Here is a 115,598-nt window from a genome sequence, read left to right as displayed (position 1 = left end):
TATTTTCTGTTTAAACACGAGATGATTGATGAAGAATCTTCTTCAATGATCACTGAATTCAGTCCCATTTGGTGAGCAGAGATAATGGTTGTCCTTGCCCCTAGGGCCTCTGCAAGCAGAGAGATGAGGCTATTTCAATTTAACTGCAAGACTACATGAGTGCATGTGTTAGTCATGCTGTGATATGACCAGAAATTGAACTCTGCCTCTGATTCCATTCTGGAAAGCCAGTGATTCGAAGATGCTTGAAGTTGTCAAGTTACTTCTGGTAGACAGATTGTCATTACAGGAGTAAAAAACAGAAAGATTAGATCCAGAACATGGAAATAATTGATAAAAGTAACTGTCCCTGGTACAACTGACTGGCCTGAAGTCATGATTCAAGGAAGCGGGATCGGCCGAAATCGATCTAAACACCCTAGAAACCCATTTCAAATTACAAGGAATCAGGATTGTTCTCTGCCGATTCTGCTTCGCATTTGCCAATTTGACCCATCTCCTTCGATTCCTTGAACCATGCCTGAAGTACCCCCAGCCCCTCTTTTTTATCTTTTAACATTTAGGTCTAAAAGCCATGTCATGTGAGAGTTGTGCTGGGGAAAGTACTAGTGACTAAAGATAGGGAAAGGAATCCTTTACTTACCTTTGACTTCATGTTGAATAGTTTGGAATAGAATTCTTTCATGTTACATCTCTCTCTCTCTCTCTCTCTATCTAATCTTACCAACCAAAGGGAGGGGGGGGGGGGAGAGAGCAGCCAAGACAATGGCTATGACAGAAGAAAACTTTAAAGGGCAATATTTACAAGAATTACTGTGTCTATCTAAATTAGAACCAATTCTATTCAAGGACCATAGGAATTACACAATGGAACAGTAGTTTATAAAAGCATATCATCATCTATGGTATGGAGTTGGTGTAAATGTAATCCTCATTTTCAAATAGCCTTTCTTGTGATCCTCCATTTCCCTCATCTCTGCTCCCATTGCCTTCGTTCTTACAATCAACTCTTCCCTGCAATATCCTTAAAACATCAACATAAAATCATAACAAAATGAATTAAGGGAATCGGGATCAGATCAGCTGAATTACCCCGATTCAGATCTCACCAGTGGGGCAGAAATGAAAAAAAGAACCATGGTTCGAGGAATCGGGATTGGATTGGCTAATTTGGAATGTTATTTTTAGTTTTTTGGTTGGTTTTAGGGCTTCTTTTTTTTCCCCTATTCAACCCGATTCTTTCCGATTCGGATCATAACCGGCGGTGATGATTCTGATTGATTAAACTTGCAAAGAACGCACACAACTTTCCAACACACATCCAAAAACTAGAATCAACTCACCGTATCTGCAGAATTCCCATCGCTCACTACTACATTAGTGTCTGCCTTCCCTGGAAGAACAAAGATTAGGAAGAACAACAATAAGTAGAGAAAGAGAGGGAGACGTATGGACTTCATTTTTTCCATGAAGTATGGAGTGAACAACTTGTAGCACAGATGAAAGGGTCTGCAAAGTAAGAGCTTTTTAAGAGTGAATCTGTTTGTAACATTGAGAGTCAAAAGGGAGGGTGAGTTGAGGGAAGCAAACAAATAGCACCGACAGAGCCTTCAAAGCATCTAATAATAATAGTCTGGAAATACCAACCAAACTAATCTTATCTGTCTCTAAGTTCCTATAGTTGTTCTGGTCTGATCTTGTTAAATAGAATTACCTTCCTTTGACCTGTCTCCTGATTCTGGTGCAACAAGCTCTCCCTTCAAAGATCATGGGTTGGCTCCTTTGGTTTTGCCCCTCTATAATAATTCTAAAATATAACACTACCATGCATGGGGGGGACTATGGAGAGTTCTTTCCTGGTTCCCAAGATTCCTTAGGCTCACCTCCACCACACCTCCACTACGACTGTCCAGTCTTGAACTCATCATCATCATCCATAACAGACTAGTCAATCCAACTTCTTTGAACCAAACTGACCACCTATCCTGTAAAACTAGATTCCCCTACTTCACTCAAAACTAGAAGTTCTTGTCTGGTTCTGGTTCAATAGTCGATCTTGTTTTAAAACAAGCTACGTTTATGTTTTTTTGTTGATGATATTGTGAGGGCGAGTAAACTCTCTGTCAAAGCAAGGGTAAGGCTGCGTACATTAGGACCCTCCCTAAACCCCGTAATGCCGGGAGTCTTGTGCACTGGGTACGACTTTATATTGTGAGGGTGAAAACTAAAACAAAGATGGATGCTTTGCAATAAAAAAACCCTAAGAAAGAAAATGAGCTAAACATACTTCAAGAACCATTGCAACAGGTAGCTAGCCTCTTGTTAATCTTTTTAGTTCCAAGAACCTAAAATGAAGCATAAAAGAATGGAAATCGCATACAAGCAATAACCAATCGAACATAAGAATATACTTGGTTTGGTAAGATTATAGTTGTTTCAGAACCTAATCTGATCAATTGACCGACCCCATATGGCCGTATCGGATTCTAAAATTTTTAACCTTGAATTGGATATCCTTGAAAGAAATCTTTAATTTTGAGATACACACTCTTCTCACAATCTAAACCATATTAGAGTAGGGTTACCCCCAGCAGCTAAACATAACAATTCGTCCATAATCAGGATTTTAGTTCACGGTATCTCGGTCATCACCGATATCGATACAATACCAATATGTATTGAACCATATCGGCCCAAAATAGCTAAAATTTAAAAAAAAATGTCATCTTTTTTTTTTTTTATATATATTCCAATGTATCTGTATCAATAGTGATCACACGACTGATATGGCCGATCTAAAACTGATATCGATACCGATACCTTAATCCATGTCCATAATCCATTAAATTAACCATTTAACCTTTTAACAACTCCAAACCGAGTAGAGGGGGTTGACTAGTTGACTTATGAACGTCCTGCGCATAGTCGCAGACAAGATCCTCAGAAATCTAGGTTTCCATAGTCAAAGAGATCTTGGGCTCTTAAAAAAAAAATTTCTACTGGGCAGCCCAGAAACAATGAAAAGCCTAGAAAAAGTTATTAGAAGAAGCTGTTTGGCAAGGCAAAGCCCATTTATAATTTATTAGAGTAGTACTTCCCTTCCTCTTAATTTATCTTTCAATTAATTTTAAAACCATACACTTGTATATTATAATAAGCATATAATTTATTCGATTAATTTTCGTGCAAATCTGATCTAGAACTTGTCGGAAATCATCGAATATGTTATCGATATGTTTATGAATTTCTGTATTTGAGGAGTGTTTACATTGTAGATGTGAAATTACCATTTTGATTCAAACAAAATATTTCCCTTATTCCAAACTATAGGGATAAGGCCTCGTGGCCCTAGCTGGCAAATAGGGCTGAGATGGCTGAGGAGCTGGAGTGGGAAAAAGTGACATGGGTTGCAACCATTGGGACGATATAGGCTTAAAATTCCTTGAAAGAAAATGAACCTTATAGCCCATCTCAGCCAAGCCCTGCCCACAATGGTTGAAGATTGAACTTGAGACGTTACTGGCTTTTAGTCTGTTATGGCCCCAAGTAAAGGCCTAGATCTTGCTACTTGGGTCTAAAGATCCAAACCCTTAAGTTCCTCACAGGAATATGAGAATTTTGCCACAAAAAAAAAAAAAAGGAAAAACTTCTTGTCACCATATGTGGTGACAAAACATTGTCATCGTGGTTCTCATTTTGTCACGAGAAAAATTATGTGAAAATCTGACCGTTGGATATCTAGAAAATGGTCTCGATTGACTGCATTAAATTTCAGCCTCAAATTCAATAACTTATCTTTTGATGTAAAGTTGTTCTCTTCTAAGTATGTTCATGCACCCCCCCCCTTATATTTTCCATACAATCTCTTTTGTAGTCTTGAATTTTTAATGGGTTAAAGAAAATCTTGCCCTCTAGGATTTAGTCGCTCCGCTTAGGGTTTTTTCCTTTTCGCATTGTTTCATCTTCCGCCGCCGTGCGTCGACCACTCTCCACCATCGTGCGTGATTAACTCTCCGCCTTGTGCGTGTGTAACTCTCCGCCTTAGTGCGTTCAAACCATGCTCATCGGATCCCCCAGCGACGACGGCGCCGAAGTCGACGACGATGCCGATGACGACTCCAACGACGAGCTCAGGTCCAAACTCAACCTGTCTCGCTAGAAGACTGCCATGCCGACCAACGCCGAGACCTCCCTCTGCATCTATTTTGTCTGGAACGATGCAGAGCTCATTGTCTCCGGTTGCGTTCAAACCATGCCAAACTCAACCTACCTTAGTGCGTTCAAACCATGCCAGAAGACTGCCCTGCCGACCAACGCCGAGACCTCCCTCTGCATCTGTTTCGTCTGGAACGATACAGAGCTCATTGTCTCCGGTTGCGTTCTTGATCTGTGCGAAAAGGAGGAGACGGTGATGGTGATGGGGCTGAACCAGTCCCACGTGGCTATGTTCATGATCAGGGATGAGCCGGTCTCGATGGGGGCCATGGCCTCCAAGGGCTCCATCGTGCTGGATATGCTCTGGATTTTCGTGTTGGGCTTTGAAGGGGCTGTGTGGAAAGTGCGTCATTCACTTGCGGATGCCACTCTCAGTTCTAGAGAGCCAAACGTGGTGACGTCTTAGATATTGATGTCGGACCTGATCGGAATGGGGGTTAGCATTTTGGCCGATTGGTCTAAATCTATGGGGCATTATGAGCCTTTCCGCAACGCTACCTCCAAGGATGACACCTCCCTTACCCCTTCCTCTTCCCTGAAACTCTCCGCTATTTGGTTGATTGGGGTTTTTTGCCTTTTTCGGCAATCAATCCCCGTCTTTGTGATCCATATGAATGTTTTAGTTCAGGGTTTCTTTGTGGACTGCACGAAGGGGTTCCCAATGACAGGAGGCTTTGCTTTTCTCTTTCTTTATGTGTTTATAGGTGATTGTGATGATGCAGGTTTTACCATCTACGGCGCTACCATCGCCGTCGCTGACGAAGGTGAAGATTTTCGCCCTGGACCCGTTGCAAGGCCCATCACGAACTTGCGGCATGCAAACTGTGACATGTACTGGCTTCCTACCCTTTTGTCAGTTGTCTATCTGCCATGGGTAACCAAGATTCCAGTTTTTTGTCTGGCATGCGTCATTAAAGATGGGGTTTATGTATATGGCACTTTAGTGCATGCGCCTTATTTTGTATGTTATGTTAATAGCAAATTATCTAGGGAAGTGGTTGTTACCCATCCCCTAGTCCGGATGACCCGATCAATAGCATGTGTGATCAGGTTGTTTTCCACTCCTTGGTCCCGGGTACTGTGTACGGGGTCCTTGTGCTTGTCATGCAATTTATCTAGTTTATGTTTTGTGTTTTTCTGGTGTTGGGCGCGCTTGAATGAATAGCCCTCTTCCTACCAAAAAAAAATAAATTTTAATGGGTTGTTCCGTAATGTGGACAACTATGATTGACCTAAAACTTGACATGTAAATAGGGGAACATTGGGGTTTCTCCTTCATAAAATTTCAGCCTCATTTGAGTTGCCATGTGGCGAAAATGATATATGGTTACAAAAGTAAGTGTCATCCACCCGGTGATAACAAATTATAGCCTATAAGAAAGTCATTTGTTAAAGGGTAAGAAACTAAGCTGAAGCCCTCGACATGATATTGTGGAAAAAAACATAGTATAATGCCAAATATTGGAATACTATTTTTGTTAGGAGATTTTCTTATTGACACCCCCATAAGGTGTTAAATAATCTGTAACCTTACTTTTTTGTCTTTGGAAATTATTTTTTTTTAATAAAAATAAATCCTATCATTTCATATGTTTATTCGAAAAATGTATCAGACAATGATAATATTTTATAATGAGATAATGATAAAATTACGTTCAAATTATTTTGAATACCCTTTTTTACCACTGACTTAAAGAACTTTTGGACAAAAGACAGAGGACAATCAAAAGAAAGTGTCAAATTCTAAATACACCTATGAAGGTGTCATTTAGACAGTCCCTTCTTTTAAAGTTGGCTGTTTTGTTTTAGTATCTTCAAATGTATCTTTATTAAAATATAGAATTTTTTTGGGTATAATGTATTGTAGATTATATGAACAACATGCATACCTGTATTCTCTTGTAAAACACTTAATTATTGTTGCTCTTACTTTTAATATATACAAGATTTGAAAGTAACGATAAGTTTAATTAATTTTAAGAAATAATAAAAGAGATGAGTGTAGTAACAAATGTGTGCCACCATTTCTAGTTCTCCGATAGAAAAAACAGCATAGACTACTGAAATATTTTATCTTTATTTTGATAGATGGAGACTACTACCTAAACACGTTTTTAGTAAATTATTTTTTTCCTATCACGGATAAGGACTTTATAGATGATTCCACCCTCAAGGATATTTAGATTTTGAAAGAATAACTACAGAAAAACTTTAAATAAGATGATTTTCATTTCTTATGGCTTACGGTATCAATCAAATAAATCGAACAATTGTTACTAGTGGCAATCACGGATATTTAAGGGATCGCAGATCTTTTTTACCAAAATCAAAATGTTTGATTACAATTATTCATTGATTATTCATTAGAGTTAGACACGAAATAGAAATTAAAAAAAAAAATTAGGCTAGGTCCAAAAAAAATCTATCTACTAGATATCAACTTTGACTCTTTGTTTATGAGATCCGAACAGACACACACAGCTATTTGAATTGATACTTTCAAGTAATTACTGATTGACTTTAACATAGTATTGAGATCTTAAAATGGCTTCATTCATTTCAATGGCTAATCAAAATGACTCCGATTAAAATGATTGCTAATTAATGCCTAAATTATATGGACAAAAAATGAAAATAAAAAACTATTATATTCCATATAAATTTAAATACAGATTTTTTTGTTTATTTTTTTATATTTTTAATTTGGACAAGTAGGTGGAACCAAAGCCAGTTCAATTTTTATTATTCTCAACAAAGTTTACCAATCCAGATTACACCCTATCTATCCAACATTTGAGATTGCCACCTCACTTCATCATATGTTAAAAACTAGATAGAGTCATATACAAAGCCCTTTTTATAGTAATTTATAAAGTATTCGATCTCTTAATGTGAGGAAATAATCTTGTTAATTACATTATTGATTTTATGTAATGTATAAATAATGTTACATTAATACAATCCCTCCTTATAAGATAAGTGTTATAATCAATGAATTAAAAAAAGGGGGAAGTTTTCATACACGGCCATGTAAGCATGTACGGTCATGTCTCCTCTCACAAAGAGTTGGAAAAGTCATAAACCCCCCACCCATTAATTAATGCCTTGAAACTCCCACCCTCTCACATGCATGGCTTACACAACCGTGTATGAAAACTTTCCCCCCAAAAAAGCAATCAATCTTCAATGATTTTAATCAGAGTTAATCAAAGTCTGATTGGAATCGGTCAAAAAAGTAGACAACATTGAATAGAAACACCTAAAATGGTATTAGAAGGGGAGGCCGGGAGGGTATAGATTTCTTTAGATCTTAAAATTTCGCAGCTCTTTGCTCAAAAATCTTGTAGATCTAGCTACAAGAGGTATCTTCCCTTCACTTTTCTACACCTTTGGTGACCAAAAGGTTGAGATAATGACTAAAAAAAATGAGATCGATCAATGCATTTTTTTTCCCGTGGGTGAAGGAAAACTTAGTCTTTCAAATAATCTGTGATCCGAAAAATTGAACAATAAACCCTTATTTTGCTTGGTATTTTTTCTTGGTACAATTTTGCTTGGTTTGGTAGTAAGGCATTATTGTTTGAGACTTTTAAAATGTCAAATATTTATACATAAATGGTTCATCCACACTTGTGGTAGCTAAGAATTCATTCTCACACGTCTACTACTCTTTTGCCACATGGATTGTCGATGTGGCTATTCCAACAATTGGTGCAGAGAGGTCATCGTCGAGATTAGCCACATTTCAAATTTCAAACTCATATTCAATCATCCCATATATGTCATGCACTGATGCACGTCTATGGTACTCTGAGTACTATTATGTTCTCTCTTATAGCCCTAGATTTTCAAAACTTTGCTTTATCATGAGACAAGTTCCGATAAGACTGAAAGTTGGCCTATCTTATCTGCCATGAGCGACGTGTTGGCATTTAAAGTGGACGTATGAGGAAGGATTTCTACCACGGGCACATAGAAATAGGGATGTAAATGAATAGCCGAAATCCGTTTTCGTGTCCGTGTCCATATCCATCCGAAAGCTAATTGGATGCGGATGCGGATATAGCGCTATCTGAGTCAAATCTGATCCATTTACATCCCTACATAGAAATCAAGTCCCATATTTTCTCTTTTTTTATTTTCAAGCCTTTTTTTCTCTTTCTGTAAGAATGTTATTGACTATGTAGTTTGCATTGAGTTGAGTTGTTCACCCAAAAAATAATCAATAGGTGAATCCATAAGAATATACTCTCTTTTTTTCTTGGATGAATTAAAAATATATTACGAAGAAAGAGGGAAGAATGTACAAGCCCGAGGGCCAAAAAGCCTAGCTAGGGCTCAAAATGGAGGTAGGGAGGCCCCAGGAGACAACAATGAGCCTGTTCCTTGGGGTATCTCAGGCACTACCAGGGGGAAGGGAGCATGCTTTAGATGAAACATCGAATAAGATGGCCTTCCAAATCTGGTCGAAAGAGCGGGATTTGGAAGTCCATCTTCTAAGGTTGCGCTCCATCCAAATGTGGGAAATAGTAGCACAAAAGGCAAGCTTGCCGACAATGTCTCAAATTGAGTTCCTTTCAAAAGTCATATCCATCCAAACCCATTCCCTAGAAAGGGGAAGAGGTCTTCTTCGGGCCGGCCAGCAATGACGGAGCACCTGTTTCCAGATGGTGGTAGCAAAAGGGCAGCTAAAAAACAAGTGGTCTGTATCTTCATGCCCATTCCAAAAGAGACAGCAGCTGGGGGGAACTTGCAAGTGGCAGTGGATGAGAAAGGCTTGGGTGGGGAGGCAGTTTGCCATGGCACGTCAAGCAGTGAAACTCTGTCTAGGGATGTACCATTTGAACCAACCCATTTTATGCCAAAGACAGGGCATCCCTCTATGTCTCACCAAGTCCCAAGCAGAGTGGGAACTGAAGATGCCAGAAGGGGAGGGGAGCCATATGATGGAGTCACCTCTGCCTCTGTGACCAGGGGGATAGGGGGGAGGGAGCTCCACAGATCAACAAGGGGGGTGGAAGGGGGGGAGTCCAAGTGCCCCTAGTGATGATGGCAGCTACTGGACCAAGGCTGTCCAAGCCAGAAGCATATATGACACGGGGACTGATAATGGAGGCAAGGACACCTGAAGGGTGTCAGTGATCAAGCCAAAGGTAAGTCTGCAGCCCATCAACAATCTTGCAAGAAATAGTGCCTTTGGCAATATGCCTCACCTGAAAGATACTACGCCAGATCCAGGAGGAGTCAGGGCCAGGGCTAATGGTCCAAATAGAGTCTCTGCGGAGAGGCCTAGCATACACCCAAGAAGTCCAGATGCTGGTCTTGTTGATGAGGAGCTTCCAAAGTAGCTTGATAGAACCAGTTGTGTTGACATCATTAATCCTTCTTAGACCAAGACCCCCTTTGGCTTTGGGGAGACAAATAGCAGACCATCTCATGGGCTGAAGAAACCTGGCAGAGTCCATTTCTTTCCAAAGGAAAGCACACATAATAGACTCAACAGCCTTTACGGTGGCCTTGGGGAGACCAAAGACGCCACTCCAATAAATATAGCAAGATTGGAGAACCGATCTAGTGAGCTCGAGACGACCTGCATAGGATAGGAGTTTGGCTTTCCAGAGCTAAAGTCTCTTGCGGAGGAGGTCAAGGATGGGGTTACAGTGATGGGCTGAAAGTCTGCCAGGAATGAGGGGGAGGCCAAGGTAGCGGACAGGGAGGGAGCCCAAAGAAAACCCAGTGATGGCTAAAAGGGAAGCTATGGAGGAGTCAGGGACCCCAGCTAAGAAAATATGGGACTTAAGGAGATTAATGCGGAGACCAGAGAGCCCCTGGAAAAGAAGAAGGGAATCCATTATGGATTGGAGGGAGGAGGGGTCAGCCTTAGAGAATATCATAAGGTCGTCGGCAAAAGCAAGGTGGGTCAGATTGGTGGGTTTGCATTTGGGAATGGGGGTGATGAGGTGGAGGTCGATTTTGGACTGGATGCTACGGGAGAGGACCTCAAGAGATAGGCAGAAAAGGAAGGGGGAGAGAGGATAGCCTTGACGGATACCAATAGAGGAGGGAAAGTAGCCAGCGGGGCTGCTATTGAGGAGAACGGAGAAGCGGGGCGTGGAGATGCAGAAGTGGATCCATCTAATAAAGGAGGGGGGAAAGGACATCTTGAGGAGGGCATGAGAAATAAAGTCCCAACGAATGGAGTCAAAAGCCTTGTGGATGTCAATCTTGAGAAGGGCAGATGGAGAGATGGACTTCCAGTGGAACCCTTGGACAATTTCCTGACAAAGGATGATGTTGTCCGAGATGCTCCTCCCGAAAATAAAGGCAGATTGGTTGGAGCTGACCAGGGAGTCGATGACACTTTGGAGGCGATTGGCAAGAATTTTGGCTATGAATTTATAGAGGAGGTTGCAGAGGGAGATGGGTCTGAAGTCGGTCATAGAGGAGGCTCCAGGGGATTTAGGGATGAGACAGAAAAATGTGTGATTAATGTTGGTTATCTGGTGGGGGTTGAAGAAAAAAAATTTTATGGCACAAATAAGCTTCGGGCTGATGATGTCCCAGCAAGTGGAGAAGAACCCCATACTGAAGTCATTAGGGCCAGGAGCTTTGCTAGCCTTATGAGAGCGGACAGTAGAGACAATTTCAGAATCAGAAGGAATGGAGCAAAGAGAGTTGAAGAGATTTGGAGGGACGAATTTGTCAATGAGGCCATCCGGGATGGGAGGATGCGAAGGGGAAGGGGGGCAGAAAATACCAGTGTAATAGGAAATGGCTTCAGACTTGATGGCATCAACAGAGGAGAGAATTGTACCATCAGGAGAGGAGAGGGAGAGGATGGAGTTAGAGTTGGTTCTGGCTTTAAGGGATCGGTGAAAGAAAGTAGAGTTCGAATCGCCAAGCTCAATATACTCTCATTTTAATCAACAAAAAAGAACAGAAGAAGAAACTTAACACCTTTCCTTCTTCCTTGGGCAAAGAGAACATCGTCATATCGAACATAATATGAGAAACAAGAGAGAAAACACCCAATAAAAACTTGGGTTTTTGTTTTCTCTCTCTCTCTCACACTCCAAAACCAAAACAAGAGAAAACCCAAGATCCCACAAGAGAAGAACTTCACACATAGTCTCACGAAGACGAAAGAAAAATAGTTCACTCTATGTCCCACCGCCCTTTCTTCCTTTTATAAAAATTAAGGGCAAAAGTTTTTTGGTGGGGGAGCATGGGATCTGGCTCTGATCCACACGTCAGCACACATCCCAAAGAGCTGGCATATGGATCGAGGCCTCCCCAGCCGCACAATGTGCGTTGCACACCATATCGGGAGAGGAGCCTAATCCGGGAGCATGACCCTCCGTGCCACGAGGCGGTCATTATCACATTTTCATCAGGACGGGTGTTCATTTCACCCCCTCATGTATCTGGTACAAGATGGTACATTCCCCACAGAGAACATTTCTCTAAAAAAGTAAAAAGGAAGAGGGTTTCCTAAGAAGGCAACATATAGAAGCACGAATTTTTATCCTCTCCTATTATAGTACGGTGCTGTATTGCATCGTGCGATGGCTGTAGAGGCCATGTGCACCATGTGGGGCCTGCTGTGCCACATGATCTATGCAACGCCGCACGATGCAGTATAACATCGTGCTATAACAGGAGAGGATAAAAATTCATAGAAGCACACCTATGAAATGCTAGAAAATGTGAGTATATGACAAAATAGTACCGCACATAAAAGGGCAGCACAGTCATTTTATATGAAAAAAGAAAAAGATATACACAGAGGTGCTAATGCACCTTGTACCGGCGGCTCAGGGAGCCTTTTTCCCTAATAAAAATAAAAGAATAAGAAGACGTGAGAGAGTGAGTCGGTTCACTTCTCAGCTCTTTGAAGAAAAAATATTGTCGGTCCTTCATTCCTTCATCATAACTTATAAGAGGAGGAAATCCGACAAGATAATACAATTTGCCCACTAACAAATACACTTTATTGTGAAATCACATCGTGCAAAGTCAAACTAATTCAAGTTCCGAGTTGACTCATGAAAGTTTTTAGAACTAATCAATTTCTGAAATTAAATGTTATCGACTCACTTGACTCGTTCGAGTTTCTATCGATTTTAAAAACTAACAAGCTCAATTAAAACATTTATGCTCATAGTTCTAAAATCTGAATGTTTTGGGTTGAGCCACCCAAATGGTATTTTGTAGATTTTTCCACCGTTTAACATCGTATTAGAGTCATCGTTGGTATTACACATGTATGTCAAAGCTACACATGAGGGGGGAAAGTGTTGAGATGTCGAGAGTTACTAATTATCTGATATTTTGTTGGCTTTTCCACTTCATTTGATATGTTCAAAAACCATTTCGATATTAATTTTTATGGAAAAGATTTTCTGATCCAATTGTGAAGATTACAATAGCAATTAGGGGTGTCAAAAATACCTAACCCATACCAATGAAATCAGATCAAACCGAACCCATATATCTCAATCTGAATAGATACTTATTAGATTAGCTTTCGGTTGGAGTAGTGCACACCTGAAACCAAATGATTAAAATTGAAACCAACTTAACTCGAAACTGAAATTGTATCGGATGAAAAAATTGGATTGAAGTCGAAACCAAATTGATATAACCCAATAAGAACCCAGTACTAACCCAAACTCATTAAAAAGTGTAATTTTTTTTCATAATTATGCATACATATATATGTCAAAATCGAAGTCAAACCGATAAGAACCCAAAAGCGAAGCTTTTTTTATTGGTTTGATTTTAATTTCACCCTTACTACACCAAAACCAATTAAACCCTAACCCAAACAGCCCTTACTAAGTACCAATCGATTGACACCCCTAGCTGGCACCCCATATACATTGCCATGTATTGTATAATTGTACTTGTACCATTAAGCAGGGATTGAGATATCGTTATCGGTGTCAATCTAGATCAGTTGGTGTCAACCTGGATCAATCAACTTTACTCGTACTTTTCATTAAAAAAAAATTTCTATGATTTTACCTTTCATCTGATACTGATACTCGATCATGATCGATCAAGTATCGATATCGGACTCAATCGATACCAATAGGATCTGGCCAATCTGATATGGACACCTCAATCCATGCCATTAGGTGAATCCAATTTTTTTTTATTTTTTGTTTATTATTTTCTTTTCATTTGTGGGCTGCATGACTGACCATGAGAGGATTATAGCGTGTAAGTGAGAATTGACCCAAAAACAAAAGTGGTCTGTTCTCTGTACCTGTACACACCCCCCCCCCCCCAGCCCCACTACCTAAAAAGACGAGAATCCAACTTATAAATAAAACTGAAATAGAAACCCCTAATACCAAACAGAAACACTTAAATAATTCTATAAAAAATTACTACAAAAATATTACGAAACCAACCCCAACCATTGTCTCTCCTCTTTTGGTTTTTTGTTGGTAGAAACCATTGTCTCTCCTCTAATCAGGAAAAAACATCCCTTCCTCCCCTACGAGCCCTCAACCCTACTTACATGTTTGTTTTTATTCTTTTTATCTTTTGGGGTAACCAAGGTTGGTGATATTAAATCGTCACCATCCTAAACAACACACAATAGATTAAGCTAAGACAAAAGACCATTGTAACTATTCGTTACCTAAAAGATCTTCTATTGTACGGATGTTCGTATTGATGCCAAACTCACTATAAATTTGTAACCAACTATGAACAATAGTTTATCAATAATATATATTATCGTAGGAGGTTAAGGGATCTATTTTCCTATTTCACATTGGTATCATAAATCATAATTCATAAGGCACCCGTTCTTCCACTTAACCCTAGATCCATTGACAAAGAAATTCTTCCTTCGCCCATGAATAAAGGGAAACTTGATCCATTCTTATTTGATCCACATCAGATGATTATAAAAATCAAGACTGAAATCAGTTAAAATTGAACCAACCCTTGAAAATCCAATATGAATCAACCCAATTTCAATTTCTTGAACTATAGTTACAATTTACAACTATGCATAACCAAGCATGGTTACGCACATAGAATATCCAAAGTGAGGAAATTACAGTTGAAAGTTGGAAACCCCCAAAACATGCATCGCAAATCCTAACCATCCATTGCCAAATATACTGAGCCAACTTGGCATATCTAAGCCGTCCATTTTACCCCCAAAAGACGTAGGAAACAGATAGAGAGAGAGAGAGAGAGAGAGAGTAACTAGACTACTAGAGAGAACAGTTACACTATAACGGTAGTATGTAAGGTGACGGAACTCGAAGAGAAGTGCCGTTAAGCCCGTTATCGTCTTTACAGACTGTACTTCACTCACCCCCAGGCCCCAGCAAATCAACAAAGTGAACAAACACAAACACAAACACAATACCACTTCACCCTACGGAACCGCTATTTTTAACGGAAATTCCGCTTTGCCTCTCTCTCTCTCTCTCTCTAGAGTCTGTAATGTCTCAGCACACCTCAACTCAACGGTTCTAACTCTCACAGCGCTTCTCGTCACCATTTAGTTTATACTTTCTCTAGTAGTTGAAACGAATATGGAGAAGAAGAAGAAGAAGAATATAGTCAAGTCCAAAACCCACTTTTAACTTCTTTCCTTTACTGTACCAGTCTTCCCTCTTTCCATGTTTTTTTTTTTTCTCTCTCTGTCTATCTAGTCTCTGCTTCTGGCTTCTGAGTCCTTTTCTTCCTCTTCTCTTCGATTATTATTATTTTTTTTTTGGAGGGTTTGATTTATCCTCTTCAGCTTCTAGGGTACAAGGAATAATGTCTCCATCGAGGGAATGATTTGGGTTCCTGACTGACTGAGTGACAGAAATGCATCTCCATTTGCTGCTGCTGATTCTACCTCTGCTGTTCTTCGGAGTTTTTGGTTTGGAAGTGGAAGTCCAAGCGCTTATCGAGTTCAAGAAAGGGATCCAAGACGATCCACTCGGGCGTGTGCTCAACTCATGGGACCGCAGTTCAGTGATACCACCCAACGATTGCCCTCAGACCTGGTATGGGATTGTCTGCGACGCCGGCTCTGGTTCCGTCACGGCTCTTGTTCTCGACGAATTGAATTTGTCCGGAGATTTAAAGTTTGCTACGTTGACCCCGCTCACAATGCTGAAGAATCTCAGCCTCTCCGGGAACTTTTTTACTGGTCGGCTGGTCCCGACCATGGGTGGGATGACTAATCTGCAGTATTTGGATCTGTCCAGGAATCAGTTCTACGGCCCGATCCCTGATACGATGAACAATCTCTGGGGTTTGAACTATCTCAACCTCTCTTCCAATGGTTTTACTGGTGGATTCCCGGCTGGAATCAGGAATCTTCAGCAGTTGAGGTTCTTGGATTTACATTCTAATAGACTTTGGGGCGACATTGGAGATTTGTTGTCGGAGTTGCGTAATGTCGAATACGTCGATTTGAGCTTTAATGGGTTTTATGGGGGTCTTTCCTTGGCCGCTGACAACATTTCTACCTTGTCTAATACCATTCGGTATGTGAATATGAGTCACAATAGCTTGAATGGGAACTTCTTTTCACATGATTCATTTAATATGTTAAGGAACTTGGTCGTTTTGGACCTTGGGGACAACCAGCTTACTGGACAGCTCCCTTCAATTAACTCATTGCCTAACCTTCAAACTTTACGCCTTGGGAGCAATCAGTTGTACGGACCCATTCCGGAAGATCTGCTGGGAGATTCTATTCCGCTGGAGGAACTGGATCTCAGCCACAATGGGTTTTCAGGTGAAGTATTTGTTTTAATTCCTAGATCTTATGGGTTTTCAGGTGAAATATTTGACTTTAATTCCTAGATCCTTTCGGTGTTATATTCTATTTTTGTGCTCCACACTCTCAGTTCTGTCTTGTCTAGTCTTTTTTTCCATGATAAAGAAAATAATTTATTCAATCGAAAAAAAGAATACTTCTAACCATATCTTCATACGCCGGAAGAATTGAAACCAACTTTAGGATTGACAAACATTTGTGTTTGCACATTTTTAAGAATCTTCTATTTCATCAATGGCCGCCAACAGATTACACCCTTCTTGTCAAATGGCAAAAAAAGAAAATATGAAATATTCCATAAGCTGGAAGATTTGAAACCAACTATAGGATCAACAAACATATGTGTTTGCAGAATGTTAAGAATCTTCTATTCTTCTTTGAATGATTCTTCAATTTAGTTCATCCATAGTTATCAATAGATCAAAGACACTAAACTCCTGGGGAGTCCACCCTATTTCTCAAGTTGCAAAAAAAAGGCCAAAATATGAAATATTCCTTCACCCGAGGAGAAGTGGAGAACCATGTCTCTGTAAATAGGAGTACTGATCAATAGATGGTGCAGTGATGTCATTCTGGCAAAGAGATATTTTAATGGATCAAGAGAGGGGGGGATATGGCATCTAATATGACGGGGGGGAGGGGCAGAGAGAGATAGAGGTGGCATGGTTTCCCATTAGGCATTAGGTTGGGAGACAGAAAGATAACTAGTTCCTTAAGGCAAAAGTTTTTCCAAGTGGGACCTCTTTGATAGGTTTTCTAACCGGGCCATCTATTTCTACCACGTGGAGGGGTGATGTGGAAATTCCTACAGTTGGATATCAAGGACTTGGACTGGATTGGCCATGTGTCAAATTTCAGACTCAACCAAATACCCCCTTGTATGTCTATGCATCCTTGTATTTGTCAACCGTTTGTTTCTTGTCTTGCACCCTCTCCATGGTCCTTAATTTTTTAATCCTTGATTTTGCCATTTGGCCAACTCTGATTGGGATGAAATTTGGCATTTGAGCAGGGAACCCCTGGGTCCACCTGTCCATAGAATTACAGCCCCGTCTAACCTGCCATGTTGCAGAACCAAGGTCTGCCTGGAGAACACTCTCCTGACCAGACCGCCTAGAAACCTGCTCCTGTTCCTTGATTAAATTTACTTTTTACTGAAATGGCAGGATATTATTGACCCAAGAAAGAAAATGGTGGGATATTGCTTACTAAGCTTCCTGTATCTGAGGCTTTGGTTTATTGGAAGGAAAACTCCAGAATATAATAACCAATGAGAATTCTGTATTCAAGATCTTTTGATTTTCTAAATTAGAAAATAAAAACAAAAGAAAAGTGTTGGCTTGGGGGCAAAGCCTTGGGATTAAACCAATTTCCTTTCTCTTATGGATATAAACTGGATCTGCATTTGCATAGTTGCATATGTGGATACCTGAATACCCTTGGCTGCTAGCTTGTTACTGAATTTTCCCTCTTATGTATCTACCACAAAAGTCCGGACATGGACAATAAAAGTGCCATCCTTTCTGTTTATTTTCTTATGAGTTGCAAAACTTTGGAGTACACAATTGTGAAAAACTCTGTATGTCTGATTTGATGTTGCTTGCTTTTACCATCATGTTCTGTTGTATTGCTTTAGTAGCCATATTCTATGTTCTTTATTAGTCAGACTTCAACTCTTTCTCTGTGCGAGGTATCTGAGAGCTGCAAACTTTCTGCCTGCAGGTTCAATTCAGGGAATCACGTCTCCTGTTTTGAAAATTTTGAATCTTTCATCAAATGTGCTAGCCGGATCACTGCCTTCCACTTTAGGAGGATGTGTAATTCTGGATTTGAGCAAAAACATGATTTTTGGTGACATATCCACTGTGCAGAGTTGGGGGGACTCTATGGAGGTTATTGATTTGAGCTCAAATTCTTTGTCAGGCAGCTTCCCAAATCTGACTACCCAGTTTCAGAGGTTGACTTCTATAAATGTTAGAAATAATTCCTTAGTAGGTGACCTGCCTCTTGCATTAGGAAACTACCCAAAACTTTCTGCAGTTGACTTCAGCTTGAATGCACTAACAGGGTATATTCCGACTAGTTTCTTCACCTCATTGACCTTAACAAACCTGAATCTCTCAGGAAATCACTTTACTGGGCCAATCCCTCTTCAAGGTCCACACACCACTGAATTATTATTTTCACCTTCTTATTCACAAATCGAATCCCTTGATCTCTCCAGTAATTCATTAACTGGTTCCTTGCCTTCCGCAATAGGTAATATGGGTAGGCTTAAGTTGCTAAACCTTGCAAAGAACAGCTTGTGTGGACAGATACCAAGTGAGCTTAGTAAACTTAATGGCTTGGAGTACCTTGACTTATCAAACAATCATTTCGATGGTGAGATTCCTGATAGGCTCCCATCAACTCTAAATTTTTTCAATGCGTCCTATAACGATTTATCTGGTACTGTTCCTGGAAATTTGAGGCATTTCCCCCCTAATTCATTTCATCCTGGAAATCCTTCACTAATCTACCCAACTGAGTCTGGTTCTGGGGGTTTTCAAGGTAGTGGGCAACATCACAGTTCAAAAACTAGTATCAGAGTGGCGATTGGTCTTGCTTCTGTTGGGGCAGTGGTGATGATTATCTTTGTTTTACTGGCATATTATCGAGGGCACTTGCAAGAATTTCCTGGAAGAAGTGGAATTAGTGGGCAAACTATGGGGAGGGATATTAAGCTGGGAAGATTTGCTCGACCATCCCGTTTAAAGTTCCAAAAAAATGTTAATCCCCCTCCAACTTCGTTAAGTTTTTCAAGTGATCACTTGTTAACTTCGAATGCAAGGTCAATGTCTGGGTTCGTAATTAAAACATCAGAGCATGGTTTAACTGAAGGAATAGAAGCAGGTCCAGAGCCTATAAAGCCTGATATTCCAGATAATCATCCTCCAAACTCTGGACGAAAGTCATCAGAAGGGTCTCCCTTCTCTTCGTCACCCTGTTTTATTGAGGCTTGTGAGCAACCGGTGATGTTAAATGTGTACTCACCAGATCGATTAATTGGGGAGCTATTTTTCCTGGACAGCTCATTAGTATTCACAGCTGAGGAGTTGTCTCGAGCACCGGCAGAAGTTCTCGGTAGAAGCAGTCATGGGACTCTATACAAGGCTACCCTAGATAATGGACATATTTTGACTGTGAAGTGGTTGCGAGCAGGACTCGTCAAACATAAGAAAGAATTCGCTAAGGAAGCTAAAAGAATTGCATCTATTAGACATCCAAACATTGTTCCTCTAAGAGCATATTATTGGGGGCCCCGGGAACAAGAAAGGCTGATTCTAGTGGATTATATCCATGGAGATAGCTTGGCCCTACATCTCTATGGTAAGAGTTTCCAACATTCAACTTTCATTACTGGCCCTGTAAGATGTACAATGCTTTATGATTGTCACCTTTCATGCATGATTTTGTTGCAATCTTTACATATGCTGAAGTGAGCCTTGATTTTTTATATATATATTTCTGTTTCTTTTGAGGCCTTTCAAAGCTCCTCATTGCTCATTCATGCAGTAGTGCCTATTCAGGAAACTGTGAGTGGTTATTGAAATGATATTGTACTTCAGTAAAAGCCTTGGTAAAAAGAAACTGACAATAGTGTGTCTGTTACGTGTCTTTATTTTAATTATTAGGATAATTAGTAATTATTATTTTAATATTATTAGTTATTTATTTATATATATCGTGGGAGGGAAGGGATAATTGGGTTGTGTTGTACGTGGGTCTTGTGGAGAAATTATAGGAGTTATAACTACTTCTTAGCCTACATAATAGCTAGATATTAAATGAATGGATATGATTTGAATCCCCTCCTAATTTATCTCTTAGACATGAGGTAGGCTTCCTCACCCAAGCCAGATGCCATTGCTTCGTCTGTAAAGCATATTTTCTCTCTCTCTCTCTCTCTCCTTATTTCTCTCTTTTATTTTATTTTATTTTTAGATTACTTTGCACGTATCAGTGTCTTACGAAGCCTAAGAGCATTTTGTTTTCAGAAGCTTCAAGGAATCATGTAAATTACATGGTACACATGCTTGTGGTACTTCAAGGAACTTTCTTAATAATATACTAATTGAAATTTTAATGAAAACAAACAACAACTCAGCCTTATCCCAACTAAATGGGGTCGGATGCTTGCCCTTCATTCAGTTCTATTCGAGGTCATACTTGAAACAACACCAAAGCTATGCATGTCTTTCCGCACCACTTCTCCCAAGGTCATTTTAGGTCTGCCCCTGGCTCTTTTAGTTCTTTCCATCTGAATCAAACATTCCTCCGTACCGGTGCATCCAAAGGCCTCTGTTGAACATGGTCATGCCCCACCTCAAACGACTTTCTCGTAGCTTATTATGTATCGGAGCTACTCCCAAACCAGCTCTAATATGATCATTCTTCACTTTATCCTTCCTAGTTTTGTCACTCATTCATCTCAACATCCTCATCTCCACTACACTAAGTTTATCCATATGATGCCCATATGATGCTTCGTAACTGCCCAACATTCCGCACCATACATCATTGCCGGTCGTATGACTGTCCTATAAAATTTTCCTTAAGTTTTAAAGGAATGCGCCGATCACACAACACTCTAGATGCACCTCTCCACTTCATCCTTCCTATTTTAATTCTTTGTGAAACATCATCCTCTATATCACCTTCTTTATGTATGATTGAGCCAAGATACCAAAAATAACCACTTTACGGAATCTCCCTCTCGTCAATTTTCACCACTCAGTATCTGTCCTAGTGTAACCAAAGTTAGATGTATGCAGATTTGTATGCAGACTGTTGGATTCCGATGATCTATGAAAGAAGATTTTGGAGTAGTTGTTTTTGTTTAAAGGCTGGGTTTGTGAGGAGTTGAGAAAACATTTAAATGATTTAGTATACTTTAGAAGAAAAAAAAAAAATAAAGAAAGAAGAAGAAGCTGCATTTTACCATCCCAATGGAACTACTTAGATTGGAAGGGGAAAAGTTCAGCACAGACAAAGAAACACCACAAAAATGAAGTTCATTGTTTTCATTGTGGGTCCAAATCTGTCTTCTCTGCATTAATTTGGCCATACAGGGTTGTTAGTAAGAATTTTTTTAGCTTAATGCAGCTGATGTTACTTTTCTTATTGACAGTTATGATTCGAATGGTTTTGTGTAAGCCAAGTTTGTTTGTGTTCTAAAAGGAAATCAAGGATGAGGGGTGTGAAGTCTAGTAAAATTAACGAAGACTTCATGCAGGACAACAGAGGTTCATATGCAGTAGTTTCCATATGAAGTAATGATTTTTGAATTCGAAATTAGGGTATTTTGTGACTCTTCTATGGTTGGATACTGTAGAGCCAACTAAAATAGCTAACAACAACAATAGAATTACCCAGGCAGCAAGCCAGCCAATATCGGCTGGCCAATTAGAGTCTATAAACCAGAATATGGAAGTGATTCAAAAATCAAAATATTAGCCAACTGATGAGTAACCTAGGTCGAGTGTAGGCCCCAACTGTATGAAGTAACCCTCCAAGTTAGGGCTGATTCTGATGGTTTGATGTAAAGTTATGCTAGAACACAGAATTAGAAGGTAGAAGAGGAAATTAGAAGTTTAGGGTTTAAGACAAACCAGTCGCCAATCAGATATAAGATTTGGAATGAGAAGAGAAGATGTTGACAGAAAACTGCTCCAAATAAGATTTGATAACTTGAAGATTGAAATCAGAATTTGCAGCAACAAGAACTTGAAGAACAAGCAGATCAAGTTTCAATGGAGGAAACCCAGATTTCCAAACAATGCTGTTGTCTGATCCTTCTTCAAACAAGGATCGAATGGCCTTTTTGAATGACTGAAACTAAATATCAGATCTGTTGAAAGTATTCTTGAAACTTGCAGAGAATTTCCAGCAACTAGAATGGTCCTTCAAGAGATCGTCTAGGGCAAAACGGGGGTTTGTTGAAGAAACTCGATAGAATGGGGGATGGGGAATAGACTGGGTATCTCACCCTAGGCTTCTCACCTATCCTATATCAGGATTTAACAATGCTTTAAGCAAACTTTTTATTCATTCAATCGTGCACTCGATTAAGCAATTGCAACTATATTTATAGCCACAATGGCTGAACATAGAAATTAAAAATCAAACTCAAACTAGGACTCAAAGTAGAACTAGGATTCCCATCTAGGATTCAAAACTAAACTAGGAATTCTAATGAGGAGTAGGACTACAATTCCAGCAAAACACAAGTCTAAATAAAAGACAAATAAAGACCAACACCTAACCCCCAATTTATGCTGGTGTAGGGGGAATCCCTACACCTGCGGCTGGTTTTGGACAGCCGATGTACATCATTGGAGCTGCTCAGTGATAACTTGAAGAACTTAATAATATAGGCAGGAGTGTATGCGCACAAAATTCTAGCCTATTAATGTGGACACACTTGGTCATCCATCTGTGAGGTACATTTTTTACCCTGATCTTGAAGTGTTCTTTAACATAGTTCACAGCATTGTCTTGAGAAAGGATGTGGACGTAGCAGATGATTGAATGGCTATGTGGACTTTGGATCTGTGAAGGAGTTTCAATGATTTGGGACTTCAAGCCTTACTTTTTTCCCTTCAGTTCTTGCATCCAATGGCCCTGATGCAGTTTGGAGGGTAGGAGTGTTTGCAGATATAATGTGGTGCATTTAGCGGGAAGACAATAATTGGCTTTTGCAAACCATGCTGAACTGGCATATAGTATTGCCATCTAAAGCTATGGATTTTGACGCAGATTCATCATCGAAATGGGCTTATTTCTTTAGAAATAAGTCTAGGGTTGGGTTATATACATGTTGGGCCTAGGCCACTTTTATGGGCCTAAAACATGGGTAATTAGGTTGCATACGGGATTAGATGTTTTAGTCCTATACTTAGTTTATTTTCATATTTTTAATGTTTCAAATTGAACCGGTCCAAAGCTCGTTTGAACCAGTGGTTCAATTCAAGTGATTTTATTAGTTTTTCTTTTAGTTGTTTAGTTGGGTTGGATTAGGACTCTATTTTGGAATTTAGCTCGTCTCTAGGGAGGCGTGCGCCCAGGGTGCTGCCGGGGGCATCCAGCGGTTGAGTGTGCCACACACATCTTGGCGCACGCCTAGGGATGTGTGCGGCACAGCCCAACGGCTGGCAGCACCCTGGGCGTTCCCTACTCCCTAGAGCGATCCTGATCCTCTATTTTAAGTCTATTTCAGTTTCCTAGTTAGTTTAAGTTAGCTAATAGGTTAAGGATTGGGTTAGGCCTTTCCTTTTTAGTGTCTAAGTCTGTTTTTGAGTCTTCTATATAAGTTTGTAAGGGAGGCCAGCATTGAACACGAATTTGATTAATGAAAAGGCTTTTGTTTGCTGCCGTAGCTGCTCCTTGTGAGTGTGCATCCTTGTGGTTCTATCAAGGTGGAAAGGGATTGGTGGAATCCGATCGACTCCTTACGCCGTGACGGCTGGGAGGATCCTCTACAGCTGAAAGGTGGTTCTATCCTTCTATCACAGAGTTGTTGCCTCCATTGAATACCTACAACAAGTAAGAAATTCTGCAACTATTCTTCTTCCTTCTAGAAGGTCACATACAAGGTGATTTTTGAGATCTACCAAACCAGCCATCCGATTGAACTCAGATTTTCACCATACCTCCATTAACCCTAATTTGGGAAGTGATTCCAATTTCACCTAATTCATGTGGCCTGATTTGAATATATTCTCATATTTCCCATTCTGCCCCTATCTCCATTAAAGCACAGTTTCAGACCTTCAACCATATTCGATTCTAATTTCATGCTCAGAATAAGTAGTTGATTTCATGACATTAATTCTGAAATTAGTAACCTAATCATATCTCTTAACCCTAGTTCCAGTACCCTATTTACCATAATACCCTCACTTCTACCCTAACGAGGATTTCTCCATAACTTCAAATCTGCCCATCAGTTTCAAACCAAACTTTCAGCATACATCCCTTACATCATTATTGACACTCGATCCAAGTTTCATCAGACCCCCACCACCCTAAACCCTAGAATCCCCTTCTCCTACCTCCATTAGGAATTGTCTCAAATAACCTTATCTTGCTGTCCAACTCACCTAACCTACTTTCATTCACTCAAACATCATAAAACCTATACCATTAGACTTCCCTACATCTGCCTATCATTACCATATAAGACAACCCTAACCTAAACCTAACTTTAACCCTAATTTTGATCTAAAACTCAAGTTTGACCCATTCTAATGACCTGTTCAGATCAGATCCTGTTTGAACTGGCTCCTAGTAGGTCTCCTACCTATCTAGGACTACATTAGATTTGGTTATTTATTGCTAGTAATTGTAAATAATTTATAAGCACTAGTTCTATGGACATGTGCAAAACTGGAGCTCTTTCTTTTGTAAGACAGTTATAGTTGCGGAGCTCTCTTTTGGGGATTGAACAGTGAGGCCCCTTCCCCTTTGGGAATCCATCCTCTTTCAATGAAACTTCCTTAAGGACCATCTTTAGCAAGCAGGTAAAAGGGATTGATTAAGGCTTTTGCCCTTTGTTTTCTAGAGATGTTCAAAGAAGGTGCTGCTCTCTTAGTGGTCATGTCGGAAATGTAAAGCACAAGGAAAAAATAAATGAAAAGGAAAGGGAAAAAAAATTACCAGGAAATTTGCTAGGAGAGAGGGAGAAAAGTGTAATTTCAGACAATCGGCTGGGTGGATGGTAATGAAATTTGGATTGAGTCTCTCTTAGGGTTTGAGGAAGATTCGATCAAAATTTTAGCAGGTTCTAACGGTTAGATTTGGCTGAGCAGAATTCCCGTGAAAATCACCTTGCATGTAACCTTCTAGAAGGGAATAAGAATAGTTGCAGGTTTTAGGTTATAGGAAAAATAAAAAACAGAAGGGGGAAAACTAGGGTTTTAATGGACCTAGAGTTTTAATGGTGGATAGGAATGGGGATCGATGGACTAGGTTTAGAGGATTAGGAGAAGGAGGATGGCTAATAATCTTAATCACTTACTTGGAGTTGCAGGTCTTCAATGGCAGCAGCTTGAAGACTAGATTCAGATCTTCCCGATCTACAAGATGCAAGGAGTCAACTGGAGATCCACCAGTCCCTTCACCTTGATATGACTCACAGGGCAACACTAAATAGAGCAAGGCAGCAGCAATGGCAGCAAACAAAAGTTTTTTCATTAATCAAATTCGTGTTCAATGTTTGCCCCCCTTACAACCTTATATAAAAGACTCAAAATTAGACTCCTACACTAAAAAGGAAAGGCCTAACCCAATCCTTAACCTATTAGGTAACTTAAATTGACTAGGAAACTGAAATAGACGCAAAATAGAGTCATAATCCAACCCAACTAAACAATTAAAAGAAAAACTACTAAAATCACTTAAATTGAACCACTGGTTCAAACCAGCTTTGGATCGGTTCAATTTAAAACATTAAAAACATGAATATAAAACTATGTATAGGACTAAACTATCTAATCCCGTATACAACCTAATTACCCATATTTTAGGCCCATAAAAGTGGCCTATTACATTGAAAATCCATGGGATCAAAGGCCCAACATGTATATATCCCAACCCTAGACTTATTCCTAATAAAATAAGCCCATTTTGGATGATGTTGTAGCACTCCTTGATTCGTTTTTGAGTGTAGATTAGAAGCCCCAACTCCAAAAGTGTGAAAAAACTTGGTTAAATGGAAGATTTCAGACTCTGGGTTGAGAGTTTTTTTTCTCTTTTTCTTCAGAATGTGTGTTGTATCGAGTTTGTGACTCAAAATGGCTTTTTTATGGTTTGTATCAATTGTATTGGTATGTATCGAGCCATATCGGCCGATACATATCGATACGTATCGGTCGATACATATCGACACTTAGCGATATGTATCGACCGATACGTATCGATACATACTGATATGTATTAAAGCAACCCACAGAACCCTTTACTGTATGTATCGATGGGATCGATATGTATTGGTCGTATCGTATTGTATTGGCCGATACATCTCGATACCATCTGAGACGATCCTTTTTAAAAAAAAAAAGAGACGTATCAAGACCTGGAAACAGGGGTAAGGCTGCGTACATTTGACCTTCCCCAGACCCTACTAAATGCGGGAGCCTTGTGCACTGGCTACGGCCTTTTTTTATTAGTATGTATGTGTTAACAGATTAGAATTAGGCTGAATGCTTGGAAGATTTATTCATCCCAAGCACCTCCTTATTTGTAAGAATTATAAAATAGTAAAATATGTACATGAGCAATGTGGGACTAAACCACATATACAAAAACAATAAAATAACAAAGGTAAAAAGTCCAGAATACCCCCACGGTATTCTGGCCCATATATCTAACACTCCCCCTTAAGTTGGAGCATATATATCATGCATGCCCAACTTGACTAAGATAGGATGAAACAGCTTGCTACTCAGTCCCTTAGTGAACACATCAACCAGTTGATCAGTAGACTTCACAAAGGGAACACAAATGAGGCCGGCTTCAAGCTTCTCCTTGATGAAATGTCAGTCAACCTCCACGTGTTTAGTGCGATTATGCTGGACAGGGTTATGAGCAATGCTAATGGCGGCAGCTTTATTGTGACAATAAAGCATCATGGGAAGATGGACAACAACACCGATATCCTGCAATAATCCTCTAAGCCATAGAAGTTCACAAATGCCTTGCGCCATCGCACGAAACTCGGCTTCAGCACTGGATCTTGCCACAACATTTTGCTTTTTACTGCGCCATGTGACAAGGTTCCCACCCACAAAGGAACAATAGCCAAAGATAGATTTCCTGTCGGTAGAACCAGCCCAATCGGCATCAGTATAAGCCTCAAATCTTAAGATGACCATTGGGAGATAGAAGGATTCCCTTTCCTGGAGCAGACTTCAAATACCTCAAAATACGACGGACTGCATCCATATGAGAGGAATAGGGATCATGCATGAACTGGCTCACCAAACTTACAACAACTGCTATGTCAGGTCATGTGTGGGAAAGATAGATTACTTTGCCCACTAACCGCTGATAACCACCTTTGTCAATTGGCTCACCCTCTTTCTCCCTAAGTTTTGTAGTAGCTTCCATAGGAGTATCTGAAAGATGACAACCTAGCAGCCTTGTCTCAGTCAATAGATCAAGGACATATTTTCGTTGAGAAAGAAAGATGCCCTTTGAAGATCGAGCAACTTCTATCCCTAGAAAATATTTTAGAGGACCAAGATCTTTGACCTCAATCTCACGGCCAAGGAGAAGCTTCGAATCCCTGATTGTAGCGTCATCATTATCACTGACCACAATATCATCCACATAGACTATGAGAAGAGTAACCTTGTCACCAACTCGTCTAATAAACAAGGTGGGATCAGCATTGCTCTGCTTGTAATCTGCTGAAATCATAGCCTTATGAAATCTATCAAACCATGCCCTAGGTGACTGCTTCAACCCATAAAGAGCACGCTTCAATTTACAGACCTTGCCCCTAGTCCTGTCATCAGAGAAGCCTGGTGGAATGTCCATATATACCTCCTCCTTAAGCTCCCCATGAAGGAAGGCATTCTTCACATCTAACTGCTGGAGATCCCACCCAAGATTTGCAGCACAAGATAATAACACCCTGATGGTGTTGAGCTTTGCCACTGGTGCAAAGGTCTCCTGATAGTCAACCCCATAAGTCTGAGTGAACCCTTTTGCAACCAGACGTGCCTTATACCTATCCACCGAACCATCCGCCTTCTGTTTGACCACGAAGACCCATTTACATCCCACTGGTTTTTTCCCTGGAGGAAGAGCCACAAGATCCCACGTATTATTTTTATGTAGTACTCTCATTTCTTCCAACATTGCTGCCTTCCACTTTCCATCTGTAGATGCTTCCTGCCAATTGTTAGGAATCGAGATAGAGGAAAGAGAAGATACAAACGCACGAAAAGAGGGAGAAAGAGAGCTATAAGAAACAAAACCAGATATGGGATGTAAAGTACAAGTCCTAGTACCTTTGCGATGTGCAATAGGTAGGTCGGAAGAAGAGGGATTACCAGGAGATGTAGGATCCGGGTCTGGAGCCGGCAATTGGATGGGTACTGGTGCTACAGTGGGTTGCAACTGCCCTCTGTTGGATCTGCCCCTTGTATAGGTGAGTATGTTGGAGTTGTCAATTCTCTTCTGAAATTCACCAATAGTTCTCTGGACTGGAGTCAGCTCCCCCTGGATAGGAACATTAACAACACAATTTTCTATGGTCTCCCCCTATAAAGGATTCCCATCAGGTGAGGGAGGAACAGCCAGAGGATGTTGGGCATCAACCAAAATAGGGTGGGCAGCATCTAAAGGAGGCTGGGCAGCAGCCGTGGGTGTTGGTAAAGAAGGCTGGACAGCAGTCTGAGGAACCTCAGGTAGAGGAATCTCAAAAGACACATCTTCACTCGAACTCTCCCCCCCCCCTGAAGAGGTGGCAAAGAATAGTAAGAAAGGGACTCATGGAAAATAACATCCATACTAACCATGGTACGGCGGGAAGGGGGATGGTAACACTTATATCCTTTCTGGGTCGGAGAATAACCCAAGAAAATACAACGGAGCCCCCGAGGTTCAAGCTTGCCTGGAGAAATCTCGAGCATAGCACACACAACCAAACACCTTAGGAGGCACAATAAATGAGGAATTTCCCCGTAAAACATCAAAGGGGCTACGGGAGTCAAGAACCCTAGAAGGCAGCCTATTTATGAGATAGGCCGCAATGAGAATCACATCCCCCCAATATGGAGAGGGGACATTCCTCGCAAACATCAAAGCCCTGGCCATTTCTAATAAGTGGCGATTTTTCCTTTATGCCACACCATTCTGGGCAGAGGTATCAACACAACTAGTTTGATGAAGGATGCCATGATCAGCTAAATATTTTTGAAATTGGGATTCTGTGTACTCGGTTCCATTATCACTTCTCAATACTTTGAGAGTAACCTGTCTTTGTCTTAGCAGCCCTTTTAGCTTCAAAGTTAGCCCGTTTCCCATGAAGTTTCCAGCACTTCTCCTTGGTGTGATAGGATTTGTGACAGTGCTCACAAACAACAGTCCCTGTGGTAGAATCACCAAGAGAAGCAGTGCTACTAGGTGCAGGAGTGGCAGGGGCAGCGGCAGCAGCCTTGAGAGCTGATCTGTCAGTAATAGGAGGGTGCAACATGGCAGTCCGACGGTTCTCCTCAGAGGACACCAAGGCATAAGATTGTTCAAGTGTGGGAAAAGGCTTATGCCCCAACACTTGAACACGAATCTGATCGTACTCCACATTTAAACCAGCCAAAAAATCATAGACCCTAATCTTGTTCACATGCTTCTTATAGGAAGCAATATCAACAGCTGAACTTGGGTGAAAGTCAAAAAAGTGATCCAACTGCTGCCAAAGGCTACGCAAAGTAGCATAATATTTAGAGACTGTCAATTCTCCTTGAGTAGTGTGAAGGACCTTCTTCCTGAGTTCAGAGACCTGGGCATCGTTGCCAAACTGCTCGTAGGTCTCCTTGCAAGCAGCCCAAATCTCCGAGGCTATGTCAAGAAGAAGAAAATTATGCTGACAGATCTATAGTCATAGAACCAATAAGGTAGGGCATGAGAACTCCATTGTTGGCCAGCCACCTGTCTTGAGCAGCTCCAATCTCAGTTAGCATATCACTGGTGCCAGTAATATGACCAGTAAGGCCACGGCCAGCAATGGCAAAGGAAGCAGACCTAGACCAAAGCAAGTAATTAGTGCCATCCAAGTTGATTGGATTAGGAGTAAAGGTAAGATAATCTGATTTGCTGTGTCCATCACCAACAAAAGATGCAGTCGAATCCACTGAGTCACCCATGAGAGCAGTAGAGAAGCCTAAATCACAGAGAGGGGCTGTTGTGAAGAGAAACCCACGAAAGCCTGTAAGTTAAGGGCTGAAAATTGGAGGAGGAGAGCCCTCTGGTAATGATGGAATAATGGGCTCCAAAAATCAGCAACAGCAGCAAAGTGAATCCCTTGGATTGATTTTTACAGAGTCTGAAAAAACCCTGAAAGTGCTGAAATCGATGTAGGGAAGAAGGAGAGCAAAAACACTGCAGATGGAGCTGAAAATAGGATAGAATGGTCCTCTAGTAATGCTGAATCACCCTGCCAAAAATCAGCCGCAACAGAAATCTGCAGACCCTAGATTGACATTGGTCAGGGTTTTGGAAAAAACCCTGAACTGCTGAAATCAATAACGGATGTAAGATGCCAAAAAACTGAAGTGTTGCAGCTCCAACTAAGGTCGAGTGTGCCTGTATAAGTAGAGAACCAGCCTTCAAAAAATCAGAACCAATAGAGGTCACCAGCCCGTAGATCGATAGTTGTCAGGGTTTTGGAAAAAAACCTGTTTTTTGGTGAAAAATCGATCTTAGGGGGTCTTGAACAGATCTGAAGATAGGAACAGATATAAAAGAGATGGCCTGCTGCAGTTCTTGGTCTTCAAATAGGAGGAGTGGTCCCTTGTAGCAGAGATGGAAGCAGTCCCCAAAAAACTGAAGAAGCCAAATATCGCAGACAGGTAATAGTGTCCCTATCGAGCAGAAAATTGCACCATGGAAAGAGGTAATGGAGGGCAGCAACTAGATCTTGTAGATCACCTCATCAGTGCTGCCCTAGTGGGAGAATGAAGAGTAAGAGAAGAGGAGAAGGAAGAAACCGAGAATGAAAGGGGGAAAGGAGGAACTGAAATCGAGAATGGAAGAGAGGGGGGGTCCCTAATTCGAAATCTGCTCTGATACCATGTTAACAGATTAGAATTAGGCTGAATGCTTGGATGATTAATTCATCCCAAGCACCTCCTTATTTATAAGTATAATAAAATAGTAAAATATGTACATGAGCAATGTGGGACTAAACCACATATACAAAAACAATAAAATAACAAAGGGAAAAAGTCTAGAATACCCCCACGGTATTCTGGCCCATATATCTAACAGTATGGTATCGGTACCGACCAATACCGATATGTATCGGCCAATACGATACGATACGTACCGATACTTTAAACCATGGTCATTAGTCGAAGTGCTTGAGCTTATGTTGATACTAGAACTAGCAAGACCATGGTGTGAATTAAGGAGTGGGGCTATTGGTAAAAGCAAAAAAATTGATACTCTGAAGAGTATTCATATGGCATGAGTTTCTTCCACTTCAGAGGATTTTATTGATGACTTACTGTAGATTCAGGTTATCATGCTGTAATTAATGTGAAAACAGGTTTAATTTTATTGACAGCCAGTATGATCAGTTCAGATTTGATTTTCAGTTTCTGAATGTAAATTCTGAATAGGTTAGCTAGAGTAGTTTAGATTGGCTAGTTTAGAACCACAAAATGCATTTTGGTAACTATCAGCAATTAGACCTTTGATGATGAAATTGGATTTATTCCTTCCTTGCTAAATTTTTCAGGGCCCAAAATTAATTAGAAACCTGGTTTATTTAAAAAATTGCGGCTGTGTACATTTGCCCCTCCCAGACACTGCAGTGGGACACTCTTTTTTGAGCTTAGGACTTGGTGTAATTTCCATGCAATTTGTCTTATGAGAAAATTGTTTTGTAGTAACCAACCTTGGTTACAACATGATTGTAACCTTACTTTTTTGCCCATTGTCTTACTCCCAAAAGTAATTTAATGTTGATTTGAATACAAGGGTAAAAAAGGATTTTCAAATAGGGCCTGCTTTAAATGACTTTCAATTTTGAAACCCCTTTTTACCCCTGCATTAAATAACTTATAAGAACAAAATAAGGAGCAAAAAAGTAAGGTTATAACGTGTTTGTTCACCTACTTGGTGAGAACTGAGAACAATATGCAAGGCTGCGTACATTATGACCCTCCCCAGATCCCGCAGTGGCGGGAGCCTTGTGCACTGGGTACACCATTTTTATATGTATGTATTATGTATTTTGACTTCTGTCTGTTTGGTCACATAATTTACCACCTCTTTCCCCCCCCCCCCCCCTCCCCTCCCCCTCCAAAAAATAATGATGCTTATGATCATCTCTTTGCATAATTGATCGTAGGAGATTGGCTTGAAACTCATATACCATAGCTCCCTTTTTTCTGTATTGTACAGGTAACAGAATCAGTTACCCCACAGGCTTATGCCACCTATTTTCTGTTTCTGTCTCTGTATTTTTGACAAGTTCTTTGCATGTGTGTGTACAATGTTGCTAATGATCATCCCTTTGCATAAATTGATCTTAGGAGATCTCCTAGGTTGATAACATACTAAATTATAACCCCCCTCTTGTCTGAATGGTTACAGGCATATGCCACCTATATGCTGTTTGTGTGCGTGTACATTTTAGATAAGCTCTTTCATTTACCTGGAAGATTCTCTAATTAACATGTGTTTCGTAGAGACTACTCCTCGAAGGTACTCCCCATTGTCGTTTAGCCAGAGACTGAAAATTGCAGTTGACGTTGCTCGGTGTTTAACATACCTCCATGATAATGGCCTCCCTCATGGCAACCTAAAGCCAACAAATATACTCCTAACAGGCCGTGATCTTACTGCTCGCATCACAGATTATGGTCTCCATCGTCTCATGACACCTGCTGGCACTGCAGAGCAGATCTTAAACTTGGGAGCACTTGGTTACCGGGCCCCAGAGCTTGCAACTGCGGCCAAACCTTTGCCATCCTTTAAGGCCGATGTCTATGCATTTGGGGTGATACTGATGGAACTGTTAACTAGAAGAAGTGCTGGTGACATTATTTCTGGCCAGACAGGTGCAGTAGATCTTACAGATTGGGTCGGACTTTGTGCCCATCAAGGACGAGGAATGGATTGCTTTGATAGAGACATTGCTAGTGGGGAAGAACCTAATAAAGCAATGGATGAATTGCTTGCCATATCACTGAGGTGTATTCTTCCTGTGAATGAGAGGCCTAATACCAGACAAGTTTTTGAGGATCTCTGTTCTATATCTGTTTGAAATGTACATGTGTCTTCTAATAGTTTTTGTTTTTAATCTTCCTTGTTTTCTATTTTTCCCCTTCCTTTATTGGGTCCCAAGCCTTCTGATCTGGGCTAATCTTCAATTTTTTACCCCGCCTTTGATGTAAAGGAACTGATTGATCAATTGATTGATTGATTTATTTGAGAGCTTGAATTGCAAGGATTGTAATTTTTATTTTCCTTCCAGTTGAGTGTTCTTCTTGAGAATGTTTACAGCAGTTGATTTTGAAGTAATTAATCATATTTAATTGAGAGTAGTGGGTAATGTGCGTTCAGAAATGTTTTACATCATCTAATGTATAAGATGTGGGAATAATGCTAGGCATTGGGACAGTTTCTTGGTTGCGTAAATGGTGATCAGGAAGGTTTTTGAACCCTGATTGTGGCATAGCAAATTGGGTCTGAATATTTAGAGGCTATGAAGCTCTTGGGTCCGTAACTGAAGCATGGCCCTCAGAAAACAAAGTTATTTGAGGAACCATTATGAGCACCCACACACCCCACAAAGAGAGGTGGTTTGTTAAAAGTGCATGTGCCTATCAAGACGCCTGCTTTCTCTTTCCTTTCCTGACACAGCAAACCCCAACAAAAAATTGTTGGTTCCACTGATATCCCACATCACATCAATCTCCGACCATAATTGCTGGGTATCATTGGTTCAGATCTTCTTGGCTGAGAGGTCGCTTCCCGAGAATCCAGTGCTAGCAATCAAAATCACTAGAAATGTGTTTGAAAATATAACACCGAGTGATAAATCATACCTCAGAAATAAAAAATCACAGTGCTTCCAATAGTCCAACAAAACAAATAAATATGTAAACAAAGTCACTGTGTTAAAATGGCATGAAGAATGCATAGAGAGCCCTGCTTAGTGTTGCAACTTTTCGGGCAGAGCCCGGGTCATTGAAGGCCCAGACCCACCCTGAGTGTTAAAATGGCATGAAGAATGCTCGACCGGCCCAATGTTTGTTTGGGATGGCCTCATCCCAAGCTCAATGCACCGAGCTTTTGGTCTAGCCGGGGCCAGGAAAGGCTTTAAATAAGAGCTGGAATCTATAAATCATTGTAAAGTTAAATAAAATCAAGGCTCTTAATTGCCATGATATCTATAGTGAAACCTACATCCCCTTTACTTCTGTGTGAGTGTTTGGGGGGTGTTGGGGAGGGGGGGCAAAGCTACCTTACATACACATGTATCTTAGGGCCGGACCCCTACTCCCAAGGCCTTAACCCAATGACTGGCCCAAATCTATGGGCTGGGATTTTCTGGATCCTAGCCTGGCCCATGGGCTAAGAAGCCCAAGACCAAGTCCAAACCCATAAAATTTTGGGTGGGCTTATTCCACCCCTGGTCCTGCTAAGGATGTACTAGCCACTGTATTTTCCTTCATGAAGTCTCCTGAAGTGCGAAGGCCTTTAACATTCAAGAAATAGAATGATTTGTCTCCTCATTTCATAAGACATGTTATGCCACATATTTTGTTGGCAGATACTAGTAGCTCTAAATGTATTGACTACAAATCCAGAGACTAGAACCACAGGGACAAACTCAAATATATCCTGCTATACAAAAATAGGGATTTTCCACCCAGAAGTCCTAATCTGCATTTCTACAAGTATGGTAATTGTTTTAACTGGAATTTTATTTCAAATACATACAAATCTCAATGCTACACTCTACACTCACCAAGGCACCATGTGAAATACCAGACTTGCATAGTGTCTGGAAACAGCATTACTTACAGAACAAGATAAATAATGATATATAGTAAACTCTCAAACACCTTGAGGAGCTGAAAAACATAGAGCAAGGACTTGGTAACATTCCTGCACTCCTACTCAATGTTCATGCCTCGACTGGGAATTACTACCAGATTCATGGTTCGACTCCTGAGAAGTAAATAAGTTGGGGTAGGAAAAATATGGATCATCCTCCATTGAAGGTAAACGCTGAGGCTGGTGAGTCCTTCCATGTTCAAGAACTTGGCCACTGGAAAGAGGTTGTTCAGAGCTGTCTTTGGGTATGTCAAATGATGTGGGATTTTCCATCTCAGATCCCCATTCAGGTCTATGGTCTGGAAGTGGGTCCTGTAGATATGAGGAATAGCCATTGGCATCACCAAAAGACTGCTGATGTTCAAACTGAGGCACATTCATGCTGGCAGATCGATCAGAATCATCTGCGTCGCCTGTCTGGATAACTTCTTCTCTGTGCTCCTGGTCATTGCTTTTCTTCATGAGTTCGGTGATTCTAACATGTGCAAGACTTGCGGCTGAACGAGCTGCTGATGCTGCACGTTCAGCGCTATCTGCAGCTGCATGTGCTGCAGCCAGGACATCCTGCAAGTCCACATTGGCTTCAGTTTTGGTTCTTGACAAGGGAACTGGCTTATCCCCACTTGCAGGAAATGAAGCAGCAGCTAACGATGGAGGAGCAATGAATGGGAGGAATTGTTTGTCTCCCCTTGCACCAGATGCAAGATTAGCTGCTTCACATGGGGAAGCAGCCAAAGGTTCTCGTGCAACTTCGTCAGGTTCTGAATGTGATCCCTTCATGTGATTTTCATTGGATCCAGAGTATCTCTTAATTCCATGATCAATATCTAAATCTGGTGCAGACGGAAAGGGTACTGGAACCACTTCTGGGGTTAATCCTGCATCTGCACTTGGTCGCAAATCAATCTCAAAATCTGGTACAGATGGAAAGGGTGGTGGGACCACTTCTGGGGTTAATACAGTATCTTCACTTGGTCGTAATGATACTTTAGGAACCCCAGGAAGATCTAATAGATCGAAACCAGTGTCAGGATCAGAATGTTCATCACATGCTTGAGCAGGGGCTGAGTGCAGTGAATCATCATGTTTCTCTTCGGGGAGAGGCAGTTTAGATCCACTTATAAACTGGGTTGGGCCGTTCTGTCGAGGAAAAGTTAATGAGCAAGGAGACTAAAGGGAGAACATTTATAGCAGAAGCAGTGAAAGAATATGTTCTAGTTACCAGCAGATCTTCATGCGGCTTGAAGAACTCAGTTTCAGAAGCAGATGGATCCCAATCTATCTCATGCTCCTCAGCGATTTCCCTCAGCAACTTCAGTTTTGTTTCAGCAGAAGGGGCACGAATAGAAAGCAGTTCAATTAGCTGTAAGGATACATTAAACACAAAACCTCATTAATAAAAGAAGGCACCAAAACATAGCTAAGTGGTTCTCACAAATGGATTTCACTGAAAGATCAGAATTATATGACCTGTCGATTAACCCCACATTCTGGCATGAGTTCTGTTGCAGCTGCGACAAATTCCTTTCCATATTTGGAAGCAAATAACATTTGAACCTGCTGCAATTCTGGCAAGTCTGCACATCTTGGTGCAGCAAAACAGACACTGGAAATTGCTTCTTTCAGATCTAGAGGACACTCCCTGAAAATTTTAGCAATATAAGACATTTGAATGGGAAGAATTACCTAAATATGACTCACAATAGCCAATACATTATTGTTCAGTTTGCAATCTGCAGTCCCCAGGGAGCCGAGGGCTGCACATTAATTATAGTATCTGCAGTTGTGCAATGATATCTATACCATCAACATTGTTGCATATGTTGCAATATTTGACCTGCAATAAAATAGTATATATATTTGGACAAATACCCTTCTAAATTAAAAAAAATTCGGTACTTCAATACATGGTCTTACTTAGAAATTTATGGCAGTATCTACGATAAACATATTAGTTCCAGCTCTTCACAGGTTTCAGCAAGAACGAAGAAAAGCACAGTGATAAAACATAATATTTGGGAGTGCACAACCGACCGCTCTACCCTAACCCAACCTGACCACATTGGAATTAGTAAACTCTATCTCAGCCTTGCAGGTTAGGCTTAACCCTAAGCCAGCCTGACCTGATAAACCCAAAGCTTTTTGAAATCAGTCTGGGTTGGCCTTATCTGCTGTATGCCTCTAAATGCATAACTTAGCACATCATATAATAGGGTTTTATATGACTTTGCAATTTGAAAGTTAAAGCTCTATACCATAGCTGACCCAATTAGAGGAAGAAATAATCTCATGTCAGAAATCCTACCTTAAAACCCACATCCACATGCTCTATTTAATGTATCAGATTGCCGCATCTCAGTGCCATTTTGTCCTATTCTGCTCATTATACAGTATCAATTTGCCATTATGGCAATTAGATATAAGATATAATCCAGTGATTCCAGTGTATTTGTCATATTGTTTCTTTCTCCTTTGTCCAGAAAATTTATTCTCTTTTTTTCTTTTTATTTTTTTAGATACAAGATATCCTCCAGTATATTTAACATTTCAGCCAGTCAGCTAACCAACTTTCACTTCCTAGTTGGGTGGTGCTGGCTGGTCAGTCAACTAAAACTGACTAGTTTTGACTAGTACCAAGTCATCATTCCACTAAGGTTCTACGGTTTTAAATATCCTTTTAAATTGATGTAGTAACTTGATATTATGCTCCCTATTGTTTACTGCTTCTGTGCCATTTCAACTGTGTTGCACAACAACTTTTAACTTGATTTAGTAACTCAATATCATTTCTCTGTTGTAAGTATCGGGTTTCTCTATGGCGCATGGCCTCTTATTCTTCATTATCTTATAGTTACAGCTAAAAAAATTATTTCAGAAGTGATTTATTACATTACATTATCATTTATTTGCAGTTTCAAACGTATTTCCTGAAATATACATGTACTTTTTAAAATTTAAATTGCATGTATATTTAATAATCTTTGTCACCTAAGCAACTATAGTTCATGATTTAGCTGCGTTACCACATTGATGCAGATACACTACCTTGGACCGACCCAAACCCAGTTGGGTATCCAGATGGAGATGAATCGGGTCCAGTAGGATACTAGGGATTTATTTTATTTAGGTAGGTAATATTTTATTCAGTAAATTTTAGAAAGTGGGATACATTTGCAAGTGTTAGAGTTGGTTAGGAATCTTAGGATGTTGTTTCCTTGTTAAAGTTGTTTCCAAGTTTACTAGGTTTCCTTTGCTAGTTGGGTTTTCTTCTTTTAAAAAGCTTGTATTAGGATGAAATCACAGATTGAATAGAATGGAACAGTTGAGTTATGGTTTGAGGTCAGTGTGGCTGTGCGTGTGCATTCTTCTCCCCCCCCCCCCTCTCTTTCTTCCTTCTTCTTATGCGATTCCTTCTCTCCCCCTGCAACTCTGATTCTTCTCAGGTTTCCCCTCTTCCTAACCGGTCCTTCACCACACATTGATAATCTTATTGAGAAAAGAGGGAACAAAGAATGTGGAGATTTAAAGCTCTAGACGAAGAAGAATGATCTAATTTTCACCTTGGATTTAATGGTTTTGCTATCATATTTTACCGTATTTTGCCTTCCAACAAACAAGGAAAAATTTGAATATCAAAGTTCCACATGTTTTCTCTCTCACACTGTTTCTTTTAACCTGTTTTCCAGCCCAAAGCTATGGTCGAGACATGGTTAAATAAGTCTGTATACCAAGTCAAATATTCTTGCACACAGTAGGACTTCGATAGAAGCCTTAAATAACTCCAATGTGTAAAGGTACAAAGGAATATGATTTGACAAAACACGCTAACTTCTAAATCAACCAAAAAACATGAAAGCGGAAATGCATCGAGAAGCAACTAAAAAGCAGATAATCACCTCTGTGTCTCAATAATGGGAAGCCTGACGGTGATAAGTTCACAAAAAAGCTCAACAATCTCCTGTGCAGCCATCATATTCTCTTCTCGAATAATGTGTTCCACCTGAAGAAAAAAAATGCCGACGACCAAAATTACGACTTACAAAGCCAAGGCAATTAAAATAGGTTCATAGATGACCTCTATCACTCTTTGTAATAGACAAAATCAATGAATTTAAGACGAGAGAGTTACAGTACCCGTATACGAGCCGTGGCTTCCTGCCCATTCTCAAGGAGCTTAGCGATATCCTTGCGCATCTGTTTTATCTGAATCCCTCTTCTATTTCGCAACAATTTTATGCGCGGAATAGTGAGCTTCAGAAGGGTTTTACTGAAAGCACAAGTTACAGAAAAAGAATGAAACGAAAATCCAAATAATTATCACGGAAATTGCTCAAGCAAAATAATAAGAGAAGAGATTGAAACAAGGATTTTCGCAGTACAAATCCTCCGACCCATTGAAGACAAAGCGATCTCAAGCGCGTTTATGAATCAACCAAAGTAAAATTAGATGAAATCGAGGAATTCAAGCAAAAGAAGAGAAATTTTACCATTTAGCTCCCTTAAATCCCTTGTTGAAGAAAGAATCAAGCATCGACATGGCTAAAACGAAGATCCAGAAACCCTAATGAATCTCAACCTGATCCAAAACCACCACCAATAACAACAAGAATGATCAAACAGCGGATGGATCAGTACTTATCGGGAGAATTTTTTTATTTATTTTTATTAAAAAGTTGATAAGATCATGAAGGCATAACTCATTTATTAATAGACTTTTCCGATCAAATCTACAGACACGGAAACAGAGAAAATTGACAAGAGGAACCTCCCAAGTACCATCTCACCCTCTACCTGCTCTGCCTTTTTTCTGTGTATCCAAAATCCCTGAAGCGGCGTTTCAATTCAGTGGTTAAGGAATCAGTTGCTTATGGTCGAAGTATTCCTATTAATCCAGTTCCGATCTCTACTTTAAAGTTTAAAATACTCTTTGACTTTGTATCACATGTGCTATTTTCAAGTATTAATAAATTAATTTACTATAGGGTTTTTACCAAAAAAAAAAAATTACTAGAGAGGGTGGCCCTTAGTGCAACGGTAAAGTTGTTTCATAGTGATTTGAGGTTCGAGTTAGGTACTAGTCGGACCTTTATCCGCTACTGTGCACATCATGTTGCGCAGCAACGGCGGGCAACGGATAAAAATTCGTAATAGTCTCTCTGTGAAGCGGAATAAGACTGCGTATCTTGCACTAAATTGAACTGAGTCGTTTACAACAAAACCAAACCATTTAACACCCTTGACTACTTACTATTTTTTTCCTTGATGTCGATATAGATCGCCGTATCGGTTTATGTTAGGCAGATTACTGGAAAAAAAATCAATTTTTTATTGAAAAAACACTTTTTGGCTGTATCAACTGGTACGTACTAGTGTTGTATCAATATCGATGGTGTACCAATCATTATGGTTGATATGTATCGGCCGATACAATATTGATATCAAAATCCATGGATGGATGGTAAACTATCAAGACTTATGGAGAATGACACCCACTAGATGCTCTCAAGCAAATTAGGGGAGGCATCTCAAAAGGGTCCCACTTTCATCCATAGTTGGAAAATCAGGTTTGCTAGTGAGTCAACTAGCTTGAATAAAAAAAATGAAACTTGGCCAAGAGTCATGAAGACCTTTTTTTTCGGTAATAAGAAGTCATTAAGACTTACCTAGGTTTAAGAAATGACTACATCAGGTCCAAGATTTTATTGACCTAGGGTTTTTGCCCGAGTCATGTGAAACTCATAGAGGGTTTTTTTTATTGGACCATATACTATTCATATAAACCATAAGTTTGGATTACAACTAAACAAAACTTATTTACCAAAAAAAAAAAACTAAACAAAACTTTAGAATTTTTGTTCCTTGTCTTCATTAGTAATCCTTTTTTTTTTTTTAATTTCTAAAGCAACCATAGGTTCATAGGCTCAGTCCCTCTTCACTCGAAGAAGGGGAAAATGAAGTTATTATAAAAGTTTTTTTTAAAAAAAATGGCTCGCCCAAATCACAAGTTTTGAAAAGGGCGAGCTAGTTTTCCAATTATGCTTCCATTAGCACTAGAAGCAAAAACACTCTCCACTTTCGCGCATCAAAATTGAGCTCCGACAGTTTATATTGTCCGCTCTCAGTTAAAATGTTCTTAGCTAGATATTTGTAGAAGCGGGCCTTTGTAGGTACGATACCAAGTTAGTGACTCTTTGTTGATGCTCATTCAGTATCCTCACTGGTGCCCACAAATATTCTTCTTATGCCATTTAACTAGTGGAGATTCTGAGCCAGGTAGACAAAATTTTAGGCAGCATTTGGGACACATTCTAGGCATAGTTGGAAAACTGGGTTTTGACTGGGGTGAATCGCCCGAGGTGAGTCAAATTTTGAAAAACCTGGTCAGGAGTTATGTAGACTAGGCTAGGGTAAAAAATGGTGAGACTGGGTCATAAATGGTCCGAGTCAAATAAGACTCTGTATTTTTACCCGAGTCTTGACAAAATCGGCGAGTTTAGTCATTTTAAAAAAAAATCATAAAACCAGTTCACTAAGAAACGGAGTTACCTAAATAGTAAATCCATAATCTAAAACAACAAGAAAGCCTCAACTCCTCGACTCTCTTCTCTTGTTCAATGATATAAACTCAAAATGCATTGATATGTGATTACTTTCCCCCCCATATTTTTCTGTAATTTTATGATTTTTTACTAATTTATACATATTTATTGCATTATAAAATAAAAAACGTGACTCATCTTGACCGGGTTTGACAAGACAGAGTCACCAGGTTTTCTAGAAGAAGAGTCGAGTTAGAAAACTTGATTTTCCAACAATTCTAAGTTGATAATGCATTCTAAGATGCAAAAAACAGTTGACCTAAAATACATTCCAAGAATAAGTACCAAACGGAACATGAAATTACATGGTTATTGAACAAATATAGAACCATATTTAGAAATAATTGAGCCTTGATACCGATATATACCGATCATTTAGATGTTTAATATAACACACAGAAAGATGCGGGTTTGGGAGCATATATTGGTTACCTCCACAGGAGAATATAATAATGAGCAGAAGGAGGGCAGGCAAGGCTGAAGAGCTATCTATTCATGTTCTCTACTAGCTAGAGATGGATTTTCAGTCCCAGTAACTCAGGTAAAATTAACTTTTGTGACTAACAAAGTGGGGAAAAGTTGTATTTATAGCAAAGGTGCTTCAATTGATGCATGGTTTTTTCATGCTTCATTTGCATGTTATCTCCCCCATCCTTTCGAACCCCTGACCTTTAGGTGAGGATGTCAAAATCTCAATCACATAAACGGATGCTTGTGATTGATCTAATCTTAGATTAAGACATTAACATTGTTTTTTATTTTAATCATGATTTAAATGTAAGTTAAAGATTTAAATAATATTCAATTATAGAATTGAAGGGAGAGGGTTTCCTGCAATGGCCGGTAGGGTAAAAAGGAGTCTACACATTACAGTTAATTAAAAGTTGAAAAATGGTATCTTCCATATGAGGCCTACATGCATGAGACCCACATAGACAGAATAAGAGAGTCTCACTGTTTATTATGTGAGGAAGGTATAAAGGAATCTATATAAGGGGTAGCACGTGTAGCGATCTTTTTTCCAAAATGGAAATATTTAAAATTTTCGAACGGTCTAATCTTAGTTCAAGTTAGACATCGTGTTATCATCGTATCATGATGTAAGATGATAAATAAATGACTAGGATCCAAATCAAATACTTTAAAATGCTAAAACATTATGGTTAAACTCTATCCTTTGACAAACATCATGACTATAGCGCATGATGTTTGTCATGTTTTAAGATGCTATATGAACACTCATGATCCAAATCAAAGTTACAGTCATGTATTAAACCCTAGATACGTCTAGTGTAATTTACCAAAAGAAAAAAAAAATTTTTAACTTCAAAACCAACATGTACAAGTGGTTTTGTAAGAGTTTGGTAACAAGTAACAACACCGGCCATCACGTGGTAGCAATTTTCTTAGATGAATATCCCGTAGCTCCTAGCCCTAGGCCACCATATCTTCCAAGTTCCAACTTCCAATCAATTAAGCCCACAAATACTCGACACATAGGAAAGTAGGCAGTTTCCCTTCACCAACTCGTTCTTCCTTTGGAGAAGGGTCTGGATGTCTAGGGATTGATATTGAATTCATTGGGGAAGATATTATTGACTTTGTGTGGGCCAACTCGTTCTTCCTTTGGAGAAGGGTCTGGATGTCTAGGGATTGATATTGAATTCATTGGGGAAGATATTATTGACTTTATGTGGGCCAACTCGTTCTTCCTTTGGAGAAGGGTTTGGATGTCTAGGGATTGATATTGAATTCATTGGGGAAGATATTATTGACTTTATGTGGGCCAACTCGTTCTTCCTTTGGAGAAGGGTTTGGATGTCTAGGGATTGATGAAGATATTATTGACTTTGTGTGGGCTTACCCTGGTGGTTCGCTACTCCCTTGGGAAAACTACGTCAGATGCTTGATTGGTGGTTCAAGTCTCCTTAGTGACACCTAGTCCACATTTAATTGCTTTCCAAGAACTGGAGCCTTTGGGTATCATATTTGACCCCTTGTGGGTCCCCTCAATGCCTCCTTGTGGGGTCCTGTTGAGGTTGATGGCCGGTGGACCCTTGATTTGCACCAAAAAAAAAAAAACCCCGGCAGCACAAACCAAGAGCTTATGGGTCCTAGTGAACCTCACTCGGGTGCCTCTTTCTTATAAGAAAAAAGAAAAGGTTTGGAGTACTAGGACATGATCGTCATTATTTGACGATAATACCCCCCCTCTCTTTTGTTTTCCCTCCCTCCCATGCCCTCAAATCCTAATGGTCTATCGATCGGAATCCGATTACAAGGTAATCGTCCTTTTTGAACTATAATGAGGGTTATTTGGTCATTATAATGTAATGCAATTGCAATCCACATGGCAACCTCTGATTCACTGTAGATAAGAGGCTAACGTTCTCCGGAATCCGTATTACAAGATAATCCATCAGTCCATCCTCACCGTCGATTACTCATCCCCTCCATATCGTGAGACTCACACTCGCATCAAAAACCCTTTCCTCACTTCCAGTTCCGGCGAAAGATAAACACGAGAGTAGAATCAGAGTCTGTACTCAATCTTCTGGCCGGAAACCATGGCGGCTCTACAACAATCCGCAATCGCCTTTCAAGCCAAATCCCCACCTGCAACACGAGCCTCCGGTAAGGTTCTAGCCCCTAAAACCGTCCGATTATCGTTTTCCGGCAGCATCTCATCCCTCAGGATCCCAAAACTTGCCACGAAACTGACCGGCAAAACCAGAACTCGAGGCGGAGGTGGGGGCGGTGCCGGCACAAAGATGGCGGATTCCGCGTCTGCAAGCTACGCCACCGCCCTTGCGGATGTCGCGAAATCAAACGGAACCTTGGAAGCAACCAGCGCAGACCTCGAGAATATCGAGAAGATCTTCAGCGAACCTCTGGTGTACAACTACTTCGTTAACCCGACTGTCGGCGAGGAAAAGAAACGGGAGATTGTCGACGATATTGTGAAGACGTCAAGCCTGCAACCACACGTGGCGAATTTCTTGAACATTCTGGTGGACATGAAGCGGATCGAGCTGATCAAGGAAATAGTGAAGGAATTTGAGATAGTGTACAACAAGATTACTGATACGGAGCTGGCGGTGGTGACTTCGGTGGTGAAGTTGGAGTCGCAGCACTTGGCACAAATTGCAAAGGGGGTACAGAGGCTAACGGGAGCGAAGAACGTAAGGATCAAGACCGAGCTCGATCCCTCGCTCATTGCAGGGTTCACCATCAGATATGGAAGTTCAGGATCTAAGCTAATCGACATGAGTGTGAAGAAACAGCTCGCAGATATCACTACTCAGCTCGATTTCAGCGACATCTCCATCCCTGTTTAGAAGTCTTTGTAGATAAGGTTTAGGGTTCGAAATTTGGACTAAGAAGAAGAGCCAAATTGGTCATTCGGGCACCCTTTCTTTTTTGATTTCCTCTTTTTCTTCTCCCTCTGTGAATTCTTTCGAGCCATTACTATGTACTATGTATTGTAATTGTACTCTGATTGATTGTTCTTCTAATGGAGATGCCCTTGGAAAACTGTGATTTTTAACGGTGGTAACCGGCTGTCTTGCTTTCATGAAACAAATGCAAATTGTTTAAAGCTTCAGGCAGTCTCATTTGTTATTAAGGAGAATGTTCTCTGGGTCGCGCAGGATGTGGCTAGGCAGAATGGGCCTCCCACTCAGGGGGCAGGGTGGTCATTGCACCCATGCACATGCGCCTGGTTGCAGCTTGAGCTGCGGCACAGAGAACAACGCCCCTTGTTTTTATTATAGATTCGAGATCGATCTAGAAATCTAGAATGCATACAAAATACTGTCCGAGTTTTCCCTTCAGCCACGGTCAAGGAGAATCAATTCCTTGACAACGGGGAATTAGATATGCGGAGGAGATATTGGAAGGGTATTTTGGGAAACATACTAAAATTCTATAGGGTTTGTGAACCCTAGGATGATGTGGTGAAACTTTATCAAAAAATAGGGAGAATGTTTTCCCGGTGGCGCAGCCTACCTAAACACACAGGGATAGACAAAATGACCACCCTGCCCCCTGAATAGGAGGCCTATATGTCTGGACACAGGCTGCGGCACAGAGAACATCACCCCAACTCGAGTTAGGGAGTGAGATTTCAGAGCAAAGATAAACCCTGTAAGGAGGCAAACGATGAACGACGTCAAGAAGGAGAGGATGAGCGGCCAAGCCGACAACGAAGACGAGGAAGGGGAGGTCTTCCTCGACGATGAAGACATCATTCAGGAAATCCCTATTGATGAAGAAGGTAACGTGGGACTCTTTCTTGCCTCTTCCCTGTCCCCACCTTATATGTCTCTCTGTTCGTTCTGTTATTATTTCTCTCTACCCGTGAATGCAGATCTTCCTGATGTCGAAGATGAAGCTGGGTCGGACGCCGATGACGTTGGTATGGTCCACTGATGTTATATTTTCAGTTTCGGATTCATATGCAGAACTTCCATATCTCTATGGAAGTTCTGCGATGAAATACTTGGGAGCTGGGGTGGGAGAAAAGAAGTCTATTTGGATACTTCAAGAGTTATTCATGACGGAGCTCAGCCTAAACAGTATTTCAATTATGTACAACTCGTGGGGTGATAGTAACACTCAATTCCTGCTACCAAATTAGGACTTATTTAATTCGTTTCTGTTGGTTTTGATGTTTGCAGAGGAGCCTGATGATTCCATGCACTTGTTCACTGGCCATACTGGTAATTAAAAATTTATATGATTTCTGTGCTTTTGCTAATCCAACTGTTATATAAATTCGTGCCATCATTAATTGAATTGCTGTGTTTAAGGTTCTTGTCTTTGTTTAAGCATTATCATTTTTTTTTATTTCATGACAGGAAATCATCCAGAAGGAAGAAACACCCCCCCCCCCCCCAAAAAAATGTTTATTAGATATGATTTGGAGAGTTGACGCTGATAATCAAATCATTCATACTTTATCTCGACTGAAATCGGTTGCCACTTTGCAGATATCATCCCACTCTTGGAAACTATCCAATAAAGACTGCAAGGAAAAGTAATTGCATCAGCTAGACAGTTACTGCTTGTTACTTCCACACTATAGGCGCCTCCATAATTTATTAGGGTAGGAAACTAAAGAAATCCAGAGGAAAGTCCTCTGCTGGAAGACTATTTTGATGTCTCTTAGTTTATTTAGTAATTCTATTTTGTGGTTAGTAAGGAGGATTGTCCTTACATGGGAAGTAGCAGAGAAGTGAAATTCTCAGGGTTTGCCGGCTCCTGGTTACTCATTGTGATGAGAATACAACAACACTGATTTCTCAGGACAAAACTTAGGAGTGACTAATCTTAACTTAAGATTTGACTAAGCATGGTGACATGAAACCTCTTCTTCTTGTTCTTTATTTTCTTTAGTACTTGTTGATTTTGTTGTTGTTGTTGTTGGTGGTGGTGGTGGTTAAGGTGATATTCCCCTTTGTAGTGTTTTGTTGCATATTACATAAGTATTTAGATGCCTTGGTGCATCTTTGGTTCTTTTCTTTCCTGGTGTTCCTACAATCTTTGTACATGTGCAAAATTTCTTTTGTTAGTGCTCTCTCCCAGAAAGAAATGAGTGGATTTTAAGGGCCATCTGATTTTCCCTAAATTAGATTTATATAATATCTGATGAATTGTGTCGACTGACTATTGATATTATGTTAATCAGTTGTCCATCCCTAGAATCCATTTTCCATTTATTGTCTTTGGGACTGTGGTAGCCTTTACTTCTGACGTATGATAGGAAACTCTCATAAAAATCCCTGCCCCTCCTCACGTTCCCATTTTGGCTAGGTGAACTGTACACGGTTGCATGCAGTCCAACAGATGCAAAGCTTGTGGCAACAGGAGGCGGAGATGACAGGGGCTTCATGTGGAAGATTGGTGAAGGAGATATGGCTTTAGAACTGCAGGGTATGAACTTGTAAACATTTTATTCCCCACCTTTGTTGCATTAACTTTGTATGTGTTGCAATCTGCTATTACATACTGTTGTATTTTGCATGTAGGTTAGTACAAGGACAAAAATTAAAAAGAGAGAGGTTTTTCCCCCTTTTTTTGGGGGGGGGGGGGGGAGGGGGTTTCGGGTGGTGGGTGGACAGGGAGGGAGTGTGGGATACTGGGATTCCTAATGAGGAGTCATGGGAGACGATAAGAGGCAGTAAGATAAGCTTCCAATGGGGGGCTGATTTGTTTTCCTAGTAAGGAGTGTTGTGAGAAAGGATAAGAGGTAATAAGATAAACTTCCTAATAAGAAAGGTTTAAGTTGACGTTTCCTAAATGGATGGAGGATTTTATGTTGATATCTCCCCCCTTTTGTTTCAGGGAAAAAATTTGAGTTTTGTTACTTATGAGAAGACACCATTTCAAATATTTTTATTGTCTCTTTTCTTTTTCCTCATGGGGTCATGTTCCTTTGCTGTTGTGTTCTTTGGTGGAAAGCTACCAACCCCCCGTGGATCGGGTATGATTAAGCTGTTGTACTGAACTTGAGTCAGCAACTCATTTTCTTTTTTGCTAATTAATGGTATTATTTATTTTTTTGATAAATAATGATTTGTTGAGAATGAATGTCATAAAGTACAATCCTCCAGCAAGAGAGCACTGATTTTTGTTTAAGAATGATTTTATCACTTGTCTAGCCTTTGTTGGGCATATGTTCCAAAGTAATTTAACGGAAGTAGTTCTGGAATAGTCCCCTCCATCAATTGAGCCTTAATATACTCAAAGTAGTTATCAATTCCACAACTTATTAGATCCTTCAATGAAGCTACAATCACCACATGCTTCGTCCGATCATGTTGAACTGGATTTTGAGCGATACTAATAGCTAATTTACTGTCGCAGTATAGCTTCATAGAAAGAATAACGGTAACGGCCAAATCAGTCAAAAGACTTTGGAGCCACAATAATTTGCAAATACTATGGGCTATAGCCCGAAACACTACTTCAACACTGACCGAGCCACCACAGCTTGATTCTTGCTTCTCTAGGTCACCAATTTGCTACCCACGAAGGTGCCATAGCCAGTTGTAGATCTGCGATCATCAGGAGAACCAGCCCAATCTGCATCTGTGAAGGCCTCAACTCGTAGGTGATCACGGGGAGAGAAAGCACCCCTCTTCCAGGAGCAAACTTCAGATAGCGGAGAATATGAAGCACAACTTCCATATATGGAGTATGGCTCATGCATATACTGGCTAACAAGACTCACGACATATGTCTGGCCGAGTATGGGATAAATAGATTAACCTCCCCACCAATCGTTGATATCGTTCCTTATCCATAGGTTCACCATCCTTGCTCAAAAGATGAGCATTAGCGTCAAGAGGATTATCTGAAGGCTTGCACCCCAACATACCAGTCTCTAATAGGAGATTAAAGGTATATTTGCGTTGAGAAAGGAAAATACCTCTGGTAGACCAAGCAACTTCAATGCCAAGGAAGTAGCGTAGCTGACCCAGATCTTTAATCTCAAATTCCTTGCCCAAATATTCCACGAGATGAGAAATTTCATTTGTATCATCACTTGTGACGACAATATCATCAACATATACAATGAGAATTGCAATCTTACCACCAGACCTCTTGATGAACAATGTGTGATCTACATTGCTTTGGGTATAGCCAACAGATACCATAGCCTTATGAAATCACCCGAACTAAGCACGTAGAAACCTGCTTTCAGCCCATACAATGCATGTTGCAGTTTGCATACCTTTCCTTGAGTTTTATGACATGCAAAACCCGGGCAAATCTCCATATATATTTCTCCAAGTTCGCCATGAAGAAAGGCATCCTTGACGTCAAGTTGTTGCAATTCCCATCCCAGTTCTATGCACAAGTGAGGATGGCGCAAATAGTGTTCATCTTAGTAAGCTGGAGCGAAGGTCTCCTGAATCCCATAGGTTTGGGTAAATTCTCAGGCAACAAGTCTGGCTTTATAGCGATCCACTGTGCCATCCACTTTCTATGCTTCACTGTGAAGACCCACGTGTAACTTACAATCTTCTTATGTAGAGGAAGACTTACTAAATCCCATGTGTCATTTTTGGTCGTGCTTGCATCTCTTCAACCATATTGCTTTTCTCGTGGAGTGCAGAGAGCTTCTGCGAGTTACGAGGAATAGAAACAGGAGGGCGAAGATGACACAAAAGTATGATAGGAAGGAGAAAGTGAAGTATAAGAGACAACTTGAGTGTAGGATGTTAAGTACAAGACCTTTTATTTGTCGGACAACAATAGGTAAGTCAAGAGATGGATCAAATGAAGGATCATTAGCACTAGGGAGGAGAGAATTACCAGATGGAGCAAATGGAGCCAAAGGGGCCAAAGGTAGACTTTGATCAAGAGATGGTGATTGGAAAGGTAGAGTAGGCTCCATGGTGGTAGTAGTGTCTATCGGGTTGTTTACCGGATCGAACATAAACACACATATCTAGTCTTGGTCAATCGAGTAGATTAGTATCCCAATTCACCCCCAATTGGCGAAAGTGTCTTGTGCAACTTGATTGGCAATGATGGAGTCACATCCAACAAGGGTTCTCGGGCTTACCAGAAATTAGAGGCAAAACAGTCTTAGCACTTCTAATGGAGATTCAAGTTCGAGGTTCGGTTGTGGGAGGTAAGCCTTGAAGCGGCCCTTGTTCTCTCTTCTTCTCTTCTCTTTTCCCTTTTTCTTTCTTCCTTCTCCGTGGAACAATTTTTCAGCTTCTCTAACTTTGTAAGTGATTTGTAAATAGTATAAGAGAAGTTATATATATATATAGGATACTTAACCACTAAGGGGCGGAATGGTCATTTGGTTATAAATTATTTCTAAAATTGATTCTTTTGTATTTATTACCTTATTCCACTCTGAGAATGATGTCATGCGACATTAGGGATGATCCATACGGGTAACTATCCGAAACCACATTCCCCATGGGAAGCTGGGTCCCACGGGGTCAATTTTACTAAAATACCCTTCTAACCCTATTTGTCGTACAAAAACGGTATATAAATATATTTTAAATTATACTTGCATTGAGTTTAATTAAGGGGAGGTCCTGCGCACTGTCCCGGCCACAGACTGCATACGTAACTCAGTGCGGGGTCCCACAAGGTAAAAATTCTTATCTGCCCCTAATACACTAATTAATTAAAAATACAACATATATACATATAAAATGGGATTCTTACCCGAGATTCGGCTTAAGGCAGAGAGAGAAGCCGCAGCCATCAATCCGATGCCACGCTTATGTGTTGTCTTCCGCTAGACACCTCGGACTCATTTAAGGCCACGGTAGTTGGGTGATCGGAATGCCTTTGGAGAGTCATGAGATAGGTCTGAATTTCTTAATCAAGACGGCCCACAACTTAGAGGTTGGCATGGCCAATATTGAACGAACCCGAAATCACACAGATTTCAAAAGTTCAAATTTATTCGGAATTTGACCGGGTTTCACACTTGTAACCCTTCCGAGTGGCATAGTAGCCAAGAAAAAGCACCGAGGTCACGAGGATCAAGCTTACTGTGAGGATGATGATTGCGGACGAAGCAAACGTAACCAAACACCTTTGGAGGCACAGTAAAAGAAGATGAGCCTGGTAATACATTAAGTGGGGAGCGAAAGTCAAGAATCCAAGAGGGCATACTGTTGATAAGGTAGATTGCAGTCAAGACCGCCGCACTCTAGTACGGAGGAGGAACATGCATCTCAAACATGAGAGGACAAGCAACCTCTAAAAGATGACGAGTATTGCATCTACCACACCGGTCTGTGCAGGAGTGTGGACACAACTGGTTTGATGAATAATCCCCTGAGTGGCAAGGTAGGATTGAAAGGAACCCTTCGTATACTCCCTGCCATTGTCATTACGAAGGACCTGAATGGTAGCATTGAATTGCTTTTGAACCATGCGATGAAAGAGCTGGAAATAGTGAAAGACCTCATTTTTTGGCACATCAAATAAATCCAGGTAGTGTGTATGACAATCTATAAATGTTACAAACCAATGGTAGCCAGAGATAGAGACACAACGGACAGGGCCCCATACATCAGAGTGAATCAAAGCAATGGGAGTAGTATTTTTATTATTTAAATTGGAATAAAATGTTTGAGTTTGCTTGGCTAAAACACAAGCCTCACAAAAGAAATCACTCGAATTACATTGCTTAAATAAAGTAGGAAAAACTCTAGCTAAAGTCTCAATAGGGGGGCGACCCAAACGACGATGCCAATGAAGTAACTGATCCGTCTGATGAGCTTGACCAGAGATTGCAGACACGAAAGAAAGACCACCCTCAAGTAGATACATACCATGTTGTACTCTACCACAACCAATCATTTTCCCTGTCACCATATCCTGAAAAACACAATGAGAAGGATAGAAGGTGACTTTACAGTTCAAGTTGGTAGTGAGACTACTAATGGAAAAAAGGTTGGTAGAAAAATTAGGGGCATGCAAAACAAAGGATAAGGATAATGTAGGGGAACAACGACTAGAACCCTTTCCAGAAACAGAGGAGTGGGAACCATCGACAACCCGAACCCTGTCTTAACCAGAACAGGGAGCATACTTTAAAATGAAAGCATGCCATGAGCCCATGGAAGTTTCACTCATGGAAGGTAGCTTTAGCTTGTTTCGATTGGTAAATCATATCGGAAGGGTGGGTGCTCCCGATTCGATCATCGAATGGGCTGTGGCTGTCCTCTCCTGTTATCAATTCCTATCCAGCATTGGTAAGTTCAATTCAAGCTTGGGCTGAGTTCAATATCTCTGCTTCTTTCATCCCTCCCAGTGGAAATGCCTCCCCTGCCAGCTTTATCAGTGAGTCAGCCATTCGAGAATAGATCCCTGGATCACTTTTCCCCCGCTAAAGTACTTGTATCTTTGGATGCTAACGTCTGCTTCAGTCATTTGCATTGGTCAGTCATCCGTTGTGTAGGTAGTTGACATGCAATTTTACCGTCTTATTTACAGTCAAATGTGCCAAAGTAGTCATAGTCATTGAATGCTGGTATCTACTTCAGTTATATGCATTGGTGGTGAATCCATCTAGTAGGTAGTTAAATTTATTTATTTTGTGGGGTAAGATTTGCATACATTTCCATGATGCTTTTCATGCATATCTTTAATTTCTGCACCCAAGCATATCTGCATGTGTCCTTGAAACTCACTGAAACTATTTCTTTCTTTTTACAGGGCATAAGGATTCTGTTTCGAGTTTAGCATTTAGTGCTGATGGGCAGTTGCTGGCCTCAGGAAGCCTTGATGGACTTATTAAAATCTGGGACGTATCCTCAGGAAGTCTTAAGTGCACACTTGAAGGTCCTGGAGGAGTCGTCGAGGTGAAATCTTTGAAGTTCCTCATTATCATGTTGTAGTTGGTTTTTCTTGTCTCTGAGATAAGGTTGGATCTTGACTATTTAACTGCTCAGTGGGTCAGGTGGCATCCTAGAGGACATTTGATATTGGCAGGTTCAGAGGATTCCACTGTTTGGATGTGGAATGCTGATAAAGGTGCTTATCTTAATATATTTTCCGGTCATGGAAGCAGTGTGACATGTGGTGATTTTACTCCTGATGGTACTATGTCACTCTTTATCAGCTAAAGTTAATGTGCTTTTGCTTTTCTCAGTTCTTTCTAGTTTCGAAAGAAAATTTGAATCTGATTCTTGCTCTCCATATTCTGGAAGGTAAGACCATCTGTACCGGTTCTGATGATGCATCGCTGAGGATATGGAACCCTAAAAGTGGTGAAAATATCCACGTTGTTAGAGGTATTTATTCAGCTGGAACTCTTTCAGCATTTCAAATATTTTGTGGGAACACTCATGTTATTAGAGTTGCATTGCTCATATTTTCTCTGGTCCTACCATCTCATCTCATATCTTGTTTTAGAACAGTGGTCTGTGTATATATTGTTTGGTGAAATTTAGAAAATAGTTAGGGGAACTGAATGCAATAGACAAATCTAATAATGATGTCGTTGGGTTTTTTCTTGGTTTTCTGGAAACAGCCTCTCTGCGAAGCGGGGGTAAGGCTGCATACATTATGACCCTCCCTAGACTCCGCAGTGGCAGAAGCGTCGTGCACTGGGTACGCCCTTTGATGAACATTCATAACATAGTGGAAATCTTAGGGACCTGATCACTGCCACTCTTTTATTTCTCTGGTCAAAAGCAAAGGAAAGCCAAAGTTAGTGGAGAAACTCCAAGAAAGGGCAGTGTTTCTGCTATAGAAATTTTGAACAATTGGAAATTTTTTTTCTGGATGTTTACAGTGTTTTATGTCCCTCGTTGCCTTAATCAATCAAAAGACTGAATACCCTAACTAATAGACTCTAAAAGGAATATTCCTGTTCGTTACAGTAGAATAACTTTAAGAAACATAAAACGATTCAAATAAGGGAGTGTCTAAATGACACCTCTATAGGTGTATTTAGAACTTGGCACCTTCTTTTAATTGCCCCTTGTCTTATTCCTAAAAGTTCTTTAAGATGGGGGTATAAAAAGGGTTTTCAAAAATAATTTGAAAGTGACATGTTATTATGTCATTATCAAGAAGGTGTCATTGTTATGCACATTTTTCGAGTGTACATGTGAAATGATTACTATTACCATCACTAGAAAAAATTTGTGTGTCATACTAAAAGGGTAAAAATGTAAAGTTATAAATTGTTTGACACCTTGAGGGGTGTCAATAAGAAAATCCCTTGAAATAACCCTGCAGAAACCTCTACTGAGAAAGGAATACTTGTCCTATCAAACAAAGAAAACTGTTCAAAGCATGCTAAATTTTAATGGCCAGAAAATTAGAAGCAAAGGACTCTATGAAAGAGTCATCTATTCCCATTGTTTCTGATGTAGATAGGTTCTCACTTCCAAATGACACTCCAGATCTGGCATCATGTTGACAGTGACAGTGATGCGGTGGCTCTAGAGTGGTTGGACTGATAGACTGGCTTTGGAATACCAAACCATACGGAACTGAGCCAACTTGGGATTTTGGTCTAATAAGGGCTGGTAGTGAATTATTTATTTGTTTTGGCCTCGTGCACTGGGTACGCCCTTTTTTTTATTTTCTTTTGTTTGGGATTAGATTTTGTAGGATGGAGGAGATAGAGTTTGAGTTCAAGTTAGGTTCAATTTTACAGTCAATTTAGGAGTCTTTTTTTTTCTTTTTCTTTTTTTAGTTCTCTTTATATGTTGGGATGTACTCCTCCACTATACATATTTTTAATAGAATGGAACTGGGTTTTGTTGCACGGTTGTGAACAGTGAGCGACCAGGTTGGTCGTCTTTCCTCTTCTTCAATTCATCTTTGATTGCTTCCCTCTCAACTAAGCTTTGCTTTCCCATTCTTCCCTTTCTTCTTTATTTTCTGTTTGACCCTTGCTGGCATGGCCCATTCTGGGCGACTGGTGCAGCCTCCTTGCTACTGACCTATTTTTTGTTATGCTTTTCCCTTTCGACCTGAAACTTTGTGGAGAAGTTGTAAACGCCTAGGCAATTCAGACCGTAGAGTGAAACCAAAAGCTTGCAGGTTTGTGCGACCTAAACAGAAACTCAAACCTGGTTCTAGTTTCCTGCTTGATATGCATGTGAAATTTTAGGATGCGTGGAAACTAACTTTTCTATGCCTAACTATAGTAACATGCCAGAAATACAATTTTATATATTTATAAAAACTAATTAGGGTAAAGTGGCCAAAAAACCATACTACCATTCTTATGGTGTTGGGATGCATGGATATGTGGAATTAAGTAAGGGAAGTGACAAATATGTTAAGATGTATCATCTAAACACGCATTACTGTTAATGACAGAAACATAATTTACAGAAATTTTATATTGTAAAATTGGGGTAAAGTGGCCAAATGACCAAAATGCTGCTTACCTTCATAATATGATGCAACATGCATGAATCTAATGTACAAAAATTCTAAAATGCATGAAAAATTAAGTGCAAACACTAATTACTGTAAGAATAACAAAGAAATATTTATTGGAGCCTCGGAATTAAGGTAAATTGGCCAAATGACCAAAATACCCTTAACATGTAATCTACTACAATAAGCAATGGAAAAGAATGCACTGAGAAAATTCTAAGAAAATTACACGAAGTCATTGACTGTTAAAAGATGTCAGAAAACTAACTTTTGTAATTTTTTGTGAACGGAATTAGGGGCGTAATGGCCAAATGACCAAATAGATGTAATAGAAAAGATATTGAAAAAATTCTGGAAAAATCCTATTGGATATGGGAGAACAAACAGCATCTTTTTACAAATTTTAAACTACGAAATTTGGGGTCAGTTAGCCAAAAGACCAGAATGCCCATATGTGCATGAAACAAGCTAAAGAACATAAGAATCAAAGGAAATAATAAAAAGTAATGAAAAATCACCAAAATTGGTGAAAAGGTGTAGGATACAATGCTTTGTGTTTCAGTAATCAGTAACCACAGAAACAGAAGGGTTAATGCCACGAAATGGTCAAACGCTAATTCTGAATTTCTGAAAACTAGGAACAAAATGTGCACAGAAACCGATGCAAACAGAGGCTAAACATTCCAAAAATATTACAGTAAAACACTACATTAACAAGGAGACTACCCTCCAAAAATCAAACCTAACCCTAACTGTGCACGAAATGAAAAATCAAACATGGCAGAATTTGCTGCCCAAGTGTGGACAGCAGCCTCACCCATGTGATGCTGCATGATAAAGGGTACTCTAATGGCAAGAAAACTACAGTAATGTAAAGAGGGGAGGAAGTTATAGCTTTAGACATACTGACTGGAGGATTGGGGGATGTCTGGAGCTCAAGTCCGTGGGTACAGACTCTCTCTCTCTCAATTGTGTCTCTCAAGAGTGAAACACTTAGCCAAGAAATCATACTTTTCTCTACAACAAAATATTATGTCTTGGAATGTGGGGAAGGCCTCTATTTATAGAGTTGAGACCCTCTTCTCTACTTATGGCAACTAAAGGTAGGGTTCAGTCTCAACCATTAGATGCAAGGGGTATATGGAGGGTTAGGATTAACCCTCCCAAGATCTTCTTTTAATTAAGGCAATCCAATGATAGTGTTTAACCACAACCATTGGATGCAAGGATTTAAACCCAAGGGCTAAGATTAGCCCTTCCAAAGTGGCAACTCTAAGGAAAGATTTGATTGCCACAAGATCAAGGAGATCCAATTTGTGGTCTTTAATCTTCATCATAGGATCTATGGTTTAGGTCATTGTAGGAGTCTAGCAGCCAAAAGCATCACTATGTTACACTCTGACCCGAGTAGCATATGGCACGTCGAATCCCCTGTGAATCAACAAGGACCACCTTGCAAGGTTAAATACTCCTGGGTGACCGATAGTCCCTAAAAAGCGCAACACTCGTGTTTAGTTGCCAGCATTGACTTTGAAACCATGAACAGACTATAGATGATAAGCTGGAGGAAGGTGAGGATGATATCATGTCATCATGCCCCTCATGCACTGGCAACACGGGCTACAATGGACGGGATAAAGGGTCACGATAGGGTGTGCTAACTCCAAAAACCTGTCTTCAGTTCTAATTGCAAACATTAAGTAATGTTTAAACCCAATTATTCAAAGCAATGATAAAGGATCCATGAACAGGAAACAACATTTTCAATGGTCTAACAATTGGATCAAAATGAGGAATCAAACTGAATTCAAAACGAGACAAAGAAAAGGGTGTAGAAATGGCTCAATGAATGAAATGCCTAAGGATTTTACTTTCAGCTCTTTGAGAATTATCAAACTTAAGTTATGAGTACGAATGAAGATTAACCTATAACCCCCCCCCCCCCACTAAGGAAGGTGGATTTTGGCAAGATTGCTTTTGCCACCAAAGGGGGGAAGATTGTAGTCATCCTCCCCCACCATTAGATTTAGGGTTTATCAATGTTAATCAAAATCTAGATGTAATCTTGCAATAAGGGTTATGATCCCTTGGAGGGTGAATATTCACCAAATCCAAGGGGAGGGGTGAATCTTGATAGCCACATATGGTAAGATTAGGAGATTTGTAGTGGCTATTCCATAGATTTAGGGTTTTGGCTTTTAAGGGTTAGGATTAAATCATCCCAAATGGTACACCTTTTTACAAGGAAAGGGTAGGGGAGAAATCTAGGCCTTAGGATAGGTTGGGTAGTGATCCCATGGTACAAAATCAAAGGAATTAAATAGGGAAATTCATACTAGGGAGATGTGGTGGCTATGAGCCACAAATTTGGCTACTCCTAGAGTCCTTGGGGTGGCTCCTAGAGAGCATTTGGCGGCTCATACTGGAGCCCCAAAGGCTCTAGAAGGAGCCTCCAATAAAAGAGTGGGAGCCACAAAACTGGCTCCCCAAGTTGCTGAGTATTGGCTGGACTGGCCAAAATTGGCCCTCTCCTAGACCAGGCCAAGGTAGGCCTAGCGGGGTTGGGTCGGGGTTTGCTAGTTTTTCTCAAATTAGGTAAAAAGCCCTAGAGAGCTTAAAACATGATATCTTCTAATTTGGTGGTCGAAAAATTACAAATTCGGTGTTGTTGGAAAGGTATTTCTGAGCACTATCCGATAGGACAAGAATCAGGGATTGTTTTGATCAGAATTCTTTTCACAAAAACACTTTCAGGTTTTTAGCCCACCCAAAAATAATTTGTATAAAATGGTGGGTAAAAGTACTGTTCTTGTCCTGTCTTTTAATACTGGGTTCTTAAAGATGAAAAACACCTATTTGTAAAGTTTGGGCCAATTCCATGGTCGTTTAGTCTGTCAAACCCTACCAGGGGCAGTTTTCTGAAGCCGCTTTGGGGGAGGGTACCAAGTTGGTTAGGTTTAAAGATCACGGAGGCATTTCCTCTTAAAATTAAGCCCCACCCACCATTCCAGGACTGAATTTCATCATCATTCTGTGCATCCCCCAGAGTGACAAAATGTGGTGTCTACACCCAATAAGAAACTTGAAACAAACTTAAGTAAGGAAGTTAAAATTGGAATATCCTACATATTTAGCCCTACCCAAAATAGATTACATATTATTCTCCTAAATAAAATAAAGCTCCCTAAATATCCTACTGAGCCAACAACCCAGTTCGGAATATGTTCCTTGTGGTCTAGGAATCCCAACGTGTCAAACTGCTTCAGCCTAGTATCTGCATCATGTCCCCCCCCCCCCAAAAAAAAAAAAATAATAATAAAATAAAATTTGCGCACTGGACACACATCATGCTCAATACTTAATGTTGATGAAAAATGCGATATGTTTCTAGCTTCTTTTTATTTACATGAATTATAATATAATATGTTCAATATGCAGTGGAGTATTTTTAGGGTTAGTCTAGATCATTACATAGGTGGAGCATCTAGATAGGCTAGTTCAGTTAGGGAATTATTGTTATATTCTCTAGAAGTTTAGCCTTTATGTTATTCAATCATATTTTGTTTTAGTTGGTTTAGGAGTCCTCTTGCCGGGTTTAATTTGGAAAATCTAATTGAAAACGATCAATTGGATTTGGGGAAATTATGAATCATTAATGTACTCAGTAGCTAGTCTTAGTGGCATCTCCCACCCCCTTTTATTCCTGCCTCAGTAGGTTAACCACCTTATCTTCCTCATCCTCCTCCCCCCCTCTTTTCTCTTTCCTTTTCTGATACTTTACCAATCCCAAATCGTTGCCTCCGTTCTTTTATAGGAATATGAGGCTCTAATCACCTCTTCTTCCTCCAGGCTTTTATAGAAAGTAACTCATCTGCTTTGCTCCACCAGTTGACAGCTGGCAACAAAATTTGTTGTATGCTCTCTTTGTTAATATTTTAGTGTTGTTAATCTTTGCCCGTAATAAATTAAATTAAGATAATCTTTTACACCCTACCCAATAGCCTTTTTGGCTGCCTCACCCATTTTTAACGATGTTGAGTGATCCTTTGGTCATTCTAACAGTATATATTGAAAATCCCCTAGATAAGGCACTTGTCGAACTCGGTGGCCCATCTCAATGGTATGGTCACCATGTATGTTGTTGGTCCTTCGTTGAAATATTAAGGATTCTACTCTATGATGGAAGCAAACATATATAATGATAGTGGGACCCTAATTGCTAATTAAGGTTTGTACTTCATAGCAGAATGCATTGCATATCATGATTTGGGGTATATACTTTGATGAATGCATAGTACTGGCCCCCCTGTAAGGAAAATCCTGGCCCCCAATTTCTGTTATTGGGGGAGAGAATTCAGAGATTATCGGGTGCCTGCTACTTGGGCCATTCAGAGATATTTTCACGGGCCCTGTTGCATTCTGCTGTCCATATTCATGAGTAAGATATGGTGCTGATGTGCTGTAAACCTCTCTGCATCACTTTATGTGCAAACTTGCAAATGATGGTCCCATCACCCTAAATGTTTATCAAGTGATTGCTGATATGTGAGCACAGATTCCTCTAGCTTCTTCACATGGTTGGATGTTTCCTTGTGACAACTATTGCCACTTGATGGCCAGATTTGTGTTGGTCAAGTTTGATCTATCAAGAAACTATTGGTGGCTATATTAATGTGCAAAGTTATTTTTACATTTTGAAGAAAATAGAGAGTAGTTAATTTTACATTTTCGATAATTTTATTTGTTCTATTTTCGTGTTTTCCTTCATCTAGGTCACCCATATCATACTGATGGATTGACTTGCTTGACTATAACCTCTGATTCAACTCTTGCAATCACTGGGTCAAAGGATAGCTCTGTACACATAGTAAACATAGCAACTGGGAAGGTCTGTACTCTCTTCTGTTAAAGCCCTTTAGGGTCTTGTGTGTGTGTGTGTGAAGATTTTGCTGTAGTGATTATGCACATCTGGCTGCAACCCATTTTTGGTTAATAAACCAATCATCTTGGATTTCTTACTTTGGCTGCAACCATTTTTTGTTTAATAAACCAATCATCTTGGATTTCTTACTTTACTGCTTAAGAGCTCAGTGTCAAACTAACAGATCGGATTTTGAGATCATTGAATCATTTTATCTGTTGAATTATTTTAGCATTTTTCTTTATAATGTGATTTTATTTTGTATTTGGCTTTTGGAGGTGGAAAAGTGAATCAATTGTCACAAAATTTATAGTATATCTTGGTTTCTGACGATGGATGTGTAAGTTTTAACTGGCTGGATTTTGGTCAAGGCTGCAGATTGACTAGGATTCAGTGAGAGTGCCACTTGGTCAATCTAAGACTAAGAGATAATCTGGAGAATTCTATTGGAAATGTAATAACATAGGAAAAAAGATTAATAGGTTATAAATTCCTAACATCCTTAACAAAAATTCTGCTTTGGCATAACCTGCACATGATTTTCATTGATAAAAGCAAAACCTAACCGTGGCCCAAAAAACTATTGGTCCTTTGCAATAAAGACCTATTAACTGCATAGCAGGTTATTCTTTTAACCCACCCGTCATCCCTGGTTCCAATTTCTGAGTTTTATTTCCCCTGATACAGAATATCAACCTCTAAGATTACAAGGTTTTTCATATAGAGAAAAGTGGTAATTTCACAGTATGGTATGTGCATACAAGTAGGGGCCATTGCGACCAGGGTTGCTCTTCTAAAAATAAAAAATTGATAAGCTGTGCTTTACTCGTAAATTACCCTGATTAAGTAAAGAATGCTAGAATAGGCTATATTGTTTTTTCAGGAGTCTCAGGGCCAAGGTTTAGATCTTTTTAATGTTCCATATCGGGACTGTTCAACCTTTTTGGTAACCAGGCCCAACTTCAACAAGTTAACAAACCTGCCCTACTTGGACTAAGCCTCACTGTCAAAGTGGGTCAATGGAGTCTTCTAAAAAGATGATTGACCAGGTTGATCATCTCTGCTTGCCTATTTTGAGGACCTATTCGCTGGGTTCTACGCCTACTGGCTGTATGGAACTGAGTCTACATATAATTGGTATTTTCATATGATATATCAATTATGATCAAGTTGGGGCAAGAATAGTAATTGTTGAGGGGATGACAATTTTTCATGATCACATGATGGTAAATTTCTGCCTAGCTATATTTTGATGGGTTCAGGTTTGTGGATGAGGTACGTCGATGTGTCGAGGAGTCGTCAGATCCACCTGTCTGCCGATACTTAGGATACATGGGCATGTGCCCAAAAATGGGTATGGTGGGGACTTGGTTTAAGGAGTCAGAAAACGGAGGGTTGATGTGGCAAGAGGGGGTTAGCTTCTACTTCTCTTCTCACTCTCATTTACGAGTGTTCAACTGTTAGGCTTTGTCAGACAGATATCCTAGTCATACCCATGTCTTTCATGTGCTTCTTATTCCTTTATTTAGATTAAAGGAATGACCTGTGTCAGACACTAAATAATAGGATCCTGCTTGTGTCTGAACATGGATACTGACAGGAATGACTTGGTATCTTGGGGTTAAAATTTTCTCTTAGGCTTCATTTGTTTCAACAGGAGAACTTTTCCAGTAGTTGAATGTTTCTATATAAAATTTGGTTTGCATTTTCTACCATTAGTTCTATTCTTGATTTTTCATGACAAAGAAGCATATTTAGGCATGGATGAACAAAAGCAACAAATGGCTTTAGCGCACACTCATTGATAAAGTATCTCTTTGACAATGCTTATAAAATTATTTTTATTATGTAGATAATGTTGAAATGTTTAAATATTCAAAATCGAATGCTGTATACCTGGGTCCCCAACTCTTTTTTTTTTCACTGAGTGCAATACCTCATGCTCATGTCAAATTTGTGCCTTGTGGTTTGTAGTCTTGTTAACTCTCTACATTTATGGACTATCTTGGTAATTTGCATGAAATATGCAATCCTGACCTGGCATATGGGGATACAATACTTTCGGACCTATCATGTAACCCCCCCCCCAAGAACTAAAACCTTACTTACGGACCCATATAATGGATGGAATACTCGTTCCGTTATAGACCACAGTTAAGTGATGATGTCAGCATTTTATATTCCAAAAATACCCTTGTACATGTTTAGTGAAAAATTACAAAGTGGAATTTACAGTTATATCCTTATATCATCTTTAACCTTAGAAATCAATCCCTGTACACCTGACCGTTGGCAAAGAAGACCGTTGGAGGAGTTGCAGGCGATGCGATGAAGCTCAATCTCTATTCAATAGCATCTGTCCATGTGAAATCTGGAGCTCCTCTATGTTAGCTTCATCCCCATGTGAAATCTGAAGCTCCAACTTCTCTCTCCGATCACTGAAATTCCGGCAACAGAAGGATGGGAGAAAAGACTAACAACTTCTGTTAAACAGGAGCACACTCCAGTCTTTGGTCCATGGTAACTAACGGGTTACGAGGAAGAGAAGAATAATGAAACAAAATCAAGACTTTCTCCACCATCACTATTTGAAAACAAAGAAAACGGTACCTTTGGTGGGAACAAAATGGTTTCAACAAATGAATTTGAACTAAACCTAGTTCTTGGCGTATGAAAGAGATACAGACAGAGAAATAAGTAGCTGTTCTGTTTCGCATATGAAAGAGATACAGAGAGATAGGGTAATGTGAAGATGATTATTTGCCCAAATGAATGCTCTTGGCGAAGGCGTCATCTCCGGCGAGTAGCAGCGCCGCTGAGGTTCAAGCCTCCAACAAGTTGAAAGATCGGAGAAGATGAAGTGGGGGGGGCGCTGAGCTCCAACTAGGGTTTAGGGATTGGTCTCGGTTCCCTGAATTTCAAAGTTCAAATTGAACGATGAGTCTGACGGATAAACCACTAATCGCTTGCTTACGAAACTGAATCCAAAACCCACTAGTTGGGTGTGAAGCTGTTTGATCAGATTTGAATCACTCTAGTCTAGTAACCCCTATCACTCCATTACAGCGTTTGCGAGAAGTAATCTTTCCAATCCGGCGATCTTCGAGCTGCGAAACCCGATGATCAACTCTGCTGCAGAGTCGGAGTTGGTCATCAGAGCAACCTTGAAGCTACTGGCGCAACCCATCTCCCCTTGCTGCCGATGACCATCTCTCTGCCCCCACCCCCTGCTGCCGGAGCAAGCCATCTCCCTCCCCCCCCCCCCCCCCCACGGTAGTGCTGCTGCTTGAAGCTGCCCACTGGATTCCGAAGTAACCATTGTCATGACTTACTTCAACAATCTGAACCAATGAGATCCTTCGCCTCTTCATCGGACTGCAGTTTCCTTCAACAGAGACTAATTTCTGAAAACTATTCACCCCCCAAACAAAAATTCTGAAAATCTTCATCGATTCAGTCCCCCGCACGACAAAAGCTAAAAAACGAACTAAAAACAAGAGATCTACACGACTATACCTCAAACCAACATGGTAAACAAGACAAACCTCCATTTCAGAACCCCCATACAAGCTGAGATCTTCAAGCCAGAAAACCAGATCATAGGAAAAAGATAAAAAAACTCAGAAACTAATTCAACTGAACATTTCCCCTGCCAACATAGATCAGATCCTTCCCTCCTCTCTTTCTCTTCCCCTACCGGATCCCAATCCTCGTTAAATCCACTTGACGAATTTATAAAATACTAATATTCCTTACCATTAAAATTGATTCCACGTAGACAAAAACTCGACTCCAAACAATTTTTTCCTCCGCCTAAAGGGGTGTTTGACTATTTCGTTCTGTACCGTTCCGCTCCGGCGGAATTTGCAGAGAGCACTTCCAGTTCACCACAAAGAAGAACCAATACTAGCTGTGACTGTGACGACTGATTCCGAACAGAGAGAATTAGGTATGGCAAAGAGATGAAGAAGATGATAGCTGCAATGGTGAAATTGGTGCTGTTCTTCTCTTTCAAACCTAGCAGAGGAAGAAGAAGAGGAAGATGAGTAAAGAGGAAAGACGATGGATAAAAGGGTAATTTGGACTTTTATTTTTTTATGGCTAGCTGACATCATCAATTGACCCGTTGACTGTAACGGAATGAGTACTCCGCCCGTTATATGGGTTCGTAAGTAAGGTTTTAGTTCCTGAGGGGGCTACAAGATAGGTCAACAAACCTCAGGGGGTCTACTAGATGTTTACTCTACTTTTTTTTGTTTGGTGGTTAATGGGTGCTACTGTTCTCCACAGGTGATTAGTTCTCTTCTTACTCACACAGATTCCATTGAGTGTGTTGGTCTATCACAAAGGTAATATTGAATTATATGTAACCTAAAACTATTCTCCCCTACTGTGGACTGTTGATTCTTTGAGCCTAAGTATCCTACTTAGTTCTCATTTATCAATTTTGCTTCCAGCTTCCATTGGGCCGCAACAGGAGGCATGGATCAGAAGCTCATCATTTGGGACTTACAGCATATGTCTCCACGCTGCTCATGCGACCATGAGGTTTGTTACCTATTGGCTCCTGTCACATTTTAACTCTCATTTCTTCCAATTCCTTTCATGTATAGTTAGAAAATTAGGTGATTCCCCTAGTGACCTGGATGAGACTTGCCATTTTTGGCTTACAGAGCCAAATAGAGGTGACTCTTTGGCTTCTTGAGCTACATTGACTCAGCTGAAGTTCTAAGTTTTCATGAATCCGATTCATCCACATCAGTATTTCTTATTGTATTCCCATATTCTCCTATAGAAATGAATTCAGTAACTGTGGCTAATCTTTGTTGTTCAGAATAAAACTTAGTAACCACTTACATATATTTTTAGACTTCATGGCCCTTTCTGGTTCACCAAGCTGATTTTCCCCCCAGTCTAGCTTTATGTCTGGGCAAAGCCTATCCTTAAAAGAATCAAAAGGTTTTCCAATTTTGGTTACTGTGAGTTCTTCTTGTATGCAGGAAGGTGTGGCATGCTTGTTATGGCTTGGCACGTCCCGATACATAGCTTCTGGTTGCGTTGATGGTAAAGTACGAGTGTGGGACAGTCTCTCTGGGGACTGTATGCAAACATTCAGCGGGCATTCTGACGCCATTCAATCTTTGGCTGTCTCTGCCAATGGAGAGTTTCTTGTTTCTGTCTCAGTAGATAATACCGCTCGAGTATTTGAAATTGCTGAATTTCAGTAGGTACAGTTTTGTGTTATCAGAAATTATTCTGATGTTACATTGCTTTTGTATGATATCTTTGATTGAAGTTTGGTTTTCTTTCTGTCTTTTTTTTTTTTTTTTTGTGGGGGGGTGGGGGTGGGGTTGGGGGTAAATACTTTGATTTTCACTTATTAAAGGAAAAGTAGTTTTATTGTATTAAAAAAATAGGGAAAAGGAAGTATATGCTCTCACTTTGTATTCCCCTCTTGAGTGTCACGCGTCTCTCTCCTCAGCAAATATTCTGTTTTACTGTCCGTTGTTGGCTTGACATATAAAATGATTATATAAGTGGGCAGCGTGTAGATCTCTTTCCCTGAAGTATAACATTATTGATGATTTTGATATACTTGTGTGTCTATTCTTATATATGATGAAGGATTTAGGTTTCGGTATTTGCCTAGGTGTTTTTTGTGTGATAAAATTGTCTATTCATAGACATGATCAGGGATATGACGTATTTTTTTTTATATGGAATTCACCTGATATGGCTGATCCCTATAAGTATCGCTATCGACGGTGACTGATACCATGTACTAAAATCCTGGATATGATAGGAGTCTCTGCTCAATGGTTTGGATTGAGAATGTGTCAATTTTCAGCTTTAAATTCATCATTGGAAAGACTTTTCCTCCACTCACGGTGAATGAGAATCCATCAGCCCTGAGATAGACGGGAGAAGACATAGAAAGGGTATTTTGGAAACATACTAGAACCCTAGGATGGGTGGTGAACTGTCTTCTATGGAAGAGGAAAACTTTCTCCTTGCAAACGTTCTCCGTCTAATGCATATCCATGAACCTCCTCAATGGTTTTGCCACCAAGTAAAATCACTTTTGGCTGAAATTGAGCATGTGAGTAGGAGGGCTTAGGTCCATCACTTTGCCAAATTTCAGCCCACTTGACATGCCTTTTGTTAATGAAATTTGTAATAAAACAAAATGTCTAAATTATCTATTACGTCGCCATTCAAGAGATTACGTCTAGCTTGTTGCACTAGAATGTGAGCAATGTGAATAACATGTCTTGGTTTTTTCTTAATACAGATCGAGTTAAAATTAGAAAAGGAGGATTTAATGTCAAATAAGATAGAAAATAATTCCCAAGGCCATGGGTGCTCTGTGTGATGCCTCAACCAATCCACACCTCTACTCTTCGTCTTCCCATTGGAATTACACTCAAGAATCCTTGTTGGACTCCTCTGGTTTCTATTTCTTGTGCAGAACCTGAACAACCAAAATCGATTGTTGTAGAAACAATTTTTTGATTAGCCAATAAGTGCTGTCCATCCTACTTAGGTTTGTTTCTTTGTCAAAGCTTCCATCAGTGATGATGATGAGTTGGTCCATAGATGGTAGTTGCAGGTTGAAGTCTATGGGAGGGGAGGGGGGGGGGTGTTGCCCCTGTTCCCCATCTTTGGATTGCTTTCACGATGGAGGTTGGATTAGGTTTGAGACTTGGAAAAATAGATTGGTTCCTTGAATTCCAAAGGAAGTAACTTGTGATGCTAGCTACACTCAATATCAAGGTTAAATTCTTCTTGGGCAAGTTGGAATTAAGAATTAATGAACTTAGAAGGTGAGGGACATCTCTAGCCCTTGGGGATTCTATTCGAATCCCGAATGACCCTACTGCCAAAATTCTTTTGTAGGATTTGCAAAAAATAAGGAAAAACCATGCCCACCTGACATATTTGGTGTCCAAATTAGGTGAATCACCCATCCAAACAGGTGGGTAGGCAACTCTCAACCTTGCCCTAATATTTATTGGGAAAAAAGACTCTGTCCGAGAGTGTAATTCCTGCGTCCAAACATATGAAGATGTGGAATGACGTTCCCCATGAAATATGAAATGACGCATTTGTTGATGCTTTGATGTGCACTCCCATTGGCCCCCACACAGGCGTAAGAGCCATGCTCCCTGATGGCACCTAGCAGGCACAACATCCACTGGTGCCGAGCTCGAGAAGAATGAAAAAAGAAATGGGGCAGTGCAGCTCGGACCATTGGACTTCATGCCTGCCAAGTGTCGACCTCTCCACCCTGAACTACATTGCACTGCACCATGAAGGAATCAGAGGAGATTTAAATCTAAAAGATATACTACTTTAATCATGGTTGTGTTAGATTTGACCATTATATGTTTTTCGTCTAATAGAATATTAATATCTGATAAATGAGGTTATTTTTTGGTATAATATCTGATATAAGTTTCTTTGTTGAGTTGTGTATAAAAGATTAAAAAGGATTGAAAGATATCAGATTTGCCATTGTGAGATCCATTTTCATGAGATTGTAATTTCTTTCCCAATTTTATTTATTTCAATAGATTATTTTTCATTACATCGAATTTGAATCGAATTCAAAACTTTTTTTTTTTTTTTGGGGGTAAGAAATCGAATTCAAAACTCGAATAAAAGCCAAGTTAGGTTGGTTTGAGGTTATGAAAAGTAATTGGTTTTGGTTTGAATATATTGTATATTGAATTGAACCAAAATGTTGACCCAAAAATAAAAATAAAAAATTGAACCAAAATCAAACCGAAAACCCGGAAGCGAATCGATTGAGACCCTTATTTAAAAACCTTGGTTCTAGCTCCACGTTTAAACCGGATCCGTATGGGTTTGGTAGTTCGCTGTGTATGGTAACGTTTCGTTAAAAATTCTTGTTTTTACTTTCCACTTTCGCCTCTGTTATTTCTTCTGATTTCCCAATATTCTTCTCCTCGTCAGTCTCGCTCGACTGTTGAATTCTGCTTCTAATTTCTTTTCTTTTTTCGTTTACCCCAGTTTCGCTCGTCGGCTATCTGCATTTCCATTGTTCTATCATCCCTCGGAAGAGGCCCCATATGGGATCAAGGTAAGTCTAGATTGATAATTTTCCCTTCTTATGGAATTGTTTAATTTCTGTCTGTAGGGTTTGTATCAGTCAGTTTATGGAATTTTAGACTTCATTTAGGGCTAAAGGGAAGGGGGGAAAGAAAGGGAAGCAATTGCTTCGAACCTCTACTACTTGGTTGTGAAGATCTTGTTTTATTGATTTTGGACTGATTGAAGTACTTTTTATTATTTTTTCTCATCTGAAACTTCTAGAATTTTCATTTATTTCTTTCTGAGGTGCAAATTAATCAATTAATCCAGTTGGGTAGATGATTTTTATCTTGCTCCTTATTAACGTTCTCGGGATATTAGGTTGTCTCTCCCCTCACTTCCCCTCCCCTCCTTCCAAATCCCTGTGGTTGGGAGGAGTTTTTGTTCAAGTTGGGAAAAAGATTTTTTTTTTTTTGGGGGGGGGGGGGGGGGGAGTAACTGGTTGGCAGTGGGTGCAGGTTGTGAGGCTATAACTGAAGTTTAACATAATAGACAGGAAATTAGGACTATATAATTAAGATAGAAGACCGGGTGTTCAATTTATGAGAGAAATTTGAAAAACTGACGAACATGTGAAGTTCTGAAAGGAAATAGACTTGATAATATAATGTAGAACAAGCAGAGGTATACATCTCATAACTTGTCATGTTACTGCTAGCTTGGGATCTCACATGATTTATTACCTGTTAACTTTAACTGATTAATTGGACTCCATATAACCCATAAAACCAGACCAAGACTCTATTTAAATTAAAAAAACACTAATTTTAACCTCTAGTTGGCTCAAAATACTAAACTGAGAAAGAAAACCTAATCTACCACATTCATACCTACTAAAGGTTCCCCATATGGTCCTAATTTTTTCCTATTTTGCCTTTGAGAATTGTGGTGTTGTTCTTAATTTACCTTTTGGCATATGTGGAAGCATATCATGCATATTGAGCATAGTTGTCAAGGCGACCCAAGGCATTGGAGGGGTGCCTAGACGACAAGACGCCCTAGGCATGCAGTATATGGCTATGTAATATAGCAAACATAGAAGTCATATCAATGCAGTATGATATAATTGTGTTAGTAATGACCTAATATGAAGAAAAAAAATGATAAATAAATCATAGGATATAATATATGCATATTCTGAAGCTTCTTTCCATCCTTCTTTGTGTCTAAATTGAGAGAACTTACTCCTTTATCCCGGATAACAGAGCTTCCCAAGCTCCGGCACTGATTGGAGATAGAAAGACCTAGCGCAGATGCCATGGATTAGCATAAGAGTTAAGTAAAGATAGGTTCTTCACTTTTATGTACATGATTTCTATTTGTAGGAAATTGAACTCTACTCAAATAAAAAACCATTGAATTTAACATCTAAAGCTCTCACTTTTATGCTGTAACGAATCTAATGTTACAGGAGTCAGTTGAATAAAAAACTGTGCTATGGTTTGGATATAAACAAGAGTTGCTAAGCGGTGCGAGAAGAAAATTCAAATAGTACTCAAGCGGCAGGAGATTTACACACAAAAAGAAAAGAAAGGAAATGAACATGTGGTATTGTGGTGACGTTGGATGAAGTGAAGAAAACCTCCAAAGAAGATCAATCGATGGTGGAGGAAATACAGAACAAGAAACAATCTAAAGAAATCTGGGTTGAAAATAAAACCCAGAAACAAACTAGAGTTTGGATCGGAAAACCCAGGACATCCATATGTAGATGAAGTATAAATTCAAAGACAGCTCAGGAATACTGAAACTTTTTGGATGAGGAAGCAAAAAAAACGGAGCCAAATTGAAAGCAGATTGCAACATGACAAAAGCCTAAAAAGACATAGATTGGTCTCTTTCAGGTGGACACAATGACCATGAAAAGACTTCACCACATTCTTTCAGCCATTGACAGATATACCAAAGTAGTCGCTTTTACTGTGCCATTAACGGAATATAAACTCGCTCCTGTCTTTTGTACGGATGAAAACCACAAAGAGAGACCGAGTTTTTGGCATCCACTGACGCCGGATGAGAGAGAGCCCTGAGCTTATTCACCCAAAAAATTAAAAAAAAAACTTTTTTACCCTTGAAGTTAAGAACTTTAGGGAATAAGACAAAGGTTAATAAAAGGAGGTTACAAGATCCAACTGCACATATAGATGTGTCATTCAGACAGTCCCTTAAATGAAGGTTAAAGATATTCTGGCTTCATTTATGTTATTTCCTAAAAAGACGTACCCAGTGCATGAGGCTCCCGCCACTGCGAGGTCTGGGGAGGATCATAATGTACGCAGCCTTACCCCTGCTTCGCGGAGAGGCTGTTTCCAGAAAACCAAGAAAAAACCCAGCGACATCATTATTAGATTTGTCCGTTGCATTCAGTTCCCCTGACTATTTTTCTTTTTTAAATTTCACCAAACAATATATACACAGACTACTGTTCTAAAACAGGTGGTGTAGTGCACTGCTGTTACAACTATTTTATATTGATTGCAGTCATTTATGTGCTTTATTGAACTATTTTGGAATTGGAGCACCAAAGGAATGCTATCTGCCAATCCAGTACATAAACAACCTGTGAACTCCTGTTTATGAATCTGTGTTGTTTAACTGAGCTGTACTACTAGTTTATAGCAGCCATTTTTTTGCCATTACATGTTTAATAATATTCTCACTGTTTTCCTGCAGGTTCACCACTAAATTTTAGTTTTTAACTGCATTGTAATGGATCATCCAAGACCAACCTCTGAAAACGGTGAGGATAATGTTGGCATTCCAGAGCATTTGCGCTGTAAGAGAACTGATGGAAAGCAATGGAGATGCAGTGCAATGTCCATGCCAGACAAGACCGTATGTGAAAAGCATTATATCCAAGCAAAGAAGAGGGCAGCAAATTCTGCAGTAAGGGCGAGTCTGAAAAAGAAGAGGAAAACTATTAATGAAAGTGATGTTTACTTGGATAGTAAGAATGAGGATTCGGATATACCTCTTGTGAACACAAGGGTTGCAGAATTCCATGCTTCAGCTCCTGGGAAAAAGTATAAAGAGACCCTTCCCAAATCCCGGGTTCTACATTCACCTGAGACACCTCTATCTAGGAGTTTCCCTACCTCTATTCCTCTAAAGCCAAATGATGATCCACCAATAGATACTGATGAGTTTGATGAGGACTGGAAAAGTTCATATAAAACACCACCATCTTCTGGAATGGAACCATCAAAGAGCAGAACTCCAAAGAACCTTGATGACAGTGCTCTGGTGGTGAGTGGGTTTGCGTTTTCTTGTCATTATTATTATTAATTTATTATATAATAGTTATCTACATTGGTGATGATCTATCAACAACATAGTGGTAAATGTGGTGCAAATGGAGGGGCCTGAGAGTCTGAAATTGGCCTCTTCGTGTTATCCACATGTCACATCTCTTACACAAATAATGTATGGCTGGAAGATTGTAACCACCCATCTGTTGATTTCTCTGGACTGTACCTTAGTTTCCAGTTTTCCCAGAGTTATTTGTTGATTGGATCATTGCAATCTTCAGATTGCTTTGGTTTATGCAGAAGCCTACTTGTTTGACCCATCTAATGGCAAGTCCAATCAGTTGGCAAGCCAGGATTTTTTTATGTCTCTCCCCCTTCATTTTTTTCTTTTTGCTGAACACGTTGCAGTTTCTCAGGAACAATCTGCTAGAAGTACAGACTCTTCTCACGATGCTGGTGGGCAAATCTGCCATCAGTGTCGGAGGAATGACCGTGGGAGGGTTATTTGGTGCCTGAGATGTGATAGAAGAGGATACTGTGATAGCTGCATTTCTAATCGGTGAGTTTGCATTTCATTGTGTTTTTGAATAAACTGATTATGCAGCTGAATAGAGAGAGATAATTGTTTTATTTGGTCAAGTGTGACCGACAACTACTCTCAACTTACAACTTAAATAACGACCAACAACTACTAATTTGATGCTGCATTTATTAGGTATCCCGAACTCTCATTGGAGGAGATTCAGAGGTGCTGCCCTGCATGTAGTGGGACTTGTAATTGCAAGGTGTGCTTGCGTGGAGATAATTTAATAAAGGTATCACTTTTTGTGAGCAAGAAGGGGTTCTTAGTTTCTTGCTATTGACGATGTAATTCTCCTTCATCATAATTTCCGGTCTAGCTTCATTAGAACTTATGTTCCTATCAGTTAAAGATTTTCTTTGATTTTTCTCTGAGTTGCAGGTCAGGATACAGGAGATAACTGCTCGAGATAAGTTGTTATATCTCTACGGCATCTTGTCTGCAGTCCTTCCTATAGTCAAGCAGATTCACTCTGAGCAGTGCTCTGAGCTGGAGATTGAAACCAGACTTCATGGTAAGATGCATCTTAGGGTCTCTTTCATATAAATTCTAGAAACTGTTACTTGGCATCCTCATTCTCAATTTGTTCATTTATTTTCCTCAGGAACCAAAACAGATATTCCCAGGGCCAAGTTGAATGCAGATGAACAGATGTGCTGGTATCCTTCAAAAACTTTTAGCTTCTCTTTCTAGTGATTCAGTGGGTATATCTATAATATGTTTAGTAGACAGTAAGCGTATGGCAATGCAGGGTTGCTGAAACCCCCCTCCCTATTAGAAGAGTTGCACTCATATCATTTGGATCATAGGCATCTGATTATCACATGCTTTTGGTTTGTCAGCCAATTTTCACATCCTGTAAAGAAAAATAGTCCAGTATGCATGGGTGATCATTTAATTAGGTTTATATTCTCCATACCTTAGGAGACTATTAATTCATTATGACGTGTCTTTTTACAGCAATTGCTGTAGGATACCTATTACTGATTATCACCGGCACTGTACAAGTTGCATGTATGATCTATGTCTGACTTGTTGTCGGGAACTCCGGCAAGCATCTCCTGATGATGCCAACGAAGAATTACTAGAAAACCAGGTTGGTGAGAAGAACCAAGATGAGGACACAATGTTGGAGTCGTCGAAATCGTTTAAATTAAGATTCAATTTGTCAGTTAAGTGTCCTGATTGGAAAGCCAACAGCAATGGTAGCATTCCATGTCCACCAAAGGAGTATGGTGGTTGTGGTTCTTCATCACTAACTTTAAAGCGCATATTCAAGATCAACTGGGTCGCAAAATTGATGAAAACTGTGGAGGAAATGGTTAATGGCTGTAAGGTGTATGATGCGGATAATGCACAACCTGCTAGGTTAAGTGACTTTTGCTCCAGCCAAGCCGCCTGCAGAGAGGACAATGGTGATAATTTCCTGTATTGCCCAACATCTCAGGATATCAGGATTGAAGGAATTGGTTGTTTTAGAGAGCACTGGCGTCGAGGGGAACCCATCATTGTTAAGGAGGTGTTCAGTTGTGTGTCTGATTCAACCTGGGAACCCATGGCCATATGGAGAGGGATACGGGAAACTACGGAGGGAAAAATGAAGGATGACAACAGAACTGTTAAGGCCATAGATTGCTTAAACTGGTCTGAGGTATGCCTTACCATAACACTCCTTATGAGAAATGCATTTTTAACACTTGATTTAATATGTTGGGCTTTTTCCTCATCCTTTTCTATTTGGAAAAAAGCTTGCTAGCTGTTCGTCTATGAAAGTAATCCCTTGAGGGGCACACACCTAGTTCTACTGCATGGGAAGTGATGTGGCAATACTAACTATTAGATATCTAGGCAGTGGTCTGAAATCTGGATGAGTCACATCTCACATGTCAAATTTCAGGCTCAAATTCAACCATTTACGCTCCCATGTATGTCCATGCACCTTATTGGTCGTCCAAGCATTAGCATGCACCGTCTTGGTGGTCCTGGATTTCTCAACGCTTTATTTTGTTCAACTCCACTTGGGCTGAAAGCCTGAAACTGACATGCGAGCAGGTGGACTGAGGTCTACAGTCTACCTGTGCACAAAATTTCAGTCCCATTCTGATCTGCTACATGGGAGAACTAGGTGCACATGAAGTGGTTCCTTTCCTAGACAGACATCTAGGAAAACCAAGTCTCTTCTATTTTTAGAAATATTTATATTTTCAATGTTCTCTCTGGAATATGACCACCAACAACTTGTCATACTTGGTTGTTAAGTACGAAGTTTATCATAAAATGTTTGAAATTTTTTTGTTAATTGTGGCTTGGCATTGGAATAGGTTGATATTGAACTTGGTCAGTTCATCAAAGGATATACAGAAGGACGAATCCATGAAAATGGGTGGCCGGAAATGTTGAAGTTGAAGAATTGGCCGTCGCCCAGTGCATCTGAAGAGTTTTTACTGTACCAGAGACCTGAGTTTATTGGTAAACTGCCACTGCTTGAGTATGTCCATTCTAAGTGGGGTCTTTTAAATGTTGCTGCAAAATTGCCCCACAATTCCTTGCAGACTGATGTAGGACCTAAGATTTTTATTTCTTATGGGACCTTTGAGGAACTTGGTAGAGGTGATTCTGTGGTCAATCTCCATGTGAATATGCGTGACATGGTAGGTGCCTCAGTGTCCTTCCGTTTTAATTTATTTTCTGTTGATGCTCTAGAAATTCCTTAAAGAACAAACTCCTAAGTGTATCATTTGCATTATGTAATTCTGATCAGATAGTATTCCTAATTGTGGATTGGTAATTTTAGTGTTTTCTTGACTTGGTCTAATGTTCCCTGAGGTTTGTGTAGGTATACCTGTTGATGCATACATCTGAAGTGAAGCTAAAAGGTTGGCAGCAAACTATGATTGAGAAAATACAGAAATCTTTCAAGGAATCTGATGAAAAAGAATCATTTGGTGATGCACACACAAGTTTGGATGAAAGTGGAAAATCACCTGACTCGGTCCCCAGTGAGCATGGTAAAACGAATGATGAAGGGGTGGCATTGAATGCTGATAAAGACGAGATCATGGAGGATCAAACATCCAATGGAGATGATACTGGAAAGACTCATGCAGGAGCACTTTGGGATGTGTTTCGTCGGGAGGATATCCCAAATCTGATCGAGTATTTGAGACTTCATTGGGAAGAATTTGAGAGGCATGCCAATTTCCCAGGTGCCTCAGTAAGTTTATGTGCTTCTTTCCTGTAAATTGGCTTTCCTCAGTTAACATTGTCTATCTATAAGTGTTTCACATAACTACATAAGTATGTTGTCTGGATCTCAGGTAAATTACCCTCTTTACGATCAAGAAGTTTTCCTGAATAAAGAGCATAAAAGAAAATTGAAGGAGGAATTTGGTAAGGGCAGTAACCCAACGGTTTTTACAATTTGGGTAAAAGTCAATTAGGTGGCTGTATTGCAGTATATATTCCATTTATGCAGTTGGAGGAAGATAATTCTCTGGATCCCAGTGAAGAGATACTATAGGCAGACCAGATTAGATAATCATTTCCTTCCAATCTATCATGTTGTTTTGAGTAGAACAAACCTGAAATTCCTGTTGGCCAAATGGTCAGAATTGTCCATATTCTGCATATTCTTGGACTTTGGATGGCTATAAAGTGGGTTTAATGGATGACCTCTCCTTTTGGGCAGTTTTTTGTATGATTTGGTAGGTATTGTGTGGAATCAGGGTTAGATATGATTGTTTGGACTTTTGGAAAACCATGGCAGGTTCGGGCTGGAATCTGGGTCTATACACATCAAGAATTCAGAGCTTGGTAATTAGTTTTTTTTTCCTGAGAAATTCCAATCCAAATCATTCTGGATCTGGCAATCTAGACCAAGGTTTGGCCAATCCAGAGAGAAAATTAATAAAACAGTAGACTTGTGATCCTGTTCTGTCCCAGATCGGATCGTCCACACCTGATACCTAGCTGGGTTAGGTGATTTGGACGATCACATACTGTGTTTTGCAACTGATATACACTTGTCAAATGATTTGTTAATACCCTTAATGGCCATTGTCTTGTGGGATTCATAGTCCCTGCTTAATGAACTAGTTATGCTTCATAGGTACCTTGAAATTAGAGATAGAGTTGGAAACCCTTGGTTTTTTCTAGTTACAATTGTGGCAACCATATGTATACTCAGGGTTTAGCCAAGGCCCACATCTTGCTGCTCCACAGCTGCAATGAGCCGGTGTGGGATGGGGATAGGTTTTACGTTTTGTAATCTTAGTAGTAATGGGTTTTCAGAATCCACCTTGAAAATTGTGGGCAGGTTTTGAACGAGTTAGGATAGGATGTAAGTAGGATTGTTAACCCGATTCTGCCTGTTTTTAAGAAAGTCATATCCCCATTTCCTATATCAGTATTCATATCTGTATCCATATCTTGGTATCATAAGGTGTGGCCATCTAATAGTAGTTCCTGGCCACATCACTCCACTGAATGCAAAACTTGTATGCACTACAGATCAATTAGGGTTCAGTGGGGGAAAGAAAAGAATCTTCCCTCCTGCCTCTCTCTTTCAGAGTAATATTTGACCTCTTTATGTGATGATGATGATAAATAAATAGATGAAGGTCTATTATTCAGCCTACGTGTTCTTATTAATTATTCCATTGCTTTTCAGGAATAGAGCCATGGACATTCAAACAAAATGTTGGTGAGGCTATATTCATCCCTGCTGGATGCCCTTTCCAAGTGAGGAATCTTATGGTGAGATCGTCATGCAAATCAAATGTCTTAAGGTGGTCAATAAAATATTTTATAACACTTGCATTGGAGAAAATGCATCTTACAAGTAGATTGTTTTATAATGTTCTTTAATGTGTATTTGTGTCAAAATGTCATTTGCTTGTAGGGTTTATTGTAGACTTTTAAATTTAATATACACTTCCATTTTTTTAGAATTTTAGGAGCTTGATTAGGAATAGAATTTGTTAAGGCTGCAGTTGATCATTGATGCATTTTGGAGCTGTATCAAGTTGTTTTGAACCAGTTAACGTTATGGTTTAAATCCTCTTTAGTATTATCTTTATGGGAAATTGATCTCCCTCTCACACTCTCATCCCTGACACTCTGCCTTCCCCATAAGAACTGTGTTCCACCCTCCCGCGCTAACATTGCTTGGCATGGGGATTCCATCCCATGCCAGCGGCGTGTCGTTCTCTGCCGTACCTGTATTAAACAATAATGTCACACGTTTTTTTTTTGGTTGGGGGGGTTGGACTCCTCTGTATTTGTAATATGTAAATTTTCAGATAATTTCTCAATCCATTGAATGAAGATGATTCCACAACATGCGAGGAGTCATTGTTTTTTTTTTTTTGTATATAGCAAGGCCAACTGGCTTGCAGACATTTTCTATGGGCTGCGGGCCAGCATGAGATTTATCGCTCTGAATACCATTACCAAAGAGTTCAGTAAAGCTGTGTAGAGACCCTGATGAGAGTAGACATATGCCATTATGCTTTTGTAGATCCCCTTTATAGCCTATTTGCTCATTTATATATTAGAAAATATTACTTTTCCTTTGTTCGAAAAAAGAAAAAAAAACGAGTGGTTTCATGTTCCTTTTAAGTAATGAGAGAAATAGTTCCTCAAAGTTGTGAGCAGAAAGATTGGGTGCCTTCTTATGGGCTAGGGTGTTGGTGCTTCTTAATTGGAAAGGGAAGCTAGCATGTTCTGATTTAGTGGTACTCGTGGTGGTGTAGGGGTTGCTTGATTTTGTACATCTTGTATCCTTGCCACCCCCCTGCCCGCCCTCCCCTAAGAATGAATTGAAAGAAACATAAAAAGGGCCTAATTAACGTTGCCATAGGTAAGTGTAGTTGTACTAAACTTTCCACCCTTATCTTCATGAAATGTTTCTACTTTTCAAACTACAATCTGTAAATATGAACAAGTTCTGTATGAAACAAAAAATTCTGGATGAAAATTAAATCCTGTAGAGAGATGATGGTATTTGTTTACAGGTCTTAAAATTCTTAATTCCTTTGATTCAATGGAGCATTTTTGTAATTTCTGCAGTCTTCAGTTCAGTTGGGCCTTGACTTTTTATCTCCTGAGAGCCTGGGAGAGTCTTTACGACTGGCTGAGGAAATCCGCTGTCTTCCAAATGATCATGAAGTAAAGCTTCAAATGTTAGAGGTCTGAAAATGGAAATTTCCAAAGCTTTTGTCTCCTGTTATTTCTCTAGAAGGTCCTGGTTTTCCTAACAGGTTTCAATGCAGGTGGAGAAGATGTCACTCTATGCTGCCAGTTCAGCTGTTAAAGAAGTCCAAAAGTTGGTACTTGATCCCAAGTAAGCAAAATGAGCTTTTGGCTTGTTGGTGTTTGTTCATGTTATTTCCAGCACTCTATTGTAAAGAGAAGATTAGGAATTCACCTCTCCGTGTCCAGTTCTGGAGATTGGTGTATGTTGGGGAGAGGAGGGGGGGGGGGGTGTTAAGACTTACCACTCAACAAGTATCAGATATCTCATAGATCAAATCGGCCTAATCAGAGAATCATTACCCAGATACATCCTAGTTCTTTCTTGATTCTCCAATATAACTTAGGTGTTGTTACATGGAGTTGCTGATTTTTGACCTTTGATTTTCATTGATGTGAGTGGATTGGGACTGGTCATATGTTTAGTTGGTCTTTACTTCTACATGGTTTAATGTGCGGCGCACAGAGCCACATGGTAAGGAAGATGGTAGATTCACTTCTCTGAAAAATGCAGTTTATTCTAGTGAGGTCAGAATGCATAGTTTGCCAGAAGCTATATTGGGGAGAGAAGGAATGGCAAAATGAAATATCTGGGGACCAACTTTGATCTTTAGTTGCTACTTCTGAGTCATTGGGTACGGGTGCAGTTAGAAAATACCTGTTCAATGTTTGGTTCTCTATTGCATTCAAGTGCTAATTTCTTGAATATTGATGTACTTACTATTTCTTTTGACATTTTCGCAGAGTTGGGGCGGAGCTCGGATTTGAAGATCCAAACCTAACTGCAAGAGTTGCTGATAGCTTGGAGAAGATGATTGAACGGAGGCGAATTGCGTGTGTGTGAAAATGTGTGTACGACACTTGTAACTTGATGTAGTTTGACCCCTTTCTTCAGTGGTATCATCAATATATGTGAAAGTTTGATGTATTTATTACATTTTTTCTCATTGTCATATATTTGACTTGGGATTTGCCCATTATAAGTTTCTTCTAGATTCCAATATTTACTGCTTGGAGAAGAAGGGGGGGGGGGGGGTTGGGAATGGCAAGAAAAATGGAAGTAAACTTCCCCCTAATTATGGTCTTTCATTCCAATAACATTTTGATCATTGGCTCCCTTCACTCTTACATGTGCCCAAGTACTGTCTTTTGTTAATTTGATACCACAAAAGAAAGTGCAGCATTTTCCCTCTAAAATTGGCATTAATGAGGGCAAAGGACTAGACTTCACAATTACAGGTGAAGTGAAATGCTTCACTACTCATTTCATCACCATAAAAAGTGGTGCTCTACACACTGGTTTAGCACTTTAGCCTTGAAATTGTCATTTTCTATTGGGAAAATGAAGAAAGTTCGCTGTGAGGGAGTGTATCGCACACGGCACACCTAGACACAAGATGAGGGGGTGAAATGACCACCCCACCCCATGAAAGGTTGGAATCCCGCCCTCAAAGATGCCAACATGTGCAGTCTCCCACAAAGAATCCCACTTTCCCCCACGAAGAATACCGTCCCATGGGAAAATTTTATGATCATCCAGTCTTGGGTTGGGCTGTTTCGGTTTACAAAATTAGACATTTCAATATTGCATATTTATTTCAACAAAACCATTCAAAACAAGAATTACGAAAATACCCAAAACAGAACTATAATGGTTCCTTCATATTTCTTCGAAGTGCCTCCAATCTTACCAAAGAAAGGCGCAGGCATGGTTTTAAAATCGGGAATCGGATCATGGAATCGATCCCGATTTCAACCGATCCTTCACGGCCGATTCACACCCAAAAGGGGTAAATATTAGTGTTCTTCTGGTTTTTAGTTTTCAATCTTGGAATAGAGATTGTTTTGGATTTGAAGAAATTGACTTACTGGATCTCGGGAAGAGCTCAATTGTGGTCTATTTTCAGTTTGTTAGGCGTTTTCTCTCTCATTCCTTCCTGGAATCTCGACATCTTCTGATATTTTATTTGGGAGCTTCGGTTGCAGAGCTCGAAGCCGGCAATGGTGTATAGTTTTTGTAAATTGAAACCTAATATTGGGTAATCATGTAATTTTACCTTGTCTAAATTCTACTGCTCTAATTTGATTGGGTTGGGTGGTGAGATTTACATCATTGACCTTTCATGTTCTCTCTGTTCGATCGTCTGATAAAGGGCAAAGGAAAGAATAGTGAAGCACTATACATTCGCCATGTTCCGTGATACATAAGGCCCAACCCTAAAGGTCCGGCTCCACCTGGTGCTTCACATTATTCAAGCATTCGAAAGCTCAAACCTGCAGCCCTGTACTGGGAAAAATTTTCAGACGGAGAAGCCATCATCGTCGTCGTCGAAACCCTGACGTTTTCCGGTTGAGGTTCTCTACTTCACTCAGACCTGCATCTCTAGCTACCGCCATTTTGATTTTATTCATGACTGCTTCACTGTAACTTGAACTCATCACTATTTTCTTGTTTGTTTTTAATTTTTTGGTATTCTTTTTTATTTCCTTCTCAACGCTTGGCACCTCATGACCGCTGCTCAAATTTTTACTTATCATCCAGGACATTAGTATGATAAATTTTCCTTCGAAGAACAGTATATATGAGTTTGATGCTGTTCTTGTGTTTGTATGGATTTAATTCTGAACCCATTAATGGATTTTTACCAGCAGAAAAGAAAGGGTGCTAGTTTTGAGTTGTGGTGTATCTTATCTAGCTGATAGCAAGTACTTAATTTCCCATACCTGGTTGGTATCTTATTTATATGGTCTTGGCTTTGTAATCGATATTTTGACATTTTATTGAGTTCGATGTGAGAATTATTTTTTTCCTAATAGTTTCCCCTCTCTTTTCGGTACTAATTTTCCCCTAATAGTTCCTTCGACATAATTTATGCCATTCCAGAAATTCTCTTGAAATTACCACGGATTTTTGCATCTTCTGGCCCAAAAGCACAAACCTTTGTTTGTTGTTACCTTTTGTTGTATAATCATTCATCATTCAGCTCCTCCCAATTCACCGTGGGTGAATGATAACCTTATTCCTTTAGGAAAGAGAAGAAAGTTATGATACAACAACAACAGAGGGGCAAGGTGCTCCATAAGGCAAAACCTCGATAAAACTCCTAGTCCAATACAGCGAGGCCCAGTATTATCTGTTGGCGTTTTCATTGGTGATTGTTGTTCAATTTCAATGCCTTGCTTCACTTTGTTCTACTGGGTTCATTTTATTTTCCTTAGTTTGTTTTTGTTTCAACTGCTATGCTTATGTTATCCTCTGGATCCCTTCTTTCTTCTATTAAAAAAAGAAAGATAGTCATTGAAGAGGAAAGAATTTTTTTCAAGTAATGATTAATAACTCTTGTCTCTCTTTTTTCCCTATAAATATTTGTGTCACTCTTCTTCCCCAAATTCATCTTTGGAAGTAATGTTTGCTTTTTTTGTTTAGGCTTACTCTCTTTGTTGTTCCTTGTAGGTAACACACCTGTGTGCAAAATGATAGCAGCCACTTGTTGGGTGCCTAAAGGGGTTTCAAAGTCTCTTCCAGTCGTGGCAGAACCACCTTCTAAAGAGGAAATCGAAGAGATACTGAAGAGTGGTGCTTTAGAGAGAAGGTAGGACTTGTTAACTTGACGTTGTTTCTAGTTTAACTAAGCATTTTAGCCACTTCGTGCAAAATTACCAAAGGATAGGATCGACTCCAGTCCTCCCATCCAGGCGACCTCTGATAGCAGGACTTGCACTGTTTTATGGTGCTTAAGCATTGTCTTTTTATTGGGGAAGATATTGGTATCTAGACTCAGGGTGATTGACATTATCATTTACCATCACCACCCACTGAAGTTATTTTGAATTTTACGATCTCTTTCAATGATCTTTTTTTAATGGAATATGACTTGTGAGAGGAGTTTATCAAATAAAGTGAAACAAATAAGGAAAAGAGACAAAAATTACACAGATAATGATGCATCCACGGCTACATAGTGGCCTATAAAATCCGTGATTGATAGCTTGTATGCAGGCATCGATGAGACTTAAGTATTCAGTGAAGCTGCATTAATGATTTTCGATGCCATGTTCTTGATCTCTGTTGTATAACTGTGAGGGAGAAGAACAAACATTTTTTGGGGATAGAAAATGTGTTTATTTTTTTGGGGTGGGGTTTGTATTCTCCAGCTGTTTTTGTTCTCCCTCTTGCTACTGCTTTCTATTTTTTAATTTCCCATGTGATTAATTCTTTTACTCCTTGAACAAAGGGATCCTATTTAATCTCTTTTTTGATTGAATTTTTCCTCTATTTTTATTTCTGTATAGTTCTGAAAGATGTTCCATTGTGCAGTGGAGACAGTGAGAATGAGGACGATGAAGACATGGATGTTGATGCGGCCAAGCAAACAGATGAAGTATCCCATGCATTGGCAGCGGCAGATGCACTTGGCAAGACATTAAATACAAGTTCTGGAACAAACTTCCAAGACATAACCGATGGCCTTAGGGAGCTTGACATGGATCACTATGACGAAGAAGATGACGGTATCTTCAATGAGTTACTTGCATATGCTTATCTACTTTCTATCTTTTTACTACCTTATTTTTGTTACCTTGTTGGACTCAAATTTTTGTTCATCTTCCATTTGAGCTGTGGGATAACCTTGTAAGAGAATGGAGATCCCACAATCTCACTTAATAATATCTATATAAGAACTTACGAAGTTTCAGACAGAAAGTTTTTATTTGAATGTATTACAAAAAAAATGTGTTTCTTCTTGTTTAACCTCAGGCATCGAGCTATTTAGTACGGGACTCGGGGACACCTACTATCCAAGTAATGACATGGACCCATATCTGAAAGATAAAAATGTAATCTTTGTCACTTTCTTATTTGCAATTTATCAGTCGGTGTTCCATATCTTGGCTTATTATGCTTGAGTTGCACTGTCATGCTTCTAACAGGATGATGAGGAGGAGGAAATTGAGGATTTGGCCATAAAGCCATCGGACGCAGTTATAGTTTGTGCTCGGAATGAGGATGATGTCAGCCATCTTGAGGCATGTGATATTTCTTTGAACAGTAATTGCATTCGCTATTGCCTCCCTCTGTAGCATTCAATTATTGCTTGATGATGAGCTTTTCTGTACAAAGCATAAAATACTCTAATTTGCAGGTTTGGATATTCGAGAACTCAGATGATGGTGAACGAAACATGTTTGTTCATCATGATATCATCCTTCCAGCCTTTCCCCTTTGCACAGCATGGCTTGATTGTCCTCTTAAAGGAGGCGACAAAGGTATGAACAAACATGTTTTCTGAATTTTGAGATGTGCTTGATATTTTAATTTATTTTATTCAACTCAGTGTTTGATTTGTTCAAGCAAACTCATAAAGAAAAATATGTAGTATCTGCTGTTGGGTTTTGTATAATAGATACAAAATAACAAAAAAGAAAATGAATTTTGTTAATTCAAATATAATGAGTATGCTCCTCAGCTAATTGGAAACTATAAACATGACTCTTAGAAAAAACATAGTTCTAGTAATGGTGAAACTCTCTTAGTATTGCAAAAAATTAATTGTGTTGACATTAGCTGGACATCGTAAGGAGAAATAGGGTTCTCAAACTGAGTACAGAGCCTTCTGGGAGGGACTAAAATAAGTTTTATATGCAGTGGCCCTGGTGAAAGAAGATTGTACACTAACTCCGATTTCAGCACTAATCCCTAGGTCCATTCCATCTTGAACCTCTACTTATGAAAGCAAAATTCTATTCCCAAACCAACTGGATTTCAATTTTTTCTCCCCCCCCCTCTCCTTTTATCCGCCAAAAGAAAGATGAAATGATGAAGTGAACTCTGATCTCTGCAATCCTATTTATTTTTCATTGTTTGCTTCCGTTTCACCTAAAAGCTCGAACTGTTAGGGAAGGGCAGCATTAATGTATACATCTACACTCCCCCATACGTGCAGGCCTAGACCCCATGGTCCTTGCACGTGGAGCTCATGCGGTATTTCCTTCGCGTGGCACCAAGGGCGAAGAAATGTCGGGAAAACTCTTCCGATGCACTTACCAGGAGTCAAACACTTGACCTCCCTGCTTTGCTACCATGTTTGCTACCGTTTCACCTAAAACATCGAACTGTTAGGAAAGGGCAGCGTTAATGTATACATCTACATTCATCATTATTGAGATCTAGATAAGTGGTTTGATTCCAAGAGTTGCTAACCTATAAGTTGGGCATGCATTTGCTACAGATCCAATGATCAAAGTGATGCAAACTGGTACAATGTTGTCTCATGGGTTTTTGTTTGATTCAGGAGATTATCCTCTATCTCTTGTCTTGACTCTTATTCTTGTTTGCACCAACTGTTTATCAGAGTGCGAGTTTATTAGTCATGCTCACTTGCTCTGTATTTTTCCCCATTCCCTTTTTTCCCTCCTATAATTCTTGTTCTTTTTGGCAGGAAACTTCATAGCAGTAGGTTCAATGGAACCTGCCATTGAAATATGGGACCTAGACCTCGTATGTGGGCCTCATCTGTTTCTTATTTATTGGTTGATGCAAGTTCATTTTAATTGTTAAGAGACTACCCCGAGATAATTCGTATTAAGATTTATTACATGCTTCTTCCCTGTTTTCAGATTGACGAAGTCCAGCCTTTTATGGTGTTAGGTGGAATTGCTAAGAAGAAGAAAAAAGGAAAGAAGGTTTGCACTACATATTTGCTTCTTGCATATCCCATTGTAACATTGTTTAACAAGACCTGCTTTGAAACTATATTTTTGACTATAATGCAAAATACTTGTCAGGGATGGATTCTTTTATGTATTGAGTATTGACAGAACTTTGTTGACATTCACCCTCTTCCCTCCCCCTTCTCTTATTCATTTTTTTTTTGGAAGGGAAATGAGTTACAGTTAATTTATCAATTAAAACTTTTCAGAAACTGTATTGGAGAAAGGGGCCCAGGAACATCTCCCATGGCCAAAGTCATAGGTATTGAAAGAAAATAATTATCATCAGTCAACATTCATCCCACCGAGAAAGATGTTCCAATATACATTCTTTTTGTTAAGCCCTCCTTTTTTAATTCATCCACAAAGAATTGGCTGATATAGGCTTCAGAGAGTGAGTTGTTCTCCCTTGGAGCCACCAACTAAATTGTAGAAATATGGTGGGGAAGGCTCTTCAGCCCTCTGCATCCAGAAATCAGCCAACTCAGCAGCTGAATCAATTTTTTTTCCCAATTTTTGAAAATATGTCAATAAGATATTTTTTATGGGTAGTATCAATAAGATATTTATTGAAATGAAAAGGAAAAGGGGTGATCAAGGATCCCAAGGACAAAGACTAAAGGGCACAAAGGCAAAAACAGAAGCTGAAACCGTCTCAAGGAATTTTCTTTTCATTGATTAACAAAATTTATTGGCCACATGGCAAAGGAAATTGTACAACGAAAATACAAAACATTACAAAATACACAAAGCTGCCCCTTAAGGAGCCTTCTCTCCTCAAAATTGACCTCTCAGAACTCAACTTTTATGATGATATCCACCTATGTTTATGGTCCTCCCATCTGATATCTTTATTATCATTACAGTTCGATGCCCAAAAAGGTAAATTGTTATCGATTTTTAATATGGTCAGTAGAGGTCTGAATTCCCAATCTGTTTGATGTCTTACTCTACTAAGTCACCTGAATCAGAAAAAGAAAAACAAATTTATCCATTTCCTTCTATCTCTTGAAAGTGTATGTAGAATGTAAGCTAAATGAAGATGATAATGCTTATGCTGCCTAAGTTAAGTCGATGAGATAATCTACTCCGTGGGCTTTTATTCATTCAGCAAAACCAATGTGGAGTTCACTACCTTACAATTACCTGTGTTTCACGGTTTCACCTGTTTACTCTTGGTATGATAGCTATGGGTGGGAGTGACCTTTTTAAAGGCCTGGCCTTTCGTCGTGTGTGGTTGTTAGGATCCACCCTTTAGTTGGTCTCAGTTAGGATAAAGGATACATTTTTATATTCTATTTGGTGACATTACTTACAATTTAGCACCAACCCATTGATATACTCTTGTTCATGGACCATCCACAATGACTTGTTTGGCTATTAAAAAGTATGGTTGATGAGCTTATCCGCTTGGTTAATTTTGATGCACTGATCTAGAATAACCGACTCTACAATTACTCTTTTGGCTTCCCCCCCAACCCCCAGTTTACCTTTGTAGCTGTATCTTTCTATAGAAACCTCATATAGACCTTACATAGATTATGATTTCTTTCCATCTTCCCTCTTCTTTTGGTGCCAGAAATCAGTCAAATTCATGAAGGATAGCCACACAGATTCTGTACTTGGCCTTGCTTGGAACAAGGAATTCAGGTAAGCATACATATTTTTTTCTCTTTGATATGATTTATATTAGGTGTCCCCATGATTCTTATACAGTTATACCCCTTTTTTTTCCGGTTGGCTCAGGAATGTACTGGCCAGTGCAAGTGCTGACAATACTGTTAAGATTTGGGATGTGGCAACAGGCAAATGTGACATCACAATGGAACATCATATAGACAAGGCATGAATCATACTTAAACTGACTTGTGATATTGTAATTTAGAAGCTAGTTTGATGATATTATGTGACACAATCCTATGTTAGTCACTGCCCTCTTTTTGTTTTTCCAGTTTGTAGTAATCATAGTTGTCAAGCTTGGGCACCTTGGTTGGCTTGTTAGTGTCGCATTATGTCCAGGCCCCCTCCAACGCCTTGGGTCACCTACACACCGTAACAACTATGATAGTAATAAACATTAAAATCTGGAATTGGTGGGTGGTTGGACTGGATGGCCCTGGAACATGAGCCTAGACCATTTATCCAGGTGAACTAGACAGGTTACAGCCCATTGCAACTTGAGAGGCCATGGAAGCTACAGCAGTTAACCTTCCCCTTTCGCCTTTTCAGGGTTTCTAATAGAACAGCAGTTCGTCTTCAATTTTTGCCTTTTCTGTGTTTCCTGCCATTTTGGTTGCATATTGAATCTGTATAAAGAGGTAGAACAGGTAGAGAAATTTTGGATGAGATAACATTAACAGGAATGCAGATCTGAGAAGAACAGCTGCAGGTCTAAGTGGTACCCCTTGGCTTCCATTGTCCAAGACCAATAGCAGGGTCCACATTATTGCTTCATCGAGTACATACATGTGCCAAAACCTGCTCGCAACCAGATTGACCCTGTTCTGTAGTTATTGGTTTTGTCTATAAGGTGCTCAGGTTTTCCATTTGATTTTTTTTTTCAATTGTTGTAGGAGTATTATTTGGGAGTCAACATAAAAAGTGTCAAGAGTGGTGTAGTTTCTATGATCTTTGGACAATAAAAAGTTTTTATTTGTGCATCCTTGTTAGTTGCTATTTGGATTCCCTGAGGTAGGGGTGTGTACACAGGAAAAAGCCAACAATAGATAGGTAGATTTACAGGTTTACTGATTTATCTAGAAAATCTACCCCTGAAGATGCATTCTGCTCACGTGCTAGCAGTTTTATGTTTTTGCATATGCCCCTTCTGGCAGTCTGATCTGAACTGTAGTTGAGTATAACTAGGAGGATCTCTGTGATACTTCAGTCACGAAGACTTGTTGCAAGGCTCTGTCAGGTCCTAGGGAAATCTTTCATGGAATTCTATAAATTCAATATTTCAATAGTCATAATTTAACGATATTCTTCTGCTGAAGTACTGACTCTGATTGTTTCTGCTTCTTTTAATCTTGTCACAGGTTCAAGCAGTTGCATGGAATCATCATGTGCCACAAGTTCTTCTTAGTGGATCTTTTGATCGCTCAGTTGTCATGGTAATGAGAGGCATTTATTTTATCCCTATACTTGATTATTGTACTCGTTCATTTTAAATTCACATTTATAGAGCCTGAAAGGAGCAAAAACACCAACATAAGTGGGGATTTGTGGAAAAAGAAAATTGATAAAGCTGCACATGTTTTAGTATCTTGACTGTGGAGGCTAAGATTGATGCAGATATATCACCAAAAGAGACTTATTTTGATGGGAATAAGTCTAGGGTTAGGTTATATACATGATTTGCCTTTGGTCCCATGAGTTTTCTATGTAATAGGCCATTTTTATGGACCTAAGGGTTTTTTGGTATCATTTTTCATTTTCATTTTCTGACAATTCTTCATTTTTTCATGTGTTTGGTATCATTTTTTAAACTTGTTTTTATTTAAAATAAATGAAAACACCCTCAAAATGATAATAGACTCCTGTCAAAAACCATTTTTTGTCAATTTTTGGCCGAACTTAAGTAGGAGGTGCTTCTAGCGGTACTTTTTTAGGGTAAAATGGTAAAACAACCTTTATTTTAGAAAACCTACCTGTTACCTCCATCATCCCACGGCTTTTTGCCTCTCAAACTTATTCCGCCGCTTTGTAGTCACAAACCTTCATCCCGCAGCTCTCTCCCTCTCGTGTTCCCTCATCTCGCGGCTCATTATTTCGGTGTTCTGCAACCTGCAACTCACTTCAGGCCTATTATCCAGATTGTTTACATATCCTGGGATGCTATTTACCATGTTTCTATCAAGTCAATCTGCAATGGAAGGATAACAAAATTCTTCTTCCACACTGAAATCCTTCTCCCTGTTCTTCTAGATTTTAGGTTCCAAACATTAGAAACCCTATTCCACTTCTTTTGTTAAGTTACAACTCCCTCTACTTGTCAGGGGAGGGTGGAATGTGTCCCCGACCCCATACGAGGGAAAAGGAAGCTATCTCCTGAGTTCTTTTTGTCTTCTCCCACTCCTATGGCAGACACCCAAATCTGGCTTGGAAAACATTTAAAAGAATCCCACAGATGAATGAAGATTAACATAAAACGGTGATCAAAACCATGTAGGCATTCCCTTTTCCTCAACTTGAGAAACACACCTCAATTAAAAGAAAGCACACAACAAGGGAAGAAATTAAGTATGCAGTAACTGATGCAAAAATTTCAGATTGAAGGGAGCATTATCTTTGACAATTCCCATGTTCAAGGTTTAAAACCTAGTTCAATCCCTTTTCTTCTTCCTCAATCATCAATCTTCTTTTTCTTAAGGCTTCATCTGTACTTCTCTTAACGTTTTCTACCACAAAAAGACCAGATTCAAAAGTTTCAGCCTGGACAAAAGGAATAGATGCAGAAACTTGGATACATTCCCTATCTTTGTTTTGGTTTTTTGTCAATAAAATTCTACCCTCCGAACAGCCTCCATTGCTCTCCTTTTCAGGGACTATCCTCATGGGGCTCAAGATACCTGTAATAAAGGAAAATAGTATAGAGGATTAGAGTTGATTTATGAAAGAAGATGGGTGATGGGAGAATTTCTTCACCTACCACTAAAATATATATCATATATGGGCTTTGGGCCATGACTTGGGTCCATTTGTTCAAAAATGTTATAAAAATTATTTACACATAGGTAGTTACCAAACTTATTTTTAATTCTACAATCTATTTTGTTTAGTAGTTATCAAGCAGTTTTTATTTTTTGATCAAAATGGTTTTTAGTAATGAAACTAAGTATGGAATTAAAACAACTAATCCCGTATGCAGCTTAATTATCCATATTCTAGGCCAAAAGTGACCTATTACATAGAAAACTCATGGGACCAAAGGCTCAACATGTATATAACCTGACTCTAGATTTATTCCCATCAAAATAAATCTCTTTTGTTGATGTATCTACATCAAAGATGATATACAGACCTCCCATGCTTTACATGTGTTACATGGAGTGGTTGGTACCAAAGTAGAAAGGTGAATGATGAAGTCAAGAAAGATGGTTAAGTTACCGTCTTTCAGCTGACTTTAGGTGTTGTTGATCCCTCGGCAGATCACTATGCCACTTCTTTTTGCTGGATGTACTAATTTTTGGTTTTGTGGAGGCTAGAAATTCGATCATTTGGACCCAAATATTATTATTATTTTTTAATTCTGGAACTTTGACATGCTTTATATTAGCTATACCAATAACAGTGAAGGATCACTACTTCCATCAAGAACAAGTGTTTTAAAAACCCCCAACAGATTTCTATTAATACTTGCAATTTGTGCTACTTGAAATCTATCTGTGATTAATCTTGGAAATGGTGTCTTGCGTTTTGTTGAATGCTTGATAATGCTTGATTCCATAGTTTTCCTAGATTTGAAGAGAACCAATGCTTGAAAAGGAAAAAAAAGTTGACTAACTATAATAACACCTAGAAGAATGAAAAAGATACACTAAACAATTGAAACCACTTTCAAGAGCTTATATGCAATCCTTAATTTACCAATTTTTTTGGGAATGGATTAGGGGTCATGAATCTCGATCCATTTTCTATATATATATGGGAGAGGGATAGGCACACTGCCCGTGTGGACGTGTGAGGCACGCTAGCGGGTGCATCAATGGGAGCATCATATAGGAGGGGCAGGGGGTCATTTCAAAGAGGGGGGGGGGGGAGAGATAGACACAGCGGGCGCTAGCTTGCGGTACATGGGCGGTGTGCCCAGCCTTAGGTAGAGTGGGTTGTAGAACAAGACATCTAACAATCCCATTTGGTTAGGATATATCTTGGATAATGATGATAAGTAATGACATCCAACCCAAAAGCCCGAGCTTCAAGGTGGAGAGGCCATTCCCGAAGGTCATATGTCCAACAACCGCACACTACCCGACCAATGTGAGACTAAAACCCCTCCCATTCCTAGCCATGGAGTGCACTCACTGCATCAACTCCGGCCATCTTTGGGCCATGGGCACTCATATGGCCAGTGCACGGACAACCTACTCTGATACCACTTAATGACGTCTAACCCAAAAGCCCAAGCTTTAGGGTGGAGAGGCCATGCCCAAGGTCATATGCTCAATAGCCGCACACTACTCGACCAATGTGTGACTAAAACCCCTCCCATTCATGGTTATGGAGTACATTCACTGCATCGATAAGTGAGTTGAGGAACTTGATTTTGCAAGATAAAGGAAATTCCATGCTCCTGTGTTGATCACCCTTCCCTCCAAATACCATCTTTCAAGTGATTAAGTTGCGCTATTGCAACCATCAGGTTGCGGGTTCGAAACATGGAGACAACCTCTCTGCAAAGCGGGGTAAGGCTGCATTTACATTTGCCCCTCCCAAACCCTGCAGCAGTAGGAGCCTCATGCATTGGGACGCTCTTTTTAGTTATTATGGTTCTTATGAGAAGGTTTTTTTTTATGGTTTACTATCTAGTGAAAAAATGTTGTGCTCAGTTTTAAAAAATTGAGTTGGTTCTGAGTCATCTTACTGAGATATGTAAATCCTGGTATGGATTGTTATTTATTCCAAGTCATATGATCAGTTTTTGGAAACTTTTTCTTTGTATTAGTAATTTAGTATTTGGTGTGACCAGAAATGCCAATGTTTTCCTTGGAAGAACAAATTATGTTGATCTATAATTTCATGTCAACCTGATACAAATGTCAGGATAATTGTTTTAAGTTTCAAAGGGAGAACATGATGCTGGATGTACTTAAACTAATGCAGAGTTAACAATGATGTCAAGCTAATTGTCTTTAGTTTGAAAAGGAGAACCATTGTTTTGATGCTGGGTGTACTTAAATTAATTCAAAGTTAACAATGAGCTGCTGTTTAGATCTTGTAACATCAATTGTCCTTTATTGTGTACAGAAGGATGGGAGGGTGCCTTCATCCTCAGGCTGTAAGTGGCTGGTTACAGCTGATGTTGAAAGCTTGGCGTGGGATCCACACACTGAGCATTCATTTGTGGTGAGTTCCAGAACGATCCTATATGTTTTGAGGCTATTCTTTCAGATTCTTTGAAGTATTTGGTGGAAATTTGTTTCATAGCTCAGCACTTAGAACTTAGAACAAATTTTTGGGGATGGGAAGAAGGCATTTTTCTTGCCTTTGGAGTTTGGGGTTGACATGGTACTTAATGCTAAGGATTTAAGTATTGGTATCGGGTATCGTATTGGAGGGGTTATTTTAAAAGATGTATCATACCAATTGGGATAGATGCAAGATACACTAAAGATACAGATGGAAATGGTCTAGAAATGCATGGATGTGCTTATGATACATAAAATAACGGTTTTGAAGCATTAAACACCTTATTATGCAATATGTTTCGATTTGTGATTTGAGCACTGTAAATCCCCAAAGCTTGTTGAAATGGTGAGGACATTTTTATGTTAGATTGATTTCCCCCAACTCAGCTCGAGAAAAAAAAAAGTTTCCAAAGCCTTCGGTTGCTCTCGGTTTCATATCTCACTCACGGTTTCTGCTTTGCAGGTTTAAAGGAGGAGGGTTGAGTGTATCTTACCTGTATTGATCCGTATCGGTCCCGTATCAGACCATATCAGTTCCATATCAGACCGTCTCGACCTGTATCGGTCTTTAAAAAAAATAATATTGTATTGGTACCAGTGCTGATACGATACAGACCATACTTATAACCCTGCTGATTGCAGCTGAGTGGGAGCTTTAACTGGTGATGCAGGAACGCACCAATCTGATCAATCAAATATACAGGATGTAGAACTGCTCACCCATTATCCCCTTAATGTATGATCTTTAGCAGGGTTTTTATTTAGCACTTTACTAGCTTATTGGGAAAAATTCATTCCATGGTTAGATATGTTTGTTGATCATTGAGTCCAGGGTGTTTAGTTGATAAAAGTGTGCGTGGCCAAAGGAACTAACATTGTCAAATGAGCCTGGATATCTAACCTATGTTATCATTGTTGGTATACATTGTTGTCTCCCCTTCTTAACCGATCAAACTTTTGGGATAAGCGGTTGTAAAATGGTATTGAGCCATGAGTCAGGTGTTCGATCTCTGGTAAATGCGAGGGGTTTGTGTTGTGTGTTGTTGTGCCCCTACGCCTTGTGCCATGTGATGGTGTCACGTACAGAGCTGTGTGTGTGGGCCTGCACGTGTAGCATAGTTCAAGGTCTCAGGCATGGATTTGGCCAGCCCAAAAATCAAGTTGTCTCGGCGAGATACCGAGATCTCGGCTGAGTTCATGCATTTCTTTTTCAAAATTTCGGCCCTGGTTTTGGGGGCCGTATGACCTAGTTAGGTCATGAAACATGCAGGACAGCCTATTTAAGGCCCTATAAACGTAGTGGAACCCTTTGTTTTTTTTTTAAATCACACCCAAAGTGGTAGTTTGACTTAGGGCCCTAGGTTGGTAGTGTAATGTTGTATATGTATACTGAATTGCTGATATGACATATTCCACACAATAGGAATGAAAAGACATCAAATTAGAGACCATTTCATAAATCATACATCTAACATTGTTTGTTACTTAGAGTCAATCATGAGTTTGTTACTTAGAGTCAACCTTCATGATTCAACAATCCAAGCTAACAACTACCAAGTCACCCCTATCCCTATGCCCATCCTAGTACTGGAACGAGTGGCAGGCCGGATCAAAACCACTAGAATGTTGCTGATGCCGAATCAAGTTCGACTGATACATTGTTGTGTAGGGGGTGTTGATATACATTGTTGTATGCCCTGCCAAACAGCCAAGCTTTTGAGATAAGCGGTTGTAACAATCATCTATATATGCATTTTGAGAACCAATAAGGGGGAGATTTAAGATTTAAAATATTTATATTTTTTTATTTTTTTGCTCCCCAGACCCTGCAATGGCGGGAGCCTCGTGCACTGGGTACGCCCTTTTTTTTTTTTGCTTATATAAAAAAAGTGTTTTTAAGATTTATTGTCTTTAGGATTTTGCATTTCATTGAAGTAAGGGATTCATTCTCTCTTCAGAGCTTGCATGCCTCCATATAGTTGAAGTTATTCTCAGCATATCCAAGGATTTATGTATCGGTATCGGGTATCGTATTGGAGGGGTGATTTTAAGAGACGTAACGTATCGGTGAGATGCTAGATACACTAAAAGTATGCATGGAAATGGTCAGACAATTTCTACCAAAACAAAAAAAAAATGGTCTAGCAATACATGGATATGCTTATGATACATATAAAATTCAATAAAACATAAAACACCTTATTATGCAATTTGTAAATATATATCAGCTTGATGCAAGTATTTGGGTTGTTTTTACCTAATCTAGTGATGCATAACCCAAAAAATAAAAAATAAATAATTGAGCACCTTAAGAAAATAGAGAGGCATGAGGAAGAGAGCTTGTAATCCTTTCTCCATTGTTAGTGAAAATTACTCTCATATCTCCCGTGGATGCATGGTTCATAATATTGGTCTTGGATCGGTACTGATTCCGATCCGATACTGATCCACTGGTACGGCCAAGGGTAAAAAGGTAATAAAAACTGAATTTTTATTAAAAAGCAGGGGCAAATGGTTCCAATTCGGTCCGATTCTGGGCGATACCAAGAGTGATCCCGAGATTACGAACCATGCATGGATGTCGGCATCTTGCCGAACCACGTAAATCCTTGGTTACGATTGCATCTAATTGTTTCTTCTTTCCGTTTATTGTGTTTTCTGGATCTTGAATAGGTTTCAGTTTCTACATTTGTTTGATCCTTCTCTGAATGTGTTTTAGGTCAGTCTTGAAGATGGTACGGTTCAAGGTTTCGACATCAGGGGTACTAAGTCTGACTCAAGCTCTGTGTCCAAGCCAAGTTTCACTCTTCATGCACATGACAAAGCTGTGTGCACGGTATCCTACAATCATGCTGCACCTAATGTATGTGTCTTCTCACCTCAAAATTTTGCTGGAGACCTTTGGTAGAATTCTTTTCTGGCTTTATGTAATCTTACCTTGTGTTTTTCCGCAGCTCCTTGCAACAGGGTCTACAGATAAAATGGTAATCCTTTGTGTTCATACCAGTGGGCTTCGTGATTCTGAGCCTTCTGTTAGATGTGGTTTGGCCAATGCCAATTAATTCATTTCACTTGTATATGCTGTAGGTGAAACTTTGGGATGTATCAAACAACGAACCTTCTTGTGTTGCATCCCAGAATTCTAAAGCTGTAAGTTACCCATTTTGTTTCTCCAGAAGTAAATAGAAAATAAATTAGAGCTTACTTGGCCTCATCCATATCTCATAATTTGCTCCTTTTTTTTTTGGCAAGAAAGGTAACTGGTATTTTGGTACAATTTTGTTGTGGGATAATTGTTGTGACCATTGCTAAAAATTATAGGGAGCTAGTTCCATGGATGGTCCATCCAGAGAAGACTCCATGGTTGGTTCTAATATCTTCCACAAGGAAGATCAGGTGGGACCAAATTTTTGTAGACAAGTAGGTTCTGGGTTACCCTAACCACCACAGAGTTTCAGCCCAGACACAGTTGACCATGTGGCATAATGAAGCTTACAAAATCCATTGATAAAACAAGTTTTTGGAATACAAATGAATGGATAAAACTGAAAGGGTAAATACCGATACACTGGGGAGGTAAAGTTTGGGTCTGAAATTTGACATGTGGCTAATCCAGACTGTCCCCCTACCTATCCGGAGGTTGGAAACTGGCGTTGCCTAATTATTCTTGCATGTGGCACTAGGTGATCCATCCATGGAGGCCTTCGCATCAGACCTTTTGGTAAAATTATAGCTTGAATTTTTCGTGCCCTGATCACAATATTTTTATGCCAAAACATGTTTGACAACCTAACTTAAATTCTAACTGATTAATCCCCCGTGGACTAGGGGGGGGGGGGCGAAGAGAGGAGAAAGAAGCTAAATTAACAGATTAATCTGTAAAAATAAATGATTATTTCTGATCTGGTGTTCATTCTTCAAAGTACGTATCTTGAACTGCCTTGGTTGGAACCGTCCAACAATTGGCGGACTTAACGTGTAAAAATCACCACTGCAGGTGAACAGAGGCTGCCTCATTCAGTGTCATCCAGACCTCATCTTTTCACTTTTGTTCATTTTATGTGATCAATTGTCTTAAATTGATTCGCCCTCAGGCCATGACATATGCTGGCCTACTTGTGGACTATGATACTTCAATTTCATGTTTCTTCTTTCCTATTCCTCTCATGTCCATCTTAATATGACTTGAGTAACATAGAATATTAGTTTACTGTACAGTCAATGTCTCCCATGTTCATCTTAGAATGACTTGAGTAAGATAGATCGTTAGTTGATTGTACAGTCAATGTATATCCCGTGTCCATCATTATATGACTTGAGTATGATAGATTGTTAGTTGACTGTTCAGTCAATGCATATCCTTAGTGGTTGTGCTCACCATAAAGCCTTTTGCCGCCTTTGTTTTTTTTGAAACATTATGCATATAAATCCAATGCATTGAAGAGTGTGTCCAAGAATATTATGTTTCTTCTTTTCTTTCTCTCTCTCTCTGTCTCTCTCTCTCTCTCGCTATATATATATATATGCGGCTTATTGTCACTAAATAAGGGAACTAAGAAATTGTAATCTTACTTTTTGCCCCTTGTCTTATTTTCAAAAGTTATTTAATGTTGTGGTGATCTTATCATTTCACATGGACAATGACCGCTGAACATGACATAATGACAAGTCACTTTCAACTTATTTTGAAAACTCCTTTTTAACCATGACTAAAATAACTTTTGAGAATAAGACAAGGGGCATAAAAGTAAGGCTACAATGGTTGGTTACAACAAGTTTTTCCCTATATATAGTTGGTATTCTCCATTGTCATCTAAATCAGCTTGATGTATATAAAATTGATGGTTTCATACATTACTTTTATCTTAGCTGCACTGATTCAAGATGGTTTTTCATTGCTTGTGCTGGAATTGTGTCAGGGAGGCATCTTTTCCATTTCCTTCTCTGGGGACAGCCCATTCCTGCTAGCTATAGGAGGCTCCAAGGGAAGATTGGAAGTGAGTACTGTCATTTTATTTGAATACTATAGTTCTTTCCTTCTCTTTTCTCCCAAAACTTCCTTACAATTTAGAATTAATTGCTATGGACCTGAATATTTGTAGGTATGGGACACCTTATCTGATGCTGGGGTTGCAAAAAAATTTGGGAAGTATAATAAAAGTAAAGTAACATCCCCAGCAGAGCCTTGATTTGAAACAAGAGAGACAGAAATGTATATACTGAATGTATACCAGTGGCTGGAGTCACGATAAGGAAAGCAGAAGCTACTGAAACCAAGGCTCTTCTGATGCAACTTTAAAACAAGTCGGGCTTTTGAACAAGGTTAAAATGGATGTCTCCTTTCTGTTTTTTGGTTCCTTTCCTGGTATAAAAACCAGAAGGTTTGACTGGAATTGGAGGCTTTTGGCTCTGTGTCTGGTTTTTAAAACTTGTCGTCGAGTATCTGTTAGGTTGTGTGGCTGCTGTATGTAATTGATTGTGATCAATTTTGAGGTTATGTATGCTAGTGGAATTGTTCTTTTCTTAGGCTAAATTAAGAGAATTGTATGGCATGACATCTTCAATCATGCTTGACCTGGTTGATTCATAGTTTCTGATGTGCTAATAGATCTCTATGTTATGGTCAATAATTTTTTGCCTAATTAGTCCAAAAATATACTTGCTAGCTCCATGTTTCCATTTCTTTTACACACACGTTTGGATTCCTTTGTTAGAGCTCTATATTAGTTCATGCTCTTAAAAGGCAAAATAATAGAGCATCAAATCATCACCCAAAAGCCATCATCATCTGTCCTGTCTTTTGCTTTATCCAGGCTCTGCTTAGTGTTACAGGTCCAAAACAGAGTTGCCAAGGGTCATGAAGAATGAGGTAGATGCAAGGGTCCACACTGCGTATTCAGTTCGTAGCGAGGTCTCTCAATCCAAATCCTGCTGTCACTGGGGGGTTTTTTGGGGTTGGAGGTAGGGGATGGTAAATATAGGTGAAAGTTTTCCTTGTTACGCCAATCAAGGGTCATAATTGTATGAAGTTGATAATGCCCTCCCCACTGTCCCTGATGCTCATCTTAAGGCATCCAAACCCATCGGCAAAGGAATTCCACATTCATCGTGGGCAAAGGGAAACTACTTCTTAAAACTATATTAAATCCTTTCTATTTCACACACATACACATAAAGAAGTTTATGTGCAAGAGAATTCAAGTGGTGTCTATTTGAGGCCAAAACAGTTTTACCGGACTAATTATTAAGGATTAAGTTTTCTCTCTGTCACTCCTGTAGCGTGGACCTTTATTTGTTCTATTTCCTGGGCAGGCCCATTTTCCCAAGTTCCTCTAATACAGAGGTGTATAAATGACCACCCTACCTTTGCTCGAATACACTGTCTGGGTGGGTCCATCCCCCTCTATTACAGGAACTTGGGAAAATGGAGCGGTCAGGAAATGGATCAGATAAAAATACCCCGTAGAGAAAGAGCACCAATAATTTGATCATGTGATTGGATTTTTTTGTCATTATTAAACTTTTACCCCATTTTACAGAGTCAAATAATCCTTTCTCACAGTGTGCGGATGGTTGCGTGAGCAAGGCTCAATGGTGCATGAGTGCTGGGGTGGTGCGATGGTGCAAGGGTGCAGGGTTGGGTTTGGCAATGGAGTATGGGTAGTGCGGTGTGTAGATGGTTGTGGGAATGGTGGTGTTTGTGCTAGGCTTGGCTGGTGCGATGCTGGCCCGGGGTTGCAGCGATGGCCTTTGGCGTGTGGCGGCGCAATACGTAGAGAACAGATTGAGATGACAATGGTGCAATTCAAGTTTAAACCGGACAGGAAAGCTCAACTCTCATTGTCATTGAACGTTTCTGTCCATGGAGCGGAGGCCATGTCACCAAACATGTAAAGTTCCCTTCCCGATGTTGTCTAGGAACTTTCATACCTGACATCGCCAAACTAGGGCTGATGTTTTCTGTGCCACAGGGGCAGGATGGTCATTTCACCTATTCCTATGTATATAGCAGTCTGTGCCCGGCACAAAGAACATTTGGCCGCCAAACTATTACATATATTAAAAAAAAAAAAAAAAGATAGCGCAAAACGCATCAATTTCCCCTTGTTTTAGGAAAAATAGTGCAATTTTTTCACTCCTTAAATCCCAATCCTACCCATTAAAACCCCTCTAAACAAACAGCCGATTCGGCCAAGATAGGCTGTGGCCAATCCGGTCCTGATTCTTAAAACCCTGGTCCTCTCTCTTTCTTTGGGAGATTAGGTATTGTCATGGTTTTAGTACACAGTATCGAAACTGGTATCGGTGACCCGCAAAATTGATATGATACCGATATGATATCGGCTTGGATCGACTGTATTAGACAAAAATACCCCTGAATTTCCTTTTAAAATGAATTTTCTAACCATTTTACCCCTTATTTGTACCGTGCTATCCATACAGTATCGGCATGGTATCGATATCGATGATTAGTAAAACCGATACATATCACTGGATATGGACAATACGACACCGATACTTAGAACCATGGGTATTGGAGCAAGACGACTAAAACAACAAAGGAACACCCCCATTGTGTTTTCACCATCACCTGCCACAGGTATTTGGAAGATTTGAAGAAAGGCTGGCAGCCATTAAACATCAATTTTTAAAGCTTTGAGAAGTTCATTTAAACCAGAATAAGAAACTGACTCTTCACGTGAACACCTTCCTTTCTTGAAGACTTGAATACAATTGGTTGGGAATTGGGATATCCAAATTTGAATCCAAAAGTTTTTGAACTATAAAAAGTAACAAAGCTTTAAATTTTTATCTCGTCTTCCAATTCCTTTCATTCCTATTTGGTGACAAACAAAACCTGTGAAATGGCTTCATTGATTGGACATGAATCATGTGACATGCATGATCAGGTGTACCATCCAATCCAACCTCCATTAAATCAAACCTTTTGGCTTTTTTTCCCTCTCAGATATATAATAACATCTTCTCTTTCCAAATTTTCACTTGAGCTTCCTCTTTGGTTCCCTTTTAATGTTTTATTTTTCTTGAACTCTGGAAGTTGGTAGAAGAAAGAAGGAAAAAAAAAAGATGAAGAAGTTGTTCATTTCCTCCTTTATAGCCTGTACGGCCCTTCTCCTTACTGCTATCCTTCTTTCGTTTCCTGCTCTCAGCAGAAGTGTCCGATTGACTACCATGCCTGGTAAGCTGTAACTGTAAACACACTAATACCTTATGAAAATCTCCTTATGCTTCATTCATACATTACAAGTACTTCTATGTTTGTGTTTGGCAGAGACTACTCCAGTGAGCTTCAAAAGTCAAGGCAGCACTAGTAGTAGGATGCCCAAGGTTTGTTTTCTCTTCTCCCTAGGGCTATGGATTCTCGCAATAGATTTTGGTCTAGAATGCATTCTGAAACCTGATTCAAGAATTCAAACTAAATACCATTAGTTTGGTCCCTTAAACCAGCCGGGTAATAGGCCCATCTGACTGGTCATGTTAGACCAGCCATGCTCAAAGAGCTAAGGGTAATGTGGGTAATGGTCATTTTTGTGTAGATGGAGATAATTAGCCCAGATATATATATATATAGTTGGAGAACTAGGTTTTCGACTTCACTCATTCTTTTCAAAAGTTGGTGACTCAGGTGAATCAAATTCGGTCACATCTGAGTGAGGAGGGACTAAGGATATGATTGCTTCATAGATGAAAAAAAAAAAAAAAAAACTAATATTGAAGTCGGCGAACAAAAATTATGGGGTTTTGTTTAGTTGTTGACCAAATTTATGGTCTATGAATAATATATGGTCCAATTAAAGTAAAAAAAAACACTCGAGGGTTTCACATGACTCTGACATAAACATTGAGACAATGAAAACTGAAATGGACTAGAACCTAGTTTGATCATTTCTTAAATTAGGCTAGGCTGTATGACTCTTGGCCAAATTTCATGTGTTTTTTACTCGGTTCGGGTGATTTGTTCAAATCAAAACCTGATTTTCCAACATATAAATATTAGATAGCTACAACCGCCTTAATGAAAAAAGAGGGAATGATTATGTTGGTGTTGTTATAATTAATTAATTAAAGGTGTACTTAAGTAGGTTGATGGGGTCTCATCAATAAAGGAGGAGGAAGTTGGGATGGAGAGGTTCCCAATCACAGGATAAAGCTTGCCGGACTGTACACACGCATGTGGGCCATGCTATCCATGCAAGAGGGTGATGGTGAGCTTCAACAAGTGTTCCATTGCAGAGTCTTGCCATATTGTCTACAGGTGTTGGTGCAGAGGGAGATTCTATCATGTTCCTTCAAATTAACTCACTCAATCATCTTATGTTTTGCCTCTACACCAATTAATATCTCTATTAATTACTTAATTTCATGATAACATTAGTTTGAGTTTTTCGTTTTTTAATCCATTTTTTGTTTTTGTTAATGTTAATGGTATCAAATATCCCTTCTTACTTTTCTTTAACTAGTCTTCATGGAAGCAGTAGTTGGGTAATGAGGAAAGATGGTGATATGTAAACTAATGCGGACCAGTACAGGAAACCATCTATCACATGTCAACTCAATGTATCAAAAACACTCGGATCTCCCTTAGAAATCTGTACTAATTTTTTATCTGAAGCTCCAACAGACACAAATTTCAAATCTAGAAAATGTACAGATTTTGAAAAAAAAAAAAAAAAAAAAAACATAATCTGGATTAGGGCTGATTTTCTCTACAGGGGAGGTCAAGGGCATGTGCGCACGACAGCCAATGAGAGTGCACATGCTGGCATCTTTTGGGTTGGAATTTCTGCAATTCATGAGGGGTGGGGCGATCATTTCGCCCCACTATCTAAGCGTGGTCCCTGCGTCCCATGCAAAGAAATTTTCTCCTCTGGATAACTAATTGGGGATCTTTTCGAATAAATCATCTAGGATTAACCATAGTTAGTAAATATGAGTACGTTGTAAAGAAAAAAGAGTAACAATTTCTTGACAAAATAGAACAACTTAGGCACCGTTTGACAACGTTAGTAACGTTTCTGTTTTGTTTTTTACTAAAAACGTATTTTGGTGTTACTGTTACTAGAATAACGTTACTGGCTTCCTGAAAGGTGTTTGATAAACCTGTTCCAGAAACGTATTCAGAACACTATTAATACTGAAAGGAGTTTGATAAAAGTTGTTTATGTAACAGTTTTGTATTGATTAATGTAAATTACAAAATTATCATTAATAGTATAATACATATAAAGTCAATGATATCAGGACATTAAAATTTATTAAAAATCTAAATAAAATGTATATTAAATAAAAAGATAGAGATACACTAATAGGTTACTATAAATTATAAAAATGCCATTAACACTATAAATTACAAAAGTTTATGGATCGATTAGACATACAAAAGTTTTAAAGAATACAAATAGAAAATGTCCAATTCGTGGTCGCATCTTTAAAACCAGAGAAGCAACAAAATTCATTCAAAGTTTCAAACTATCAACAAAAAAAGAAAAGAAAAGAAAAAACACAGAGAAGCAAACATTATATGATGCTCATGATTGTCTTCTATGAACAGTTGAATAAAAAGGGTCATGGTGGATTCGAACCACCATCCCCTTGGAACACATCTTCATGTTCCAAGTGCTCTACCAATTTGAGCTAAAGACCCAACAAGTAAAGTTTGAAATTTACAAGTAAACATGAGACCACGCCACAAACCATGCTTCAATGATAATACCCAATTAAAACCTGGCCACAAACCTTCCTAATGTTCTCACATGTATTGGTTAAAAAGAACTCTGAGCAGAGGAAAAAAAGTCAAACCCAGTAGCCTTCATAAATCCGACAAGGAAGACATGAGGTGTTGGAAATGTCAATCTCCATTCAAGCCTGCCCAATATTGCCTTCTCCATCCCCAATATCTGTTCTCTAATGTATGCCTTCTCTAAAATGATAATAAAGTCATTGACATGCAAAAAATCACAAATAGCCAACATGCACCTCCCTTTCATAAGGCTGGAGGTACCCCTTCATCATGCACCTCCTTCTCTCTCTCTCTGAGTCACTCAATGAATCGTGTCACAATACAAGAGAGGGCTTGAAATATCTTCTCAAGTTGAAGCAAATGTTGCTCAAAGGATCCCAAGTGGTTCAATTTTCAGATATGATATCCAGTTGTGTGTTATAGCTTGTCCATTAATGTTTTACTAATTAAAACACCCATTTGTCTCTGTCATAGTCACGGTCTAACTGATTGTATAAAACACCCAGTTGTCTCTCTCTCTCTGCCTCTCTCAGATGGGAAGTTCACACTCTCTACAGTGTAATTACAGTTTCAAAACAGTAGTAGAGAAGAAGCAGGCAAAAGCAAACAAGGGAGGGACATAATCTTAAACCTCTCTATTTGGTTCTCTGTTATATGGTCTTGTTCTAATTAGCATAAGAATGTGCTAAATAAATAAAAAAATGAAAGTGAGAGATGTGCGAGAGAGAGAGATAAGGAGAAAAAATCAGCCTTACAAAGAAAACAATTTAACTTAACAAGTATTCAGGTTTTTGGGTGAACCAGAAAACATCCAGCCCATGTCTGGCTAAGTGACTTAAGTCACTTAGGTGACTTAAATGAACCGCAGCCCATGTGAGAGGTGTGGGCCTGGTTCTTTAGGTTCCTACGGTTGTATTACTTGTTAGGACCTATATGTTAAGGAATTTGGAGACAAACATAAGAACTCAAAGTGCAATAATGGTTGGATTGATGGGGTGGGGACTCACACAGCAAAGAAAGGCTATGGCCTATGGCCTTACCCATTAGATTTCTGTGAGTTTTTGCCAGCCTATTCTGCTATTAAGAAAGACTACTCAACCAAGGTATTTTCCTTTACCTATTGGAAAAAAAAGAAAAAACTCGCTTCTTGAGTTTCTTCAGCTTCCTCTCTCTCCCATATATACCTAAAGGTTTGGCAGGACATATATACCTTACCAACCAATGGGGGGTGGATTTGAATCACCCATTATAGATGAAGGATACCAACTATATAACAAACAAAATAACCAGCAGCCAATAGAAGTAAACAGAGTAGATGAAAGAGGAAGATCTAGAACTATGGTTTCCCACCAATGGAGCAGAATCCCACTGTCCAGTGCCCCAGGCTTCACATATAATTAGAGTTTTAAGATGGATCCATACTGGAAAAAAAACACTTTATATCATAGAACAAAAAGTACAGCAAGAAAATAGGCAAATCAAGAGATAAAAAAAGGACTTTCTTCAGATGGTCTAGCCAAGATTTTGCTTAAATAGTCTACAATAACTACTTAAAGTACAGCAAGAAAATAGGCAAATCAAGAGATAAAATGGGGGTTAGGGAGAGCCTAGGAAGAGCAAAACCATAAGCAATTCACATGTTTCTGTACATGGTAGAAGTCCAAATAGGTTTTCTCCATCCGAGCTTTGGTTGAGGAGTTGAAAATGAGATGAAAAGCAGAGCAAATAAATTTAATCATTCTAACTAATGGATACCTCCAACCATAAGCATTTCTTAAAGCATCCTCCTTGCAATCAAACTCACAAACACAAAACCACATCCAACTTAACAAACTTTGTCTGGATAAACACCAGAACTAGCTAATAATTACGTAGGTGGAGTTGAAGATACCATTAACCACACAATGAAGTATGAACATGTCAGGGAAAGAAATGCGGGAAGGGGGAAATATAAGCAATTCTCATTCACAAAGAAGATGGTAATCCTAAAAGAGTTTTTCGTTCTGTGAGTTTAGATGGCAGGAGTTTCAGGGAGGGGGAAAAAAAATTCTCTGTTCACATTGTAGACAGTGATCCTAGAATGGATTATCCTCTCGAGTTTGAAGAACACAATTGCAAGGGGAACCACAAACAAAAGAATCCAAAAAAAAAATGAAATGCATTGGAAAGGGCTGGAAGACTGTCTTATCTGGAGTCACTTCCCACCATTAGCTCGGACGACAAATTTTTTTTGCCACCCAATTTCAGAAACCTTAATGCAATTCAATACCAAATTCATTTGGTTACAAACACCACCGCAATGAAAGTGCACCGACATAAGCACAACATAACAAATGCACTCTTTTCACGATACACTAAGAAAAGGCCTTTCAAAGTTTGAACAACAGAAGGCAATACACACACGAATAGACAAGCTAAGAAGAAGACATGGCTTGTGAAATCAACAAGGGAATAGACAAAAGAAATCATAAAGAATATATGAAAATTTTGAGATTTGTAAAATCTAGGGTTCAATGATGAGAGAAGAACGAAGGGGAAAATGGGTTTTTTGTACAAATTTCGCACAAAGCTTCCTCGCAACCTGCTATGGTCTCCCATTGAAGATGATCAGACCAGCTCAGAGAGCAAGAGAGAGAGCGACAGATTGAGAGAATGAGCGAGTGATATGGGAGGAAGGGTACCTGGACGATGAATACGCATCGATCTCGAACGATGAACAGGCAGCGATCTCGGACAATGAAGACCTAGCAATCTCGGACGATGAACACACAACGATGAGAGAACTTGACGGAGAAGAAGAAGTTCAGATCGATCTGGGCATTCACCTGGTTGCAGAGCTCGACGAAGAAGAAGAAGGCATGATTAGAGAATGGTCGAGAGATGGCCTGGGTCAGGGAAAGATCGAGAGATGGGAGTTTTATCGTGTAACAGTTTTTAGGTTTTGGTTCAAAAAATGTAAAAACAACAAATTGTTGTTATGTCAAAAACGTTTTTTTAGGCATAAATTGTTATAAATTTTGATTTTTGTTATCAAAAACACTTGAAACAAAACGGATTTATCAAACGATTTTTCTGTTCTATTTGTGTGCTGGAAACATTATCGTCACAGAAACAGCAGAAACAAAATATTGTCAAACGGTGCCTTAGTTTGCATGGCATGCATCAAAACTATGGTTTCAAAATTTAAAAAACTCACAATAATGTCAAAGAAGTGGAGGGGAGGGGGAGGGAAGGCTAGATTGAGACCAAGGTTTTTTGTATCACGCCTATCAATTAACAGAAATGGAGGGGAGGGGGAGGGAAGGCTAGATTGAGACCAGGGTTTTGTATCGCGCCTATCAATTAACAGAAGTGGAGGGGAGGGGAGGGAGGGCTAGATTGAGACCAGGGTTTTAGGATTGGTATCGGATTGACCGTATTTGTATACCGATATTTGATCAATAATGGATTGATAGTATGATACAGACAGAAGGTAAAATGGTTAAAATAACGTTGGTATCACTATCTTTGACAGGGGGAAATTCGATACAATCTGTACGCTTATGTTAAGTCATTTTTGGTTAAGGTGAGACACTAATGGTTTAGAGTTGAGAATCACCTTAAATATGTATGCTTATGATTATAAGAGATTACAATTTACATAGTACTACATCATAAGACATAAGGATTCATTGTCATTTGATAAAGTCTTGATGAGTGATCACTTAAAGCTTTTGATCCAATAAAACTCTGACAATCTCCAATTTGGTCTTACTGATAAGGCTTAATCATCATCATCATCATGCCCCATGGATTTCAAGTCATTTATGAATGGACTTACACAAGGGTTCATGGTAACCTTTGAAGTTGTCTCTATTAGGATTTCTATGGGTTTAATAAATTTTTGCCATACCTATTGGTGTGGATCTATAGGCATAAATCCTGTTTGGGAACAATTTTAAGGATATTGGGGGTATACTAGTCTTTTCTATTGTGGGGTGAATTGAATTAGGGTTTATATTTATTATAAATACATGGTTAGGGTCCCTGCAGCCTCTTAGTCTCATTCTCTATTCTTCTCACAAGAAAGAGAGACAAGGTGACAGGAGAAGGTTGTGGAAGATCTAAACAGTGGGAGGCTCTCTTGAAAGAGGTTGTCATCATCAAACGAAGATTATTGTTCGAGGGTGATCAAGCTTCGGAGCTTTCTCTATTATTGTTCTTCTCCAACATACTAGGTGAAAGGTACACCACTGTATCTCTACCATGGTTCTTGGTTGTGTTCTACGTATTTATATGGGCAAATCGATTGGGGTTTTCTCAGTAAACTCAAAGTTTTTCTTAACAATTGGTATCAGAGCTATCCATATGAACATAGAATCACCGTTTTAAAATGGTTTTAAATCAATCTTGGACAAGGTCAAAGTTTCTTCCAAATTTTTTTTTGTACGTGTTTCCGCCGCTGTCGAAATTTTTGGCCGAAAAAATCTGAATCTAACCACACTGGCGTGAAGGTCTCATCGAGACGAGCAAAATGCAGGATGAATAGTCATCAGCCGATGCCGGATGCACCCTCATGCACTGGCCGATCGGCGAGTAAATCTCACTCGCCCAAGTAGTTGAAAAAAAATAATAAAATGGTTCCGAGCGGGTCAAGTTGACCGGTCAAAGATATCTGACCCACCAATTGGGGTTTTCTCGGTAAACTCAAAGTTTTTCCTAACAGCCACTTACTGTCATTCATAGGAAGACCAAACTCATGATAAATGCTTGACTATTCAAGTAACCATTGTTATACAAACCATCATGCATACTACGAAATTTAAAGAGGAAGGCCTTACCAAAAAAAAGAAAAAGTTTAAAGAGTAAGGTTAGAAAAACCAAGGTAGGTTTTTCACGTTAAGACACAAGTAAGAATCACCAAATACATATATGAATATGCATTGTCTCAACCATTGTTGGAAAACCAGGTTTTCTGACGCGACTCGTTTTCTAAAAAAACCTGGTGACTCAGCCTTGTCAAACCTAGTAAAAAAGAGTCCCGTTTTTTAATTTTACAATGCAATACATATGTATAAATTAGTAAAAAATCATAAAAATAGGGGGGGAAATCCAATAATCACACATCAATGCATTTTGAGTTTATACCATTGAACACGAGAAAAGAGTCTGGGAGTTGAGGCTTTCTTATTGTTTTAGATTATGAATTTACTATTTAGTTAACTCCATTTTAGATTATGAATTTACTTTTATGATTTTTTAAAAACGACTATACTCGGGTAAAATATCGAGTCTTATTTGACTTGGACCATTTATGATCCAGTCTCGTCATTTTTTACCTTGGTTTAGTCTACACTCTATACGACTCTTGACCAGATTTTTCAAAATTTGACTCAACTCAAGCGACTCGCCCTAATCAAAACCCAATTTTCCAACTATGGTCTCAACATTAATTACTTGAATTTATGAGACTTTAACTCCTTGAATTCACGAGACTTTATTAAAAAAAACAACCCTAAATATAAGAGGGAGGAGAGCTAAGAACTTAACCTTTGAAATTTCTCACCCTCTCTCTCTCTCTTGTGAAGAAAAGGTATATTCGTCTCTCTCCTTGTTTAGAAAAGATGCTCTTGCTCTTCCTAGGTGAATCATCAGGTAACTTTAAACCTTACCATGTGATGGATTGAATATTCTAAAACTATATGAGTTTTGAGCAGTGAAATGAAATTTTAAAAAGATTAAAAGCACATAGGAAATTGGGAATTGGGAAATTTTAAATTTTGGTACGCCAGTAGTTTGGGTTTGAGATTGGAATTTCCATGCAAGTCTTCACTTTTGTTTAATATGGTTTGCAGCAGCACCCAGACGATTTTCTCTCTTACATTTGCATATCAAAAGGTAGAAATGGCTAAGACGGCGGCAAGGAAAAAATGGAAGAAGAAGAAGGAGTTAATGCTAAGCCTGAAATGACATCTGGTCATCACGAACTGAGGACCATTCAACATTGAAGTTAGTGGAAGCGAATGGGAAGTGCGCTATCTCGATCTGAGATGAAAACGACAAATGCTTATCCAAAACATCAATGACTGACTGTGTAATACTTTGCGTAAGTTGACTCAATATTCTTCTTTGATTTAGGCTTTTTCTGTCTCTTTGTTTTCGTTGTCTTACTCTTACGGTCTTACCCATTTCTTCTTCTTCTTCTCTCTCTTATTTCATAGTTCATACTTGTAGGAAAGGAAAAGAAAGAAGTTGGGTTTGATCAGAATTTGTTGAGAGACAGAACAGATAAATCATGTCATGTGAGTGTTTCTTCTTTTTGCTCCTTCTTCTTTCTTTATCTGGTTTAGGGTAGGTAATCTTGTGATTTCCCCTGTAAATATTACATCCCCTACTTTGTTTAATGAAACTTCACTACAGAGGAGTTCTCAGAGCTCTAAAAATGTCTTATTCAAGAGGTAACCACAACTGTAGGATGGTTTTTGAACAAGCCCAACATGTTAGGCATCAAAGAAGAATGAAACAAGATAGATTTTCTGGCCCAAAATGGAAGTACATTTTGCATTTGTGCATAGAAGTTCAACAAGGAGATGGGTATCAGTGATGTTCAAATGGGTAGGAGATGAACTCAATTAAGCCAAGCCAACTTAGTAGTTCACATAGTCTGGATGGTCACATTGATGGATGTGGTCTGTGTAAAGTGTATTGCTTGATGTATTATTTATTGAAATTCTTGTGTGGGGAACTTTGTATTAATTGTTGATGCACTTGCAGCTCCTATGCTGTTGTGGCCAACCATTACTCTGCTCTTCTTATTCCTGTTGCCCACCTGTTCAAGTCATTCCAGTTTGAGTGACCTCACCAAGCCCAGACATGAACTAATTACAGCACACAATGGTGTTGTTACCACCGATGATGGCCGGTGTTCAAGAATTGGGAGAGATATTCTCAAGGAAGGAGGTAATGCTGTAGATGCAGCCATTGCAGCTGCCCTTTGCTTAGGTGTTGTGAGCCCAGCATCAAGTGGCCTTGGGGGTGGTGCTTTCATGCTGGTCAGATTAGCCAGTGGGAAGGTAGAAGCAATGGATATGAGAGAAACTGCTCCTCTACAAGCTTCCCAGGTGCTTAAATTTGTCTAGTTTTCTACTTTTATTTTCATTCTTGTGGGGAATAATGCAATGCCAGGCCTCAATCCTAAAATATGTGTTTGTCTAGCCAGAGATGAATTCTGTTTTGAAATGTGGGAAGCTAATTTGGAAGCTCAGGTGGGGTTAGACTTGTGTTGTTTAGCCTTGGTTAAACTTGGCTGAGTACCTAGATTTTGGTTCACTTATGGGTTAAAGTTCAAGCCTTGGTGCTGTAACACCAAATCTGTAGTTCAGTGCAGGTTTTGCTTATCCTTTTTGTAGTAGTTCTTTATTTATACAAGTTGAAACAAATATGATCCCATCTTGCTGAATTGAAATGCATTTATGGTCAGAAAGATCTCAGACTGATGTTCAAGTAACTGTAAGGCAATAGCTAATTCAAGTTGCCAATCTCTGACATCAGTTCTTTGTTTGTAAAGAAGATGTGTACACTTAAGTGAAGACCCTCTGTTACTAATGCATTACTGTCACTTGATATTTAGCTACCATAAGCTTGTACTTCACAGAAAAATTGAATTCATTGTAGTTGGATCCTCGACTTCTCTTTGTTAATTCTGTTTTTCCTCTTCAGAATATGTATGGTGAAAATTCTGCACTGAAAGCTAGTGGTGCACTTTCTATAGCAGTTCCAGGGGAACTTGCTGGCCTTCACAAAGCTTGGAAACAACATGGGAGGCTTCCATGGAAAAGGCTAGTAAGGCCAGCAGAAAATCTTGCTCGAAAAGGGTTCAAGATATCTCCATATCTCCACATGCAGATGAATAAATCAAAATCAGGGATCTTTGCTGACAAGGGACTTCGTAATATTTTCACATCAAATGGGAGCCTACTGCAGCCAGGAGTTATCTCCCACAATAGAAAACTAGCAGAGACACTCAAAACCATTTCAATATATGGCCCAGATGCATTCTATAATGGTTCAGTTGGGCACAGTTTGGTTAGAGATGTGCAGAAGTTTGGAGGAATACTGACCATGCAAGACCTGGAAAAGTATCAAGTTAGAGTGAAGGAGCCAATCTCAGCAAAAATCTCTGGACTTGAGATACTAAGCATGCCTCCTCCATCTGGTGGTGCTGCAATGATACTTGTAAAATTTGATTTATATCCTCATTTCCTTTATGGTTGTTTGTCCAACTCCTTGGCTAGATTCATTATGTAATTTCCAAATCTCCTTTCAGGTTTTAAACATTCTTGCTCAATATGGATTCCCTCAGGGTGTTTCTGGCTCACTGGGGATCCATCGGCAAATTGAAGCACTGAAACATGCATTCGCAGTGAGGATGAATCTTGGTGATCCTGATTTCGTTAATGACTCACAAGTTCTATCTGATATGCTCTCTCCCAAGTTTGCAGAAGAGTTGAAGAAAACCATATTTGATAATATGACTTTCGGACCTAGTCATTATGGTGGCAGGTATGAAAACTCTATTCATATATGAACAATGGTTTCTTGAGATGACCCACTTCCACCCCAGATGATCTAGGTCAAATGCAAAATTATCAAATTTGGTGGAACATCTGATATAATCACTGTCTATGAAATAGTGTGCAGATCATATTTTTTTCTTTAACCGTTTTAAAGCCTTTCACAGTTAAGTTCTATCTAGTTGTGGTGATTACACCCTTCATATTTGTACTGAAAAAACTTCACTTGCTTCCAGGTGGAACCAAATCCATGACCATGGCACTAGTCATATGTCCATAGTAGATAGTGAGCGAAATGCCGTCTCCATGACTTGCACTGTAAACTCTTACTTTGGGGCACTGTTTCTATCGCCAAGTACCGGAATAGTGCTTAACAATGAAATGGATGATTTCTCAATGCCTGTCAATGCTTCTTCTGGTCTTCCACCATCTGCTCCTGCCAATTTTATTAGACCAGGCAAAAGACCATTATCTGCTATGAGTCCTACCATTGTCCTCAAGGTAGTAGATGTTTGTGAATATGTTTCTGTTTCCATGTTCAGATTTTCTTCTTGGTTGTTTTCTGAACCAATGGATTACTTCTAAGTGGAGAATCAGTTAGCTCTAATTAAGTTTAAAATATGCAAATTCTCCACTCAATTTTTTTTCTCTCTTCCTTTAATTGACCATTTTGTGTTCTGGCTCTTTAGGACAAGCAACTGAAAGCAGTTGTTGGTGCAAGTGGGGGAGCCATGATCATTGCTGGAACAACAGAAGTGTTCTTGAATCATTTTGCCAGGGGAATGGATCCACTCTCTTCTGTTATGGCTCCAAGGTCTTATCATCAGGTACCCACAATAAGCTCAATTTACTAACTCTAATTGCTAAGAGACCACCCTCATCCCTTGACCACCTGTGTTCAGGACCAGGGCATTTTTGGGAAATACTACAAAATTTTTAGTGTCACTCTCTTCTGTTATGGCTCCAATTCAGAAGTCAAATTCTTTGAAGCTGTAAGAAAGGAATAACTATTCATAGACTGACATGATTGTTCTTGTTCAGATCCAACAAAAATGTTTATCAAACTGTTTGTTGGGAATTGAAGGCTAAATGCATGAGATATAGGGGATTTGTGTTTGGTTTAAGTGGAAACTGTAAATCCCATTGTTCTCTAAATCCCCTCCCTAAGAGTACTTTTAACAGCCTAGAGCCCATATGGAGAAGTAGCAACTGGTAAACCTCGTGTTGCAATGGAAGTCATGGTATTTATTACAGGATTCAATTTTAAATTCATGAATTTAAAATCTATTCTGGACAGGGCAGTTCAGTTTTGCAAACATTTTGACCATAATTATAGGATTTCAGAAATCATGCTTCTTCCCTCATCTGAGGACCAGACCCCCTTAATAGTGAAGTTTAGATAGTAAGTTCTTAGTGTTGAAATTTTATTTGTGCAGCTTATTCCTAATGTGTTATTGTATGAGAATTGGACAACTGTCATCGGTGACCACTTTGAAGTTCCAGCTCATACAAGGGCAGACCTACAGAAGAAGGGCCATGTCCTACAGAGCCTAGCTGGTGGGACTATATGCCAGATTGTAGTGCACAGGTTGGAAGGTTTGAAATCAAAAGGAGGGGTAATCTTTGGGGAGCTTGTAGGTGTAAGTGATCCAAGAAAAGGTGGCATTCCAGCTGGCTTTTGAACTGTGAGATAGCCTTTATAATCAGATAGTAGAGAAGCTACATACTCTCATTCCTACCATCATAGTTTTGGTGATGAAGAGGGAAATTTTTTTTCTCTAAACAACCCATCATAGAGCACTTTTAGTTTTTGCTTCCCATGTAAGCAATTATCTTACAACAGTGATTAATTATATTTTTAATTTGTCAATTATAACAGTCCTTGGATTTCATATCAAAATAAAATGGAAAAATTACACGTACACCCCCTACGTGGGATGCCCAAGGTTTGTTTTCTCTTCTTCCAAGGGTTTATGGATTAGGATGTATTTGATATGGATACTTGTAATAGATTCTGGGTCTCGAATGCATTCTGAAACGTGATTCGAGAATACCATTAGTTTGGTCCCTTAAACCAGCCGGGTAATTGGCCCATCTGACTGGTCATGTTGGACTAGCCATGTTCAAAGAGCTAAGGGTAATGTGGGTAATGGTCATTTTTGTGTTGGTGGAAAATTATAGGGTTTTGTTTCGTAGTAGACCAAATTTATGGTTTATGAATAGTATATGGTCTAAATTATTAAAAAAAAAAAAAAAAAAAATGAATTTCACATGACTTTGACAAAAACTTTGAGTCAATGAAAACTTAAACTGACTCGAACCTAGTTTGATCATTTCTTAAATTGGGCATTTGAGTCTTCATGACTCTGGCCAGATTTCATGTTTTTTTTTCCCTTGACTCAGGTAATTCGTCCGAATCAAAACCTGGTTTTCCATCTATGATATGGATATTAGAAAGTTACCACCACCTTAATGAAAAAAAAAGAAAAGAAAAAGGAGGGAGTGATTGTGTTAGTGTTGTTATAATTAATTAATCAATGGTGTACTTAAGTAGGTTGATGGGGTCTCATCAATAAAGGAGGAGGAAGTTGGGATGGAGAGGTTCCCAATCACAGGATCAAGCTTGCCGGACTGTACACATGCATGTGGGCCATGCTATCCATGCAAGAGGGTGATGGTGAGCTTCAACAAGTGTTCCATTGCAGAGTCTTGCCATATTGTCTACAGGTGTTGGTGCAGAGGGAGATTCTATCATGTTCCTTCAAATTAACTCACTCAATCATCTTATGTTTTGCCTCTCCACCAATTAATATCTCTATTAATTACTTAATTTCATGATAACATTAGTTTGAGTTTTTTGTTTTTTAATCCATTTTTTTGTTTTTGTTAATATTAATGGTAGCAAAGATCCCTCCTTACTTTTCTTGTACTAGTCTTTATAGAAGCAGTAGTTGGGCAATGAGGAAAGAGGGTGATATGTAAACTAATGCGAACCAGTTCAGGAAACCATCTAACTATCACATGTCAACTCAATGTATCAATAACACTCGGATCTCCCTTAGAAATCTGTACTAATTTTCTATCTGAAACTCCAACATATAAAATTTCAAATCTAGGGTTTTTACACAATTTATACCAAGTTCTAGTGATTCTAGTTCTGACGGTGCTTAATTAGTCTGTCGATTCTGATACCATTGGAAGAACCAGATCAAAACCGATCTAGACAAATAAATTAATCGGTTCCAAAACTAAATCTAGGGAGCCCAGCACGTCCAGGGTGTTGCCAGCCGTTGAGCTCTAGGTATGCGCCTAGATGTGTGCAGCACAGATCAGTCGTTGGATGCCCCCTAGCAGCACCCTGGGCGCACGCCTTCCTGAAAACAATCCTGATCCGTATAGCAATGGTTACTTGGATAATCAAGCATTTATCAGGAGCTTGGTCTTCCTATGGCATTGTCTCAACATTAATTACTAGAATTTATGAGACTTTAACTCTTTGAATTCATGAGATTTTATGAAAAAACAACCCTAAATATAGGGGAGCGATGAGAGCTAAGAACCCTCTCTCTTGTGAATAAAAGCTATATTCGTCTCTCTCCCTGCTTAGAAAAGATGCCCTTGCGCTCCGTGAAAATAATTGTTGTTCTTTCTCTATTCCTCAAAATTATAAACCTGTTAAAGATTTGTATTCCCTAAGGTGAATCATCAGGTAACTTCAAACCTTATGCGATGGATTGAATATTCTAAAACTATAAGAGTTTCGAACACTGGAATAAAAGTTTAAAAAGATCATTATCACCATTTAAAAGCACGTAAAATGAAGGTGTATCCACACAGGAAATTGGGAATTGGGAAATTTTACATTTTGGTACGTCTAGTAGTTTGGATTTGAGATTGGAATTTCCATGCAAGTAAGTCTTCACTTTTGTTTAATTTGGGTAGCAGCAGCAGTAGCACCCAGACGATTTTCT

At 39.4% G+C, this 115,598-nt stretch overlaps 7 protein-coding genes across 10 annotated transcripts; 6 read left to right on the top strand and 1 right to left on the bottom strand.

Moving 5' to 3' along the window:
* The first annotated feature begins 14,969 nt into the window (after positions 1-14,969).
* LOC122644820 (probable inactive receptor kinase At5g10020) lies at positions 14,970-33,260 on the top strand. 2 transcript variants are annotated; one of them, XM_043838206.1, is made up of 4 exons: positions 14,973-14,992; positions 15,040-15,982; positions 17,747-19,393; positions 32,485-33,260. In XM_043838206.1, the coding sequence occupies exons 2-4, from the start codon at positions 15,061-15,063 to the stop codon at positions 33,060-33,062; spliced, it is 3,147 nt and encodes a 1,048-aa protein (XP_043694141.1). In that variant the 5' UTR covers positions 14,973-14,992; positions 15,040-15,060; the 3' UTR covers positions 33,063-33,260. The 2 variants fall into 2 exon arrangements, with proteins under 2 accessions (XP_043694138.1, XP_043694141.1); XM_043838203.1 differs by having other exon boundaries at positions 14,970-15,982.
* Positions 33,261-34,710: 1,450 nt separating this feature from the next.
* On the bottom strand, positions 34,711-39,472 carry LOC122640564 (IST1-like protein). Its single transcript, XM_043833789.1, has 6 exons — positions 39,349-39,472; positions 38,996-39,128; positions 38,758-38,861; positions 36,332-36,503; positions 36,084-36,224; positions 34,711-36,001 (listed from the first exon to the last, which is right to left on the bottom strand). The coding sequence occupies exons 1-6, from the start codon at positions 39,396-39,398 to the stop codon at positions 34,925-34,927; spliced, it is 1,677 nt and encodes a 558-aa protein (XP_043689724.1). The 5' UTR covers positions 39,399-39,472; the 3' UTR covers positions 34,711-34,924.
* A 4,439-nt stretch (positions 39,473-43,911) lies between these two features.
* On the top strand, positions 43,912-44,972 carry LOC122667036 (ATP synthase delta chain, chloroplastic-like). Its single transcript, XM_043863209.1, has one exon. It carries the CDS (start codon positions 44,028-44,030, stop codon positions 44,796-44,798), a length of 771 nt encoding a protein of 256 aa, XP_043719144.1. The 5' UTR covers positions 43,912-44,027; the 3' UTR covers positions 44,799-44,972.
* Positions 44,973-45,583: 611 nt separating this feature from the next.
* LOC122667032 (angio-associated migratory cell protein-like) lies at positions 45,584-65,524 on the top strand. The gene is made up of 11 exons (XM_043863196.1): positions 45,584-45,736; positions 45,830-45,877; positions 46,140-46,181; positions 47,275-47,394; positions 52,669-52,814; positions 52,905-53,052; positions 53,163-53,246; positions 60,129-60,244; positions 64,568-64,626; positions 64,735-64,825; positions 65,278-65,524. The coding sequence occupies exons 1-11, from the start codon at positions 45,622-45,624 to the stop codon at positions 65,503-65,505; spliced, it is 1,197 nt and encodes a 398-aa protein (XP_043719131.1). The 5' UTR covers positions 45,584-45,621; the 3' UTR covers positions 65,506-65,524.
* A 5,541-nt stretch (positions 65,525-71,065) lies between these two features.
* LOC122671675 (lysine-specific demethylase JMJ25-like) lies at positions 71,066-79,474 on the top strand. Its single transcript, XM_043869041.1, has 13 exons — positions 71,066-71,638; positions 72,057-72,199; positions 72,356-72,455; positions 72,602-72,734; positions 72,825-72,879; positions 73,181-73,871; positions 74,542-74,871; positions 75,057-75,434; positions 75,538-75,610; positions 76,890-76,975; positions 78,290-78,409; positions 78,493-78,563; positions 79,217-79,474. The coding sequence occupies exons 1-13, from the start codon at positions 71,102-71,104 to the stop codon at positions 79,314-79,316; spliced, it is 2,817 nt and encodes a 938-aa protein (XP_043724976.1). The 5' UTR covers positions 71,066-71,101; the 3' UTR covers positions 79,317-79,474.
* Positions 79,475-81,905: 2,431 nt separating this feature from the next.
* LOC122647088 (uncharacterized WD repeat-containing protein C17D11.16-like) lies at positions 81,906-97,945 on the top strand. Of its 3 annotated transcripts, none has more exons than XM_043840610.1 (16): positions 81,906-82,065; positions 82,791-82,984; positions 83,232-83,311; positions 83,405-83,500; positions 83,617-83,740; positions 84,913-84,971; positions 85,091-85,156; positions 86,763-86,833; positions 86,930-87,026; positions 88,222-88,296; positions 92,153-92,251; positions 95,033-95,176; positions 95,268-95,297; positions 95,401-95,467; positions 97,268-97,310; positions 97,416-97,945. In XM_043840610.1, the coding sequence occupies exons 1-15, from the start codon at positions 81,947-81,949 to the stop codon at positions 97,279-97,281; spliced, it is 1,335 nt and encodes a 444-aa protein (XP_043696545.1). In that variant the 5' UTR covers positions 81,906-81,946; the 3' UTR covers positions 97,282-97,310; positions 97,416-97,945. The 3 variants fall into 3 exon arrangements, with proteins under 3 accessions (XP_043696545.1, XP_043696546.1, XP_043696542.1); XM_043840607.1 differs by having other exon boundaries at positions 81,907-82,065; positions 95,401-95,463; positions 97,233-97,310; XM_043840611.1 differs by lacking the exons at positions 95,033-95,176; positions 95,268-95,297 and having other exon boundaries at positions 95,401-95,463; positions 97,233-97,310.
* Positions 97,946-109,779: 11,834 nt separating this feature from the next.
* LOC122658528 (glutathione hydrolase 1-like) lies at positions 109,780-113,331 on the top strand. The gene is made up of 6 exons (XM_043853535.1): positions 109,780-110,175; positions 110,774-111,289; positions 111,381-111,616; positions 111,864-112,128; positions 112,317-112,454; positions 113,064-113,331. The coding sequence occupies exons 1-6, from the start codon at positions 109,834-109,836 to the stop codon at positions 113,307-113,309; spliced, it is 1,743 nt and encodes a 580-aa protein (XP_043709470.1). The 5' UTR covers positions 109,780-109,833; the 3' UTR covers positions 113,310-113,331.
* Positions 113,332-115,598: the final 2,267 nt, after the last annotated feature.

The sequence above is a fragment of the Telopea speciosissima genome, chromosome 1 (assembly GCF_018873765.1).
Source record: "Telopea speciosissima isolate NSW1024214 ecotype Mountain lineage chromosome 1, Tspe_v1, whole genome shotgun sequence".
Classification (NCBI taxonomy): Eukaryota; Viridiplantae; Streptophyta; class Magnoliopsida; order Proteales; family Proteaceae; genus Telopea; species Telopea speciosissima.
The sequence above is the reverse complement of the archived record's forward strand: the minus strand, read 5'-3'. Positions and strand labels throughout refer to the sequence as shown.

Coding starts and splice junctions, on each gene's coding strand:
- LOC122644820 (XM_043838203.1), top strand. CDS start 15,061: ATGCATCTCCATTTGCTGCTGCTGATTCTACCTCTGCTGTTCTTCGGA. Junction 15,983..17,746: donor CAGCCACAATGGGTTTTCAG/GTGAAGTATTTG, acceptor TTCTGCCTGCAG/GTTCAATTCAGGGAATCACG. Junction 19,394..32,484: donor CTTGGCCCTACATCTCTATG/GTAAGAGTTTCC, acceptor TGTGTTTCGTAG/AGACTACTCCTCGAAGGTAC.
- LOC122640564 (XM_043833789.1), bottom strand. CDS start 39,398: ATGTCGATGCTTGATTCTTTCTTCAACAAGGGATTTAAGGGAGCTAAA. Junction 38,862..38,995: donor AAGCCACGGCTCGTATACGG/GTACTGTAACTC, acceptor TTTTTTCTTCAG/GTGGAACACATTATTCGAGA. Junction 36,002..36,083: donor AGCCGCATGAAGATCTGCTG/GTAACTAGAACA, acceptor TTTCCTCGACAG/AACGGCCCAACCCAGTTTAT.
- LOC122667036 (XM_043863209.1), top strand. CDS start 44,028: ATGGCGGCTCTACAACAATCCGCAATCGCCTTTCAAGCCAAATCCCCA.
- LOC122667032 (XM_043863196.1), top strand. CDS start 45,622: ATGAACGACGTCAAGAAGGAGAGGATGAGCGGCCAAGCCGACAACGAA. Junction 53,247..60,128: donor AAATATCCACGTTGTTAGAG/GTATTTATTCAG, acceptor TCCTTCATCTAG/GTCACCCATATCATACTGAT. Junction 60,245..64,567: donor TAAACATAGCAACTGGGAAG/GTCTGTACTCTC, acceptor TGTTCTCCACAG/GTGATTAGTTCTCTTCTTAC.
- LOC122671675 (XM_043869041.1), top strand. CDS start 71,102: ATGGATCATCCAAGACCAACCTCTGAAAACGGTGAGGATAATGTTGGC. Junction 72,735..72,824: donor GATTGAAACCAGACTTCATG/GTAAGATGCATC, acceptor TATTTTCCTCAG/GAACCAAAACAGATATTCCC. Junction 78,410..78,492: donor TAAAGCTTCAAATGTTAGAG/GTCTGAAAATGG, acceptor GTTTCAATGCAG/GTGGAGAAGATGTCACTCTA.
- LOC122647088 (XM_043840607.1), top strand. CDS start 81,947: ATGATAGCAGCCACTTGTTGGGTGCCTAAAGGGGTTTCAAAGTCTCTT. Junction 85,157..86,762: donor AGAAGAAAAAAGGAAAGAAG/GTTTGCACTACA, acceptor TTTTGGTGCCAG/AAATCAGTCAAATTCATGAA. Junction 87,027..88,221: donor TGGAACATCATATAGACAAG/GCATGAATCATA, acceptor ATCTTGTCACAG/GTTCAAGCAGTTGCATGGAA.
- LOC122658528 (XM_043853535.1), top strand. CDS start 109,834: ATGCTGTTGTGGCCAACCATTACTCTGCTCTTCTTATTCCTGTTGCCC. Junction 111,290..111,380: donor GTGGTGCTGCAATGATACTT/GTAAAATTTGAT, acceptor ATCTCCTTTCAG/GTTTTAAACATTCTTGCTCA. Junction 111,617..111,863: donor CCTAGTCATTATGGTGGCAG/GTATGAAAACTC, acceptor ACTTGCTTCCAG/GTGGAACCAAATCCATGACC.